Raw genomic sequence first — 144,179 nt, 5'->3', positions numbered from 1 at the left:
CCGCCGCGGCCGGCGGCGCCGCTCCGGCAGAGTTTGGTGCCCTACTTCACTCTACTTTAGTTTCACTCACTTTACATCCGGGCTTTTTCCCTAGGCAATGGGGGCCGCAGCACAGCCCGTTCCTTAGGCAAAGGGAAATAAATTCGCCGCACCGACACGTCAAGTAGTCCCCCTCAGGAGAAGCCGCCGAGCCCGCCCTCCTGGTTCCCCCTGCCTCTCTCTTCCCTGGCCCGGGCCTGGCTGGCGGTGTCCCTCTGCCGTCCCGCGTTGGAGAAGGGGCGTGGGTCCCTCGGTCCGGGCTCCCGCCCTTCCCCCGCGGGTCTCCGGCGGCGGGCCGGGCCGGGCCGGGCCGGGGCGGACGGGGACGCGCGCGGCGGCGTGTCGGGAGCGCGCCGCAGGCAGGCAGGCAGGGAGGCCGGCGGCGGAGGGATCCCGGCGAGCGGTGCTGCGGCCGGGCCGGGTGAATGGGATTGAAGAAGAGTTCAGCTTCTCGGCTTGTTTTTGTGTCACAGTTTCTCTCCTCCTGCGCCTCTCCGGCTTCGTGCCTCCCTCCCCGCCCGCCCCCTCCTCTCCGCCGCAGGAGGAGCCCCCCGCGGAGAGGGGGAAGGAAAAGGACCCCACAGAGGCGAGAGCGAGCGAAGAGGAGGAGGAGAAGGGAGCAACCTACCATCTTCCACTCCCCGCTTAGCTTAAAGAAAGTGAGAGGAGGAGAGAGAGAGAGGCGCCCAGAAGAGGGGGACAGGGAGGCCCGGAGAAGCGGCGGCGCCGGCACCCTCCCCCTATGAAGAAGAGTCCTCCCCCTCCCAGAGAGGTCCTGCCAGGGGGACCCCGGCCGGCCCGCAGCACCACCGCCGCCGCCAGCAGGGTGTAGTATCCCACCTTTCGGATTCGCCTCCTCCTCCTCCCTGCCCCCCCACCCCCCCCTGCCCCCCCGGCCGCCGTTCCCCCTCCTCTTCTCTCGCGCCCCCCGCCGCCGCGGGGCTGGGGGCGGCAAGGATGGCGGCGGTTCGCTCCGCACTCTCCGGCCAACTTGGCGATGAGGAGCAGCAACTTCGCCGCGGCCCCCGGCCCCTCCCTCGGGGGGGTGGGGGGGTGGGGGGGAAGAAGAGTGAAGCGTCCCGGGGCGCCGCCACGGCTCCCCCGGTCCTCCCTGGCGGGCGCCGGCAGAAGTTTGCGAGCGGGAGCGGGAGAGGTGGAGGAGGGTGACACTTGGGGTAAAAGGAGGAGGTGACACATTGGGGTTGGGGGGAGGAGCAGGGGAAGGAGATGACACATTGCACTGGGGATGGGGTGGGGGAGGGAGGCTTATCCCCTCCCCTCCGGTTTCCTTCAGGATGATTATTTCCAGGCCCTTTTCTCTCGGTCGGGTCCTTCGCCGCGATGCTGTCGGGGAAGTTTTGTTATTATCTGGGAAATGATGCTGCTTTCGGTGATGGATAATTCGTAGTAAAGCCGCTGCTGCGGTTTTTTTTTCCTTTCTTTTTTTTTTACCTCTTTTTTTTTTTTTTTTTTTTTTTTCTCCCCCCCCCTTTCTTTCCTCCCCTCTTTCCTTTCATTCGTCTTTGTGGCCCGAGCAGCGCCGGGAAAATTCCGTTTCTTCTGCAACTTGTTATTCTGGAGCCGGGCCTGCCCCCCTCGCCCTGGGGCTGCCCTTCTCGCACAGGTACGGAGCTCGGTGCCGGGGCACCGCCGGGGGTTCCCACTCCTGCTCCAACACGGTGCCGGCATCGGGGACGGATACTTATTTTTGTTTTTTCCTTCCCTCCTGCGTCTTTGTAGGTGGAGTGGGGCTCTATGTGGGACTCTGCCATTTGGTCTAGTCCTCTTGTGCATGCTCCTTTCTTCACTTGCTTTCCTGCGGGATTTTTTTTTTCCCTGATGTGAGGTGGTGTGTGATTTTTTTTTTTTTTTCCGCCTTCCTTTTCTTTCTTTATTATTTCGAGAGTCGTTATCGTTAGAGCTTTTCACCCAGCCACCTCTGCAGTTTGGTGGATGCTGGCAGGATTGAACGCCGAGGTTTTTTAGGTGAATACTTACTGGATTGATGCATGGAGCTCTTCATTCAACTTCTTCTCAAGTGTCAAAAATAAGGCTATGAACAGATGTGTTTCAATATGGAGAGATTTCCAAGTTCCTAATTCTTGGGGGTGGAGGGAAGAGTGCCATTGGAGAGTGGCTTTTGTTTTCGATTGGTGAACAAATGTCATCACATTTCAGTCACGTGCTGTAATATTCTTTGTTCAGCTATCAAAGTATGGTATCTGCTACACCTGTTCCCACTTTTTAATTGTAAGTAACGGTGATTGCCTGCAAATCTTATATTTATGGATAGGAGAGCTTCCCCTCTTTTTTTCCCCCTTTCCTACACCTCTGGCTGTTTGTTTGGGCCCAAGTACTGAGCTTGACAATGAACTTTTGTTCACTGTGGAAACTGCATGTAAAAAGATCCCACTGGGGGTAATAACTTGCGTGTCACGAGAAAAGTTGTGTACTGTGGTGCATGGTGGGTCTGAGTGTGGAGTAATCGGGTGGGAAAGTGCGCTCAGTAATGATATGGCTCTAGTAAGGGGTGGGCTCCTTTGGGCCAGTGAAGTTTTCTTAACTAGGCGTGCCATTGCTTGTTATCAGGTTAAAGAACAGATGCTCCTGTTCCCCCAGAGAGATAGATCTTTTTTGCTTAGCTGTGATTTTTTTCTAGTATTGGAAATTAAAAGGATTTGCACTGTTTTACCTTTTTTTTTCCTTTCCTTTTTTTTTTTTCCCCATTGTGCTCATTTCTAACAATGAAGACACCTGCTTAGTTTGTTTTGTAAGGCAGCTTCCTTTAGTTTTCTTGTGCTTGCCCAGAGCTGGTGAGGCTGGATATGCTACCTAGCAGGGGAGTGTTTAACTTGGGTAAAAAGAGGCTTATTTGGGGGCTGAGTTTGTGAAGAAAGTAAAATGCTTTTCAGAGCCTCAGGGAAAAGGCAACCCCAATCAACCTCCAAAAAAGTATAAAATTCATGACTTCTACCCAGTTAATGGGGTATGCTGAAACTTATATATTAAGCTTACTAGTGATTGTGTATAGTATAACTTTAAATAGTGGCATTAAATTGCTAGTAAAAATGGGATCTTAAAAGAGAGGAAGAAACAAAAATATGTGCAAAACTGTCCATGATAGTTGGAGAAGTTAATTACCACACTTTAGTAGAAAGATCAGAGGATTTGGGAATTTTATTTGTATCTAGGCATGTTTCACTGAACAGCTGAATGAAGCTATTTCTTTTGGGGTATTTTTTGTGATTGTTTTCTACAAGGGAATTCTGTAGCTCAGTAAGTAAAACTTTAAAACTGTATTTAAAAGAAAGAGATTATGTTCTTCTTGCATGTTTTTAAACCCATCAACGTTCCTGTGGTAGAGAAATTAGATTATTTGGGGATAGTTACATCAGCTAGAAGTTTGAGCTGATAGAGAGGGAAGATGAAACAACATCTTTATCCATCGATTTCCTGTTGTGTAGTAGTATATCTAGACTATCACCTCAAGGTCTTAAGAGACCTGTTGGCCAGCAGAAGGTAGGTGCATGCTCACCAAGTACTTGCCACCAGCTGGATGTCAGCTGTGTCACCCTCCAAGTCTTTAGGCATACTGAAGCCTGGAGTGGATCCCGTTACAGGTTTTAGTGACTTTTCAGTTAACCAACCATGCTAACATGATGTAGATTTCAAAATGTTGCATTAACGAATATTTTGTTATTACTAATAACTTTAGTATTAGTCATTGTAGTATTTCTACCTGAAAGCTTTTCGTCTTTGCTCCTCTGTGTGCATCCTCAACTGGATTTGTTGTGAGGCAGAAGACGGCATTTGAAAGTGGTTTTCTTGCTTTAGGGGAATGAAAATACAAAACTTTCCTTCAAGGAACAGAGCAAAATCAGGAAACTGAAACTTAACGCTCCTCAGATTAAAATGGTGTTGTGTTTTCCATCTTCATCTGTAAGATCATTGCTTTCAGTTTAGGTTTTGCAAAGATCTCATCACTGTGGGCTATTCTGCCACAGCTTCATTTTAAGTATTTGGCCTAAGTAGTTCTTATTCCAGCTTTACTTTTCTTGTTTAGAGATGAGGTTTTGTGTGTGTCTGTTAAACTTCGCTGTAGAAATTCTAATTTAAAATAAATAAAAATCATTGGGTTGGAATATAAAGGAGACCACTTTCATGCCTTTTTTTTTTTTTTTTCTTTAGGAAAAGTAAAATGTGTTTCAGTGACTTCATAGAAAGTTGTGGAATCCTGTGTGCAGTTGGAAATCTTTCACGTTGAGCCTGGTTAGCAATTGGGTTGTTCATGCAGTTTATTTGTAATGGTCCTGGCTGCACAGGAGCACATAGTAGTTGGTCTGTTGCTTTATACTTATTCTTGGAGTCATGATGAACTTTATTCAGTCAAATTGATACTACTGGAATTAGTTTACAGCAGGTATTTCTCTTTCATTTCAATATCAGTTTGTTGGAACCTTGATGGACTGTCTTATGGGCATTTTGTTCAGGTACCAAAAACTCAATATGAACATCATGTGAGAAACATGTTGGTAATTTAACCTTTTGACTATTGTTTTGGGCTTCTTGTTTTGGTTTTGCTTGTTTAAAATCTTGCAGAGGGAACTTTGTAGTGTGATAGGGCTTTGCTTTTCGGAGGGCCATTGCATGATGATGTGAGCTGTAAGGCAGACCAGCCTTCCAGAGAGGCTCCTTGTGTAGAAGGGGCAGTGCTAAAAACCTATTATTAAGCTTCTAATAGTATTTCTTCACTGTCCCCTTCACCCTTTATGCTTGCAACTGTGCAGTCACATGTGTAGCTGTATACTAGAAGTGTAAGACTTCACAAAAGGCCTGGCTCCTCCACGTTCATGAATTGCCCTTGTTCAATTACTCTCTGCCAGAAAGCAGCTCACATCCTGTTTCTGATGTATTTTAACTGCACAAAGGTTATTTAGGAACAAACCATGTACTGGAAAGGTGGGGCAGCGTGCAGAAGGGCTTTGATATGTCTGCAAGATGCAGGGGGCAAGATACTTCTGTATCCTGTAAATAGAGGGTGAACTGAAGGATAGTTTTTATAGGTATCTTACATTAATATTTCATGTTCAGTATAGCACAGAGCTAGTGTCTGCATTGTGTTGATAGTAGAGATATGCATTATGCAGGCAAAAAAAAAGTTTATTTACATTTGGCAGGTGGGAACTTCATATTATTTTCTGTTCTTTTTTTCTTATTGCAAATACAGGTTTGTTGTGTTGTGGGTTTTTTTGTTTGTTTGGTTTATGCTTTTTAAGAAAAGGCATCTGCATTTATTTTATAAATTTTAAATAATTTATGACTCCTGTACCTTATGAAGTTCCTCACTGGATTAAAAATGGGAAAGTATGATTTTAAGTTTGCCTGCTTTTGTTAAGTCAAAACCTCACAAAGAAAAAGCAAAGCAGCAAGTGTAGCTATAGAATGGCTATAAAATGTACAAAAATCAGGAGTTTTTAAAAAAATCAGGGGTTTTTAAAAGGCTCACTGGTGACAACTGGACTTTACAGTTGGAGTCATCCTTCCTTAAAATAATTTTAAAAGCTGTGGAAAGTTCTGAAAGGTCCCTTCCTGCAGTCTGAGAGGTTTGCCATGCCTGTTACCCTAACAAAGCCCCAACTTTATCACAGAATCTTTTGTTTTAATACTTGTATCATCCCAAGCATTTGAGGAAAGAATGCACTTCTCTGCAGCATTTATTTTCTGTTTTACTGCTGACATAATTTTAATATCTCTGTTGGAATTCTCAAGTACCCTGTGCCCTGAAAGCTCTTTGCCTAGATAGTTTGACCTATTATTTGTTCCCTCTTACCTGAGATTTCTTGTTCACTGTCATTGCAAACACTCACTCTTTGATGAGAGTTTGTATGCTCAAAGCAAGCTTTAAAAAAATCCATGCCAAAAAACAAACACATCTCCCCACCCCCACCCTGCATCCCTATACTGCTACCTCCCCAGCCCTAGCCTAATGTTTGTTGTTACTGGTGGGAAGACATTTACAGGCAGCACATAAGGAGTGAGGCTCTGCTTAATGTGAGCTCTGTTGTAGGCCATGTTCACACAGCTGCTATGTTTGGTTTGTTTTTTTTTTTTTATGTTGGGTATCTTAAAATGCGTTTTCCAAGTTCTGCCCTTCCACCCGTGGGTATCATGCTTGTAGGACAAGAGGGAATGTTTCCAAGTGTGCTTGCTAGGGCAGCTGCGTTGGGTGCCTCTGAAGGGAGGAACTTAACATTCGCACGTGCAATTAGAAGTATGTTTTGAACATGTAGTTGGTGTGTTTCTTGAGTGTCGGAGTAAAGATATGTGAATGGTTAGCATGAAGTAGGGCAGATTTGAGTCTGTGGCTCTAAGATGGCCTGTGCTTGGACTTAAGTCTCTAGGCCTGTGAGAGAACTCGAGCAGAGCAGCTGAGCTTATGGGCAGTTTGGTGTCGTTGTTTCTGCATGTGAAATACAAGCTGTCAGTATGAAGAGGAGAAGGAGCATTGATTCCTTCCCTTGTTCCCCTCCAATCCTGCAGATCCAAGCAATGTTAACTGTATGGATCCCAAAGGCAGTGTAGTTGCAGTTAATTGAAGAGATCAAGTGGTATCCTATTGAAGCTTTAAATTGTTTTAACAAAACTTCTGAGTAATCACAATAATTATTTTCTGATAAGCTGGCTGATAGTAACTATGGCAACAGCTGTCTTTGGCCTATGGACAGTATTGCTGTATTGACAGAACCTTTAGATGCTCCTGAGGCCACTTGCCTCTATAGGGAACTGCATCAGGATGACTTTCAGGTGACTGAAAAGCATCACTGTTTGTCTTTCTGTTGCAGCGGGACGCTCTTTTTCTCTTGGGTCCTTTTTCTTTCACATGTTTTTGCGGGTGCTGTTTGCTAGCCTGGAAATGCTATGAAGACTGTCTTGTTCTAAAAGGGCTAGTGGAACATATAAGTACTTGGATGGAATTATATATGCATATTGTTTTTATTAATAATAATAATCCAGAGTTGGGGGGAAAGGGAGGAAAAAGAAGGGAGGTCTTAACTCATTTTGATCCCTGGTTGTTTCCTTCCTCGATGAAAACCTTCCTAGAACAGACTGGTAGGGGGAGCTGCCCTTCCCTTTACTGAAGTACAGCATATTCTTCTCTGAGGCCTACGCTGAGATACAGCTATTTAATTTCAAGCTAAGCTCTGCTTCTTTTTGGAAGAGAAGCAAGCTCCTGCTTCAGTTCATTGTAGATGAAGAAGAAAGTAATTTATTTCCAGATTACTAAATTCTGGACAGGGAAACTATGTGCCTCACTGAACATGACTTTCCCTATTGATCTTCTGAAGAGCACACTTTAATAAATGTAGCAGTCTTGAAGCTGGGGGAGAAGTAAATTCTTCCTCACACTTCAGTATAAAGATGATAAAAAGCTATGGCCCGTTCTGCATGTTTGAAAGTAGCTAAACTACTGATTGTTCATTGAGCATTATTAGTTAGCTGATGTTTGTTTTTACTGAAATTTTTGTCCTGTTATCTTTGACGTATGAGAAATGGATATTGACTCAGCTTACTTGATGACTACTAGCAGCAGTCTCCCCATCCAGTCTGTGTGTGGTGGTTGCTGGCCCGTGGAAGTGTACAATATGGCCTACATCTGGTCTTATCTTCACTAGGAATGTGGCTTGTGGAAACTACAGGCCCCAGTGTGCTGTGCTGTGCATCTAGCTGAATAGTCTGCCTGGACTGCAGCCTGCTAATGCATCTTGGGACCTGTAGTTTTCATGAGCAGTAGCTGCAGTGTTCTGGTAACAGAATTGCTGATGCCTTATACAGTTCTTAGCTGGTCAGTCTAAACCTGTGCCATGATTTTGGTGCAGCAGCCCAGATTTCTTTCATTAGTCAAAGACAGTTTATAGTTGGGTAGTATGTTTAGGGAAAAGCAGGGGATGAGGGAAGTCTTCCAACTCCCTGTGTGTTTTCATAAAAAAAGAATATAAAGAATATATTAATAATGGCACTAACACCTTGTTTCATCTGTGATTGGAAGTATCCTACTTGAAATTCTGGAAATTTTTAGCCTTTCAAGGCAGTGTTATGGATGGAAACCTTTGGCAGAAGGAGGCTTTCATGGGTGGCAATATGGCGTCCATGTTCTCCTTTCAAACTGCCACCCAACTGTCACTGTGGGTTTCTGTCAAAGCCGAAGGGCATTTCAGCAGCGTTTTACCTGCCTAGATCTCACTTCTCTGCTATTCCTTGGGGTTCAGTGATGACATAGGCACCTTATGCAACGGGGCAGGGGAGCTGAGGGGTGTTCCTGCTGGGGGTTAGTGACAGTTGCTGGTTTCCAAGGAGATGCAGGGTCTCAAACACAGGTACTGGCAGGTGCAGCCAGAAGCAGAGCGCATCTAGCAGTTTCTGTCCGGTGTGTTTGAGCCCTGAACGCTGCTCTTGGACTCACATCCAACTTGCAGAAAAGGAGGTGAGGTGAAGTTTTTCTGGAGTTAGGGGTACAGAAATGCCTTTTTTTTTTTTTTTAAATATATGTATATCCTTAAGAACTGTGTGTTTTCATGCAAGATGTTAACTACTAATCATGTTCAGTGGGATTTGCTGAAGTTTAATGTGGATTTTAATTTCATTTCAGTTGTTAGGCCAGAAGCAAATTCAGTGTTCATTGTAGTCTCATCTGCCATGTTTCGGATGCTGCAGTTGTCTTAATTTTTATGTGAGCCAAAACCTAACTTCCATCCTAGTCAGTTTTTTTGCTCTTCAGTTTGTGAGATAATAAACAAGGTTTATATTTAAGTGCCAAACAATATGAAATAAACAATTGTGATTTTTTTCGAGAGATTAATGAGACCTCCAGTCTTGCAAAAAGTGATGTGTACTTTACTTAGTCCTACAGAAGTAAGAGAGAATATCTGACTGCATAAAATTGGAACCCTTATAAGTAGTACTAGGATCAAGACCTTCAGAGTTCTAATATTAGAAAGTAGCTTCTTGGTATTCGCCATAATTAGCTTATGTCTGTGTGGCAAAATTATTTTAGTAAGTGTCTGAAAATTCTACTCAATGTAAATTTAGAGTTTGTATTTGCTTCATAGTCATGCAAAAAAAAAAAAACAAACCAAAACAGCCCAAACAAAAAAGTTACTCTCTCCTTTACCTGTACATATTTTAAATATGACAGATAGTTAGGTGGTAATAGCTTCTTTGAGGCTGGGAATGAATTTTGTCATACTGATGCATTGTATGCACTGTACATTGATGACACATCTATTTAAAACTGATACAAAAAGTAAATCTATAGAGAGATTCATCTAAAGTCTTACATATGCTGTAACTGTGATAGAGTTTGTAAACAGTTAGTTAATAGAGTTTTCTTTAAGTGTTCCCAGCCCCTTCAGAGCCAATGTGGAGCAAATAGCTGACAGGACACAGGGGTGGCTGAAATAGTTACTATTAGTATATTGACATGATTAGAAGGCTGTCCTTGTTGTCGTGAAGGGATGAAATTCCCTTTCATTGGCTGATTGGGCCTACACAACAGGCAGGAGAAGAAACCAAGATAAATCTCTATGTAGTGGAATGATGATGTATCTTGTCCTTCAAGGACGCTGTACCCTCTGTGGAGAGCCTGTGAGAGTGCCCTTTGTGACGCTGCTGTAGCAGGGTATTCTAGATAAGGAGCATGGGTAATAGGGATGTACAAAAGGGTTTGATGCATAGTTGTAAAGAAAAACTCTTCTATAAGTACTTCTTATCTCCTAAGAGCAAATGTGTCCTGATCTGGGAGGAAATCCTGGCCCTGCTTAAATGGATGGGAAGCTTCCCAGTTGAATTAAGAGTGCCAGGGTTTCATTCTTTTGCCCCACGAAAAGGTAGTTTTAAGTGAATTTTGCAGGGCTGGGGCACTCGACAAAGTTTGAAGAATCTGGCATCTGTTTAAGACGCTGCTGCTGGCCCTTGGGAGATCTTGCACTACGTACTTCGTCTCCTAGTGCCTTTGCTGTTCCTTTAAAAGTGGATAATACTGAGCTCCTGTAATGCTTTGTAAGAACTTGGAATCTATTTATTCAGGGCTTTTGCCTGACTTGCTAACACGACAAAATTTTGCATGAAAGCCAGAAATTAGTCCTTGATGTATCCAAGGAATACTTTTTGTTTCTTCCCTCTTAACAGTGTGACAAAACTGCTCCGCTTGAGAGGTTCAGTCTGAAATTTGAATAACCTGACTTGTGATGGATTTAAAAAAATCCACAACAACAAAACCCCAACCAAAATCCATCCCTGTCTCCGCAACTAACAAGCCTTTTTCATAACTTTATAAAAGGACTACAGTGGCCTATATTACTAACAACGAAGCTTGCAGCTAATTTGCATCGAGCTGGAGCTCCAGATTCTATACTTTCACTGCTGCTTAGCTTGCAGTAATTGTCCCTGATAAGCATCTTCATCATGTAAATCTATTGTTGTGTGTAGTATGAATTTGTTGTATTAAGGATGCTCTTGTCAGTGACCCCCAAATAGAAAGGATGTGGCTACCTGAGTTTCCCTTATTACCCTTTCAGAGAGTACATTCTGGTCAGGAATAAATTGGGAAGCACTAGCAAGGTTTATGCTGTTTCTGCACGTCAGGTCGCTGTCCTTGAGTCAACTGCAATTCCTCTCCCAATGAGGAATTCCACTATACCATGCTCCTTATTTTGTGTTCTCAGAGAGTCCTGCTGAAATCGGTGGATTTGTCACCATGAAGCCTGTTTCAGAATAAGGCACAATTTTCATTTACCACCTGCCTTTTGCCATATTTCACCAGCTCTGCTTTACCCTTGAATTTCATACTGTAAAGTAAACACAAAAATCTACCCTCATCAGGCGATTCTCATCCCTGTATGGCAATTTCTTCTTGCCTTAAAACTCAGTGTCTTCTCCCACCTTACTTCTTGCAGGAATTATATTTGGATGCCTGACTGTTGATGTAGAACTCTTAATAGATTGTGCAGTGTTTAATTTAATCAGACCTGTTTTTTCTGTGATGATCTGCAGTTTTTTGCAGTCAGTCAAAACCCGATGCTTTTGTCCTATTAAATGCATGCTCCAGGTTAGTTCCTCTCTGTAGTAACAGTATCTTCCCAACTGCAGAGTTGGTTAGTTCAGCACAGGTCTGTGACTATGTGAATGCCAGTACCTGGAGTTGTTTTGCACAAGCATGCTGCTACAAAATACTGGTCTTAGGTTTGAGTCTTCCTGATGTAAGATTCCTCAAAAGTTGTGACTTTTCTGTTTCTTTGAGCAACGCTTATCTGCTCATGATTAGTTTTGTCCAAAATGCTGATTTTTCCTTATGCTATATATAGAAATATAGTAGGTGATTTCATTATCATGTATATAAGGCTTTTGAAAACTGAAACTATGGAGTGGCACAAGTACCTGTTAATTCCCTGTTTGTTTGTGTGAAGGAAGCACTGCATATGAGACTTGCTTATGTTTTTCTCTTGGGTGTGTCAGAAACTCCTGCAGCTTCTTCAGAAACTGTTGTATAGTACAACAAAGGTGGTAAATACTCCCTGTGTATTTGTTCCATATCTTTTCCATTTTCCCACGTATGCAGGATATGTTTTAAACCTTCAGCTATGAAACCTCCATTGTGTTATGATTAGATTTAGTTTTCTCTACATAGCTTTCCATGCCGTGGTCTTTAGTAGTCCAGTAGGTAGTAAGACTCCTATGGGCATCTTGAGAATCAGAAGTTGTGTTAGAAGAGACTTAAAAAATCATGCAGTAAACTTCCATGTATGTCTCTGTTCCTCATACGGCTTTTTTTCCCCCTTTACTGTGTAATAACCAGAGTCTAAATCGAGAGGAACTGAGATTTCTCTCAAAGGCATTTTAAAAGGAAAAAAAAGAAAAGCCATCTTTGAAACAGCTAGGAGAGGAATATGTAAAGACAATGCAATGAGAGAAGTGCGTGAGAATTTCTCTGTGTGTGTATGACATATCCTTTCTAACACAGCAATAGAACCATTAAAAATCTGGGCATTAAGTTTTAGATACTAGAATTTGTTTAAAGAGTACCTTTGCAAAGAAATTACCTTAATGATCGGTGCTACACTGATACCACAGTAGTGCTGTGATTGTAAACATGTTAATGCCTGTGTTGGTCTTGATACTTCAGTGGCATGTGCAGTACTAATTTGTTGCCCTGCACTGTTCTGTCTCATCTCAGTCTCTGCTGTTATGGTGGGTCTTCTTGCCACACGGTGGCTGTCTCCATCTCTAGGACAATGTTGGTGGGTGCTGTTGCCTGCATGGGATTAGTAGGTACCAGGAAGTCAGCTGAAGGTTGTGGTGATGTTGGTGTGAGGGTATGTGAAAGAGGCATGTCTCTCAGCAGCATTCTACCGCCTTCTCTGGGGAAGGCACCCTGGGGATAGATCCTGGCTGTGCTGCTCAGGAAAAAAAATTTGAGGGAGAGGGAAAAGTCTGCCACGAGCAGCCTCCTTCAAAATACTGACTCTTTTGTTTAGACAGTAAGTGTAATCATACCGTGCTCCACGATACCCTTTCTCTGTCAGTATTGTAAGAGCTGAAAATAATATTGCCTTCAGTTGATTGTAGTAGCCACCAAAACTGGACAAATCTACAGTTTGGCCTTCGTAGTTGAAGTAAACAGCCAGTTAAAAAATCCATGGCAATCAGTGGAAGTAAAAATGTTTTGGACACTTTGTTTTTCTTGTAGCTGAAATCTCCTTTCATTTTACAGCAGTCTTGCACTCAGCTTTTCTTCCTTTAAACACAAATTGTATACTTACGTGATTCCATGTTAGATTGGCACAGTGATTCAGTGTCATGTTTATGTGATGCAGCGTGTAAATCTTTTTACTTATATTGAATAATCATGGCTTTGAGAAGAAAGGAACTTCTATTAAGTATGTGGTTACTTGAATTCTTCCTTTCAGATTAGTGACTACCATCAGTACTCCCACACTGAGTGTGACTACCCCAGCTACAAATACCATTCTCCAGATGCTACAGTTCCCATTTGTGTGCTTTTGAAGAGAAGGAAGGGGAAAAAAAAAAGCTTTTAAGGGTAAGGAGGGAGAATATAATAAAAGGGGAAGGGAAGGCAGAATCTGAGGTTGATAACTGTGCCTATATATTTACAGGTAGCAGCGAGAGTGCCAGCTGACTGGAATGTAGGGGAAGAAAGATCAGAGCACAGCAGTGTAATAATTTTGGAGTGCTTCCTGTTGACTTGTTAATACTGCAAGGAATTTGGCCCAGGCAATCTGCTGTTGTGAATCAGCATAGTTTATTCACTTGAGTATAGGTGTGCCTGTTATTATTTGAGAATCTGCTCCACTTGAAAGATAACAGGTCAGTCTGGTAAGTAGTATTATTCCCATGTTTCAGATTAGAAACTGAGGCAGAGAGAAATTGATTTATTCTGCATTGTGGTAAATTTATTGAAACCTAAAGCTAGGAGTGGAGGCCCTCACTTGTGTGTTTAATCCAGTAAACTGCCTGCTTCCTTCAGATCCTGAGTGTTGATATGTTGTAAACAAAACAGAAAGCCTGAAAATGATTCACTGATCAAGTTTGTGTGATGTACAAATAAGTGGTGCTTGCCCCAGCAGAGATGAGATTCTTATAAAGCATGAAATAAACAGTACTTTGGTTTTGAAGTTTTGAGTATGTATTATTTTCTTTTTTTGTTAGATTATCTTGGGTTGAAGGAAAAGTAGAGGTTTAAATGGGGATGGGAGACCTTCTGATAGGGTACATAATGATTAAGAAGTGTGAATCTGAAATCAGTGAAATACGAGTTGCGTGGGTAAGCACTGGTGCCCAGAAACAGTCCCGAGTTAAGTTCTGCAGAACCTGAAAAAAAAAAAAGATAGAAGAAAGATGGTAGTCGTTGTTATTGCTGTTGAAGTTTTTTGTCCACCTTTTTGTCTCCTGTGCAATATCCTACAAATGAAACTGTGTGGGCATTATGTTTTTAGAGATACTGTTAGGTGAGCACATATTCTAAATGTATCCAGAGGATGACGGTTAAGGTTAGTGCTTACATTTACCAAATTGAAATATCTCCAGCATGTACTTTGTCTATGACCAGAGTGTGAATGAAGTTCCAGTAACTTCACTGCACAATACCACTCTTTCTGTATCATACTTTCTGAGCCTGGTACAAAGGAACTGACAGACCTAGTTACATGGAACAGTTCAGTGGACAGAAGTAACACTGCGCAGTTAGTGTCATCAGTGCTGAAGTTTTAACCACTTGTTAAAACTAGTTTGTGTACAGCTCATGTGAGCAGAATTCTCCAGTACTCCAAAGTGATGACAGATATCTTCTGTTAACCTGGACAGATGCCTTTTCTAAGTGGAGAATCAGCAGAGTCAGCAATGCCCAAATTTTAGCATCTGTCCCAGTTGTCTGCATCAATCCTTGCTTTCACTAACTCCTGTAGTGATTTTTAATAAGGGTGCTATATCGCAGTGCAAGCATCAAAGGTGTAGCTCCCCTTTTGTTACATGCCTTGTTGTCTGCTCTGAATAGTTCACTTAAAGGTGTGACTGATGCTTGAAACTCCATGCACTTGATTCTGAGCATTAGGCTTTGGGCTCTGGTGAGTTATGGAATCATGGTCTCTTGGTGTGCAGTATCTTCAGTTACAACCATTAAAGGTCCTGTTTGTGGTGTCTGCTGGTGTTTTGGAGTATTTGCAGAGCTCAGAAACTTTTGTGTATGCCCCTCTAATGGTTTCATTAGAGTTGTTCATGTTTTGAGACTCTGGTTCTGCATAAGCCTGGGGTTGACTTTCAGCTGGTTTAGTATAGTCTTTACTGAAGTGTTTTTATGTTGTGACATCTCAGCTCTGTAACTGTGGAGACAGCTTCAAGGCCAAATACAAGGCAACTTCCATAACTACTGCCTCTCTACTCTGCAATGTGACTTCTGTGAAGTAGAATTCTGGTTTTGGTAATCTCTCGATTCATAGATGGGTGTAGTGAAACTTCCTGGAGTATCTTCTTGTGTTAATTTGGTGATTGGCATTCTTCTCCTGTTTCTGTGTGGTTAGTCCTGCTTACAACACCCCTGCTTAATGGAGTGATCTTTCTAAAATAATTCTCAGGTATTCCTTGGCATTAAAGACCAGAGGTCCAAAGCGATAGCATTGGCTGGCATTGGGTTCTTCAGAGAGAAGACTTTAAATTCTTGTTCTCCACATGGCCAAAGGAAGCAGTACTGCTTTGTATGCAGGTGTCATGGAAATGTGAAGTAAACCAGGAAGAGAACTGTACTGCACCAGCAAGGTCAGCCTGTGTTGTCACTTAACACCAGTGGCTTGAAATTGCAGACAAATGGGCATAAATCTGGAGACATCCATACGGTTGTCCAGTTCTTCCATCTCCACTCAGCCTAAGGTGTGAGAAGGGAAGATGATGCATTGAAATCATTGTCTGTAACTGAGTTTTCCAGTGTAATAGTTGAAGAAGTATCACTAGATATGGGGGAGTGCAGAAACTCCCCTTGAACTTCGGAGAGCAAGAGGATGAGTCTTTGTTTGCTTTTTTTGTTGTAAGCAAAAGATATGAATGAGATTTGAGAGGTTTCTTGGTAGTGCTTGGAGCTCTTTCACTCCTTGCTTAGTACTAGAATTTGCTCTCTCTGAGAGATGGGCCACTTCAGAAGAAAACTTTACAAGTTATCTATCTAGAAGACAAATTATGCATCTATGATGGGCTTTTCTAGTGGGATGGAGAAGAGAGAAATGTTGCCCCATGGATGATCATCAGAAGCACCGAAGCATGAATAAACTTAGTACACACACTTATGTTATGATTAAATCTTCTTGAGATTCTCCTGAGGATACCAACAAATTCAATCTGAAACCTATGACAGCATGGAGTGAGAAAAACATCTAGTAAATCTGAAATTCCCAACTACAAATGAGAGTTCCAATTTCTTTGAATTGTTAGTTTCTAGTGCTATTTGTTGCCAGTGTAATCTGCACAAATGATCTTTAGGATGACATGGGTGTTATGTTGGTGCTTTCTTCCAGCAGAAGCGATTTCAATGCCTGTATAACACACATCACTCCCTCCAAAACAATAAAAAAGAAACAAACCAGCCCACACCAACTTGTGTGATGCCTTAAGCAGAAGGTTATTTAAATAACAAAATGATATGACCCCCTATGTGAAATGAAAATAAAATGTAGTACAGCCTGGAATTCTTTTGTTGTCTCTTGTGTGACTTAAGAGATGTCTCATGTGGTCAGCTTTCTCACCAGTGTATCTGAGCAATAATTCTATTAAGGCAATGTCTGTGTCTTCATGAAACTGATCACAAAAAAAAGAGCAGAAGCTTTTTGTTTGTTTTTATCCTTGATACTTGATGGTTCCTGATAAGGATGATAAGCTTATTATGTACATCCATCTTCATCTTACTACCTACAGCAGTACTGAAAGGTGGTGCATACTGGACAATTGCTTTATTTTCCAGACCCGCTGTAATTTGGGCTCTAGAAAATGAAACTTGTGTATTTCTTGCAGATTGAGACCTGCTTGTTTATCCTACATGGCTTTCAGCTTGGCTATCTTCAAAAGCTCATCTGTCAGAAGAGAAGGAAGCTGACAGTGATGAGAAAACAGACATCCACCAAATTGTTTAGGCAGTGCTTTCTAGCAAACTTAGCAATGCTTCCTAGCAGAATTCTGTTTGATATTTGTCCTGGGCCTCAGCTTGAGGTTATGTATCTTCTGCTACAGTAGTACTTCCTCAGCAAGACTTCCTTTTTAAAGGGAGAGTATCCAGTACCACTTCAGGGTCAGACAGGATCTGATGACTTTGGCTAGTTCAGTTTTCTTGGAGAGGAGTCAGACATTCATCTGCATGCTCCTGTTGAATCCATTGCTTCAGGAGATCTTTCCTCTGGTCAGCTGGAAGGAAGCCAAACTGTTGCCAGTCTTAAATGAGTGTTGGCAATTTTTCCAGCAAACAGCCATGGCTTGTGTTTAGTGCTGCTTCCCAGTTTTCTGGGCCTTTCTTGGTTACGAGTTACTAGCTGCCTGAGTCTCCTTGGCTTGATATCCTAATTAGTGACTGGCTTATAGGAGAGTTTCTCAATGGTGTGATATAAAAACAAACCCCCCCCAACTGCACACCCTTTAATATTTTATCATGTCTTTCAGTGTTGCATTGTGTTACACAATAAGCATAAAGCAGTTTGATTTCTGCTTGAGAAGTTACGATTTTTGCTTTTAACATTACATGCTTGAATTATAGTCTAGTTTATTTACCAGAAGAACCAGCCTTCAAAACAACCCAAGACCTACACTGGGGTGGCTGCTCAATGTGATTAAATGTAAGAACTAACATAGTATGCTGGACCAAACGTCCATCTAATCCAGCATCTTGCCTTTATCAGTGGCCAGCAGCAGCAGCTGGCTGAACAGTGTAGGAAATGGGTGAATTCTGTCAGCTGCTGAAATATTAACAGTAAATTTCTGACAGACACTTCTTTAGCTGCTGCCTGAAATGGAAGCTATGTTTGGGCTACTGCACTGTGAATAGCAACATCAACCTATTTATAGGTGAATTTGCTGCCTTTTTTTTGAACTTGTTATCCATGGCTTGCATATTGCTCCTCAGCAGCAGGTTCCATGCAGTTTACCTGCATTTTCTGTGCATGTAATGGGTCAATGCAAGCAAAAGACTTTAGTTTGTTTCAAGCCTGCTCCCTGGTTGTCTTTTCCCTCTGTACCATTTCTAGCTCTTCCCTTTCTGAGGTGGAGCAGCCAGGATTACGTGCAGCATGCAGCACAGCCAAACATTCCCTGATTGTTCTCCCTTCAGATTCTGATACCTTCCAAGATTTTCTCTGGCTTTTGCTGTTGGGAGTTGAACCATTTGCTTGTAATAATCTCAGTTTTTTTTGTAAGTAGCATGCCTAGTATAGAGTCATCCTTGTGTATTTATAGCTGGGGTTATTTTTTCCTCTGTTACTTTGCACTTGTTGACACAGGACAATATAATGACAGAATCAATCATTCAGTGTTATCAGATCCCCTGTAACTCTTTGAAGTTTGCTTTAATTCTAACTATCTGGAATAAGGGAAAGCATCATAATGTCTGCAAACTTCCTTTTGCCAGATCTGTTGAAGTACTTTCACAGAGTCCACCCTGATCCTTGTTAGGGTAACTTTTCTGCTTTTTTGACTGTTGGGTGTTTTATTTTCAGTCTTTTAATACATTCTTAAGAAGAAGGTCCACTCATGGATTTTTGTCTAAGGTGATCTGAGGTATACAAATGAGTTCACCTTCCTTTTGTTTTTGATGCAACATGGTGTATGAACTTTTTGTTGTTCAAGATGTGTATATTCCCGTGTCCCTTTGCTTTTACTTTGAAGTTTGATGTCCAAAAGCTTCACTTCATTAAGATTGCAATCATCCATATGAATGCTTAGAAGGGAATGTTCCTGAGAGATGAGATTTGTTTTCTTTTCCTTTAATTTTTTTTAATGGTAGTTTACATGGCCAGTGCTTTGTAAGCTTAGTACCATGAATTCTGTCACCTCTGGTAGGCAGTGACATTTCCCTGCCTCTTTTTTCAGTTCTTTCCTCTTCTAATTTGTGGAAGTCCCTGTCTTGCCTTTTAACCAAGTTTGTCATGATTTTGTTATGACAAGCTGCAAGTTAAATTTTAAATAAATATCAAGGGCCCCCTGCTTATCACTTTTTGTCATCTTAGTAGGATTGTCATAGTTTTTGTTTGAAACTAGCTCAAAAGCCAAACTTCTTGCTCAGCCAGCATTAATCTCAATGAGGGTTGTTATGATTTGGTTTAAGGCAGTTTGGCTGTCAGGCAGAGGGCAGATGTTAACTCTCAGAGGTTTAATCCTTGTTTAACTAGAACATATTTTTAAAAATTTATTTTATTTTTGAGAGAGTTTATATTAACCAGTTGAATTTTTAGGAAAGTAGGAATGGGCACTTTTTTTTTTTCCAGAGAAGAAATATTGCTAGAAAATAATGCTGCTTTTGATTATTATGCTGCTACACGTGAAATTACCTTTCCCTTGCTGCTCTAAGTATTGATTTGGGATTAAATAATTATACTGACAGAGCAGTACATGTGTTCTTTCTTATCATATCTGAGGGGTAGGAAGAAGGGCTGTGACAGACACTTCTGTCCAGCAGACTTGTAGCCTGGAGGACAAGAAGACTTAATGCTTCATGTATGAACATGCAGATGTGACATCCAGACTGTAACAATTTACCCACTGTAGGAATTTTATTCCAGCTTTGCTCCGTGTGTACAGATTGTACAAATGTTCAGCTATCTAGGTGGTTTAGATTATTGTTAGGGGGAATCAACCCCCCCCTTCAACTTCCTTGCTATTTGTGCAGTTGGTAATTTGAATTACAATTTTATGTTATTATATTCAGAAGCTCTTAGCAGCTTGTGCTCCTGTGTGGGTGCATACTTGTGATGCTTCACAAGTTGTGGAAAAAGCATTTTTTTGGTAGGTTAGTATTAATCTGTTGTGAAGTTTGAAGGAGTCTCTAGTGTACTGTGTGACTGCTGCAGGAACCTAATAACAGCAAAAAGTTTAATTCATAAAAGTTGCTGTTTGACTGCTTATATATGAGCTTTTGAACAAATAAGATTGACACCTCTCGATAGTCATAAATGAGAAGTCTGAATGATGGGTTTTGGTTTTGTAGCACATGTACCTTAAGCTGAAGCTTGCATTCTGTCTCTACCTGGACAAACAAGTGTTTTGTGTATTAGTGACCTTTACTCAGATATGTCTAAAACTATACAAAGCCAAGAAATTAATACCTACATTGTTGCAAACCAAGTACCAATACTGTGTTTGTATTTGGAAGATCAAATACTTTGACTTCACAGAGGTTGTGCAAATGAACTAGTTCTGGAATTGGTAACGGATCTGCTGCTGATCTCAGGGTCTTGTGTCCTGGCCATTAAACAATCACCCTCTCCTCTTCAGAAAACCATTGCACTCCTTAGTGTTCTGCCTTCTTCCAGGATCTGAGCCTGTAGTGTGTATGAAAGGATGATATACAAGCCACTTCCCCCACAGAACCTCTGCCAGATATTATGTGCTTGTTAATGCAACTTGAGAAAATAGAAAGGGCTGAAATAATTGAAATTCTTAATGTTTCTCCAATAGTTGATTTGAAAATACGCCATTTAGCACAGGTTAAAATGACAATAGGGACTATTATTCACTAGGAGTGATTTCCGAGACATTAAATGCCTCATTTTAGAATTCCTTAAGTGCTTGTGTTTGTTTTGGGAACTTGAATATCTCCCGCCTGCTACAAGGGTATGGGTTTTCTTGCAGCAGAGGGGCTGAAAAGGGTGTGGAGAGTACTGATCTGCTTTTTCTTCTAGGGCAGGTGTTTCTTGGAAGACAAGGGCCTGAAATAAACCTTGTAATTTAGTTCAGATATGTTGTGCAGAATGGAGAGGGGTAAATACCTGCTCAGATACTGAGATCACAAAACAAATTTGTAGACGGGAAGAGAAAACAAGGCTTTTCGAGGTGCATACATAAACTTGTTCTCACTTGTCCATCTTTTTTGTATTAGTTGGTGTCTAACAGTGAGCTCTCTAGAACCCTTTCATAAATGTTTTATGTACCAAGTGTCAAAATTTCCATTGCAATGAGCTAGTTAAATCACTGTTGAAATAATCATATATATATATAAAAATTAAAAGAAGGAAAAAGTCGCATGAAGTCTTTAATTTTTTAATTGCTGTGGCCTATTCTGTGGAAGGGATAAAATGTACTAACTAACTTTCTTTCCCCAAGGATTTTTGCTTCTAGTATTCAAGTAAGGTGTGTATTTGTAGCCTCTAATTCTTACTATTCTTGAAAATTTGTTTGGGTTAGGTTTGTTTCAGTTGTTTTGTGTTATTTATAATGGAGTACTCTGATATATGTTTGACCTCCAGAGCGTTACACCTTTTTGTTTTGGCCTGGTGAAGATCAGGTTGGAGACTTCATCTATACCTTAGTTAGGCTGTTGTGTCTCCCCTGGAGCTTTTTGTCGGTCTCCTAAGACTGTGTTGCATCAAGTAATTTACCCAAAATGTCACTCAGGGTAAAGCTATTAGAAAATGTGGGGTTTATCTGAGTGTTGTTCCATCTTGCCTAGATGAGAAAATTCATGCTATACAGAGACAAAACTTTGTTGTTGGATTTTTTTTTTCCTTCCTGAACCTCAGTGTTGCAAAGCTATAAGGTAGATTAGGAACCTTAAGAGCAGAAAAATGCTGAATTAGATAAAATAAAAGGCTTAAAGTAGTTGTCAGAATGGGATTAACCTGGCAGAGGAATCAAGAGAACACTTACAGTGCTTGGGCCACCACTTAACTGCACTTTTATTAAATAGTTTTCTGTGAAAATAAACAGACAAGTAAGGAATTGGTGTTGAAAGAGAGAAATGTGTGAATATTGGACTTGTTTATCTGTTGAGAGAATGGGGAAATCTAAATATTCACAGAGCCCAGCAGGAAGCAAGCTAGAAGACAGTAGTGTGCTTTTTTGGTTGTTTTTTTTTTTTTTTTTTTTCCTCTTAGAGGTATGCTGTGAAAACAGTGATGCAGCCTGGCAGACTAAGTCCTGTTGCATTCAAGGAACAAAAAAAAATCCAACAGCCAGCGATGGCTGAGAAGCTGCAGGGTAGCTGGTGTAGTAAAGAAGAAAATAATCAGGGCCAAATCTTGCACAGTAAATTGTAATTCCCTCGTCTTTTAAAATACAAACACTACAGCTAAAGGAAGCAGAGGAAAAAAAAAAAGCTGATGGTGGAATGATCTGTTAGTTGAAATCTGAAATGAAATGGGGAAGCAGGGATGGACTCCTGCTAGGCCTAAATCAGGTAGGCTCTGTGTGCATCGCTGCTGCAGCCGAGCGGCAGTTGCGTTGGAGGCCTTGGGAAAGCAGATAGCTCAGCAAGCGTGTTTTCTCTGTGTGACGTACTTGGGAGTGTGTACAGCCTGCATGCTAAGTGTGAGGGGCTGGCTTTGACTTCACTTATAACAGTTCTAAGAATGTCACGAAATCCCTTCTCACTCACGCTTTTATTTTGGGATGGAGAGGGAGAGAAAGGAGCGTTCGATGTTCTGTTTAGCTCAGAGTTTGAAACTGGCATTTTTTTACCTAATTCTGTTTGCTGCCTTTTTATTTAGACTACTTATAAAACACGTTGATGCTTTTAAGTGTGCTCTCATTATTTATTAGTACACAAAAGTAGAAACTTATGAAAACCCTAATGCTGTTTATTTTGTTTAACCTACACATAAATCACACTGTACTTAGTGTGTCTTAAGCTGTTTGTTTTTTTTTTTTTCCCCCCACACACTTTTTTTTTTTTAAAGAGGTCTCTGTGCTCAGGAGATGAGGAATGTGAAAGTGACGACATAGTGTAATGAAATAATAACTGGTGAAATACAATAAGTTTGACTAAAAAGCAAATAGATTTAAAAGTGGAATGAGAATGTGTTTTTGTAAATGTTAGCAGGCTGTCCTTGAACAGGTGTTACATTTATTCAAGAGCAGAGGAAAATGTGATACCTTCCTGGTAGCAGCAGAGGGTCCCAGCCGCCTGTTACAGGGTTCAGAGCACCCAACAGAAGTCTGAGACTTTTTTTGCGTAGAACTGTTGTGCAATTAAATTGCGAGTATTCTTTTTCTAGGAAAAAAACAAATCACATCTAACAGGTGAGAAGCATTATCTTTTTCATCATCTTCTTAAAATCAGAAGACAAATTAAGAAACAAACGGTTGTTCTTTGATACTTCTGTCATGTGAACATCTATTCACCAACAAATAGTTTTCATATTGTCTTCTGACAATTAGTCAGAAGCCTGTGACATATTAGAGCTAGTGATCTGTAGTGCTGTAGGGGCGAGCATTTATGTATAGCTTCTTATTTTGAGCCATCTTGCTTTGTGTTAAAAAGTTCTACAAAAGATTAAATGAGCTCCTCTGTTCTTTTTAAGTATCTTTCACTGTTGTAAAATTCAGAACAGAGGAATGTACCTTAGCAGCTAATGATCAAGTTTGTGCTGCTGTACTTTATATACATGAAATGGCTGCTTCTTAATGCATGTGCTAAAATAAATTGCAGAGGCCAGTTTTCTTATAAGAACTGTGCCAGACAGGAAATGTGGACTGGTATTTGCTCCAGTATATTGACATGAAAGTTGACCCATAGCAAAACCAGCACAGGTTGTTTTAATTTTGGTGTTTAAAGTACATCTTTAATGATAGTATTTCTTCTTGACCTTTTTAAACAGTCTTTTACTGGATGATACAGTAAACAAGTAAAGAACTGTTACCTCTGTGCCATAATGAGGACAAGCAGAAAATGATAGTGATTTCTATTCTGCCTGAGTAGCAAGCAGAACGTACAGAATTCAGATGCCTGGCAAACTCAGATACCTCTTTATTCCCAGTCACCCCCTAGGTCTTCCACTTTCAAAAGGAGACGACTATGTCTGTGTGACTGTATCACTGAAAACATAACTAACAAGCCAAACTTCTGACCAGGTGGGAAAAAGTGAAAGATGACTCCTTGGTGATTGCTTTAGTCAAAAAGAAAAGCAGAGTAGTACTTAGTCTCTTGCCTGCTGTAGTGCCCTGGAACTTGATGACTGCTCAAAGAAGCAAGGAGGTCTCCCTGCTGCTGCTAGCCCAGCACTCCTGCCGCTTAAGCTTATGTTGGGTGCTCCCCAGACCTATTTGTGAATCACTTCAGCTTTCTGCAATGCTCCCTCACCTCCCACATCCACCAGAAAGAGAGGACTGCTGGTGGCAGGACTTAACAGCTGGAAAAGAGCATAAAGGAGACAACCTTGGTTAGATAGATTAGCTGCCTGTGGGCATGTTCTGAATGCAGGATAAATTAAAGTGCAGAAACTAGAGGCAGAGCTGTAAAAACTCTGAGTAGAACTGGGGTTTACTTAAACCTCTTGATGTCCTGTTAGTGTGGTCTTGCCATGTACATTCTTGAAGAATTGTTGTTGGGAGGTTTCATGGACACATTGAGAAGAGCTGTACAGCATCTGGTTTTGAAACAGTTTTATAAATACAGAAGTATGAAAAACTACCCATTGTTGTAAGGTGCCCTACCACATAAAAAATCACTAATCACAGTTCAGCTGCATTTATTAACATTTGCTTCTTATTACATGTGTCCCCTAGCTTCTGTCTGGTATTTGTGGGAAGGTAACATCAGTAGAAGTTTCTGTAGCTTTTCTCTACAAGTCTCTCACTGAAAATCTGCCTCGTGCTCCTTGTGTTTCTGAGCCTGTGATACTTTAAATGAAAGTTCTTGTAATTGCAGAGCTTTTCTTTTTTTCATTGTAAATGCATGTTCTGTTTATTATTATTTTTTTACCCCCAACAAATTTTCACATTTCTGTTTCTTAGTTTTTTAAAATGTGTTGTGTAATTGTGGCTGTTTCCTCTCTGTTGCACACAAGTTACCCTTCAGCAAAATATCTTTTAACAGGGATTTATTCCCTTAACTGATAGTCCCTTTAAGTAGTTTTCACTATACTTTGTAACCATGGAAATGGTGTACAGATAATATTTATAAGGTAGAAGGAAAACCAGGGTGTCTAATGGGACTCCTGCTGTTCTGAAATCTCTTTGGCACAAAAAAAAAAAAAAAAAAAAAGTCCAGACTCTTGGGATTCTGTATAAATGTAATAGGAAGTCTTCGGTAATGCAGAGTGATTTTCTCAAATACATGTATTCACTTTAAATAAATTAGTTCATCCATTCGCGTTGGATAGTCCTCTTAAAAATTCATGTTCCTTCACCTTGCTTCTCTCCATTGTGTAATCACAAAACTTTGCTGTTCATTGAGATGCTAGATTTAAAAAAACGTTAATTGATTTGCAGTCCCTGTGTGCTAACTGTGCAGAAACTGAAAGCTTGCTTTTGCTTTCTGGTGCTGTTCTTAAATGCTTATATTTTGGACTAGCACTTTCACTGTTTCCTCTCTAAAGCCTGGAAGAATGAGCAGAATACTTGGATGAGTAGTATTAATTTCCTTTATCCTGCCTCCCCTTTCCAGGAGCAGAATCTTTCCATTCCTTAACTGCTGAAGATAAGTGTGTGTGATTGGTTTGTTTCATATAATTTTATTCCTCATTTTAGTGTTTTGCTCTTTTAACTTTTTTTTCTTCCCCCCCCCCCCCCCCCCCCCCTCACTTGTTTGGCATTTCCCCCTGCTGGCAGATCGAGTTAATAGCACTTCTTTCTGCTGTGGAAATGGAGGGCTGTGCTTGTCCTTGAATGTCACTGTTTTGTGGTTGAGGCATTGGCTGCTTTTCTGCCTTTTTTTTTTTTTTTTCCCTCTGAACGCCTCTGGTAAATAAAAATTGAAGAGTAGCTTGTACAAGCAGGGGATCGGCTCATACCTGAAGTTTTCTCCATCAGAAGTGCAGTAGCACTTGCAGCGAGAGGCAGAGGCCTCTAGTTTTGCATTTCATGCCTGCAGTCTTGCAGCACTACCCAGATCATCTCCTTTTGTACTTTGGACCTTTTCCCAAAACTCCTAAGGCACTTCTGCCTCACTGTTCCCGTGAGCCATTTTTTTCCAAGAGGAAGTGGATTGCTAGAAGGGGAAAAATAGTTTGGCGCTTAATTTCTCCTCATGTTTGCAAGACTAAACCAGGAAATCAGAGATCCCTCTGTTGTAATGGACTTAGAGGAGGGAAAAAAAAATATTACTTTAATCAATGTACTGGAGTAGAGCTTTCTTAAATTTGCAAAATATTTTTTTGGTTTTGTTTTGTTCCTTGCATCTTTAGTTGCTAAATCAGTTGCTAGGTTTATATTCAGTGTTATTTCTAGAAAGTTGTCTTCTCTCTTCCCTGCAACTTCGCTATTTCCTTTTCCCTAAATACTCCTCTGTCTCCAAAGTATGAAAGGAAGGCAGAGACTTCTCAATGATTGGAATGATAAATTTATAACTTAAGAACAGTAGAAGTCAATGAAGTGATTTTTCTAGGCATGTTACTAAAAAGAACCCAAACAACCCTCTCTCAACAAAAACAACACAACATAAAAAGGCCCCCAAAATCCCCCAAACAATCCCAAAACAAAACCAAGCAAAACCCCCAACCCTCCCCCAAACAACCAAAAACCCCAATAACCCCAACCCACCAAACTCCAAATAATTTCTTTTCAATGTGTTAGAAAACTGGAGGCAAAACAGTTATTTACGTGAGGAGAAGTTTAGCCACGCGGCTTAGAAGGTGGTTTCATGGTTTTTTGTGTTTATCAAAAAAATGGAAGGAAATAAAGCAGGGATTTGAGCTTGCTTGGATTTGTTGTGTGGTTGGGTTTTGTTGTTGTTTTGTTTGTGTGACTTTTTGGTTGGGGTTTTTTTGGGGTTGTTGGTTTGTTTTTAATAGCTCTACCTTTCTCTCTTTTGTATGAGAGAAGTAGGAGGATGAGTGCTCTATTTTAAAGCTAGCTTAAATGGTTAATCTTTACTGAGTTAAATTATGCAAACTTTTTCCCTTCCAAGTATAAGTGGCTTTAGGATGTGCTTCTCTGATTCAAGAAATGCACTAAGACTGTTCAAAAAGAGGCATTTGTGCATGGGTAAAAAGGGTAAAGCCACACACCTTAAACCTGCTCATGTGAGAGAGGCAGTCCTGAGATTTTAAAACATACTTGTGCTAACTTTCCTCTAGGCCAAGTGTGTTTTTTTTCAGTTTGCTAGAATGTGATCTCACTGCCTTCCTCCAGCTCTCACCAGGATGCCAGGAAGACTGTGCTCTGGAAGAGTTACTAATTCTTGTCAGAGCTGTAGTCATAGGACAGGCAGAACTAAGAGGGTCAGCTTCAGCTTCTTCCATGGGTTCGACTGCCATGGTGCACTATTGTGCACCATGGTATTTTAAAAATCAATTTGTAAAGTGCTTTTGCCTTTCCAAGAGGGACAGCCTTTTTAACTGTAATTATTCTCTTAGCTCATTTTCTATATGTTAAATATAGTGCTGCTTCTACAAAGATGTATGATGGTGTCATGCTTCCATTTAAACTTTGATGTTTTTTATAAACCGCTTTTAAGAAGGTGATGTGATCTCTCCCTAAATGTAGTTATCTTCTGGTGACTTGAACTCCAGATTGTATCTGTTCCATGGCTAATCATAGCAGCAGAAGGAGCTCAAAAGACAGTTTTAGTGGGAGTTGCCCACCTGTATTGTGTGGACATAGGGAGGAAGAAGAGAGAGAATATTTAAAATTGTGCAGATAGACAAACTGGAAAACATGGCTCAGTGCCCTTCAGTGCAGCCTTGGTTATCTTGGGCAATCCTGTTGGTCCCTTTGCCACCTGCCTGGCACATGTTTCTGGGGCTGGCTGGGAGTTCTCTCAGCTGCAGCACAACAGCAAGATCAGATTCCCTGCACTGGCACACAGGAGGCTTGTTTTTAATCACAGAAGCAACAGCACTGGCACTATTAACAGTGGTCCCTGAAATGTGAGCCTTATAATGTAATTTGAAATAGTGTGGATAGCTCCGGTCTGGGCTGTTTTGGTCTCTTCTGAGACTGCAGAAATCCTGTCCTGTTAAGGAATATGAGTTGATGCATTTGTGGCTTGAAAATCATAGTAACAGAGCTGTTACCACTTGTCCTAGAACATACTGATAGAGTGGTCTGTACAGGATGCCTTTATAGGAAGGAGAGTTGTTCCTTTGAGGAGTTTACATCTAAAGACACAAGTCCCAGAGAAAACAGTTAATCCCTTCTGTGTGCAGGGTATTTTGGACACAAAAATTTAATTACTTTTCCAATTTTTTAAATTAATGCTTTATCCTTAATATTGTCAAGCAATGCTCTGAAATGTGAAAGTGTCAGGCTCGCAGTAGTCCGTCCTTTTTCATCTGAGTCCATCCTGTGCACTGAGCAAAGCAGAAGTCCTATTGACAAAAAGTTAAAATGACATAATTGAATATTGCAATGCAATATGTACATAGAAAGTTCCTGATTAAAGTTAGATGGTCTGACAGTAGACATGTGCCAGCTTCTAGAGTTAGGAAAAGTGCTAACAAAAAGTGGCTGAAGGTGACTTGACTTCAGTGTTTTCCAAATGGATCTGGTTACAGCAGCCTGAGCTTTATTGTATAACTTAAAGGTGATAGTAAGTATCTGACTGATGTAACCAAACATCTTTATATACAGATACTTAGAATTTAATTAGCCCGAAGCACCTGAAGGTTTAAGACTAATAAGTTTAACATCCATGTGTACTTCTGATGTCCTCAGGGGCTATGAAGGCTTTAAACATATCAGGTTTTGTAACAGTCTCATGACTGGAATAACTTTTCTCCTTACTGACAAGTTTCAACAAAAAAGTTTGAAGTTGATCTGTAGAATATGATTGTTTTGGTAATGGGGTGTCTGTTTTCTTACATGTGTAGTATTGTTGAAAAGGTTAAGAGCCTTTTTTTTTGGTGGGGGGAGGAGTATTATGTTTTTAAGTTTATGCATGTGTAAAACTACCTTTCCTATTTCTAACACTGAGATTCTCAACAGTCTTTTGTTTAGTTAATGCTATTAATTACTTTGTCTTTTAGTAACCATAAGTAAGCATTGCTCAGTCTTTTCTGCTGATCATATGTATGTTTTGGGAAGAGGACAGTGTTCTTAATAGAAAACAGAGGTGGTTATAGAAATATGACTTCCGCAGTTGGGGTTTTAAAACTCCCCAAATACTGCAGAATATATTGTAATAATCCAAGAGTTTGCAGCGTGTGTTTCTAGAGCCTTCAAAATGTAACCTCAGTAAAATAAATACTTGAGATTTCATGATACATTTTTACTTGCTGAAGTTCTTGTTAAGGAACTCTGCAAAATGCTAAACTCTTCAGACTTCTCTAGTGATATGAGCGATCGTGAGCTGTCTAGTCACAGCTTTCTGTTTTGTAGTGAGAGAGAGGCATCATGAGATTGTGAATGTACTCCTGCATGAAGCAAGAAATAATCTAATGTCTTCTACAGAGCAGATTTTATCTGGTACCTATTTCATAAATACTGTTCCAGGTTGGTTCCCAGTAGCCACAAATGCAGAGAATTCTCAAGAACCAAAGCCAGAGTTTTAGTTTTTTGCTATAAAAATATAAGAGCAATGGAAATTAAGTCTGCTTAAGGTTGGAGTTACTTGTTGCTGGTTACTTGGAGTTACCAGTCTTGGATGTTTGTATGGTTTAGTAGTCATGAGGTCATGGGTGGCAGGTTGGACTTCGATGATCCTTGAGGTTTTTTCCAACCTTATTGATTCTGTGATTACTGTCTCAATTATCTGTCTAAGAAAATTTGCCTGTACCTGGCACAAGGTTTTATGTGGCTCTTGTTAATGTGCTGCTTATGAGGATACCAATTCTTATTTGTTGTAGAGCTTAGATGGTGAATTAAAAAGCAAACATTTGAACTGCAAACTCAGAATGAAAAGATTCAACTGATACTTCATTCTTTAAGCTTGTCCTCTCTGCTAAATGAGGCAGAGGTGCCAGTAAAAGTACTATAATTGCATGAGGGCAGAGTGAAAGTATTTTGTATTTCCAAAGGCTTGACTTTCAAACATTAACTTGTTCTAAACAGTTAAGAAAGTCTGTAGTAAATTATGTACAGAAGAGGATGCAAATGTATTTCCATTCCCTGTCTAGGTCTTCTCTAAGTGACTTCTCCAAGGCAACACAGCAAATCACTTGGATAGTCACAATTAAACTCCCGGCTTTCCTAACTTTGTCCTCAGGAGCCCTTGGGTTCTCAGCCTGGGGTTGTCCTTCAGGGTGGTTAAATGAAATCTGAGGGTTTGTAACGGTGCAGCTTTTTTTCCCTGCACAGTTCAGCGTTGATGAGTTTAGGGTCCTGCTATGAAGGTGAGCCTTCATGCAGGGGAGGAAGAAAGGAAGGCACACTTAATCATGCTGTTATTTTTAAGTGAATTTTCAGTTTGTGTGTACTTTTGCTACAAGTAAATTGATTTTTTTTTTTTTTAATAGAAATGATGCTTTCTTACTCTAAGACTGTTTGCAGATATGTAGCAGTGACTGCTTTGCTTAGATTTCCAGAGTCAGTCATCTAAAGCAGCAAGAATTTAATTTTTTTTAATTAATAGCGTGGTGATATAATTGTATCTCTTTGTTGAAGAGGGGTGGTTAGTGCTTGTGTGATGAAAAAGCTTCCTTTATAGATCTTTTTTTTTTGACCAATTAAATAACTGATTTATAATGGGAGGCAGAGATGACAACTAAGATTTTTAATATCAAAGCAGCAGCAACTGGAGTTTGAGAATCACACCTGTCTTCAGCACCCTCAACAATGAGGGTTTTTCAGGTTTTGTAACATCCACAGCAGATGCACTTAATTTGAATACAGCCTTAAAACAGTCCATACTCTCCAGTTCATAAATTGCCATGATTGCAGTTGGATGTTACTAAAACTAACCTGAAATTGCTCTGAAATTAATTTAACAACTTCTGTAATATTTTGCTGTTCAAAATGAACAGTAAAACTTGAGATTTGTAGTATGACAATACTTGCAGTGACTACCAGCAGTAGGCTTCCTGATTTCTGCTGTTGGTGTTCATCTGCACCTTGGTTCTGTTGGTTAGCTAATGTGACCTCCTCTACAGGTGCTGGTCTCCACTGAGCAAGAGATGATTTTGTGGGTGTCTACTTCTCTATCTGTTTATAAGGTTGGGGCTTAAACTTCAGCTCAATGTCAATGACTTTTTTTGTGGATAGAAACACAGATCTTGCTAGCTGTGGAGCTTAAAATATGCTAATATTCTAGTATTTTACTAGAAAATTGGAGTATTTTGGAGGCTTTTTTTAGCATCAGGCAAAGTAATTGAGCAAATGAGTTATCATTTATACTTCAGCTATCTTTTTAGGACTCTGACTCACGAGGCTTTTTTATGATTCATATGAGGATGATTTAAGAGGTACTACCTTGCTCCACTGCTAAATGTTGTCCTTCCCATGACACAGGCAGTCGAATGGGCAGTGTGTTGTCTTGGCCTCCACAGTGCATGACCTAGCACATTAGCTTAAACTGCCATTGATTTCAGTTTGCATGAGTACTCTGGGATTTGAGCTCTACTGACTGTGCTGACACACCACCTGCTCTACCATCTTGTATTGGTGTAACCTCTGGTAGACGTGGTGGGCAAATGTCTGGGGTGGGTAACCTTGTCATTTTTGGCTGTGCTGACTGACAGGGCTTGTGATTTAGATGTTAATAAAGATGATGGAGAGGAGGTATTTTCCTCAGGGAGTGGGACATAGGTTTTGCACAGAACTAGGAAAGCTTGTACCTGTAATCTCTTCTTCCCCTAGTGACAGTAATAGTCTGTGTTTTAATCCAGATTAGAATTGTAAGGTCTCTTTGGCTGCCATGTGAAACAGATTTTCTTTCCAAGTGGTATTTTATAGTTAGCTTGAGCATTTCAAACAAAAGTAAAAACTCGAATGTCCAAAAACTGGAAAAAAACCCAAACACAACCTCCCTCCTTAAAACCTAAACAACTTTCCAATTATTGTTTCGTTCTTTTTTTTTTTTCTGTTTTAAACTGTAGTTAAGCTGCTTGTTTGTAATTAGGTTTCTTTGTTGTTGTTTTTCTTTTGTAGGAAGGGGTAGAGAGCTGAAGGAAAGAATTTTCTCAAAACCGGTAAGTGCATCTTTCCAGGTCTAAGATGGTTTACCTAAGAATAGATGATACAAAGAGCCAGCATCCATTCCTGGAAAAGTTTGATGTTTACTGAAACTGAAATCCTATCTATTCTTATATTCAGAAATTAAATCTCAAAAAGTAAATGTTACTGATGGAAGCCATAGTGCTATAAATAAAACCACTGTAGGGCAGAGATTTAGGCCTAAGAGTCTGTAACAACAGTGGACACTTAAAATTCATCTGCTCAAAAAAAAAAGTTGTGGGTTTGGTTTTTTTTTCTGTGTAATGTGAAAACCAAATTTCTTTGAAGGGATTTTTGGTGCAGAAAAAACTTCTGTCTAAAATTCTAAGTCGCTTTGAGTCTTTCCGTACACAGAGGCTTTTGTGTGGGTTGTACCTTTTATATAGATATACTTTGTCAGTTGTGTTTCTGGTGTAGCTTTCAAAATAGCTGCAGTTTAAATAGCTGTGTGATATTTTAGAGTTTCTGATGTGGATTATATTTAATTGAGGTAATAATAAAGAAGTGCTAATGACTTACATGTTTATCATAGAGTTTAAGGTTTCATTCAGTCTCTGGATATTTATACCATAAACATCTACTGCCTTAACTGTGGTGCTTTGGGGTATTTATCTGAGTATGAAATTTTAAGTCTTGAAGCAACCATGTAAGAAATAAGGGATTATTCACAATAAATGTGTGCCAGCAAGAAACTGAATGAAGATCTGCTGCCTCTAGTAGCTGAAATCTATCCAAGGAATGGCAAATTTTCCTCTTGCTCTCTGTTCTTTCTGGATGAGGCTTGGAAGTATATCTGGATGTACAGGAGATGCATTGACTCCACAACCCTCTGCTTTCCTTTTGGAAATCACTGATTTTAGCACTGAATAAGGCATTTGCATGCAGTGGATAAATGTTTAAAGTACTTTAGGGATAACATTGGACAGCTATTACTGCTTGGGAAGGGAAGCTACAAGTGCATGTTTTGGAGCGTTTTAGTTCTAGGGGGTTAAAACCAAATGACAGCTAGATATATTTCATATGCAGAAATCAACAACTTGACCACATTTTAAAAATAACATCATATTTAATGGGGTAGCTTCTCCCCTCCCCCCCCCCCAGTTATCTGTATGCTTAGAACATTTCAGAACAGTGTAATAAATTCTTCACTGTCCTTTGCCTGCTTCCCTGTCTTTAAATTGGTGGTGATGTATGCCACAGCTGGGATGGCATGCCAAATATGTGGCATGTTATTTGTAATTTAACAAAGTTCTCATAATTCCTTATCCTGATTTTTTTTTTTTTTTTGTTTCCCCTCCCCCCCAAGGAGAACACTGGTGCTGGTAGCTGACAAATTCAGGAGCTAGCAGAGGTGATTGTGAAGGATCTTTCTTTGTGTGGCCTTTGCTGATGAAGCAGTGTTAGTTTGTCTCTCCTCACATATCAGGTCCTAGTTTTTGGAGAGGAGATTGTTTCTTATCTTTCAAGTGTGCTTCAGTGTAACTTTGCTGGCAGAAGGCAACTGGAAGTAGATGGTTCTGCAAAGTGAGTTGCTCTGAGGCTATAATGGGAATGCTGGAGGAGGGGAAGTAAGAAGAAGAAGTCAAAAGTTGGAAAACATATCAAATAAAAAAAAATTCAAAAGCTTTTTCTTGGGAAGCTCCAGTCTTATAAATTGAAATTAATTCTTCAGGATGTTATGGTATGGCACCTCTTTCAAATTTATATGTATATTGAAAAAACAAATATTAAGGAATGTTAAAAATCTGCTAACTTTTTAAATTGCAAAGAAAGAAAAGTCTGAAACTGTCACAAATATTTTGGGATGGAATGACTGGTTTGCTACTAGAATTGTTTTGGTTTTTTACTTACTTGTCACAATATGTTCTTCAATATGACATTGAATTACATTTCTTCATGTCTATACCCCTGTAAACATGGCTAGGCTGAGCAGCCACTGTGTTCTGCAAAGCAATTTTTTCTTAAACATCTTAGACATTTGTTTTAAAAAACCTTTCTAGCTGTTCAAGGCATCTATGAAATTGGGTTGGATTAGGTTTTTGTGAACTACCAATGCTACAATTTCTATCTGTCAAACTAAGTTGTGTTTTAATAGTAGTTACTCAGGCTTTGGGGTTTTTTCCAACGGAGGTACTGTGCCATATATTAAAATTATGAGCATTGTTTACATTCTTGGTGGTCTCTTCTGCTGTTTTGCACTTAGCTTTAGTTAGTGTGTAGCTGTAGAGTGATACTAGCTGTTCATCATGATTGCCTTCTGATTCACTGAAGACAGACTGAAAGAGCTATGGCCATCTTTGCCTGTATCTTAACCCCAGAATCGAGGACTATGAAAGACAGTGGGTTCCAGTTTCCCTTAGCTACTTTCCCACGTGCTTTTCTGAAGCATGATTTCTTTTGAAGCTGCACTGACAGGGCCTTAATGTAGGCTATAGTTGTGCTTGTCAGTGAGTGGAAGTAATAATGCAGGATACTGTTTTCTCATTACTGTTTGTGGCAATAGAACAGGGAACTGTATGTAATTTCCATGTATCCCTTGATAGAAATTAGAATTTTATAGAGAGTAGTGCTGCAAAGGCAGCTGTTTTCGCTGGTTTGTGTCACATGTGAGAAGAGGCCTTTGCAGAAGGTCATTTCATGTGGTGGCTGGAAAGTCTGATCAGGCTTTTTGTTATTTAAATAAGTAACTTTAACAGCAGACAGTGCTGACAAAGAATGAGTTTAAAGAGAATGCTTTTTAAAACCCCTTTGTAGTCTATTCTTTGCAACATATTTCTGTTTGGAAGGAGAAACAGTTAATGTAGATAAACAAAACACATCCATCCTCCTCCCATCTTTTAGTTTCAGGAGCTCATAAACTTGTCCAGGACTTCAGTTTAGTGTAGTGAGGCAATGTTAAAATAAGACTCCTTAACTTAAAGGAATTATTCTTTTTACAGACTGCATGTCTAATCTAAACTGTCAATATCCTTTTAAAAACAATGAAGTTCTGTTATGAAGGCCTCTGAGTTGGCTACGATACCTGTGCAGTAACTTTGAGCAATTTAAAAACCATAAAAACAAACAACCAACAAAAACAAACAAAACCCAAACCACCACCACCACCAATAAAAAACAAACCACAAATGAGAAAACCCACCAAAACCGAAAAAAGGAACTATTTTAACACTTCAGTTATTCTTTAATGTGTGGTGTCTGGATAGAAAAGTGACTGGAAAAATTGCTGTATAATATTTTCTGATGGCTTTTATCTGTATGCATTTATAGATGTTTTTACATAGGTTCCTTTGTGATTTGAGGGTATGGATAGAGACAGGAATCTTGATCTTCTTTCAGAAGCTGATACTTGTAACTTATTTCTGAACAAAAATTCTTTGTTCGATATTCAAAGGTTTTAGAAGTATGGCTGATAATGCTTTTTTTTTTTTTTCTGTGTCAGAGGTTGAGGGGATTAATGTATTTGTAGTACAAGTGAAGATGGTATACTCGTATTCTACAAGCAGAATTCCAGGATTAAAAGGATTTTGAAATTAATGGTTTTGAAAAAGTCTTGTGCTGCTTTGTATCAGTCTTGTGTTCCCTCAAAATAGGTTTCAACTGAAACGACTAACTCAGCACAAACTTTAGGCAGTGGGCTAATAATATACTAATGTTGTTCTGTCAAACTGCATGGAGACCATCCCATCTAAGAATAGCTCTGTAGTATCATGGAAGTACGTTAATGCACACTATTCTGTTTAACAATTTATTGCTGTTTGAGTTGCAGAATTTTAGTCTTCAGAATATTTTCTCATCTACACAGATTTTTTTTTTTTTTTTTTTTTTAGTAGTTACATTTTCTAATTTAATATGCAACAGCAATAGGACATTGGTAGGAAATAGCTGCCTGCAAACTAAGATAAGGGACAAGTGTGTCAACTTTGGGATATATGGGAAGTAACAAATTCGTCTCAACAACTCCAAGGCAGGCATTTTATACAGCCTGTGGATTTCTTGTGTTGCGAAGATTGTTTGTGTTTAGCCTAGAAAGCTGCACTTGACTATTGTTCAGGTCTGAATTCCTGCTCTATTACATTCTGCTTTTTTCAAATTGATTTCTCTCCTTCACTAACCAAAACAAAACCTTGATCTTTCTGTAGTGCTGTCCTTAAAGAGGAAACCAGAGACTAAAGGCACTAGAATCAGCAGAGACACTTCTAGAGAAAGTGGAGAAGGTAGAGAATGGAGCTGCAGACTCTACAGGAGGCTCTGAAAGTGGAAATTCAGGTTCACCAGGTAATTTGTATTCATTCTTGCTTTGACTTTTCAGGTAATAGGAGGAGTAGTATTGCTGATAACATTACAACTAATGGTAGCATTAAGTAATAGCACTACAACTATAGTAACAATTGTTTTATAAACTTGCAGCTACCTTAGAATTGTATACTCTGCATTTTGACCCCACCACCTGTTGTTCTTTATCAGCTGTGGAAAAAATCTACGTATCGGGCTGTGGGTGGGGATTTTTTTTTAATATTTTGTAGCAGTGATAAAAACATTCTGAAAACTCTGCATTCAGCAACTTGTCTGGAAGGTTTTTCTAACATTCTGAAGCCAACTTCAGGATTCAGTAGGTGTTGGAAGAATATGGCAGAGAGCTTTCAGCCTAAATGTGCATTGTGCTGTGTAGTCTCACCTGTTACTTCTCTTCTGGAGTCTCTTGTGCTTTAATACCTTCTAAATGTGTAGTTGTGTGTCTTAGTTTTAAGAGTGGTGAGAAATTATATTTTATCCCCCAAAGGAAGTAAAATAAAAATGCTCTCATATGGGATTGGAAAGAGTTAGAAGTTTAAATGAAGTACTATTCACACCTATGTACAGAAATTACAAAATACCCAAATTCATGTTCAGTCTCAGCACAGTCTTTCCACCTGAGCTTACAACCACCTCCTTAAGACAAAAAACCTTTCTAAACCTCCTGCTGTTAGGCCAAAACCGCAGGCCTCAAATTCTCCCTGCACACCTCTGTACTCCCTGCCCCCCACCCCCCATGACTCTGAGCACAAAAGGCACAGAAGAAATTAGTTTTTCTCAGGCAAACCAGGCTGCTCAAGGCCGAAACCCTTCCCCGAAATACCAAACGAGAGAATGTCTGGCTGGGAGAAGAGAGAGAGGAAAAAAAAATGCTCAAAAGACAGCAATGTCCATTTATATAGAGGAGTAGATGCAGGCATGATGGGATAAAATAACAGAAGATTACCATTTCCTGCATCTCTTCTGGAACTCCTGGAGGACCTCTCTTTGGTAGGACAGTTAGGCTTGTCCTTAACCCACAATGCTGTCTAATTTTGTGAACTGAAAGGCTGTAGTGTTTGGGCTCAAATTTTTACATGTTGTGTCTTTTTATTGGTAGCCTGTCCAGTACTGTGTGGCAATAGAGCTGCAGGTTGTCATTCCATTAGACTATAAATATGAAATATGAAAAATAATGATAAAACCTAATGTAGCAAATGTAAGAGTACATGTGCATATTAATTCTTGGAACAAAATTGTTACAGCCATAAACACGGAGTAGCTGCCAACTTGAAATGTTAAATTTATCAATGAGACCTTTTCTAAAGACAGTTCTCCAAGTATTTCTGTTGGGCGTCTGAAACTCACAACTTTTACACAGTGGATAAAAGAAATGCGTGGTAGGGCACACTGATCACTGTATCCCATCATATACAATTTGTAAAACATTTCCAGGTTACCTGGTGAGTTCTCTGAACAAGTGTTCGAGGTGACTTGCTCAGGAGTTGCCACATTGATGAGCATAGTGCAAGAACTTACTGGGTGGATTAGTTGAAAGAAGTTATGTCTGCTTTAGCAAAAGACAACTTTCAGCTAGGAAGAAAAACTTTTAAAAGCTGAAGATGAATTTCCAGCACCTGCAAATACATATTTTGCTCTCCTCAGAAATTCCCTTGCATGCAAAACTTCAGTGAAGTTTTGGTAGGACAAGAAGGAAATTCAGAAATTACCCATGGCATTTTGGCACAGGTGTTAAAAAGTTTAAGGCCAGTAAGTTTTGTTTTGTTTTGGGTTTTCTTTTCTTTTGGTATTAACCTGCTGTGTGGTGATCAGAACACCAGTCATACTTGTTTGTATAACAGCATTTACCATGTGTGTGTATCCACCTTCCCCTTTATGCCTAAGCTAATCAAAAATTGTAAGACTGAATTTTGAATGATCTTTAGCCTCTGTTCATAACGATGACGATGAACAGGGATGAAGACTGGAAAATGTCCAAAAATACATTGTTTTTTAACAACTTTTCTTGACTCTGTTATCCTTAGCTTAGCTCAATCCTCACTTAAAACTGAGCTCTGTGCTGAAATCAACTTTAATTAAATTTTGGTTTAGTTGGTGAAACTAGACAAGCCCTTAGATCAGAAGAATGTGGTTTTTTTCTTTCAATATACTCTGCATTCCCATGATTCAAGCTAAGAACAACCCTGAATCTTTACAATGGAAAAATAAGACTTTCAACAGCATATTGAGCACTTCAGTAAACTTCTCTTTAACTGTGCCTTAGTGGTTACTGTTGTGCTTGTCAGATGGCCACTAATAGAAATGAAACTGGTTTTGTCACACACGAAAAAGAAATCTTCAAATACTTGAACTGTATTGTGTATCTTTGAATTTTATAACTTAGAATATGTCCCTTCTTATGGCAGGGCTCAGGATTTGTGCAGAAGTGGCTCACCTGTCGTCTTCTCCTTATCTAATACTTCTTTATCTGACAGCTCTGTGAAAAAGCTTACCATAGACGTAGTTTGTTGTCCCTTTAAGTGGTGTACAGCTGTCCGTTGAGCATGCTCTGTGCTGAGCAAAGCCTTCCATCTTCCTGATGCAGCATGTTAACCTGTGACTGCTTCCAGGGCTGCAGAAGTGATGCTCAGTATCACTGTATTTTTGTAGAATGACTCCTTGTTTCCTGCCAATTCGAGTTCACCTCCACAACTTTGTCTGAAGCTTTGATGCTGCTTGTTTGCAAAGTGTATCTTAGGCTACCAGTAAGGGCCCAAAGAAGGTGTTCAGATGTTTAGGAAAAGCTACTTTGTTTTGTTTCATTTTGATGATTGAAGAGTTCTCCATAATGATGTCTGACCAGGTCACCTGCTGTGTCAGAGTGCAACTTGAATATTAAGGTATCTTCCATGTCAAAGATGTGTTGCTTGTCCTGAGAAAAGATGCATCACATTTAAGTATTTCATTCTGCTACTGTGTTGACTTAATTAAGGTTATTTTGAAACAGTCTGCTCTTCATAGTTTTGATCACAAGAGGTGTTAAAGGAGTTATATTTAGCTATTCTCACAGAAGGGTTGGGTTTCATGGATGTGTGGAAAGAACCTAAAACATCCTTTCCCTTCTCATATTTCCTAGCAAAAATATCCATAAGTTTTAAAATATCTTAAATAGAGCCTGCACTTGGGGTCAGGGCAGAAGTGGTTTTGTGGTTTGTTTGTTTTTTTTTTTTTCCTTATGACTGGATGATGCATTATTGTAGTCCATAAGTTTAGCAATACCTTAGGAGCATTTCACAGTCACTGTATTGTCTTATGACTAGGTCTGTACAAGCACTTTGTATAAAAACTAGCAGAGGTTTTGCTTGTCAGACTGATGTGGCAGGAAGCATGGAGGAAATAAGCTAAGCATCTAAGCATAAGGGTCAGATAGCAGCATAGCTCCTGTGACACTGAGTAGCAGCATAATGACACAGTGACAGTCAGCACAGGTAAATGCCAAGTGATGAGCTTTGGAAAAAGTCCCAGGTTTACATCTGCAGTAGCAGGCTGTGAAGGAACTCTTGCAGCAGAGAGTTCTTGAACCTTGCATACAGTTTTAAACTTTGACTCCAGATGATAGAGACAAACTAGAAGAGTACAGGAAGAGTGCTAAGAATGAACGAAGCAATGGAATGGTTTGTGCACAAGGATGCTTTCAGTCTGAAGAAGCGATGACTGACGGGAAAATGTGTGTGGGAAAAAATACAGGAAGAAGTCAAATAGAGAAAATCATAGAATATATCTGAAGTTGGAAGGGACTTCGAAGGATCGCTGAGTCCAATTTCCAGCTCCTCCTGATTTGGGTCAAAACTGGTTTTCCATAATGTTACTTGTCTCTCATGCTTCAGTTATCAAAAGAAAAAGGAGCTCCTTTTACGTAAGAGCCCTGTGGTTATACTTTGGAGCTTATTGCCACAATCTTGAGTGTTTTCCTGAGCTGAAAAAGTAATTAAGGCAGATTAATGGAAGAAAAGTGTATTACCAGCTATTAAACCTAAGACATAATCTTTGAAGACAGCAGAGATGTAAACTGCTGAAAGGTGGGAGATAAGAGACTATGCTTGTCCAGCACAGACATCATGCTGATGCCTCTGTTTGCTCTTATCTAGTACTAGAGTGAAAATGAAGCAGGTGAACCTGGGGTCTGACACAGAATTACCTGTTTTGTCCCTTTTGCTTGTTTGTTTGTTAATACAGTTTTTAGAATCTGAAATTTAATAAACAGAATTTGTTGACAAAGTCTGAGTTATGTGGGCAGTATCAATGCAGGCGAAAGGAAACGTTTTTTTTCTTGTTTGCTTTGTCCTTCTGTTTCTCACTCTTTTTCCTGATTTTGATGAGCAAATGGGGAAGAAAAGTACGTATTTCACACTGATCTTATCACATGTGGAAGGGACATGGCAAAGCAGTGAATAAACCTGGCTGTAACCAAAAAAGAAATTGATAATTTGTGGTTTACATTGCTTCTTCATCCTGAGCTCTCCTTTGGTGACAGCCTGGTCACTTTTTGCTCGCTTAGCAATAGACAGCATTCTCCTGCAGCTGCCTGAGGGAAGTGAAAGAGGAAGAATAGTGAATGGCAACCATCTGTCTGCTTTCCCTTGGATGTGGAGGGCATCTCTTCTACAATGATCTCAATCTCTCTCTGAGGGAGAAAAGTGGCAAAGATACTTCTGAACATGGGTCTTCCATGTGGTACCAGCCAAGCCAACACACAGGCAGACCCTCAGTACTTGAAACATTCTGTTCTTGAATATACAAACAGCTTTTGTGCCCGCAGCAGTTATCTGTGATTTGTGTTTCTTGTGACTGCAAGCAAAGAAAGCAGCAGTTCTAGAGGAGACACAGCTATTAGATTATCTTACCCAGCTGGCTGAAATTGTTCTTAAAAGGCATCACTTGTTCAAGATCTGCTTAGGAGAAGGAGCAGAAGTGGTTGCTTAGTGTGGCAGTTTTGCTATGTTAATAGGAATAGGTTTGAAACTTACCTAATACTGGATTCCAGGCCTTGCTATTGAAATGCTGTAAAATGAATAATTTTGCTTTTACAAAGCTTCTTAAAAAATGTTGAGCCCGAACTGTTCAACAATATCTGTAATGAAAATCTTCATTGTATTGCATCTTTTTTTTTTTTCTTTCTAGAAATTGGTTGCCCAAATGAAGCAAGATCCACAGGTAAATATATCTTTTTATATGGCATTGTTTACCCTTAAAAGTACAGGAAATGACAGTGGATGAAGCTTGAGAATTTTAGGTATTTCTTGGTCATTGCTAGCACAGTGTTTAGAAGAAAATTATTATGAACAAGTCTTTTAGACAATGACTGTAAGATAATTTAAAACAAAACCATTTTTTTTACTTTATGGAGCCTTTTGCCTCCATTCTTAATAGTTTAAATCATGTTGACAGTTGGACTCAATGATCTTAGAGGTCTTCTCCAACCAAAATAATTCTAAGTGACTCTTGCATGCTGTGCACTTCCAACATGCAGTAAGTTTCTGATTCTATTGCAATCTCTCTTTATGAAATGTGCCATTACTAGAATTTGATTATATTTTTTCTTCTTTGAGTATCAGAAGGTTTAGAGTTGTACAAGAAAAGATAGGATATTCTGTCCACAAAATTCTGTCCAACTAAAGAATGCACCTTAAGGCTGTATTCGGGGTGCTTGTCTTAGCTATCTAAGCTCAGCACTGTAGTATCCAGAGAGGGCTCTTGGCCTTGGGATGCTTTAATTGCTGAAGTTAGATAACTGCAGACTCCTTGCATAGACAGCAGAAGTCTTCACTTTCCCAAGGCTGTGTAAGGAGGCTGGGCTGTCTTGTACAGCAATTAAGCTCTCCAGTGTGCTGAACGGGGAGCTCTGTGGAGGTCTCTAACCAGCCTCAAATGTTGAGTACAGGGATAAAGGCAGCTCACTTGAGGCTCACTATTAAGTGCTATGTTCCCATACTATACTAAATGCTCTCTCATTTTCTGTGCATATATTTTTCTGAGCTCAGTGGAGTAGGAAGACAGCTTTTTGTAACAGTCAGATAGCTAGACTCCTGACAGAGAGGGATGAACAGGGAGTAGGATGCTACTGGAAAACATTTCATTCTAGAACTTCTTTATTCTGATGGGATTTGGGTAAGGTCTGCTGCACTTAACTTACTGGGCAAGTCTGCTAACAATTAGCCTGCAGAGCGGTTTGCTTTAAGTTCTTATCTGCTGAAAGCCAGGTCATGCTGCAAGCAGCCATGCAAACTTCTTGGAGCCAGGAAGAATAAATCTGGTCCCTGCTTCTTGTGCTCTTAATACGTTTTTATCCCAGATTATTAAGTGGAATCTAGAAGGGAGGATGACTGCTCAATATCTGGTTTTGCTAGAGTTGTGTGTACATTGGAGAAGTCTTATCTACAAGCTGAGCTTGTAATCCATTTCAAAATTGTATGGAGGAATAGAAACAGTTCCTCTAAGAATATTATTCCTGTGTTTTAATATTTCGGTGTAGAATAGCAAACCTACATAACCTAGGGGAAGGAGTTTATGACATAAATGAGAACTAAAAAAAAAAGTGGGGAAAAAAGAAAAATGGAGGGGAGCTTGCTTCCCTATCACTTTTCTGCAGAGCTTCACAGACTTCAAGGAAATGATATTTTAATTTTCTTTACTTTAGTAGAAAAGAAATAGTCCTGGTAAAATACTGTTTTCTGACTGCATCTTTATAGGGATACTTACAGCTTTCGAATCTTAAAACATTGTAAGCAAAGTACTGATATGAATGATGTGCGCAGGCAAATGTAATTCTCTTAGATGCAGTCTAAGGCATAAATGCACTTGGAAATGAAGACTTAGGTACACTTGTCAAATGGAGGCAAATGTATGAATTAAGACTTAGTAGATATGTTTGCTACATCACCCTACACAGTGACATGTATGACAATGTTGCATAAGTAGCATAGGTGAGAATGCTTTAGGTTACATACTGTAGAGTGCTGTTGTATACAATATGATACTGTTGTATGGCATATTAACAGGCATTTCTTGTTTAACTTGTAAGCTTGATGAAACGTACAAACGTGCTTTATAATGCAATAAGCACTAATGGATGTTTTAATGAAATCTTCATTCCATACTGGATTGTCTTTCTGAGTGCTACATAGGTCCTCTGATTATTGTTGCACTCAGTGACTAAAGTAAGGCTTTGTTGAGCCTCTTAAATTTATTGGCTGTACATCCTGAGGTGCTGTATTTGTACTACACTATTAAAAAAAGGGAAGAAAAAAAAAAAGACAAAAAACACACCCCAAAATAAAAAAAAAATCAACAATAACAAAAAATAAACACCTTCCTGCTACTACTCCATGTTAACAAATGGAATATCTTTCTCACAGATATTTTTTCTTTCTAATCAGAACGCTGATTTGAAGAAACAGCTTCATGAACTTCAAGCTAAAATCACAGCTCTGAGTGAGAAACAGGTAGGGAAACAGAGATTTATTTTTAACACCTTCTTCTAAAGATGTCTATTTTCCCAGCTTTCAAGAGAGCTGCCAAATTTTTAAGTTCAAAAATAAGTGTGGGCAAGCAGACGTTTTGAATTTTTATTTATGGATTTTCTTTCCACAAAAGAGAAGATGAGTTATTGCGAGCCTATCAAACAAACAACTGGTATAATCAGTGGAAGCTACAGCAATTTTTCTTGTGGTGAAACTAGTGTTTTATATTAAGGGAGCTGGGAAAATGAATGAATTTTGTCATTTCCTTTATTATTACCTTGAAACTTGTTCTATACCAGACCATTCTGGTTTGGGCAGATCTTTAGATTTTGTATTAGTTGATCCACACTGTGCATCTGGGATGAGTATGCTGGAATTTTTCTTTGTGTCTAGACCAACTGATTTCATGTCATTTATGAATACCTATGGAGAATTTAGAAATTAGTTGTGGTGTAATTTATCATGTACTCTAGTACACAATTATCTAACATTTGCCATTTGGTAGGAATTCTCTTTTGACAGGTCTAAAGTTCTGAGTAATAATCACGTATGAATGCTTAATAGAAAGATAATGGAACTTGAAGATACATCTTATGGGTAACTAGAAGAAAAATAAATTGCATTGAGTGATCTACAAAACTTGTTCTTACAGTTTTAAAATGAAACAAAACCAAAAAAACCCAACCAAACGCAACAGCAGCACACACAAAAAACTTGCACCCAAACTATATAAAAAAGCTAAATTGACTTGAGCAGTTCTTTCACTGTACTGCTCTTGTGTCAGTAATGGAACCAAATTAGGTCAACAGATCATAGAATCATAGAATCAAGAAGGCTGGAAGAGACCTCAAAGATTATCGAGTCCAACCTGTCACCCTAAACCTCATGACTATCTAAACCATGGCACCAAGTGCCACGTCCAATCCCCTCTTGAACACCTCCAGGGATGGTGACTCCACCACCTCCCTGGGCAGCCCATTCCAATGGCCAACCACTCTCTCTGTGAAGAACTTTCTCCTCACCTCCAGCCTAAACCTCCCCTGGTGCAGCTTGAGACTGTGTCCTCTTGTTCTGGTGCTGGTTGCCTGGGAGAAGAGACCAACCCCCTCCTGGCTACAACCTCCCTTCAGGTAGTTGTAGACAGCAATGAGGTCACCCCTGAGCCTCCTCTTCTCTAGGCTAAACAGTCCCAGCTCCCTCAGCCTCTCCTCATAGGGCTTGTGCTCAAGGCCTCTCCCCAGCCTCGTTGCCCTTCTCTGGACATGCTCCAGCAATTCAACATCTTTCCTAAACTGAGGGGCCCAGAACTGGACACAGTACTCAAGGTGTGGCCTAACCAGTGCTGTGTACAGGGGTACAATGACCTCCCTGCTCCTGCTGGCCACACTATGCCTGATGCAGGCCAGGATGCCATTGGCTCTCTTGGCCACCTGGGCACACTGTTGGCTCATGTTCAGGCGGCTGTCAACCAGTACCCCCAGGTCCCTTTCCACCTGGCTGCTCTCCAGCCAGTCTGACCCCAGCCTTTCAGATGATGCCTTTGAAGAGGGGAAACATTTTAGGACATGTGCATAGTAAGAATACAGCTATGCATCAGTGTCACATCTAGATACCTGCACTCCTCTGCTATTATCTGCATGCATTCTGTATTGAGAATTACCTTTCCTAAGGACTTGGGCAGACAGTGATTGATATTTATCTAGACATTTTGTTTGCTAAAAAAATATAGTATGCTTTAGTGGTAGAACAGTGAGTCTAGGAAGGAACATGTAAGGATAATAAAGAAAATTATTTTTTAATGAGAATACTAATTCAACAAAACCAGAGGTTTTGTTGATGTGATGGCATGCCTCTCTTCAAGATGATTTATTCTCTGAAACCAGCATGAGCCTCTGCATGTGGCTATGTCTCACAGCAAGCAGCTTCAGCATTCTCTGGTAAGCTCTGGAGGTCCCTGGTAATTTCAAAATTAGCTTTCCTTGATGCCACAAAGTCAGTCATGTTGACTTCCAGTTCACATGACCAGCAGGGACAGGCAGAGAGATAGCAAGTGGAAGGTAAGAAGTAAGTATATCTTATTGTAACTTTTAAACTTGGATTTGTAATGCTTTAAAAATCATGTTAGAGTGGCCTGTACTGACATGTAGTCTTAAATTGCCCATCATCAGAAATGCAGCTGTGTCTTTTCTGCTGGAAATTACAGCTCAGAGTACTAAAGGGCACTTGTTCATGGGATGAACATGGGTGAAGTTTCCAATGGCATTGAAAAATAAATTTCTGACTTCACTTTCACCACACAACAAATAGTCAATAGGCGGTCGCAGTCCAGTTGCTTCTTTGTATTTTTATGGCTTTGATTTTCAGTCGAACAGTGAACTTATCTGTGATCAAAACTTAAATATTATATCTACCACTAGACCACAGAGCTGCCAGTTGTCCCAGGTGATAGTCTTGTTTAAGTAGAATGCCTGCTAAAATGCAGTGGTTGTGCGGGAGATGGGAGTTCCTGGCGGAGGGAAACTCCAGAACTTCCCAATGCAGAGAAATACTCAACCCTTCTTCATCATAGGAATATGTTGTATAGACATCTGTGGCTTAGGAGTGCAGTTGAGCAGCGTTTTAGAGACTACAACAAAGCTGCCTTTTTTTTTTTTAATTTCTGTCCTCGCTTTCTCTTTAGGAAAAATAATAATTATCAATTGTTTTATGGGGAGAATATTATCCAACAATTTAATTTTCACACAGCATGGAGCAATGTGCAGTTTTGCATAGTAAATAAATGCTTTCTGTTGTGCAGTGCATTTCCTAAGGAGGACTGCAACATGTACTATCTGTACTCTTGTTTAGAGCCAAGTAAGTATTCTTGGTGCCTGTTGTTCAATGAATAAACTGACAGCCTAACTCTACCTTGAGCAGTTACAGAAGGCACAACTCTCACCGTGTGATTAGCTTTTAATGAAGTGTGCAAAACTAAAGTTCCAGCCTTTGTGGTGTCCCTACTCAGACAGTGGTGTGGAGCTGAGACCCTGTTGTTAGGCAGAAAAATGAAATCTTTCTGGCTTCTGAAATACTGTGTCAGCCTAATGTAACCTTTCCCTTTGCTCTCTTATTTAATGAAGTTGCATGAAGACTTGTGCAAGAACCAAGTCAGTGGTAGGTTAGCTAAAAGCTTTTAGTTGCTTTAGGACTTCTCTCTGTTTCTGAAGCATTGTGAGAGCAGTGCTGACACTTGCTGCCAGTCGCTGTGGTGATTCATAGTGGCTTAGGTTTCTTGCTGAGAATAACGACAGCTCTGTTCAGAAGTTTGTGAAATTGAAGAGATCTGGCAAAGTACAAAAAGAAAGCAAGTAGGCTGTGCAGAGTGTGGGCTTAAACCTAAAGAAATTTGTTAGCTGAATCAGGGTTAAACTGCTACAGCATGAGGTGTGTTGTATAGTCTTAGGGTGGTTTGTTTTTTTTTTTCCTCTTGAAAATGGGAAAGAGGTGGAGGTAAATGCTTTGATTTGTTTCACCTGAGAGATGATGGAGCAATGTATGCTGGTGGTGTTATCATATGGAAGAAAAGCTTCAAAAAGAAGGGGGGGAAAAAAAGGTATTTGAAGATAATTTAGATTTAAAGGGCAGTAAATATGAATCCTTCAGATGACTATTTTCCTCTGCCAGTCTCTTTGTGTTATTAGCTTGGAACTCTAAACTGTGCTTACCTTATTTTTGTAATCTGTGGGTAGTAAGGTGAATTCAGTTTAACAGTCTCTTTCCTCAGCTATAAATGTAAGTGCTACAGTTTGGAAATCCTGAATGTGCTGGCTTTAAAACTGATTTTTGCCTGTCTTCCCCCACCTCTCTCTTCAATAAAGAGAAATCAAGAGTAACTTTCTGCAAAACAGTTTTCACTGCCAAATCTAAGTTTAAGTTGTAAACATGAATTAAGTCAGTTGCTATATAACACTGGGTTTTATTGGATTTTACATCTTTGTAAGAAAGCCATAGTCTTAGCACTCTCTCCTTTGCTTTGTGTTCTACAGTGGTGTCTTCCTTTGGCACTCATCTTTGTAGACATTTGCCCATAATTACCTATCACTATTCAGCTTTTGTCTGAGTGAAAGGTGCTCCTTACAATTAAACACATAACAAATGTATTCTTGGATTTTTCTAGTGTGTATTGTTTTTACTTTGGGGAGGCTGTGTGGAGACTGATACCAGTGACACTAGCGAAAGACTTGAGTTTTAAAGCAGGGCTAACATAAAGGAGCAGGAGGGATGTAGTCTTGAAGTAGCACTTTTTTTCCTGCTTCTTTCCCTCCATAGCTAATTAAAAATTTGTAATATGATCTTGCAGATGTATGATTATGTAATGTAACAGTACTTTTTTCCATTGAAGAGGTTTTGTTTATTTGACTGAAATAAGAAAAGAATTGGGCGGCAAACATTCTTTTTAGCAATATGTCAAATATAGAGGAATTTCTACATCTGTTCTTACCAGAATTGCTTGGAAAGGTTGGAGCAATATTCTGTCTTAAATGTGGAAGAAAGCTTATAGGAGTAGTCTTTCGACCTTATGGTAGAAAGGTGATGGTGTGTATACTAGAAAAGGTGCATACACTAAAGAAATCACATGGGTTTTTTGGTATATCTGAAAGTAAAATGAAAATGTCTCTTGGTGTAGCTGCAGTGAATTTCATTGACTCTTTCAAGAAAACAGTTTTTGAAAGATAGACTTGTATTCTAATGTGTTTGCTCTTGACATGGAAGGAGTAAAGTGGATCCTGTTTGATTTCTGAAGAGCTGTATACACTTGTAGGAAAAAGTACTCAAAAATAGTTGTCGTCATAGAGATACTTGTGGGCTTATTTTTCACAGGGGGAAAAGTTTAACATACTTTACTGCCAAGAGTAGTTGAAAGTGTAGAATATCATCAGAAAAAATGCACCTAGGAAAGTGAGCTTACCTCAGTTGTTGTAACCAGGCAAATCTAGTGACTGTTGCTTGTATTTGAAGTTTACAGCACATTGAGATGGTTGAGGTTGTTCTAAATCCTGCACGTTCATGGTGAGACTCCTTTTCACCTTGCCCCTAAGTAGCAAGCAATGGGAAAGGGGATTTGATGGGGGGATTTTAACAATCCTGTAACTTAACCCTGGTTTTGTATAGTTGAAAAAAAGTAAATGTGGCTTAGACTGACAAAGGAAACTTGTTATTTAAATCTTCAAAAACTGTCAGGAGTAGGTTTAAGCATCAGTGTTGCTATATTTATTACAGGTACCATAACTGAGTAATGAAAAGATTGGTAATGTGCATAAATTCATCCTGTGAGACTGTTCTTCTTGAACGCTTGTCAGTCATAGTAAAGGAGAATTTTTATGGAGGCTTTTTGAACATATTATCAGAAAAATGTACCCAAAACGTGTTCCATCATACTCTGTAAAGACGAAAGGTGGTATTTTGGTGGGAGGAAAGTAAATGCAAGAAAGCTGGAGAGAAGCAGGGAAACTGGGCACAGTAAACTGGTAGGAAAGAGCACTTTGTAATGCTTCTGTGTGAGAAGGTAGCCTAGATATGCTTGTGTGTTTATAGATACACACAGGAAACATCATGAGAACCTTAGGGCTGAAAATCTGGAAACAGATAATGAAGTCACTCACTTCTCACTCCTGCCCGTTTTGTCTGGAGATTTGAATCCCTCCTTTCCCCAAGATCCAGGAAGGGCATATTAAAATGCCCATAATTCTCTTGGTAATGGAGGAAGTGTGCAAATACGCCATATGAATGTGTAGTAACTAATAACTTGAGACAGGTGATGCTTGATTTCAGTTCCAGTTGTTTATCTGGAGCTGTGTGTGTTGCTGAACACTTATCTTTAAGTAAATGGCATGAATGACAAAGATATGCTAATTTCCGTGTAACTGCAAGCATCCATTTATGCCAGCTGTTTATAAAGTAGTCTTAAAATATATGAAAAACAACTTTGTGCCTTCCCAGAGTTTAGTTTTAATAATAAAACCCTGTAGTCATACACTTAGTTCTGGCTCCTCCCATAATTGACTATTTGTCAGTTCCTTTCTTAGTCTGAAGTAGTCACTCATATCTCCTGTCAAAAAGGTACTCTCTGGATGCAAGAAGTATCTGCCTCTGTAAATCATCAGACTCTCTTGGGCCCTCTGATCAGTGTGAACAGCACCTGCTTAGAAGGTGAATGTTTGTTTGAGAAATCTGCATGAGCTTACTGGTTTAATCTTTGGTATTTATTTAATTTGCATCCAAGTACTGTGTGTGGAAAATGTGAATATAATGAGTTCTCATTAAGTTATCATCCGCTGTATTCTCAAGATATATTGGCTAAAGCAAGTTTTGAATGTTGTACAGATGACTGTAGATAGGCAGAGTGCATGCATCTCTCCCTGCTGCCTCTTTTGCCCCAAACTCTTCTGCAAAACTGATGTTATAATCATTTGCATGTGACTGAAATACTGCTAAGCTTTCTCAGACCTTCTGTAATGCTTAAATCATGATTAAACCCATACTGGCACCTAAATTTGGATTTCCTATTCTTCTCTTAATATAACTCCACCTGGACTTCTCACTCTTGGTTAGTGAACCTAAGTTTTGCATATCTAATGTAATTTAGTGCCAGCATAACTTAAGGAACACAGGTGACTGTTTCATGATATCTTTAAAAAAGAAGAACCCTCCACACCTTCCCCCTATAACTATTCCTTTAGCACTGAATTCACAGAATCACAGAATTGTCAGGGTTGGAAGGGACCTCAAGTATCGTCTAGTTCAACCCCCCTGCCATGGGCAGGGACATCTCACACTTGATCAGGTTTCCCAGAGCCAAATCCAGCCAGGCCTTAATAACCTCCAGGGATGGGGCTTCCACCAATTCCCTGGGCAACCTTTTCCAGTGTCTCACCACCCTTTAAGAATGAAGACTTTCTTCCTGACATCTAATCTAATTCTACCCTCCTCTAGCTTGGATCCATTCCCTCTAGTTCTAGCACTACCTGACACCCTAAGAAGTCCCTCACCAGCTTTCTTGTAGGTCCCCTTCAGATTTGGAAGGCCACAATAAGGTCTCCTTTGGAGCTTTCTCTTCTCCAAACTGAACAATCCCAACTCTCTCAGCCTGTCCTCATAGGAGAGGTGCTCCTGCTTCATTTCTCATTTTTGAGCTGTATTTAAGCTACATTTGGATGCAACTAGAAAACTTCTTTTTTTAATTGAGCCTAGTTAAATACATCTTTCACCTTCATATGAGCTGGGGCATAATTCCATAATAACCTGCTCTGCTTGAAAATCAACATTGTTGATAGAAACCGGGCAGTTAAACTAGAGTATTTCCTTGAAAATCCCCTACTGATGGTGAGAGTTGGTTATTAGATGCTCCTGCATGTTTTGACTTGTTGGATAACCTCACACATCAGTACTTATTTCAAGGTTTGCTATTCCCTGTCTCCGTTTTATACTTGGAGGAAAAGAGACAGGCAAAACATCAGATTGCAATGACTGGGATTTAGGATGTGTTGTGTAGCACCCTTAAAGGCGCCTTAGTTGGATACTGGGAAAAAGGATTAAATGTACTAATGAATTTTTATCAGTGAAAACAGATTTAAATAGCCCAGTCTGCATGCCTCAGTGGAACAAATGCACAGCCACAGAAACGTATATTGATACATTCAGAGTGAATCAGTGTTAGAGGGAATGAAATCCAGGGATCTGCTTTTCAGTGTTATACAGATCTTTAGTTCCTTTTGGAGTTGTTTGGTCCCCAGCTCTTCTAAAAACTGTGTTGAATTTTGGAACAGAAAAGAGAAAAAGACAATGTGTCTAATGCTTAGAATACAGGCAAAAACTTGTCTTTGCTGTTTGATCTCTGCTGCCTGGTTCTTGATTGGAAAATCAGACACTTCGTGAGATTGCACTTTCTTGCACTAAGACTTAGTGCAGTACAACTATGGAATAAAATGTTTTTATTAGTTAAGATTGTCGTCTTTAATGAGTCTATGGCCAAGGACAAAACTGGCAAGGGTAGTCAGTGTTAGGAGGTGTTCTCCAATGTATGGGTTACATGTTGCACCCTCAAGATGTTTTGTGGAACAAGTCAGTTCAATTCTTCCATTTGAAAAGGACCAAGATATTACAGTGCTTGCATAGTGCCAGTTTGCGATTGGTTTCTGTTAGCTGCACTGGCCTTTACAGCTAGACTGGAGGTCCTTTGTGGTGGGCACTGAACAAATAGGAAATAACCTTTCTGGAAGTGATGTAGAGAGAGGAGGTACACTAAGGAATCATGGGAGGGCTGAATGTGTCTGTTTTGTGGGGTTTTGTTGTTGTTGTGGTTTGTTTTTTTTTTTAATATTATATAAAAGTTTATTGCAGGATTTGACTTTGCTGTTTGAATAAATGTTACCTGCTCCTCTTGCTTTAGTCATTATGAAGTGTTTTGCTCAGTTTGTTGTGATAGGCTTGGGGCTCAAAAGGTGTAAAGAGAGAACAAACCTTAAGGATTAAAAGGTAAGAATGCCCTTGATGGGGTTTCACTAAATTTCTATGCTTTTTTCTCTATGTTGACACTTATTGTAGAGAGGAAATGCAATTTTCGTCCTTAGGAAATGTACCCCAGCTTGTAATTTCAGTGAACATCTTCTGTCCACAGAAATAATTTAAAAGTGGTTTATTTTCTTCAAATGTGGGTCAAGTCAATGTGAATTCTACTGTTTGTGGGCATTGCATATAGTCATTTTCTTTCAGTTTTGTACTTGTTTCTGGGTTAACTTATAAAATACTTGTTATGGCTTGTAGAAACTCCAACAAGTGTGTAATTTAGAGCAACTTGCAACTTTTCCCCTGCTGTTGCATTGCAGTAACTGGTCAGCAGAGACACCTAATGAGGTGTCAGGGAAAAATAGGTGGTGGTGGAAGCCAGATAGCATATAGGTTTTCTTGGTGTGTTTTGTGGGATTTCTTTTGGTTGTTTCTTTTTTTTTTTTTTTTTCCTCAGTCAGATCTGTTATTCTCTGAGCTTTTCTTATTTCCTGCTTCATGCTGTCAAAACAAGTATTAATGTACAAACTCTTTCTCAACTTTCCCCCCCCTTGCTGTAATACAACAGGTAGATTTAGGCAGAATTCTGACAAAAATGTTGCTGGAATGAGTTTTGAATTCTTATGGGGATCAATAGAGAGATGGAGAGAGTACTTCCCAAGAGGCAGTTCAGACAAGGGAACCTAATTCCTACCATTCTGTGTTGCCTTTGTGAGGGTCCGCCCCTCACTTCACTGACTACAGAAAACTCATATGAAGATCAGGCTTCAGTTAACTCCTCTGAGTTCATTACTTGTTTTTCCTACGCCATCTGATGTATTCTATGGAAAAGAATTATTGTTCTGTTCTCTCTCTTTTTTTTTTTTTTTGATGGCAAGAAATTCTAAGTGCCTTCTTACAGGAGACTTTTTTGAAAGCTATCAGGGAGGGAATCCTTGAGTTGTGATGAGCATTTCCTCTTTGTCCTGTGAACTCACTTCAGGGTTAAGTGAGGTGAGTTAGAAACAGTTAAGTAGTTGTGATTCCCTTTTTCCCCCTCCCCCTCTTCTTTCTGAAGATTTCCTCAGTAAAATATCAGCAGTGCGTCATAGTAAATGGACACTAGTGTGTAAAAGAGTTGGAGCCAGGCTGCCCTATGTGGCAAGGAGAAATGAGCCAGGTTTTTCCTTAGCCAGTAAGTAAAACCTCAGTGATGGTGTTTGTACTGTTTATAGAAGGCAGAACCTGTTTACCTTAATTTTCCTTGAAAAACAAACAGGGGAAAATTGCATAGGAACTCTTAAATACGTGATGTGAAAAAATTTTTGAGACATATGCATTAGAGTTGCTTAAAGTCCTGCAGAGCAGCGAGTGGCTATCCTTTTATTTTAGACTTCTGAAAATGTGAATACCTGGCAGTGTTTCAGCCTGTGGAGTCTTGTCCATATCCATGCAGTCTCACTATAAATTGCTTCTTTTTCATTATCAAGTGACAACTTTTCAGAGTAGCGCTTTCTCTTACAGACCTGTGCCCAGCCCAGGGTGGTATGGAAGTGTCTGATTGTCAGCAACTTTCTAGTATCAAAAGCTCCACACACACCGTTGGATTGGTAACAAGTGCTTCAGCAACCAGCTTGGACAAAACTATGCTCTTGAATTCCCCAACTCGTTCTAAATTTGCCATATATCTCAAGAAACAGAAATGTCCAATTCTCCGAGTAAATCATCTGGGGGAAGCAGTTTTACAGCAGCCCAGAACACTTACGTTCCTAGCATTTGACCTCTGGGCAATTAAAACTGTGTGGCCTGAAAGTACTGTGTTCTCTGTCTGAAACCTGAAAACAGCAGAAGCTTTTCAGTCTCTTAAGTTTTGCTTGTTTGTTTGTTTGTTTCCAAGTGAGGGTGATTTAAGGGCTGTCCAAGATCCAGTTGTGCCTGCCATTGTAAGAATTGCTTTCTCAACATCTCGCCTTCTGTAATATACTGGAATCCTACACTTGAAGGCTGGTTTGATAGGTGTTCCTTCCATACAGTGAGACTCTTCAGAAATGAGTTACTGGGGACACTTTAGTGCTCAAAAACTGTCCACTTTTAATAGATAAAAAGCAGCAAAATCTTGCTCTAAATATTAGAAATCCTTCTACTGCCAGACCAGGGCTAGTACTTTAATATTTTATGGAAAAATTTGCCCTCATATAAATGTCAAATGATTCTGCTGTTGTTCAGAGAACTGAATATTATTTCCTGCTTTTGAACTTCTACCTTTTCTTTTTTTTTTTTTTTTTGGTTACCTATCAAAGTGCTGTCATTTAGGACAAAAAAAATAATCATTGTAGATCTGCTTTTAATATGGCTTTGAGAACTTCAGATGCTATTGTGTAAAGGATTTTGGTGTACAGCACAGTACTGATATGGAGATGATTTATTTTAATCAGATACTTGGCTTCTTTTTCAAAGGAAAATTAGACTAATTTATATTTATAGATACAGAGAGAAATTATTTGAAATATTTTTGTCTTTAAATGTAACTTAGTGTATGTTAATTTCCTTTAAATTTCTACTTAGCTGTGACTATCACAAAATAGACTTGGAGTTTATAACAGTTTTCTTTATGGAGAACTGGTGAGAGACTTGATAATTTCTCCCAAATCATTTTTAAATGCAGTCAAGTTGTTGTGCAGCTTTTGTCTGTGTGTCGGTGTGAGCTGAAATTCCCCCCCCCACCGACAGTAACCAGGCTAGCCCAGTCTGGAAGCAAATGAAAAGCTGTGTTTACAAGCAGAGTCTAAAATCTACGATGAAATGCAATGAATATGTACAAATATACAAAATTCACAACATTCACAAATATATACAATCAACAAAAAAGCACAACCGATCTCCCTTTGCTTCCCCCCAAGGGGACCCTCCCAAAGGGGCCTCTCTCTCTCCCAGGAGCTTCCCCCCAGACCCCCCTGGACAGAGAAGCAGAGTTAGTTAAGCAGAAAGTTGTTAACTTAGCTGCCAGGGTCAGTGTATGTTATCTTCAGCCAGAAGAGAAGCAGAAACAGCAGCCAGACAGCCCAGCAACTGCCCCCACTGCCGAACGCAGAATGTGCAGAGTGCCCACTTTGTTTTGGGTAATAGTTCTTAAACATTTCTATCTATCCAATGGAAGTGTTTAGAACAATCAGTATTTTGCCTTCTTACACCCAATAGTGACTTATTTACATTCTTTAACTTTCTCTGTTCTGAACTTTGCAAGGAAAAATTAAAAAGACAGTTTCAAACCATCACAGTCTGACAGTTTCAGCAGTCAAGGATGAAATTTCTGCAAAGGTCTTAATTTTTTAGCAAAATAGAATACAGTTAGATGAAAAATGCAGATACGACAAATTCAGTTTTGATCTATTAATGGGAAGATTTTTTCTTTTTAAAGAAGATTTTTAATTATGAAGTTGTGTCTTTAGGAGCTGTTATGAATTTGTAGGTCACTTTGAATAGTTGAATATTGACTATGCCCTGCAGTTCAGACCTTTGTGCCTCTCCTGTTAACAGGAGTGTTGAACCAGGCTCTCAGTGAGTGCTAGTACAGATTTTGAAATCCAAGGAAACCTATGGCTAGAGTCCAGTTAAAATATAAAGCCATTTTAATTTTTAGCCTTGTCTGTATTATTATTGTTAGTTAAGTAATTTGAAGGCCTTTAAAACCCACTTATATGAACTGTAAAGAGAAAACTCTTCGAGAATCCCTAGAAATCAGCGCTTAGAATGTAAACATTTCTGGGCACTGCAAGGAGTCGTGCAGGCATGCCAACTGCAGGCAAGCAAAATGTTCTGCTGGGCACAAGCTAGCCTGTGAGCTGGGCAGATTTGCAAACAATATTTTTTTTTTTTCTGAGGTCACCAAAGTGTTAGGTACTCTGTCACTCATAAAGATGAAGTACTTGTAAGGGAGGAAACAAATACTCAGACATATTAGAAACATCTCTGCTGCCTGGGTTTACCTTACTGATGTTCTACAATGCATTTTTTTTTTCCTGGATAAAATGTAGCCCATAGTTTTTGCATGCGTATGTTTGCTGTTGTAGTAAATGCCAAATGCATTGCATTTATCCTGTGCATCAGGAGGGTACATTATGGTAATACAAAAATGTGTCAGGCTCTGAGTCCTTAAACCTTAAAATTTTCTGACAAGAACAAAAGACAATAATCCAGGTAAGCAGGACAGCTCTGCAGCAGCAGGGGTGCAGGCACTACGTGGAACACTACCACAAAGTACTTGCTTATTTTTATGTGGTAGCATCACCTTGGGCTGCACTGTGGCAGTGCTAGGTTTAACTCCCATCTATAGTGTGCTAGGTTTATATTTGAACAGTAAGAGACAATTATTTTCCTCATGTTCGAGAGGAAAGTTTAGAACTTGAAATATGTCATTGCTTTTATTATGTATTTAGTTTTGACTATAAATGCTACTTGTAAACTAAATTCCTTCAGAACCAGAGGTAGTATTTCTTGGGCTTGTGTATCCTGTGTGATCATAAGGTGGGCTCCCAAAGCACTGCTGCTACTCTGCAGTGCATATGAAGCCATCGGTGTAGCCCTTTTTAGGTGGTAAAGGGTAAATCTTTCTTTATCCTGCTTATTTCTTTCTGCTCTATTAAGCGATGTAAACATGTTTTGTTCCATCATTTCATAATGGGTTTTACACCATTTGGATTTAGCTATGCAGAATTAAACTTGATATACATCCCAGAAAAAAATCTTTGTAGGTTCCAAATTATTCCAGAGTTGCCTGAATGAAAATTGCTGATCATTCAAATCCTTGCAGGTGATAGAATCTCCTTCACTTTCAGAATTATATCTTTGAATGGTGGTTGTTTTGCTAGCTTTTCATTTAATTTCTCTATTCAGAATAGCAGGTTTTAAACAGTATGTGTATTACAGCATTTAGCAGATAGTTAGCTTCCCTTCTGACCTCTCCTGAGTTAGCAAGAGACCAGCTTAAAATGACACACAGAGAGTCATTTTGAGCCTTAGCTTTCAAAAATACTTTAGTGGGTCAGATGTCTCTAAAATTTCATTACATCCTTTATTTGCCTTTAAAATATTAATGATCTGCTCATGCAATATGCTGATTAAGCCTAGAAAATGCTGAGACAAAAAGTTCATTTTACCACTTATGGTACCTGGGGTTTCTCCATGTTTAGTTACATGTCTCAAACCATATTAAATATTCTAAGACCTCCTGAGTTTAGGTCTGTTATGTAAAAAGACAGAGTTTAGCTAATTGGTCACATAATCTCTCATAAACTTCTGTATAATAGAGAAATAGTTGTGGACTTAAATTTGACCCCAGTCTGAGGCATGCAGGTGGTGGTAATTTCTTGTTTGCTTGTTTGTTTTATTTTACTTGTACCTGCAACCCAGAGGGTGATAGTGCCTGTGCTCACATGGACTGGCTATGATATCAGAGCCCTTGCTCCCTCCCTGCCCACCTAATGGTGTGAAAATTAATTCTATAAATTTTTATAAAGTTAAAATTTTTCTTCTAACAGTATCTAATTACAGCATCAAATTCTAAAGCCACGTGGAAATGCTGAGTGCTGTAATAGTCCTGGGCTTACTTGGTAAAACTCCTACGACTTGTTCATCTTGCAGTAATGATACCACCATTAACTTAGACCAGAAAGAGAGGACTGCAGAGGTCTGGGGGAAGCCCCGTTAGATCCCAGTTCTGAGGAGAAAGCTTGCACTAGGCTTAACACTCTAGTAACACAGTGTTTTCCCTTATCAGTGGGTTTGGGGTGTGTGTACTTCCTCTTTGAAGATTTAACAGGAGTGTGGCCCGTTCTCAGATGGTCTTTGCCTGCATTGCTGGGGCTGTGGGGGCAAGAGGCAGTGTTTCTATTTCTGCCTGTTGCTTATTCTCCCGTATTGAAGAAGCTGTGATGTGAGATGCTTATTGATGCCAAGAGAAGAGTTTGCCTCTGGTACATGGATTTGGATTGTAAGAGCAGTTGCACCCAAAAGCACTTTAAACTCTTTCAGAGCAGTTGCAGACCTGTTTGCTGCTCTAATCTCAATTTGCTCAATGTTTCCCAGTGTCCATTACTGCTTTCATACCTGCTTTTAAGGGAAGCCGTCCAACTGTGCCACGTGTTTACCTCATCCCTACTTAGGCTATTCCTGTTCCCAGGAGATGAAACCCTTTTTGCAGCCCACTAGTTATTTCTGGTGGTCAGCAAAGAGGAGAAGCTGCCAAGAGAGGAGTGGGATGCATCACCTGAAAGATGGTGCAGCTTGTGTGCATAGTCTGTTCGTGCTGACATGTGCTGTGGTGGCTTGCAGCTCTGCAATGCCTCCGGAGTAGGTCTGTGCTGTTGGTGTGCTGGGAGCTCTGCAAAGCCAGTAGACACTGAGAACAGTGCTACAAGAAATAAAAATTACCTATTATAAGGCTTTAGGTAATTTAATTTGGTAATATTTGTATTTAAACTGCTTTGGTAAGGAGTCAAATTAAGTTCTATAGGAAACAAGGTAATGAGACAGTATCTTTAAAAGTAATCTTTTTATTTCCCTTCTCACTACTGCATTCTGTTATTTTGTCTGTCTTAAAAATACAGGTTGCTTTGAAATCTTTTTATTTTTCAGGCCTGAGTGCATTTCAGTGAATCATTTAATCAATTGATGTGTGGCATATAATTTATAGCAAGAGTTAATCTCTATGTTGCCCATTATAAAAGATAAACAATTCTTTAAGAAGCTTTTGTGCTTTTATTTTTGACACAGGCCATTTGTAACTCAGACTAGAGAAATACCAGCTTTTTTTAACAAATGTTTGTCCTCTACTAAAAATCCCCCCCAAACCTGTTGTGTTTTTTTTTTGTTGTTTTTTTTTTTTTTTTAAACCTGCTATTTTCTTTGTCTTTTCCTAATGGTCCTTGAAAAACCATAAACAGATATTTCTTCAGCAACCTGCTTAAGAACATCCTGTGGTTGGGCTGATGATAACACTTTGTAGTGTCATTATCTGGAGTCACTGAAGCACTGCACAGGAGTAAGGAGAGTCAGATTGCACTTCTTCACTTTGTTTTCCTCTGGAACCAGTGCTGTGCTTCCAAGGCACCAAATTCACCATGTTGCAGTGGCAAAACTGAGTTAGGATCCCATACTTAGTGGTTCTGTAGGTTGCAATTATAGGGCAGCTTTGATTAAGCTTTGGATTAGGCTGGTGCTGTGAAAGTAGTGACCTGCCTGGTCTAACTGCTTGATGCTGCCTCTTCTCTTGTGCCAGAATTAGTGCACATGTTGTTGTGCAAACAACAAAAAAGTTGTTTGGCTGAAGACTAACTCTGAGATGCACCACTTCTTGAGCATGATCTGTTTTGCTCGCCTGGCTTGCGTGCAGCTGAGTGAGCGCTGCTTTTAGCATGAGGAGAGTGGCAGAAAGGAAGGGTTGAAATGGCTTTTGTGTGACAGCTGCCTGAATTTATCCTGAACTAAACAGCTGTGTTAACCAAAGTTTTTGAACCCAGTCTGTGGCTTGGTGATCTCCTTCTGCAGGGATGGAGTTGTGGTACATGTACCTACAGCTGCTGAATGGCAAAAAGGAAGGCAGGCTGTGTCTGTCTTGGTTTTCCCACTGGAATAATCCACACAGTGGCCCTGTGCGTGAAGCAGACACAACAAATATGGTGGTACACCTAAATGACTGGGATCTAAGTATAGAGGATGGAGATTGTTACAGTTGCACATGGAAAATTTCTGTTAGAGCTTTGCATTTTGTTTGTTACCATTGATACAATTTTCAGCATAACCTAACACAAGAAGTGCAAAGATGAAGCACAGAAAGAAATCTAAAATGGTTCTTGAATATTTCTTGAAGAACTGAATTCATACCTAGGAAGAACAGCCAGAAAGGTTTTTTTGGAAGCTGTTTGATAGTGGAGAACAGCCTGAATTCTAAGGCATTATGATTTTTTTTGTTTGTTTGTTTAGCAAATTTAAAATTGAATTAGTTGGAGACAAAACTTAAACTGCAAGTCCTGAGTGTTTCAATACAGATAATGTACACTGGGGCCAAGCAGAAAGCAAGGATACATCTTTGAAATCTCATATAGTCAGAGCCTTTGTTTGTGTTAATGTCTGGGCAACAGAAGAATCAGACCCAAATGATAGTGCACTGTGGATATCCTCAGTCCTGCTGCTCAATTATGAAAAGGGAGGAAGCCCCTAAAATCTACCACAAAGAATGTGAAATTTCCACAGGTGCTTTTGTTTTGAGTGGTCTTACACAGGTATAAGTACGCTGAAAATTTGTCATGTGCTTGGAGCTCCCTTTAAAAAGTGTTATGTTTCATTTTGTGCAAGGATTGGAATAGAAACAATGTTGGTTTGTTTGAGTGTTTTTCTGAGTTCTACAGAGTTGATTCAACATGAACTCTTAAAATTTGTTTCCTGGTTTTTATTTGTGTGCTGGTTTTGGTTTTTTGGGGGGTTGTTGTGGGATTGGTTGGTTGGTTTGTTGGGGTTTTGCCTTTTTTTTATTTTACTTTAAATAGATGTAGAGAGTGAGCTACTAAATTTTCTGTACCTATGGTTCAAAGGGTAGCTGACTCTGTAACAAAACTAGCAGTGTGACTTACACAAAATCACTTGGATCAAAAATTGTAGAGGGAAACTCCCTGTTCCAATGCATTAGAGCATTTTTAAATTTTGGATCAATATATAGCAGTTGCTCTAGATAAAGGCATTTATCACTTGATCACTAAAAACTGCAAAGGAAACTTAAAGTATGCTAAAGCATAAGAATACAGACATTCTGATTTAGTCATTCACAGCTGTGGATTTAAAAAAGAAAAAACATTCCCATTTGGGGCAGGTACTTGTAAGAGGTTTTCTGCGTTTTTCCAAGCGGGCAGCCTCTGAATTTTCTGCTCTTCTGCCCCTGCAAATCCCTCATCATAACTGCTTTCTTATGCTACCAGGGTAATGGGTAAGGATGTTTGAGATGAAAGACATCTCTGAAACTTTAACATGCTGTTCAGTATTTTTTTTTTCACTGGTGTGCTGGTGCAGTCAGGTTGTTTCTGGACAAACCAGCAGCTAGGTCAGCTAGAAAGGAATTGTTAATGACAGAGACTAACATAAAGGCACTTAAAAACAAGCAAACCCACCCTCATTTCCCACCACAACCTCTATCTGCAGTGAAAAAAAGAAACTCCAAGAATATTACCTCCTCTGATCATCAACTAAGATCCTCACAGTGTAAAGCGTGAGAAACTCCCAGAGACACACTGACAGTAGGCAGGCAGGCTTCTTTCCATGGAGAAGCAGGAACCATTCTTTGTCCCTAGCTAACATTTGTTATATCCCCATTCTCCATTTGTTATATCTTTGAAGTGCACGATTCGTAGAGCACATAGTGCAGCTCTCGAGGCACAGACACCTACAGGATGCCTCTCAGAAATGAGTTATTCCTCAGTGATAAGAAAGAAGACCGTTATGACACAGGAAGGTGAAAAAGATGGAGAAGTTCATGCCCAGGGTACACTGAAGAGCATGTAACGCAAGTTTTATCTTTCGTAATGTGTATTCAGGGCTGATACCATAATTGGTGTTTTGATGTGGTATGGTACATGGAAAACTATAGGTACAAAGGGAGCTCCAAAGGTCGCCCAGTCCAGCCTCCTGCTCAAAGCACACATGTACCTCATGAATACAGAGTGATACCAATCTCCCAAAAGGGACTGATGGTCTGGACTTGCATTATTTGAGCAGAGGTATAACAGTTGTTTTCCCATTTGTATTACTTAGCATCCCTGTCTGAACAAAATGCATGTGCCGTCAGTCTTAATATGTTCACTCATATATTTGACAATTTATTTTGCTGGGCTGGAAAACTCCCTCCATTGAAGCATTTTAGGAAGATGGTTTGCAAACACTGATTTAACTTTTTAAAAATTATTTATTTTTATTTTCTAATACTCCTCCAGGACATTGCCATTGCTTCAGCTCTGCTGGCACCAAAGAGGAGTGGTGCTGTATGGAAACGGTTTCTGTTACTGTGTTGTCTGCTAACTCTTAATGTGGAAGTAAGCAACCAGTGCTTTTCTCTTGTGCATCCGACCATTATTAACTGCAGTTGATCTGAGCAGGCGCTGTGACAAGGAGATAAATGTTTTCGTTTGTCCATCTGCAAGATTTTATTCCAGTCTGTAAAGAGTCTTAAACTGAGTGTTCCAGTGTTAGTATTTGAGATGAGCTCTTTCTTGGTCCTGTCTATAGTTGCTGCTACACTGGTTTTGTTTTGTTTAAAATTAGTGTCTTTTTTATGAAGAAGCAAAGAGTGCAAAACTTACTGCATTTTCTCTTGAGTGTCAGCTCTGTTTATTCTCTGTATACATGTAAAAGAAAATGCTAGAGCTAGCTCTGTCCCTTGTACAGTTAATTAACCCCCCTGCTGTGGGCCTAGATATGTGCTCTTGCTGTTCAGTGATGTGTGTGAATTGACTGAAGAAAATACTCTCCTGTGCAGGCATATGCAGTGAGAGAGAAAGCCTCCCAGAAACACAGAGAAAGATGATGGGGTAGCATGCAGCTTCGTAATCTGTCGTGCTGGATGCTAGCTAAAGCTTGCAAAAATGGGGGATTTCAGTTACAACAGACAACCACAGAAAGGCACAGCTCACCATTGTGTGGAAATAGCCAGTCAGTTTTTGAGGTGTTACTTTAAGAGCAAATAGTAATAGGTGATGACATCACTAACCTGGAAATGTTCTTCAGTTTTCAAGCATTTGAATGCTCTTGAATGAGCTTTCTACATGAGCTCATGCAAGTAACTGCTCAAGGACTGACTTGTGCTTTTAAAACACAGCTACATGCAATCTTAAAACAGGACAAGATGGAAACTGGGAAATCAGTAAAATTTCACAATGAAAAAGCTGCCTGGGCAGTTAAATTAAAGAGAAATGAATTTGTTCAACTTCGGTGTGTATTTTTCTTGCAGAATTAGCCCAGCTTTTTCTTGGGACTTCTCACACTCATTTCTATGCAAATTTCTATACAAACACACACACCCAACTGTCACTGAATTTGGCATAGTTTTGAAACTCATCTTTGATGTTGCAGCTAGGAGTCTGTGTTAAGCATGGACAGTGTCTTTTTACACTTAACCTTTAAGCACCGACTTCTGAAGAACTATGTAGTCATTGCATTGTGATAGTTTATTGACAGCTTTGTATAGTTTCCTTCCCTGGTGCAACTGGAAGGGTAGGAAGGCTCTAGACTGGGAAAAACAGACCACTTAACTCAAAGGTGACCTGTGCTAGCACCTGAAATCTTAACAGCAAATAGTAGGTAGCTTGTTACCTATGAGAAGACAGCAACTGGGATGCAGCAATAGCATCCCTGCTCACAGATAAGCTTGAATCTAGATGCCAGTCATTCTAGCAAACTGCAGTGATAATATGCAGGGTGCTCAGCTCACCTTCAGGGATGTAGTGGTGTGGAAATTAAAGCCCATCTTAAGTCCAGTGTGAGGTATGGGTTTTGGCCTTGCTTCAAATACTCACCCAAAACTTCCCCATTGGTCTTCCCTGTGTTCTTGGTGAGACTACCTGATCATTCATATTGGGCAGCTCTGTCTGCTGGTTGTTGCTGGTTCCTTTGTGTGCTTTCAGCTATAGGGACTGTCCTGCTAGAAGAGGGCTTGTGGACTAGATGTAGCCCTTGAACTTAAAAGTTTATACTGAGTCCTATTGCAGTCTCTCTATGTCATCTTATGTGACATAATTTAATTCTTGACATGGTTGCACGCTGGAGATGTGGATTCAGATGTGAGCTTTGCTTAGCTGTGGCCTGGCAGATGCCTGTCTGTAGTTAAAGATGCATACAAAGTAACATAAGATCTGCAAGTGATTTCCTGTGCCTTACATCCTTCTTTATCCCATCTGCAAATGCTTCCAGATTTTGCACAGCTGATTGAAAAGTCAAAAGTTTCAGTAAAAACAGCCAGGAGAGATTCTCCAAGACACTGTAGAAGAGGGCATATGGGCACACAATAGCTGTGGAGAGAGGGCACATAGATGCTCTGTCATGTAGACAGCATCAGAGCAGGCATATGCACATTGGAAAGTTTGATTTCTGTTGAAATGAGCTGTTGAAATGATAAAAATACAAGGGGAAATAGTGAGCTTTCTGTCCAGCTAGAGCCCCCAAAAGGCTGGTTTAAAATTTAATCACCCTTACAATACACTGATCTCTGTTGTTCACCCTAAAGCATCCCAGCTGCTCACAGGATGATTTTCAGTTGCTTGGGAGGAGGAAAGAGCTGAGAGGGTACTCGCAGGAGGAAGGCAGGATGCCAGTTTTGGTCATCTTCATTGTGATCTTTAATAAAAGGAGTAAAAAAGTTTACTTTCTGTATTTCCCCCTTAGTATTTCACCATATTTTATTGTCACAGAACACTGCTGCAGCATGTTTTGTCCAGTGAGCAGGTAAAAAAAAAAAAAAAAAAAAAATCATAATCTGGAAGTCAGGAACCGCTCTGAATTGTAATTCCTGCTTTCCTGTCGTTCACTGAATGTACTTAGAAAAGCCTTTTGCTTCTCAGTGCCATATCACTGATCAATTAAGCATGGCTCAGAGTATTTAATCAAGTGACAAAATGACTGAAGATATATTAATTTCTGTTTACATTGCTATTAAAATAAGTGATCTGATGCTATGGACATGGACACAGAAGCACTCTGCTATCTATATAGACTACAGCTGTGTCTGAACGTTACCCCAGCAGGCCTTCTGATTTTTCAAAATATTTCTTTTTTAGGGTTGTGTTTTTAAATTCTTCCTGTATGTGGGAAAAAAACTTTTCATATGTGTTCTGGTCTTCCAAAGGAAAATACGCACAAGGCATTAAAAGCTTTTTCATTAAGCAGTGATGTTTGTGCAAGTGCTGTGGAGTGGCATTGCTTAGAGAGTGTGTTTAAGGAAGGGAAGGAATAATTTCTTGCAGGACCCAAGCTCCTCTCCCTCCAAAAGCAGTTAAAACCAATTCTAAGCTAATGGTAAATGTAAACATTGTAAGCTGCAACATTTTAACAGTACATACTTTGCAAACAAACCTGCCTTGGTATTAAACTGAGGCTTTTAAGCTTGGTCAAAGCTTCTTGGAGCAGGATGATCTGTTCAAAGAAAGCTGACCAAAGACTGGCAAACAGTTTTACTTTCTGTTTAATTTAAAGAAGGCATATTCTAGATAGAAAGAGGGGGCTTTGTGCAGATTTGAGTGGGTTGTAACATTTCTTGGCATATTTGCTTCAAGTATGCTGTATTATGAGTTTTCAGAATCACTGTCCTTGAACAACTGATCTCAGGTTTGATCTGGATTTCAGTGTCATTGTGGTAAATTTATGCTGACCTGAACCACAGCACCCAGTGAGAAAACAGTGCTAGTGTGTGGCAAAGACAGAAACAGGTTTAAATCTCTTAGCCACAAACCCAAACTTGCCTAGTTCTTTAATTTACTGCAACTCAATTATTAAATGGCCTGATATAAATCACTAAATGCACATTTTAAGGTTCTAAAAGAGATAATTTTTCATTGTTTTCCTCACACATAGCCACCAGACCTACAATTTATAGTTCTGAGGGCTAGGAAAATTATTGGCGGATTGTCCTTCAGGATGCCAAGGTAAAATGCTCACATCAGTAATCCTGTTTGGACTGTTTGCTTCTGGCATCATCACTTTTAGATATAAATATTCATATTTCACCTGGAACAAAAAACTGCTGATTTTTGAAAGTGGGTCATTTTCTTTTAAAAATGATTCTTTAGGCAGTTTTCATTGTGTGTATGGTAATGCTGCATCAGGACTGGGGAATTGCATGGCAGTGTTTGTCTGTGGATGTATTCAGCTGAAACTTAGCTACCTTGACAGCACCCAGCATGGTGAGGAGAGAGCTTGTTCACAGCCATGTGAAGAAAGCTGCAGATGGGAAAAAAAAAAAAAAAGGCAGTGTATTTTGGTATGGACATTATTTGTCTTGTTCTGCTGTTTTCTTGTTCACTTTAACTAATTCATTCAGAAGTAATTATGCTGGAGGTCACATAAATGAAGATTTTATTCCCCAGTGCATGAAATGAAAGCACAAAAATCGTTCCAACATGTACAGTTGTAGAATGCAGAATTTCCACTTTGTAGAATTTACTTCTGTAGATTAACTTATAAAAGACTCTCCAGATCAATTTGTTAATGTTTGTGTGGTGCTTTGAAGTATTAAATTGCCTCATAAGCAATAGGGACAAAATAGTGTTCTGTGTGAGCAACCAAAGTAGCTTATAAGGAAGGGCACATTCTGTTATAATGCCATTGGTTTGGTATAATGCCACAGTGTCTGGACACCATCTAAATGTGTGTAGGTGGAGAACCATCTGTGTAGACGAGCCTACAAATATAAACACCTATTTAGGACAAGGTCTTAGTGTTCAGTAATTTCACATGTGATTCTGGAACATACTTTCATGCTTCATTTTGCCATGAAATGAGGTGTGGAAGGGAAGAAAATAGATCTACTCCTGGTGATCTTCACTCTGATGTATTTACTCACTCCTGTTTAGCAAGTTTTGAACTTCAGAAAGAAAAAAATCCTTTTTTTTTATTTTTTTAATCCTCCAGTGGTTATTTTCCATTAGCCTATTACTCTTTAATGATGGTTTTCCTTTGCTTTCAGAGAAATTCTTAGAAACAATGGAAATTTAGTAATAGGTTTTAGTTATTTGGTAGTGAGAGGGTGCTTTCATCATTTTGTGTCAGCGCAGGAACAGAAAGCAGAGTGAATGGCAGCTCTACAGGTAGGGCTCTGGCTGAAGGTAGCCAATGAATTTCCTGTTGGTAGAGGGAAGTTACTCATTGCATGTTAGACACCCACAGTTCAGTTCTGTCTCATCACTCAAACTCATGCTAATACATTATTTTTTTACAGCAAGATGTGAACACACAGGAACAGTTATCTTCTGTTCTCTTGACTGATTGTACTTTTCCTAGACTGTATTTGGAAAAATATGGAGTGAATAGTTGGTTCACTTGCACATCCATTTACACTCTTCATTCAGGAAATTGCAGCCTACTCCACACCACTCATGAACATCTGAATAGAAATGGCACAGAAAATGATACTCAGGGTTTTTGGTTTTGTTTTTTTTTTATTTTTATTAAAAGCCTGACCTATTTACCTGTTGGTGTATATGATCAGAGGGCTAAATACACTATACAAGTGTCACAGCATGGGAAGGGGGAAGCTAATCTCAAGAGGCATGGTTGTATTGCCCTCTTTAATGTCCTTGTGTCATTGGTAACTATGGAACATTCACTTCTGATCAATTGCAAGAATGTCTTTCTGTACTGCTACTGAAAAAAACTGAGCTAATTTTACAAAAGGACAGGCTAATTTTTAATTTCAATTTGAGAGGAGAAATTACAGACTTAAAAAGTCTTGACAAATAGTTACCTGCTTTTTAAAGCAGGTTGAGTGTGGTGGTTTGGCTCTGGCTGGGGCCCAGATGCCCACCAAAGCTGCTCTATCACTCCCCTTCTTACATGGACAGGGGAGAGGGAAAATACAATGCAAGGGTCATGAGTCAAGACAGAAGCAGTTTAATAGGATGCAAAGGCTGCATACAGAAGCAGAGCGAACAAAGATCTTGTTCTCTGCTCCTCCAGACTCCTCCACCAAACATCCCTACCCTTCCTTCTTTCACTTAGCTTATAGATCTGAGCTGATGTCATATGTGTGGAATACCACTTTGGTCAGTTTGGGTCAGCTGTGTCCCCTCCCAAGATTCTGCTTATCCTTCAGCCTACTGTTGGGGGTCGGGGGGAATGCTGGAAAAGCAGAGCTTTGGTGCTTGGCTCAGCAGTAGCCAAAACACCGGTGTGTTATCAACACCCAGCTACAGCGCTTCAAAACACAGCACCAGAAAGATGCTCTGGGGAGAATTAACTCCAGCTCAGCCAAACCCAAAATGATAAAAGATTTGAAACAAGTAGATCAAAATTACTAAACAGTGTCTTTCAGAGTTTGTTTGAATTTGGATTCAGCAGTATTTAACAACAAGTTTACACAACTTTAATTTCTGGAACTTAACATACAAAAGAATGTTTGAGGTCCCATCCCTGGAGATATTCAAGGTCAGACTCGACAAGGCTCTGGGCTACCTGATCCAGTGGAGGATGTCCTTGCTCACTGCAGGGGGATTGAACTGAATGACCTTTGGAGATCCTGTCCAACCAAAACCATTCTATAGTTTTATTTGCCTTATGTAAGTAATGTTTCAAAGGGTTTATCTGTGGAGGTTGCTAATTTTTTAATACAATGTTTAAGATTGCTTCTCATCAGTTAAAAATCAATAAATTTTTTGTTCACTTACATTGGTACAGAATCAAGCCTCCCATGGAAAACTGGTATTTTCTGAATATCACTAAGAAGTAAAAAATTGAACTCTAGGTCTCCCTTCATCTTCTAAACAGTAAATTTACCTCCATTGTCTGAGAAAATGAAACAATAGATCTTGAAATGGAAACAAGCCAGAAGAGAAGCCAGATACATGCTGCAGTCATGGACAGCCTGTGCAAAGCTGCCTTCAGTGCAGCATTCCCAGTAGTCATCGTGAACGATATTGATACCTTACTCAAAGGTACTGAATAAGTAGAAAGGTGACAGTGCTCATAACACTTAGAGTCACTGCACCAACCACAGAACTTTATGAGTATTTCAGATATGTGCTTAAGGCATGAATTTACTGCTTAGTGTATTTCTTTCATTCATGTAAAACGGCAGACTCTTAGTGGAAGTGGGTGTGTTCTTAAGCTGCTTTATTGGTCCTGCTATCAATTTTCACCTATTAAAAAATTACATTTACAACTACATTTGGAAAGGTGTCTGTTAGAGAACAGAGTTGGTTCTTGAAGGGCTCTTTGGGGTGACTACCCATTGAGATGGTGAGAAATTCATAGAATGGTTTGAGTTGGAAGGTAACTTGAAGATCATCTAAGTTCCAACCCTCCTGGTATTGGCAGGAACACACATCACTAGATGGGATTGCTCAAGACCTCATCCATCCTGGCCTTGCGTACCTACAGGGAGGGGGCATCCACAACCTCCCTGGGCATCCTGTTCCAGTGTCCCCCTACCCTTACTGTAAATTGGTTTAGAATATCGGGAACGAGGAGCAAGTGATTAGCTCAAGGATTTATTCTGCATGTACATCAGAAAGAAAAATCCTTGAAACATATTATTTATGACAGCTCTAAGAGTAGTTAAACCAGGGAATTTATGAAATAACAGTACTTGGTATCTTTTTTGCCAATTTTTGCATTACATCTTAGTTGTGTGAAGATAATTTATGTTTCTGATCAGCTTTACTGATTCCTTGAAAACACAGGAATGGCTGTCCAGACAAAACAGCTTTTAATAGTAGGGGTTTTTGATTGTGGAATTACTTTTAATCCTCCTTTTTGTAGGTCTTAGTTCTCTTTCAAATATAATTTATTTGTAGTCAGCCTGGGTTTGTACATTTAATATTTGAAAGGAACTATGGAATAAATCTCCAACATTAGGACTTGCTGACTTCCATGACGGTGCAGAATTTGAAGTGCCTGCTCACCTTCTGCAAATGGAAACAGACTTTGTAGTCGTTTGGACCATTGTGAAAAAATTGTCCTTATTTAACTTCCAGATTATTTTTTAAAGATTGCAGCAGGAGTAGTGGAACGTGAAAACTATAGCAAATCTGCAGAGTACATTGGAATAGGATACAGAGCAGACCTTTTGCAAAATTTTTCAGGTTTGTGCTAGTTTAACATAGCTTTTTCCCTACAACACTAAAGTGAGGGGAAAGTAACACACAAAAAAACTCTGAGTTGAGATAAAGAACCAAGATAAGTGTTTACTAAATAAATGAGATAATAACATGCACAATTACCTTAGCCTATTTGCAGAAAAAGCACAGAAGAAAGCAGCAGCAGGCAGAAGCAAGTGAGCTAAAAGTCGAAGCAAGTGAGCTAAAAGTCCAAGCCAGGAGCTACTCCCCCATCCCTCCCTGTCCTGTTGCCATCTCAGCGGAAGAGAGCCAACACCCAAATGCAGAACTCAAAAGCCTCCCATGTTACAATCTGAACCTCAAGCCCCATAATACTTTGCTTCAACCAGCACTTTCATTTTGAATCTGGTATGAGGCAGGATGGTTTTGAATAACAGCAGCAGCATATTAAAACTCAACCTATGACGAGATTTTATTCTTTTTATTAGACTGATACAAGTGCAGTCCTGATTGTTTCTAAACATTGGTAAAATGGGTTAATGAAAATTGAATAATCCTCCTTTAAATTAGAATGTCTGGGGTTTGGTGCTCACCTGATGGAAGGCAGGAAAAAAATTAACTCCTTTCATAACCTCTCAAATCTCACCCAGTTATTTAGTGAAATCTCACTAATATGAATACATTCAGAAACTGTTATGTTCTGTTCCTCCATGATATCTCCAGATCAGTTTTCCAGGATTAGGCCATCATTCCTACAATGTCTGTCAGCTATCACGTCATCAGCTGAAAAATATCCAAAATATATCAGATACCAGGGAAGCTGATCTACATTTTGCTATTTATTTTCATGGGGCCAAAGTTTAATCTCTTGTCCTCTTTCTGTCCCAGATTCTTAGTTTTCTGTCTTTTTCTGCTACAGTCAATAGTCTTCAATTTCTCTATTATTCAGGTGTGCAATTTTTAGATTTGATTTTTTTTTGGTGTGTTCATTCCATTGGTTGCAGTCATCTAGGTCAGCTATAAATCTGATGCTTTCTTAGCATCTTAAGACATGTTGTGGGGGGGGTTTTATACCCCTATGGGCAAGATTCATTTCATGCCATGTCTTAACCACTGCACTATCTTCAGCTCTGTTCTAGACATGTCTATTATGACAGAAGGAATAGACTCTTCTTTCACTTCCGAACATGTAGCTGTTAAAATAATCCTTCCTGCTTGCTGATTTAATTGTCACTCTTATTTTTGTATTCCCCCTACTGTTCACCACCCATATTTGCATCAGATTTGAGCTCCTTTCAGTGCTTTCAAAGTTCTGTATAATTCTGCCCTTCCTTACTTATGTTCCCTTGTTGAGTTTCCTGTCTCTCCCCCACTCGCTCCACTTCTTTAATGTTCCCACACATCCATCTGTCGCTTCTTGAGCAGTTGCTTCCATGTCATCTTCTGTGTTACCATCTATACATCCTGTGACCTCCCAGGACTCAGATGTGTAAGTGCTTAGCGTGGCCACATCTAAGTCCAATTAAAGAGCATACTTTGTGTTAGTGGAGCTGAGTTGGATTTAGTTTTTCAAAAATCAACTTCCCTGTGTATTATTCCTCCTTCAGTAACTTGTGCACTATAAACTATATGCTGCTCATGTTACCAACTAAGTGCCTAGACAGATACCCTTTACAAAAAGGTATAGAATCATTTAAGATGTTACCAGCAGCAGTTCTGTGTTCTGCACCCCAGCTAATCAAGTACTTAAAAGGCTTCACAAGGTGATAGTGACAGAATTTGGGACAAAATGGGCAAAGTGGCTTCAAGTTTTCATCTGCAGAAGATTAGAATATAGGAGTAGGGAAAAGTAGCTTCTAAAAGGCTTGTAGACAGGCTCACAAGATGGTATCTACTGGAGCCCAAGCTGTCTGGAAAACAACTAGTGTGTTGTCAGTGCTCCACAACAGGTTTAAAAAGGCAAAACTTCAGAACATGCATCACACCTGTAAAGATTGCTCATGAATTTCTCTATGATGTGTGGTATCAGTAAGAGCCTGGGCAGGAACAAGAGTCTCTGCATGTTAATAGTGATAAAACTTGAAGGACAAATGAAAAACTCTGCATTTTACTTTTTTACATGTCTGTGTGCCCTATATTGATACTGCAGTCATGGTAAAATTCAGGCATCTGCTGAGAATTTTAGCTCACCATGGTCTTGCTAACACACATAGGTAGTTGGGGGTTTGGGGTTTGTTTGTCTGTTTTCTTCTTTGTTGTTGTCTGTTGTATTTGTTGGTTTGTTATTTGCTTGTTGTTTTCTGTTTGTTTGTTTGTTTTTACCACTAAGTCACTCAAGGTGTAGGATCCTGTCTGGAAAAATCCAAAGCAAACAGATCTGACTTGTTTTGCTCTAAAAGACGGAAGGCATAAGATTAACGCTGATGAGAGTCAGCGTTCTATAGCTTGGTGTCTTTTGCTGGGAGCATCTACCTCCAGCTTTCTTGAACTTTACTTTAATCACTGGTACGTGCATTGTACGTGTTGATTGCACTACTTGAGAGGAAGTATGCAATAGCAAAGGTAGTCTTTAATTGATCCCACTGAACATTCTCACATACTGTGTAAAAACATATCTGTATATTGAAATCAAACTGTGTGCCTTGGCTAGAAATAGGAACTAAACCACCTCGATGCTCTGATATAGTGGCATCTAAACATTCAGTTTTGCCAGCAGGTTGAGATAAAACTAGCACTTACTTGACAAAATGATTTTTCTGTAGTCAAGAGAATATACTTTAAGGACAGAAAGTAAAAGTATTCAAGTGGGAACAGTGTCAAGATTTTGTGTTCCAAATACAAAACCAGAGCTTACTTCTTGGAATTTTTGCAGTTAGAACTGTACTCAGAGTCATCCTTTTCATATTGCTCCAGAATAAATAAATATATATAATTAAAAAAAAAATGTGTATGACATTTCTACACATAACACAGAAGTAAGTTTGGTTTAATTTTGAAGTTTTGATTTTCAGTCTGTGTGTAGTTTACAAGTGGGCTGGCTTTTCATTACATTGTTGTCTAAGTACCTGGAGTTGGATAGTTTGTGTTCTTGCATAGTAGAGTCACAGATTGGACTGTGTCTTGTGGTTGTGTTGTTGCAGCTTCACTGTTCAGGTACGTATTTTATTTTCCAGTGTCTACTAGGACAGGCAGCTTAGCTGTTTTTCTAAAGGTAGCTTGATTGTAATACTAAACATTTAATTTATAACAGACAATGCAAATGTGCAGGCCAGTTAGTCTGTACACATACATAAATCAGGTAAACAGTAACAGGTCAGTATAGAATTGTGTTCATTGTGAATAGTCTTAAATTATCTGTGCTTGTGCCTGTCACACCTATTACAGAGCATGGAGAAAATATGCAGAAATCACTATATCTTGTTAGAAATCTAATAGGAATGGAGGGAGAAAGCAGAATGGTGAGAGACAGCTGCTGCAGCCACTGCTGCTTGGATTGGCAGCCTATTTATAATGGGGCAGGCTGATAGCTAGATTACTGTGCTTGGCTCTTACACATCAGATACCAGGCATGATAGTTGGTATATATACATTAAGCATTTTATTTTTTAAAGCAATGCATTTCTCACATTCTAAAGAAATTAAATAAATGGACCAGCCCAAATTTTCAGTGTTTTAAGTACTTTTGAAAGGTGTAGTACTTTGATATTAGGAAATTCTGTATAAACACAGTCTGGTGCTGATTGTTTTTCATGAATCAAACAAGTAGTAGGACTTGTCTACAGGTTCTGAATGCCATCTGAAATGATAGTGTTGGGTGAGATGGAGCATCACACAAATCATGGCTGTGTAAGAAAATTAGTCTGTAACTGTTACCAGCCTGTTTCAAGTTTTGTTTTCTTTTCCTTACTTTTTTTAATTGACATTTTAAACAGACAGTGATGTTACCTTAAAATTACCTTCTTGAATATTAGAGCAATTTCATTCATAAGTCACGTGGAGAACTACAAAGAAAGGCATTCATTCCACTTGGAGGTGATTTCTGGCTAGATGTCTGCATAGCATGCAAGGGCATAGGGCCTAAGCGAAGCGACTTGTTCCGCTGCTCAGATGCAGGACTTTTACCAATTGATTTGATTTCATGTAAAGGTCAGTTCCCTCCAGCCTCTTATTTTCCCAGTCCTCCCTACTTCCTTTACTCTCTAAGTCTGGCAAACTGCAGAAATCTTTTTAAAAATCTGAAATTTGCACATTAGGAATTGTTTTATGGTAAGATCATTTTAACAAGGCTGATGCACAACTAAACATAAGCAGTGCAGAGCATTGCATTACTGATCTGCTGTTTGGAGTATTCCTTTCAAGGAGATAGGTAAAATATTTTAACATATTTAGATGATGTAGTAGTTGACTGTCCTTCTTTATCAAAAAGTACCGTGAGATTGTAATTGATTTGGTGCCTTAACCTTTGAGAAAAATTAGATTTTCGATCTTTTGGGGGAGAAAAGAGGAAACAAGGGCATAGGAGGAGGCTTGTCTTTATATGATGTTGTCCTTAACCTGAATAAATATTAATTCAAGATCTTTGCCATTCTACCTTGTGAGTTTTAGAAGCTATTAAACAGTTTGTTCAATTATTTTTTAAATACTCCTTTGCTCTCTAATTTTTAAAAGGCCTAAGAGGTTTTTGTTTTCTTCTATAGCCTGTGTTCACTCACTTCATCTGAATCAATTATATATGCCTAATTGTATTTTTTTCCATGAAAACTTTTCTAACTATTTATTTGTTTATCTATAACTGAATTATGTTCTGGTTGTGTCTGAGAACAGAATCAGGGAAAATACACACTGAGGATCCTAGGCCCACTGCTAATTTGTATAGTGCCTTATCATTTATGCATTACATCTTCTTTGACTTTTTTTTTTTAATAGTTTTTCACATTGCATAATCTTGATATTCCAAAAGAAACCTTCCAGGTTTTTAACTTTGAATATATTTATCGATTGAATTTGCTACGTCATTGCTGGATTGGCTGTGGTGAGCATTCAGAGTGCCTTACATTGAAGTACAGCTGGTTCAGCTGCAATTTCTAGGATTTCTTTTTGCCTTTTTAAGATAACAGTGTTTGCATTTTAATACGCTGGTATGTATAAAATATCTGTTTCTGTCACTTGTTGAAGTCCTTCATATTAAATTCCTTCATACTTTTAATATATTCCAAATATATTCTCAGTGACTGTTTCTCCTGTAGTCTTGTCATCTTGATTCCAATGTCATGTGTGGCATCTCAGTTGTCATATCAAGATATATGAGCAGCGAAGTTAGAGGCCTGTGTTCATCTTCTGTGGAGAAGACCTGATACAAAGATACAATTCTGGTTTCTCTCTTTGACCTTAGCTGTCCATTGATTCTTCAGCAGCCCAGCTGACTGGTGGCTTCCTGCTCTGATGCGTTTCAAGAATACCTTGGCATTGCTGTTGCAGCTCTGTTATTTGCTGTTCACTTTTCCTCTCAAGGCTCCTTATTTCCATCTTTCATTTCACCTGCCATAATTGATACTTCCTGCTCTTGGTTTATGAGGGGCGAGTTTCCCTCTTGTGAAGGGTATGTGTTTGCCTCTAATAACCGCTTTGATCACACCATTAATGAAAATGGTTTATTTCTCACCTTATTTTTGTTTTGCTTTCTTTTCTGTATGGGTTGGTTGGTTGGTTTCTTTTCATGATTTATGATTTCTAGGAATCTTTTTGCTTGGCAGAAGAAGGCTTTCTGGTAAGCATGGAGTTTTTAAGTTTCCCTGCTTTTATTTGTAAATCCTTTTGACTCAGTTTTTCAGATGTTCTGAAGTGTTTGGAATTCCATGTGTGCAACACCTGCCCTTTGCTTGCCAAAGGGACCTGCTGTGGGCAGTATTTGCACACCCTTGTGTGTATGTGTCCAGTTAGCCATCATGTGTGTCTGTAGGAGTTTCTAAGCATAATCAGAGAAACTGGTGGAGCTTGTGAGCTGAGCCAGGGGTTAGTTCTGGATTTTTTTTTTTTCTTTTGAAACCTAAAGTAACACAATACAGGCAGCTGTGGCAATGCTTTTAAGTTTTTGGCTTAGTTTCAAAGGGAGTGCTTTCCATTAGAGCAACCCTTGCTCGACGTGGAGCCAACATTCCCATTTCATGGCCTTCCCCAGCCAGGCTTTCTGCTCCCCTTCCTCTGTGCTTCAGTGACCACCACCTTGTGTCGTCTTTCTGCTACTGCATCGCCTTTTCTCCTTGGATTTTGTGTCCCTGGCAGGAATTTGTTCCAACCCAGGAACAAAGACCAGACCAGTCTTGGCTAGTACATGTATTTTTCATTTGCATGTGCTCTCATATGTCACCTGCATGTTGGAATATATTTCCTTTCATTTCTTCATGGGTGCTGAATGGGGAGTAGTGATTCTTTTGTAATTATTGTCACATCCTTTTTGTTTGCAGGAGGTGGAATAAGCGACAGTCTCAGTGAAAGTGCTTACTTAAAGCAATATCACATTTTGTTTGAAAAGTCAAAATGTGAGATACAAGCTGAGAGAAAGTTTCTTCACTGGTTAAGAATTACGTTGAGGGAAAAATGCTGTGCCCTCAGGGGGAGTGAAGTGACATTAAGAGTTACAGTGTCCTGCTAGCAAGTTCTTTACCTTGAACTGACACAGCGCAGTACATACATTCCATTTTCCTGTGGGGAATAATTGCAATAGCTAAAAGAGACAATGGAAGTCTTCCTGCTTCTGTAGATTAGCTAGAAATCCATGTAGGGAGGTGTCTACTCCATGTAAGTTTAGAACCATCTTTGGTCCTGCTTTGTGTTAAAACTAAAGCAAAAGTGGGCCCAGGCTGGCTCTTGGTTGCCCTAATTCTGATGAAGGGGCATGGACTCGGTATATGATTCTTCGGTCTTCATAGCATGAGAAGCAGGCCTCTCTGTGTTTGTGTGCCCAAAGAACTAACATGCACTCCTAGTTTAAATTAGTTATTATTAAAGGATAGGTAGGATCAGGGGCTAGAAGCTGCAGCAGGACCTGGCTAATCTCGCTAGAGAACTGGACACCTGCAATAATGTAAATATAATAAAATGTTAGCCCAGACTGTCAAATGTCTGATGTTATACTCCTGAAGAAAACTTGTTTTCACAAGCTCAGGGTCCCATCTGCTTTTATTGATTTTAGTGCCTTTAAAATTAGTTGGTTGTTTTTTTTTTTTTCCTTAGGTCTTGACTTTACATTTGGGGTGGACCTACACATGCATTTTTGTTTTTAAATTAATCTCTCTGTTTCAATTTTCCCATATGTGAAGTTAAAGAATAATGAATACTTTACTCCCTACCAGCATTACAAGGTTATTGTGAAGATTAATTATGCTTGTAAACATTCTATAAAGGCCTGAATATTGCCAGCAGTATTACTGTGCTTTGATAGGTATTTGCATGGTTCATCCTATAAATAAATGTGTAATGTTCAATGATAAGTAATTAACAGTTGGTAGTTTAAAAAAGAAGAACAAAAAGAAAAAAAATCATTTAAATTCCTCATTTTATTTTAAAATGTACCTACTTAAAATTGTTGCAAATCAATGTCATGCCCTTTTTCAATTTGAATAAATCTAATTTTAATAAAGATAGTATTAAACAATACAAGGTTGTTTCTGACACTTTAAAGAACTCAGCTGAACCACCTCATGGCAATCACTTGGGACACTGCTGGGATTAGTGTGTGTGTTAAGTTAAAGTATGGCAGTAGTAGTCCCTTCTGCAGGTAAAGAGGATATTTCCTTATTTTGCATATTCAGTTAATTTAGTTTTATAATTGCCTCATAAAGAGCAGGAAAACAACAATGGAGAAACTGTTTTGAGTCTTAATCTGTAAATAAAAAGCAGCTGAAGAAAGGCAAGGTTTGCTAATTCTAAAATCCTGAAAATATGTTCACTAAAAAAAGTTCAAATTAGTCTTAGGATGTGGTCCTTCTCTATTTAATACCTGTGTTTTAAATGCAAAGCATGGCTTGATAAAATTCTGTCCCCCTCAATAGACTTGCACTGATCTTCTTTAATATGTATAGTGATCTGGTGCAATATTGATACTCTTCTTGCCAAAAATTGTTGGAGGATATTGAAAGAGTAAAATCTAGTAACATGAAATAATAATTTTTGAACATGGTAACCTGTATGTGAATAATCTGAATGGAAGTATGTTAAGCTTTGTTGTTACTTTCAAGCCATATTGATCTGAGCTACTTTCTGGTTAGCAAAAGCAGTTAAAAATTTTAGATACTGTTTCTGCTTTATTGTTTTAGAGATTCACTGCCAGAGAACGTCTTTTTTCTAAAAAGTTAAAGGAACACAAATTCAGGAAAGATTAAAACCCAGCTTCTTAAATGGTGATTTTTTTTCTGTTGAAAGGAAAACTCAAAATCCAAGTTCAGTAACTTCCCTGGGCAGTGCTAGGTTAATAATAGGTACCCTTAGATTTTAATTGATTTAACTCACCTGATGATGTGTAGGGGCTCCTGTAGATCCTTTGTCTAGCAATGACAGAGGGTAACATCATTGTCTGAGGCTTTCTCTTTGCATCCTATGATTTCCTTTGTTTATAATGTCACTGGTGGATGCTCACTCTTCTATCTGAATGCCTGGAGAGAGAGAGCTATGCTAGAAACAAAGGTCAACAGTGTTGTGCTTTTGCTGCAATGTCTTAGGTACCAGTTTCTTGTTACTATTCTGTTGGTTGTTGTTAGATTACCTCTTTCCCTTCCCAGCACCACGTGTGCTTTTCTCCAGCCACAGTTGAACCAGCAGGGCTGAAGAAACAGGTAGCCTCCTAGCCTCCAGAAAGGCTGAAATGTATAACAGTAGCCAGTAACCACAGCCTTGCCATCAGCGTCTAGAAGGGAATGTGTAACTCTGTATTTGAATTACACTAACCTGATAGTCTGCATCTGGCTGCTTGAGATTTTTCAAAAGCATGGTTCTGCAGTGCATGACTCTTTTAGTGAACAATTCTGTCATTTCGGTATGTTTGGTAGATTTTTGCATCTTTTTGTAAAGGGTGGACTGAAATGAAGACTCTTCTGGGTTCTTGATATGAATCAGACTTTCACATTTCAGTCACAGCATGGTGTTGTCACACCTGTTTGTGCATGCTACCCTGATTAATATTCAGCTGATGTCATTTTGATGTAACTTAATTTGAAGCTGAAGTCCTGAGCTCATCAGAAAGAGCTTCTAGTGGCAAATGAGAATGCTGACACTCCAGAAGTGCTTTAGCAGGCTTTAAAAAACATGAGAAGTAGCTTTTCTCTGTATATTCAAGAAGTTAAAGCAAAAGCTAACTATTTAGAATGAGAAGTTGCAGGCCCTCAGACAAAGATGTCTATCTCAATAATGTACACACAAAAGAATTATATTAATTTTTAATCATCAAGGATGTAGATGACACTATGTGGAGAACTTTGAAAAGAGGTATTTTAGAAAAATACTACTGTGTTGATGTATCCCAGGTCAAACTTCAGAAAATGTGATAGGCCCAGACTTTCAATACATGATTATTTCCTTCTAGAAGCTGACTTTCAAATCAGTAATACTGGCCTCTGTGTGTACCTAAAAGTCTAGTTTTGGGTTAACTGTTCAGTCTCCCTGTCCTTGGGTAGCTTTTAAACGGCCAGCCTGTCACAGTGAAGATGTGCTTTTGCTACAGATGCATGTGGTATGTGTTAGTTTTGGTTTTGTGGCTTTGTAACTTTTGTTCTTGGCCTTCACTGAGCTGTTACTGTAGTTTGGCATCTCTGTAGGAAGCAGGTGTGGAGGGCTGCAGGTCATTAGAGATGGAGAAGAGGAAAGTGTTGCGCTATGCTGCAGTCACTCATCCATTACTGCGTCTGTTGCTGTCTCATTGTCTACCCAAAGTTACACAGAACATCTACATAAATACACAAACGTTCGTTACCCTTGTCCGGGGAAGTGTAGCTATTTCTGCTGCAACTGAAACTAGTGATACAGTTTCCACTCTTTCTGGCCTCTGACGGCAGCATTGAAACTCAGGTAAGGTTGTTCCAGCTGGTGACAGCATTGGTCTAACTGACCATACGGTTGAATCCTCGAGCTTATGCTTTTGTCTGGCATTACAGTGTGGTTTGGAATCCAAAACATGCAGTCAGTGTGTTACAAATTACCAGAAGGCAGCGTTTACAGTTTTCTGAGTCCACATAAGTGTTTGGAAATTTTGTAGCTGATTTAAATGGATTCTGTGTAGTGCTGTATGGATCTGATACTATAGTTCACTCTAATGTAAAAATTATCTTGACAAGCTACATTTAGAAGAGTTTTTTTAAATTATTAATGAAATGATAGACATTTATGAGGAAGTTTTGTACAGACTGAGAAGGGACAACAGCTGCTGCTCCTTGGGCTGAATGGAGCACCCTGTACAGACTGGCCTCACCATTTGATCATTACCTTCTCCTTAAAGCTCCACTGCTTATACCTTGGCTTTCTGCATTTGGAAATAAGGTTTTTGAATGGGGGGGAAACAGCCATCAGTCAGTGGTGTGTGTTAGGGTGAGAGTGCTCAGTGACTCTGTTACAGGCAAAATGTAAATGAGAAAGTCCATTGGACTCATCTGACAGTGCTTATTTGCTGGAAGCTGTCATCTCTTCTAACATTTTCACCCTCTCCTTAAGAAATGGGAGGAAATAGTTGTAGAATTAAGGTATAGTTACACCTAAACAACAATTGCTATTTTATTTTTCTGAGGCAGCTGAGGGTAGAAATTTTTTTAAGGAAAAAGGCTGTGAGACTTATTTGAACAGCTTTAAACAATTTAATGTTGCACATATTGCAACACAGTCATCTTCTGCTTGTAGTTTGTAGAGAGTGGGTTTTGCAGACCAGAATTTCTGAGTTGTAACGTTACAGAAGAACCCAGTTCTCTTCAGTACACTCTGTATGCACCTTTTTTTCATCACTTTGTATACATTTAAAAAAAAAAAGTAAAATAAACACACCAGAAATATTTGGTGCAGAACTTAATAAATTAATTCAAACAAGACCTAGGAATGATATTGATTTAATTGGTCCTTCTAATGGAGCAGATAGAACCTGTAAGTAACATGTAGCTTTTCCAGGTAGAGGCTCAAGACACAGACTTACCACTACATCAAAAGGTGACAGAATCCCTTGCATGTGATTTTTGGGGGAATTTGGGTAGCAGTGCATCCCCAGGATGTCTTGCAAAGCTTTTTTGGTTGTTTGTTTAGAGGGAGAAGATGTGGCAGTGTCTGAATGATTGTAGAAGCTGGAATTTTAGAATTGATGTGCAGTGGAGTAGAAGTGAGAAGGGTCCCAATAAGGGAAACTCTGTGGCATAGTTGTGGTATCTGGTGGTTTCAAATGTCAAGTTAAAATAAACAGACGCTGCTGTGGGGACTTGCATTCAGTCTTGAGGGAGAAATCCCTCCTCTTTATTGTCCCTATTCCATTCTCTCTCAACCCCTGGAAATCTTGAGTTCTCTACATTTTGACTAAGAGGGGGAGATAAGAAATGTCTCTGGCCCAACTTCACATACTAGTGGGTGCTTACAAAATTCTTGAGGAAAAGAGATGTACTTCTGTATTATCTCAAGCTCAAAGGGGAAATGAATATCATCTGTCACTTTTTGGGCAAGTACTCCAACCACAAGGACATGTTCAGCCAAGCACTGCTGGAGTAATGTGGGTAGATGCTTAAGTGAGCAGAAGAGATGGGATTTCAGGCATTCTGTCTGTTCAGGTTTTCCTTTAGGCAGGACTGGACTAATGGGACTCTAGGTGTTGTAAATCCTTCTTTTGTGTTAACTCTCCCCAAGCACTGCATAAGGTACAGAGGTGCCCTGGCATGGTCATCTGAGTCTGCCTGTATGTAGCCAGGATGATGTATTCAGCTCCAGAGTTGTGCTGCTCTAGCCAGTAGGGGAAAAAAAAAGGTTAAAAAAAGTAAGAATGAAGTCAGTTGGAACTCAGTAGCTCTGAGCACTACAGAAGTGGCTTTTCTTGTGAAACAACTCGTTTGGATCCAATTCAGTACTAATGGTTATTCCTCACATGCAAGCACTGTCAAACAGATTTTGCCAGCCTGTAGGTTTCTGAGGCTTGTATATGTTGTTTCACCTGCATTGTGTGCATTACTTTCTTATATTTGTGTTCCATTAGTTTAGAGGAATCAAAAGCAAAGAAGGAGTTTGGGTTGGCAAATGGCCATTGCTTTGCAGTGTCTTGTAGGTGTAAAAAATGAAGGCTGAAAGTATCTTCAGGACATCATTACTGTATTGCAGAGCATGACTTGTGGGAAGTGAATTTACAAGAAGTAACTTCTTGCTCAAATTAAATACTTTCTCTTATTTAACTGTTGTGGTTAGTGTATTTTTACAGGTTTATTTCCTTTAAAAGTATTAGCTTCCAGGAAGATTTCAGACAAAGTTAATATTAATGAATAATTTTAAAAGAAAAGTTTAATTATTAATCACACCTCAGAAAATCACTAATGCGCTGGAACAAAAAAGGTACCTTCCTGAAACAGAACTCTTGGAGTAAGGCTCTTCAATCAGTGATTTCCAGCAGTATCCAGGAAAACAATTTAGCAGGGTGCTACGTTCAACATCTGGCATTCTCATTTTTAAAACCTCTGGGTTTTTTCTGTTGCCATGCTTTCTTTTAAAAAGTGCTTCTGTTTCAAGCAGGGAGAGATGTTCTTGACGGGAAGAGATGAGGCAGAAAACTTGTTACATTCCTATTTGATTCCACATGTTGTGATACATTTTTTAATTACTATGTTGTTATTTTTAGCAAAGTTCATCCTTGCAATTTCCTTATTTAAACTTCCTTTTCACAGGGTGCTGCCTTTATTTAGAATTTTTTTGTAGCATATTCCTCCTTAAGTGTTCAACTTGAAGGGGTAAAAAAAGTTTGTTTTCCATCTTTCTGCGTTTACTGACAGCAGTTTAGCTCAGCTGTTCAAACTGTTAAAGGCTTACTTTTGCTTATGAATGCAAACAGCCAGAAAAACCTAGTTAATATTTTAATGTAGTTAAGTTTTAGTGTATTAAAGAGTGGTGCTGACAATTGTTGTGATTTTTTTCCCTGAAAACAGTGCAAAAACATCAGGAGAGGGGAAAGGAGGAGTTTTTTCAGTGTTTTGATACATTTAACTGTTGGGTTTGGGTTTTTTAAATGGTTTAATCTCAGAACTATGAAGTTAAGAAAACCCAGTTCTTGTTGCCTACCACGCTGGAGTTTCTGCTGTGACCCATCAGCCCCTTGGGCTCACAGAGAGTTGCTGGGACAGCTGAGGGTGGCGTTCCTCAGCCTCCACATGCAGTGACATACGGTGTGTGGGACATAATCAAAATACACGAGGAGAGACTGAAATTTCCAACACCTGTCTTCTGTTGTAGGTCCTTGTAATTGCTGCAATGGTATTTTTATCAACTGTGATACTTTGAAGAAAATATTCATGTGGATTAAATCAGGATTTTTTAGTGAAAGAAAACTAGAAAAACAAAACCCTAGAACCCAACAGATTTTGCTATTGGCTGCCATAAATATCCTGGTTCCCTTCCTCGTGTGAGTGGATTACAGGAAGGTTTGAAACAAGGACCTAGCATTAGCTCTCAGCACGGCTCTGTCTTGGGTTTAATGGGATAGTGGGAGAAATAACAAAAGAATTTGCCAAAACACAGCTATTTTTAAGTATTGTTTGAGTGTGCATTGGATTTCCCAGAATCTCTTCCTGTTTTGAGGAAAGGCACTGATGAGATCTGTGGTTTTACGCAGGAGAATCAAATACATGACTTCGTTATGTCGTCTTAAAGGCTGGATTGGGTGAGTCTTTCTTCTGTTGTATCAGGACTGTGTTTCATGTCTGACAGTGTGGTGACACCTTGTGCAATCTATGTTAATTCATTTATAAGGCAAAAGAAAGAACTTGTCACCCTCACAGGGTGAACGGTTTGTGGCCAGGTTCAATAGTAAAATGTTGTAACAGAACAACACCGTAAGTAGCAGTGAGTGTCCCTCACCTTCTAGTTCACTGCACCTTTCTGAAGGCCGTATATATTTGTAGAACACCCTTTTTTCTCAACTTCTGCTTAGCAGAGATGTGAGTCAAGGAGATTGATTGACTCAGGCTCTGAAATGTTGAAATCTACGAGGCTTGAGAGGTCTGGAGCAGCTGTCGGACTGCTGATAGTGGTACAAATCTCTGAGCAGTGCTTGCTAGAGGCCTTGCTGTCAGCTAGCAGTGGAGGCATCTGCAGTCATTTTCAGCTTTCAGCTGGAGCCTTCACAAACAGCATGGAGTGAGTGATGTCCCACGGGAGGGATCCCCTTGCCAGCTCTGGGGTGCAGTTCGGACACAGCTTGTTCAGGAGCCTAGCGTGGATTGGAACTTCACAGCAGGGCTGCAGTTCCTGCTGCCCTGCGGACAGAGCCAGCCGGGGCTGGCATCGGGAAACCCTTAGGAGCTGAAGCTGACCGGCGGTGGGCTTTGTCACATCGCTGACAAGTGTCCCATCCGCCGTTGAGAGCCCACGGAGGGAGCGAGGCGCGGTGCCCGCCTCCCGCCGGCCCCGCTAGGTGGCGGCCGTTCCCTCCCGGCGGGCGGGCGACGCTCGGGGCCGGCTGCGGCACCGGGGCACCCGCTAGCGCCACACGGGGCTTGCGGGCAGGCCGGGCACGGCTCCGTGCCCCTGCCCTGGGTAACGCCCGAGAGGCAGCGGTGCTGTGGGGCGCCTCGAGTGCACCTGTGCCTCGTACAGGCACCGGCAGCCGGGCTGCATCGGCTGCGGTGTCCGACTGCTGAGCTTTGCGTCGACCCAGTCAGAAAGTGAAGGCAGAATGGAGCCGTGCTCGGCTCAAACAGGAACTTTCGCTCTGTCTTCCAAGGAAAAGAGAAAGTTTTATACTAACTGAATTGACAACTAGTGATTTGTTAGCCATTCGTCTGCTTTGGCCCCTGGAAAAGTGAAGAGAAAAGAGGCTTCTTATTTATTTGGGGTTTGTTTTGCACTGTCCACTAATTCAGAGAACAGTCTTGGGAGGCTTTGTTTTGTAGCACCTTCAGCTAATTTTGAAGAATGCAAACCTTTGTGCAAGTTTTTTGTTTCTTTTGGATTGGGGGGGCTTTTGTTGTTGTTTTTTGGGGGGGTTGTGTGTGTTTTTCTTTGCTTGATTGTGTTTTGTTTTGTTGTTTGAGGGGGTTTTTTGTTGGTTTGGGATCAGAGGTTTTTTGGGAGGTGGTCAATGCAAAACACCTATTTCCGTGCATTAAGTAGGTCATTTCTGGGAAATCCAGTTCTTGTGGATGTCAGAGTTCCTGCTGTTAAAACAACTGCCGTGCACTGTTAAAGTAATTTTTAGTCCAATTGTGCAAACACACTTGATGAGCGTGAGTTCTTCCAGATGCACAGAACAGCCAATACTTCGAGCAGTGTGAGCTTTAGTGCTTGTTTTGCTCTGACAGATCGTTAGTGTTCAGCTGTCTTACTTTTAAAGACCATTCCTACCCTAATTAATTGAAAATTAATACAGAAACATTTGTGGAGGGAAGTTTTTGAGAGCATATGCTTTTTCCCATGTTCACATACGTAGTGTAATTGAGAAGATTTTGAAAGTATGTCTAAGATCAGAAAGTAACAGGCAGAAATGTTTGGTACTGTTACTGGGTTTTGAACAAAATACAGCAATAAAAGCATTTTGCTGTCCTCCAACAATATTTATTGGCTCAGTGCTGGTAAGACTTTGTGTAGCTGAAAACAAGAACATCAGTCTGGTATCAACATTGGTAATGCTTCACACAACTGAAAACATGAACATTGATGTGATACCTCTGAAAGACATTCAGCCTAAAAGAAGGATGCTTTTTATACATGCAGCCACTTAAATGTCTGGGTGTACAAAAGCTTACTTTCAGCCACTTTTGGTTTTATAAATGTTAGTATCTTTTAGTTTTAATCTGTTTATAAAAAGCCTGTTAGAAGCATGTAAGTCATCTGCTTTTCATCTGCTTCATCCTATTCTCTTCAGCAAACTTTGATGTATTTCATGTGTTTTCACTAGATGCAAATTTAAAAGAGGCCTTATTTACTTCATTGTTTGTGCATCTTCAAGATTGGCAATAATAGCTCAGTTCTAAAATTATCATTTACCAGCTGCTAAAAACCACACTGCTTTAGTTTCTTGTGCAGGTGATTTTTCTGTATTTCAGCATAGTCACAAAGTCAAGACAATGGAAAAATTTTAGTTGTAGTAGTCCTTGGTAGTTCTCTAGTCTCATGTACTTTAATAATCTAGGAAAGATTATCAACCTTTTTGATTCCTCCCCCCAAAGGTATGTCAATTCTGGCTGAAACTGTTATGATAAATCTATTGAAAATTCGAACAGTATTAGTAATGTTAACCCAGGTTTCTTGTTTATCTTGTGTTTTTGCAGGTTAAGTTCATCAAAACTCAGTGTTAGGGCTCCTTTGATGCTGGAGCTAGTCGGTAGGAATTATTTGCATACTAAAGTATTGACCTGAAGTCAGTCAAAACACTATTCACAGTTTAAAATACTTAGCTGGATCGTATGGCAGAGGAGTTTTAAGGCCATTTCCTAGATGCTTTATGAGATAACCTCTTTGTTTCTCCATTGTGTTGGTAACCTAGCAAGCAAGATGCATGTATACCCAGGGAGATCTGCTATGCATCAAAGTTTGTAGGAAGTGGTAAAATCATTTGATTCAAATAAATGACACCCAGTCAGGAGCAGAAGCCTTTTACATTTGTGAAGTGGAAAAAGCACATTGCAAGCTACGAACGTGCTGAGAACAGTCACTCAGAGTTTTAATTGAAAACTGTCAGTCAGAGAGGAAGAGGTGGGTGGTGTTTGTGAAGCAGAGCTAATGTCAGGGAGGGCAGAGGTGCTTGTGTTGCCTGTGTTTGCATCAAGATACACATCTGTAAGTGACTGCTGCTTGTCAGCAGCAAAGTGGAGGGAGAGTGGGGTTCCTGCTCTTAATGACGGACAGGTTAAGTTATTATATCAAATGGCGGTATGTGCATATAGGTGATAGAGCAGTAAAAGAGGGGGTGTGGAGTTGAAGAGATGTTCTGTCTAGGGAGTCTGCTCAGGGTTTCTAATTTCAGCTGTGTAAAAAGTAGCCTAAATTGTCTGGAATTTGTGAAGACAAGGCACATGCCAAGCTTTACTTTATTCAACCATCCATCTGTCTGTTTCTGTTGACTGTACATGGAGGCAAAGGATGATTTATTTCTTAATTGCAGTATTAGAGGAGTTGAATACCATCCTAGGTACACACTCTAGGTGGCTTTTCTGAACATATCTGTGCTGTAGTCAGCTAAGGTACTGGAAGACTGTAAATACATTCCCTGCTATTTCTAGAAATGAAATTAAAATGTATCGTGCATTTGGTATTGATGATATCCAGAACATGAGAATCCCTAGAGGACAAAATTAATATGCATGGGTACATACCCTGAACACTTCCTTAGTTTCAGACACTTGAATTTCACTGAGTTCAGTAGTCAGCAAGAGCATCAGGCAGCTGTAACTTCTTGTTAATATTTTCATTGTTGAATTTCTTTAAAACTTCTTTGTTTGTCAGTGTTCTTGTTGTCGTTACAAAGGAATTCCTTATGAGGTCAGAGATCAGTTTTGCTGTTGTGATTGCATGAAATTGATAGCTGAAAGACTTGGTGGAATGTTGGATCTGTGCAGCTTGCAAATACAACTTCTCTCCGAGCCGTATCACTGCAGAGTGGAAGTGCCTGCTTTGAAATGTCTGGGGTATGTGATTGGCGGGAGGGTCAGTGAGAGGAATCCACTGGCCTGACTACTTGTCCCAGTCTCTTGATACTTGCACCAAACTGTGATTAGAGTAACTTTAACCATGTGTCATCCAGCAGCTTCTTCATCTGCATGCTACCATCCTTTGCAACTTAACAGCTCCTTCCTGCTATTATTTCCAGTTCATTCTGCTCTGTCCATTATACCGTGAGCATTCCAGTCAGCTTTAGCACTTTGCACGTTTTCTCTTCCATTACAACATTCCTTGTCTTCTGCTTTACATGTGAAACACAGGTAGTGGTTATATGATGTGACTGCACAGCCCTGGTTGTATACCTGAAATATTGTATTCCAAGTTTAGAGCTGATCATGCCCAGCTGTGTCCTTAGTCATGCTTCTCCATCCTGATTTGTCACTTCCAGTTAATTCCCACTAGCAGAGCAGAGCCGTCAGGTATTTAAATTTTTATTACAGATGTGTAATTTCAGCCTTCAGCTCTTTGCCCTGGGTACTGAGGCAGTCTGGTCGTTCTGCAGGAGCTCCCACAAATCCCTGGAGCATATGCTGCCTGAGGTGCTGGTTCCGTCACCACAGCGTGTCTCCCCAGCTCTGCTTGCTGTCACATAGGGCAATGGAATGTGGCAGAGCAGGCAGCTTTTGTTCAGCCTCAGCCTGCTGTGCCAAGCACCAGCAGTGCTCCTGCCAGCACCGTTGAGAGCCCTCGCAGCGTCTGCTGTGATGTTGGCAGGGGAGATGGCTTTGAACAGGAGGAAGGAAGACTGCTGGGGAACGTGTGACAGGCAGGTGCTAACCAGAATGTCACAGTGCCACTGTTCACCCGCCTCAGGCACATTTTCTAAACCCATGGTTCCCAGGTTCCAGCTTCGTGTTAAGTAGAGGGAGAGGCTGAGGCACCAGGAGGAGGCACAGCTGACTGGTGCAAGGAGTTGTTGTTCTCAGCTGGCAGCACTGGGTGCTCCTGAGTGCTGAGGTGGCACTTCAAGCCAGGCTGACAAGTCCTTGTGTAAATAGTTCTGGTTAGCAGTGCTGCAAAGGGGAATGATTTATGAAGAGTGAGTGTCTGCAGCTTTTAATAAAGTATTTAAAGATATCTGCACAGACCCAGATTTTAAGACTCTCTGTTCCAATTTTAAATGTTACAGTCCCTCTAATTTTGGATTATTTTGACTAGTCACAGCTGTTAAGCCTTTCTCTCCTCTCCCTGAAGAATATAAGCCTCTAAAAGTCCACAGTTATCTCTCTTACTGTGAGCCTTGCTGGCTATCACATATTTAATAAAGTCTATTAACTACCTGGTGATTAAGTTGAAAGAAAGAAGAGTGACGTGAAATAGGACTGTGGCTAAAAAGAAAGACAGTGCCTAGCCTCTATCAAAAGATTTTAAGACCCTGTTTTTAGAACACTTGACCTTAAAATACACATTTCTGAAGAAATTCTTTAACCTGATGTCTTTGGGAAACACATCTGTGTTTGGGAAACACATCTGCATATGTCACACCTGAAAAGCTCACAAAAAGCTTTTACTATTGTTTCTTTAGAAGGCATTTTAGTCATGTTGTCTAGACTGGTTTGCCTGTCAGCAGTTACCTACCTTCACAGCACACTGAGTCAGTGCCTTTGAGAAGTAACCTCTTCTCAGCTTTTCAACAAGTGACCAGGGAAGTTACTAAGAACATGCATGAAATGTTTTTGTGGTTTTGTTAGTGTTACTGAAATATCTCACTTTCACTAATTTCACTTCTTCAGCTAGAATAAGGGAGTATTTTCTACATGTTGAGTGCCTTTTGCAAAATGTCATGAAGACCAGACCAGGGGTAAACAACACAAAACCAAACCATATCACAAAATGAAGCCTGTGGGCATTAAAGAAGTCATACAGAACAGCTGGATGACAAATTGCCAGTTCATAATGAGTTAAGTAAATATTATCATGTTATTTTGGGGGGACCTTGTTGTTTGGGTTTGTTTTTTTTTTTTGCTTTTAATATCTGATGGTAATTTTCCAGTAGTCTAGTCTAGTGAAAACATTTACTCATGTAAATGAGGGTTTGGGTTTGTTTGTGTTGACATTATTATTTATTTTTGTAGTGAAAAATCCCTGCTTTCTTTATCATCTACTTTCAGAAATCTTTTGGAATGTGCTTAAGAAATGTCATCCTTCCTTTGACATTCATGTTTTGTTTGGGTTTTTTCTTTCATTTTAGTTTCTATGAAGTAGTGTAAACTCTAGCTTAATTTGATCTGGCATCCCCGCAGATGAACATTTGTAAGTATCTTGTATTGTGGCCCATCTGGGTTGTCATAGAAACCGGAGACCTCCATCCTCCTCCTTGTTGTTGGAAATGGAATGCAAACAGGGCATCAAAGTGACGTTTTTCTAGTACAAGCGAGAGCCCTGTGAAGAGCCAAACAAAGGTTTCTTACTGGTTTTGTGCTCTCGCGGCCTGGTGTAACAGTTGTTATAGTACACCTTCTTTTCTCTTGAATATCTAGCAGCTGGGTAATAGAAAAAAATGTGAGCATCATGAAAAAGCCAAGCTTGTGTGGTTAATCTTGTCCACAGCTTTTTCCTCTATTTCTTTTCTTGATGTATTTCCCTTGGATTGGGCTGCTAACTAGTAAGGAGGTGCAGAGCGTGTTACTGCGAATCATTTGCGCCGCAAGGGGCTGAAAGAACCAATTATGCAGCACGTACATGTGGTTTAACATTTCTCTGCACTGATCCTCTGTCCTCTTAGAAGGAAAAACAGCCAAATAATTCTGGCAAACGTGTTAAAAGTTTTCACTTGCAAAACAGTAGAAATGCCAATTGATCATTCTTCAAGACTGTATGGATTTAACAGATAAAACTGCAAAATCATACCCCGCTTCCCTTCCCCCACACGTAGGCTCCAGCTGTGTACTCAGCAGTTCTGCAGGCATGCTGGTGAATGGTCGTATCTCCTCCCCAGGACAAAGAACCTTTGAAATCACCGCTGAATGCTATCCAACGCAGCCAATTGTACATGATTGTGGATTTCCAAAAGAGGTTGAGAAATTATTTTCTAAATAGCAACTTGCTCATCAGCTGAGAGACAGGCTCCGTCAGCACAAAGGGGGCACAGGAACAGTTTGGTTTTGTGTGTGGGAGAAAAATCTTAGTACAGTCTGTTCATGCTGAGCGTGCTGTTGCCGGCCTAAAAGCAGCTGCCTCTGGTAGCCTCTGCTGCTGGTGCGGTTTCTCCAGCAATGTGGGTCTCTGGGCAGGCTCCTGATCTTCTTTGAACTGGTTAAGGGAATCAGTTTCAGCCCCCTTGCAAAGGATGGATCCTGCAGTTGTGAGAGCCGCACAGTGTGAGAATCTGTGCTGAAAGTGTTAAGACCTTGGAGCAAAAACTCTTCTTTCATCAGTGCTCTGATAAACTGGAAGAGGAAGACGAGGAATGTGAAGGCAGAACGCTTACAATCCTGCATTTTTTGTCTAGCTCATAATAAATACATTTGAAATGCAGAGCAGGAAAAGGCCACTGAATTATTATTGCTATTTACATAGTAATCATATGTGTTAAATATTTCAAAGGAATTTTGCAGATGAGGGGTTTTGGCCTGCAGAGCTTACGAGCTAATTGTGCAAGCTACCAGCAGGAGAACGAATGGGGAAAAACAATTAAGACTGTGGGTTTGCAGGGTTAAACTGAGCACAGTTTACAGGTCAGTTTTTGCCTATGTGTATATGAAGTATGGACTTTCTTCAAGGAGAGAGTTATTTCTAATATCTTGGGAAAAAAATAATCTCAAAGTATACGCTGCAGTGCTTGTGTCACCTCAGAGATCCCTCTGGTACAGACCTACCTTTAGAAGGGGTTTGTGTGACCAGAATCGTACCCTATCTTACAAGTCAGTCTGATAAAATAGAAGGTTTTTTCCCTGCAAGCCTTGCCTGCCAGTGAGAACAGACTAATTTCTGCTTGTTAGACATCACTGCGTTTTGGTTCTGCTTTACATTGTCTTTGAGTTCTTGTTGCTAGTTCAAACCTGTTTCTTCTTACTCCTCTGTACGTTTCCTGGTTTTTTGTTTGTTTGTTTGTTTTGGGTTGTTTTTTTTCCTGAGCTTCCTCACAATTGATGAGAGCTTGACCTGTCTTCCTATGCCAACTAACAAACGTGTTCTGGGTTAAGTGTGCGTTAGGTACTAACATATTTATATGATCTTCCAAACAATGAAAAGTCTACTCTGCTCGTAATGAGCACCACTTACACAGTGCAAAATCAAGTACTTCTGTTTGCACATTTAAATCTTTACATTGTTTTTTCATTTATTTTCTGCAACATCTATCACACATACACATTTTTACTACACTTGGTTGATATTTTCTCAGCCTTTGATCGTGGTGTTTCTTTTATAAATACATAGTTAGATCACTAGCTACTTACATGTCTTTGCAGGTATTTACTGATACAAGTGTGTGGGTGTGAAGTATAGATCTTTTAAAAGCCCTTTATTCTCTGTTTACATCCTGTCCCAACTCCAGATGGAATACAACAGAGGATAGTTTTATCAAAACAAATATGACCTATTTTCTTGAGTATGTGCCCTGATGTATGTGTTAGAAAGCCAAAAGAAATCCTGAAGCTTTATTTTACCCAAAAGCACCCCTGCATTTCTGAGTCAGTTTGGTTTCTTCAGAGGTAATAGGAGGGAAAATGTTCTCTCAGCTGCTTCTTTCCTGTAATGGCCCCCCTGCCTCAGAGCCCACAGAACCCACTCCCTAGTGTTGAAGCTCCCCTTCTGCTTTTCATTTTGTGGAGGTTATTTGAGAAGGAGGGTTATGTGAGGGCTTATTTTTATGGACTGGGATTTAAAAGGGTATGCATTATGTGTATGAAACTTCAATTAGAGCCTGGTTTCAAAGACAGTGCAGCTTTAAGGTTCTGTATGTTAGTGAGAGAGCTTGAGATCCCAGTGTGAGTAAAGTTACCAGACCTGAGGACACAAAGCAAGATGGCTTGCTGTAGCAGCCTGTTCCAGTTGCTAGGTTTCTGTAATCTTTCAGCCTTTCTTGACAGTGCAACATGTTCTTCCTTTAAAAAAAAAATAGTAAAAATCCATCAGTGTGAGACCATGGGGAGGAAACCTACTGTGCTGTGATCTGCAGCTCTTAGAGCCAGGTGTGAAAGGCATCTTCAGAGAGACCCGTGAGAGAGCCTCTGATGCCAGTTTTAGAAGTCTCTGCGTTCTGAGCTAATGATTCCAAACATATTCACAGCTGAACTGTCAGGCAAGAAATGCTGAGTGAGGGACAATGAAAATAAGGCTTCTGAGTTCTGCTAAGACTGTCTGATACCTCTGAGTGCAGGTTTAGCTGGTCAGACCAGTTCGTAGCATGAAACATTTCTGTCCATCTAGCAGTGTGTTGCCTGTTCTCTGCAGTAAGTAGCAAGTCAAACATGTGGTCTGAAAAAAGAACTTGCACTTCATTCTGTGATGAAAATATGCAGTAGGTTTTGTTTAATCCTTTAAAAAAAAAAAAAGTTAATTAACTAGTGTTAACTGTAGTATGAGCCTGTAGAGGTAGAGGAGGAATTTTGATCTCCCCTAAAAACACACCTATTGTATAAATATATTTATAAATATATATAAAAATATATTTACACATAAATACATACTTGCATATGACACATTTTTTAAAAAAAATTATATAAATATATTTGGTATTGCATAAAGAAGAATTACAGAAGAGTTTATTTTATATTTCTTAACTCTTCTTGACAGAGAACTCCTTGGAGAATGACAGAACTTCTCCAGAGTTCATTTTATCTCTCTGTAGCATTTGCAGTCTGTCTTGAAAAGTTTTAACAAAAAACTCTTGGCAAAAATACTCCCCCCAAAAAACCCAAAATGCAGAGAGTTTGAGCCAGCTGCACTAGGACTCTTTTCCCACTGTTTAAAATTAAACTCTCACATTTGTGGTATCAACAATCTCATCGTGTTCAAGGATCATTACAACAATGTAAGAAGTCTGGCAGTCCTTCCAATAGGCTGCATACTTCTGTATGTGCTACATTAAAAGATCTGTTCACCACCTCATGGCCTTCCAAAACCTTCAAAGGATCTTCTTTCTTGACATAATGGGGAAAAAAAGAAAAAAACAACAACAACAAAAAAAAGTGCCTGGGTTATTTTTGACAGATCTTCTGTAAAAAGAGGATGATGACTCAGTGTAGAGCAAAATATTCCCTTCTGAAATGTTTTCTATGAGGTGTTGGGAAAAGTAAAGAAACAGTAGCAGAAAGTTCTGAAGAGGCACATTTCTCCAGTGGTCCTGTCAGCTGCAATGTTGCATTCTTCAGAGGTGATCTTGGCCTAGTAGTCAGTAAACAGTCCTCCAAATGGTGCTAGCAGCAGTGGGTGACTGCTCAGGCAAGGGGAAGCACCTCTGTGAAGCTTTATTCTGAAAGCAGTTTCAGCACTTGCTGCTCCTTACAGCCAGGAATTTTGGAGCTTTCAGTCATGATTCTAGTACATACTCCAAAACCAATGAGAGAGCAAGTTAAAGAGGTATTGTGTACAATTTCATGTGTACATGAATTCAAGATTGTTTTCTTCAGAAGTAAGAGCTAACTGTGGTAGAAAAATGTGGTTCTGCTTTCCTCTACAGTGCAATCCTGATTGTCCTGCCTAATTTTAATCCCAGCTCAAACATGATTTCCTTGTGTTCCAGCACCAAAGCATTGAAGGTCCATTTTTACAAAACAAGAGATGCAGATGCTTTAGATAATTTTATCCAATGTCCTAATTATGTTTGCTTCACTTTTATTAGGTTTGAGGGTGAACATCATCTTTAGTGGAGAAATTATATCTGACAAAGTTCATCTTGCATCTTGGTTGATATCAAATACATCCCAACAACAGTGCTGATTGCTCATCCAAGAAACAGTTCTTACTTTGAGCAAGTCTGTCTTAGTGGGGAGAAGTAGCTGTCCTCTGACTATTCAACTTTCCTTAGGCAACCTCAGCAGCTTGACAGTTTTGGAATCTGTCCAAACTGTGTTAGGCCACATCCACAAATTGTGAATTTGTCGTATTATCAGCTTAGGTGGCACAAGTGAAATTGCATTAAAGACTGAATTGGCCTCTTCAGATTAAATTTAAGAAAATTTGGGAAAGAAGGTCCAAAATCTATTAGAAAATTACTTCAACACAGAAAGTGGGTCTTCTATTAAGGGTCTTTAATGGTAACTCTGAAAACCAAGTCTCTTCAGGGTACTTCAGGTGGGTTTAGTAGCAGTATTTACTGTTCTGTTACTAGAGAAGGGCCACCTCCCTTTCTTGAGCATCTCCCCTATAAAGAGAGAGTGAGAGACCTGGGGTTATTTAGTCTTGAGAAAAGACTGAGAGGGGATCTGATCAATGTCTGTAAATATTTGAGGGGTGGGTGTCAAGTGGATGGGGCTAATCTTTTTTTGGTGGTGCATAGTAGTAGGAGAAGTAACAATAAGAGAAGGTCACAAACTTGAATGTAGATTTCACCTCAACATGAGGAGAAACTTCTTTACAGTGAGGGTGACTGGAACAGGCTGCCCAGAGAGGTTGTGGAGTCTCCTTCTCTGGAGACTTTCCAAACCCACCTGGGTGCATTCCTGTGTGGACTACCCTAGGTGATCCTGCTTTGGCAGTGGGAGTTGGACTTGATCTCTGGAGGTTCCTTCCAACCTCTAACATTCTATGATCTGTGATTCTATGATTTTGTAGTGGCAGAGATCTCTGTCAGCCTTCACCAGCACTCTGATGTAAAATTCCTGTGCTAATCTGAGCAAGGATTCATGGCTTGTTTTTGTAGCACAAACAGATTTTGTTTGAGACACTTCAGAGTTCCTGAGAATTAGAAAACAGCAGATCATTTCAAAATATTAGCTTATAGAAGAGAAAACAGTTACATTTATTTATACATGCAGATGTGAGTATCACAGTACATTAAACAGCAGGAGAGGGATGGGAAAGGATAATGGAGGTAATAGCAAAAAAGAGTGTCACCCTCACTCACTTCTATAGATCAGTTCTGCATATAACTTTATGCTCGAAGTCATTTGAAGCAGTTAAAACTTCAAACAGATAATATAAAATGTCATTTGAAAGTGCAGATTTGTTCATGTTTCTTTTTTTTATTTTTTTAATAATTTGGATTCTGTTCCAGATTATTTACAGTCCCTCCTTCCAAATTTGTTTCCCTTTTATCTGTGTAAGCATGTGCTGACACTGTTGCTCAGTATACACAAATGCTAATCTACCTTTGTGCACATGGAAAAGAGCTTTCCTGGCACTGAGTTTGAAACTCCTGTAGAATACATTATTAATGGAAGAAGTCTCTCCCTTTAGAAAAGCCTCTCATTTATGTGGTCACCAGTGAGAAGGTTAGAGATAAATACAACGCTGTTTGGTAACAGTGTGGTCTTCAGACATACAACAAACAACCCCAGATACTGCAAGTGCATTTAAAATAAAAAAGACTTAAATTTTAGAAGTAATTTTCCTTCTCTGCACTGTGGTTGCATACACTAACATGATCTAATTATAATGTAACGGCAACTTCTTTTCTATTGCCCTGCGTGCTTTAATGCTCTAAGTGCATTTCTCTTGGCAGGCCTCTGCAGTGAGGTGAAAGCATGGTAACTATTCAGCTCCCTGTAGTGAATAATTCCCTACTTCTGCATTTGGCTTTCAAATGCTTGATCATGTATCTATGAACTTCAGGGAGTAGAGTTGTGAGGAGAGTGGGTAGGGTGAGGCTGGTGTCCATCGGTGTATGATTTAGCTGAATCTGACTGTGGCTCAGTAACAGAGCTTCAGCCCAGCTTCTGCTAAGTCTGCAGTGCTAAAATGTGCCTTTCGTTACACGTGCTGGTCTTGCAGACTCTGCTGAGCCTTATCAAACACAGCCAGTTGGTGCTGCTGGTATGAAAGCACAGGGGAGCTCTCATGTGGAAGGTTAATGGAGTGTAATTAGAAAGAAGAATGAACTGCTCAACCACTCTATCTCACTCTACCTGCACTGAGAGTGACAAGTGCTCTGATCTTTTATAAACCCTAGAGCAGAAGTTTAACAGTCTAAAATTATGGCAGTATAACTGTCAAACAAGCAAGCACACTGTGAAGAAGTATTATGAACTTATGGATAGGAATGTTTACATTCCCTTATGTGGTCTCAGTTAGTACTTTTTATCATGCTGGTTGTTGTCCGTATCGATACAGTAGGTCTCAAATGTTTTTTTCCTGTGAGGTGTCCATCAGAGCCAGAAAGATTCTTGTGTTTCATGTGTGGCTTTTTCATGTCTGTGCCTCACGCATCTGTTACTTTGCAGGATGAAGTGATGGCACCATCCTAAGGCATTTTGAGACCAAGAAATTAAGCTTTCATAGAGAAGAGTTCTGGTGGGAGTAATAACAGCTACTGGGCTTTACATTCTGAGAACTAACCAAATCTGAGATTAGATACTAATGTCTGATCCTGTTAATTAAGTCAGTTGCTATGTACTGTTGAAAACCATCCTGTTCATAAAATGTTGGGATTTTTTTGTCTTTCATCTAATCTGGTGTTTTGTTTGGGGTTTTTTTTTTTGTTGTCTTGCTTTGCTTTGCTTTGCTTTGTTTTCTTTGTGTTAGGTTTTGGCTTTGCTTTCTTTTGTTTTTTTTTACTTTTAACAAAATACTGATAAACTTTACTTGTGAAACTGTACCTGGGAAGCAGAGGGAAAACACCACATGACAAATCCAAAAGGACAGAGGTTAACCAGGTTATTTTCCTGCATCCTGAGGCCATTAATATTCTACCTCAGTAGTCCTGCGTGGCATCTTCTGACTTCAGGGACACTAGCACAGTTTGGTTATCAGGGTACTAAATTTTTTTCTTCCACAACATTGTGTTCCAGAAAACAGGTGGTGGATTGGGTTGCCAGTTATTCTGAAAGCCCTTGCAATGTCAGCAGGCTGATGAGGGGAAATTTGCCCAGCTAATCCTAGCAGGCAGTCCACATTCTGCATTGCAGTGAGAGGGGAAAAAACAGCATCCCAGCATGTCTGACCTGGGGGAAGTTCTTCCTGTTCCAAGTCTAAAATCATTAAGAATCTGAATATGTAAACAAGACATACAATAAAAGGCAGCAAATGAAGAAGATAGAGTTGCTTTGCTTAGCTGCTTTTTTTTTTTTTTTTTTTTTTGAGCTGTGGCCAGTATCATGTGTTTTAGAGGAATATGAAAAAACAAGCTTGGGTACATCTGATTGTTTGTGCCTCTGGACATACATTGAAGAGCAAGGCTGTCTTTGTGCTGAGTGTCAGTGCTGGAGAAGCAAGCTGGAACAGTGCTGGTGCTTGCACTCTCCCTGGTAAGGGATGTGAATGAGTGGAGGCTTCCCAGGTCCCAAATCTCTCTCCCCCTCACATGTACTGCACAGTCTCCTCCAAACTTAGATTAAGCATCTCCTTTCGAAAGCTGTATCACTTTGTCCTAAAGATTTCAAACCATGCTAGGCCGTTACCTCTCATATTAGGCTGTTCCAGCATTTAACCATCTCTGCATCTTATTTCAAGGGTTTTTATGCTGAGGTATATAGAAGGACAAAGACCCCCTCCCTGTGTCATTTCAATCAGGAGGCTAAGGAAGAACCATTGCTTTGTTTTTGAAGAGAGTCACTGTTGACTGATCCACAAACCTTGATACAACTGAGGACCAGCAATTTGGGTTTTCTGTGGTGATTTGATTTGATGTCTCCCCTGTGAAGCAGGCATTTGTCTTTGTTTTGATCACGCTTGGTTGATGAAAGAGAATAGTACAGCAGGTATATTTAGCTGGACAGAATATCTGTGTCTGATACACTGTTCAAGTGACTGAGGAGAGGAGAAAATCTCTCATTTGAGCAAGGTGAAGCTATGACTTTTTGCTTTGATAACACACGCTGCCTATGGAGATCAACAACGGATTGTGACATGATGATATTAGTGGTGGGTTTTAACCGATCTGGCACTAAACAATATTTGTTTGGCAATACAGGGAAAAAGTCTGTCTACTGCTGGCTGTTTGTGAAGTTTGTAAAGAAGCCATGGAATTGAAGGATGCTGTTAATAACATCAGAGTAATCAACAAGTGATTGCGGAGTGTAGTTTTGAGCATCCTTTCTGCTCACAAAAGGAACAGGTTTGTGTTCTGTGGTGAAATAAAACTAGTTATCTTGCTTGATACTTCTGCTCATGCATGAGGTGCCTGAGCCTGAACTCTGTGTGTTTCCTTTCATGTGGAGGAGAGGAGGTGTGATTCAGTTGTGAGAATAGCTGTAGGATGCACAAGAATCCTGCTGAATCTGATGCTTTTTTAGTCAAGGGGACTGTGTTACTGTGCAGTAGTACACTACAGAATTACTTGAGGACTATCCTTTCTGCTTAGGTTATTAAAAAATATGAGGAGTGATCAGGTAAGGAAGTGGACTTCTATTTAGATTGATCATTTCTAAAACATGAAGCAAGTTTACTAATTTAAATTCCTGCATTTGCTTAATTTAGATAAATTCACTTTAAAGGTTGTCACATTAGAAGGTAAATGAGAGTAGGAGAAGAGAAGCAGCAGGACTTCCCTGGCAGAGGTGTTTAGCTTAGGCAACTGGCTACTCTATACAGATGCAAATAGCTTTCCCATGGGAGTGGTTATTCCTGTGTGTTCTGCTGCATAGGAGTAATAATCCACAGTGCTTTTTGTGATGGGATTTTATATCCCAAACTTCGATCTGTGGCAGATTTTACAAGACCACATTATACACTTCTGCAAAATGAGGTTTTGTCAGAGATCATAGAACCATACTTTACATTGAAGTACAAAAGCACTCTGGTTTCGTTTCTGCACAATCCTCATGGCTTTTTTTTTTTTTTTTATTTCCCTGAAACAGACAAATGGGGTTAGACTATGATGGGGATAGGCAAGATAAAATTCAAATGAGCACCTTTTCCATGGTAGTCAGCAGTTTAATTTTTTTTTTTTTCATTTCTTCAGCCTTTTCATGTGGAGGTGATCCCCATGTCCTTTTACCAGTTTGTGTTTGTATTCAGAAGTATTTCTGGGAAGCAGAAAAGTCTAACTTAAACCAAACCTCATGGAACTCTGAAAAAATTAATTTAGTTCCTTTCATTACATTCTTCCTTAATTACATTCAAAGTACTGCACATAATTGTTTTTTCTGTTCTGTTTCGCCTGTTGTCATACACTTAATTCCCCATTCATTAATTGCTTCATTGTTTAATTATTGTAGCTGTTCTCACAAGTTTCCTTCTGTTGATGCAAGTATTGGGGTAAGAAGGTAGACATTGGATTTATTTAATATGTAAATCTACAGGAAAACATTGTATTTGTGCTGCTCCTACTAATTCGGTCTCTGTTCCCTACTTTTTGCAAGAGTAACAATTCTAAACCAGGAAGAGAGTGATGCAGAAGGCATTTCGCAGTGCAGCATCCCCTTCCAAAAATTAACTGGTCTTGTGGTGCAGCAACTAGTAAAAGACACAGTACTGAAAATAAAGCAACCAAGCAGAATGGCACAGCAGCTGGTTTTGGATGTTTTCATTGATAGTTTTAGCTATATTTTTAAATTTAAAAAAATATAAACATTCTCCCCTGTTAAGAATAAATGAATGAAGGTTACTTTCAGAACTTTCATAATTCAATTCTGAACAATTTTTAGCAATTTCAAGTAGTGGTTTATCCTAAAAGAAAGATCCCATGCTTTTTGAGATGTTTGTATTCATCTGTAAACTGTGTATCTGTTTCAGAATCACACCTGTAGTAATTATCTTTAATAATCTAAAATATAATGAAGTGTAGTACATTTAACAGCAATTTTTAATGTCAGAAATGCTCTCTGCATCATGGCAATGCTACGTAACAATATTTGCCTGACAAAATGACAAAGTAGTTTTTTACTGAATGAATGATTTATAGATTCATAGAATACCAGGTTAGAAGGGACCTCAAGGATCATCCAGTCCAACCTTTCAGGGAAACAATATAGTTGAAATGAGATGGCCCAGCGCCCTGTCAACCTGGGCCTTGAAATTGTCTAATGTAGGGGAAATCGCCACCTCCCTTGGGAGTTTATTCCAATGTTTAATAGTTAAAATAATAATCATTAAATTCGGTTTTACACAAGGTGCCCTGTGTCATATTCAGTAACTGCATTAAAGATACTAAGACTGCAAAGCAAGCTCATGAATTTAGGCTGTACCAAAATTAACTGTGCCTTGGTGCCATCTATAGTGCTCATTGGTATCTTCACAGAATCACAGAATGTTAGGGATTGGAAGGGAACTTGAAAGATCATCCCCTGCCAGAGCAGGATCACTTATACCAGATCACACAAGAACACATCCAGGTGGGTTTTGAATATCTCCAGAGAGAGAGACTCCACAACCCCCCTGGGCAGCCTGTTCCAGTGTTCTGTCACCCTCATAGTGAAAAAAATTTTCTTCATGTTTCCATGGAACTTCCTGTGCCTCATCTTCCACTCACTGCCCCTTGTCTTGTCATTGGGCATTACCAAGAAGAGCCTGGCTCCATCCTCTGGGCACTTACCCTTTACATATTTATAAATATGAACGAGGTCTCACCTAATAGTCTCCTCTCCAAGCTAAAGAGCCCCAGCTTCCTCAGGCTCTCCTCATAAGGGAGATGTTCTACTCCCTTAATCATTTTTGTGCCTCTGTGCTGGACTCTTTCAAGCAGTTCCCTGAGGTCTGTCTTGAAATGAGAGGCCCAGAACTGGACACAATATTCCAGATGCAGCCTCACCAGGGCAGAGCAAAGGAGGAGAACCTTTCTCCACCTGCTAACCACATCCCTTCTAGTACATCCCATAATGGCACTGGCCTTCTTGGCCACAAGAGCACGTTGCACATCTTCAGTGTATTGCTCAGTTTCTTCCATATGACCATCATGGCAGAGGGAGGAGAAGCATTTGGTTCCTCTAACCGCAGTAGCTTGTAGACAGGCAGCAGGAGTCCTCCTGTGTTTGTGCAGCTTTTAGCCATGTTTTCTGTGGGCTAAATGTATCACATGCTCTTTGGAACCATTACTGGAGTGTTGGCAACGCAGTCATTGACTGGGCATGGTTAAGATATCTGTGTATTTAACATTTTTTTTTTAATTAGGGTTTTCAACTATACATATGCACATTTCAGTAGTTGTGCCCAATCAGGTGTTCCAAGTGTGAGGTGGACTCCCAGTCCTACTGCACTTTCCCACACAAGCAATGCCAGTTTGATCACCATTAAGGAGCAGGAAATTGTACCACACTTTTTTCTTGGAATAAAATTCGTTCTAATTAAGGTGTTTGTTGTGGTGGTTTTTTGGGGTTTTTTTTGGGGGGAGGGGAGAGGGGGATGTTATTGATTAAAAGATTTGGATGTGAGTGAAACATAACCAGAAGTGTAAAATTCCATAAAAATACAGAATAACTGAAAATATTTCTATAGTCCTTTCATCATTCTTTAAATGGAATTTAATTCAAGGTTTTTTTGTACAGTAGGTGTTTTTTTTTCCTATCTGCTGTAGATTCTGTGTTATCAATTAGTTCGATATCATTGTTTTTAAATGTTAGATACTACCTTAAAAAGAATAGATGAGTGTACAGTTACTCTCCTTGTTTGTCATCTTTCCACTCCTAAATTCCACTCCCCAAATGCACCCTCTTTGCAGGTTAAGAAATAACCACACCAGGGCTCCAAAATCTTTTGGATTCTTTCTGCCAAGGAAGTTTTGGTATCTGTTTTGTCAAAAAGCAAAGGTATTTCACTGCTTTTTGACTAGCAGCAGGCGATGGGGCTGCAAGGAGAGGCTGGAAAGGAAGACTTCAGAGACTGAGATTCCTCCATCCTCTCCACTCCTGAACTGGAGCTTCTTTCTCTTACCTTTTCATTTGCTGTGGTTAGCAACTTTTCTGTCCCAGAGAACATTTCTTGGTCAGTGGAGGGAACAGGTAACAGAGGATTCCTAACAGCTGACTGCCTGGGGACTGGTGGAGCAGGAAAGCAGGTCACCAGCAGGCAGCTTTGCAATTCAAACCACATCAGTGTTGGTTTTGTGGTATCAAACATCTGCATTGCAAGGCTGTTCAGTACATTACTTTTCTCTCTCATTTTTAGATTTTTGTAATTTTGAAGACTTTTGAAGGTTACAAGGAGACCCTGCATTAGCTGTGTATGCTTTTCTGAGTGTGTTTCCTGGCTGAAGAAGAAAACGTGTCACCAAATATAACAGAGGATCTGGTATTCTAAAAACTGTTGTACTCAGAGCTGCACTTTGTTATTGATCGATCGATTAACGTGGCAATAATGCTTAGCTGATAATGTTATACTTAAACCTTGCTAAGCTTTAAGTTTGCTCCAAGGACTTTCCTTATCTTACAGCAACATATCCTTGATAGTTTTTTATAGGAGTGCAGAGGAGACACCTTTTTGGCACAGATACATGGCCAACAAGTCGTGGAGGCAGGTTTTCTGCTTAATCAAACCAAAATAATCTTCTAATGCTGTGTTAAGATCTGGCCTGTGGCATGAATGAGAAAGTGGTATCACTAAATGTCACAGTATTGATTACAATTACTACCTTTAAGAAAGGGTCACATAAGATGTCTAGGGCTCTGTGAACTCAGTGGTGTGAATGGCTCGTGATGTGATTAGCGATAAAGATGTCAAGGCAGCAAGAGCTATGAGATTATGTAGTATCCTTACAGGGCACCACTCAACAAATGCATTTTGTTGATAGCCTGATAGTAAGCATTGCAGAGGGCTAACAGTTACTTTTTGGGTAGAATAGGATTTGGAGGAAGGGATGTGATTATTAATCTCTTTCACATTCTGGATGTAAAGGGGATTGGCATTTGGCTCTGAGGAGAATTCAGTAAACTTTAAAGACAAATGCTTTTCATGTATCTGTAGTGTTGCAGGAAAAGCAACTATTTTAGGAGTATGTGGAGAATTAGATTTTTGTGATATGCAGGAAACCATTCTGTTGTGTTTATGATGATGTGTTTATGATTGAGTTAATGCCAATTTAAAATTTTGAAGTTGTCAGTAAGATTTTAATTAAATATTCTTAAATAAGAGTGGGAAGGAAAAATGGCAGTGATTACATTTAAAATGAGGAATAGTTCTTAAGGCTTCTGTGGTAATTTTAGGTAACCTCAGTCTCACTGGCAGTCAGTCTCTAAGGCACGTAGGACTTCATACCAGCCTTGGCAAATGTCAATCATACAGACTGTACTTTCTGCAGCACAAGCCGCCTTCAAATTGATTAAGAACATTCAAATAACTGAAGAACAATTCTAAAATAGAGTTTTAATGAAGTGTCAAGTCTGACAAGTGTTTCTTTCAGACTGCCCTCCTGTTTAAATCCCCTGCAAGTCAAGGCTTTGCTAACATTGCTGCAAACAGACCTGTGTCAGAGCTCTTGTGGAGGTGCAGAGCAGTGGTTCCAGCAGGACGCTGTGTAGGAACTCTTCAGTGTCAGACCAACAGCGTGGGTTGAGACCATGCAGAGGAGGATGCAGCAGCAGAGAGTAGTGCTGAAAAGGGGTGTAGGTCTGCTCTTGGTTCCTGTGTAGGTGCAACCCTGAGAACCTCCTCTGGTTTTTGCTAATTAGGCTAACTAACTTTGGACTGTGCTGTTCAGGGTCCCTTTTAATAACTACTAACAAATGGATAATCTCACCAGCCTTGCAGGTAGTAAAATGATCTCCATAGTTTCATTGTGGTGCTTTCACTGACAGTTGGTAGAAGCAGCTTAATAAACCACGTAAGCAATTGGCATGCACGGCAAACTTCAGTTTTACTCTCTGAATCTTAAAAGCATTAGATGTTTCTTCCAATTTAATATCTGCATAATGGATATGGATGGCAGGATATGCTGCTGCCAGGCAGCTCTCAGCAGCTTCTAACAGGCTAGCTTAGACTTCCAGAGCAACAGCGTTTTTCCACTCACGTTATCCATCTTGTGCCAAATATGCTGAGCCTCACTTTTTGCACAAGGCACTAATAAAAGTTGTGCTTCAGACCTGTTTTTTCCCCAACTCTGCACGCCGTGTTTTGGGCCCGGGGGTGGAACAGGCAGCATGTGAATGCAATGTGACTCACCTCGCTCCGGCTCCTCTGCTCCCGTCCTCGCTGGCTCTCACCCTGCCGTAGCAGGATGGCAGAGGAGTCCTCCAGCCTGCCTCTCCCTCTCCTCTCTCTCCTTTTTTTTTTTTTATTTTTTTTTTAAATCCTTTCACTAATGTTCTTCCCATTGTAAAGGGCAAGATGGAAATTAATTCTTGGGCCATTGCTGCTGATTTCCTCCAGTTAGGGAATCAATAGAAGAGCACTACTCTCACTGAATTCATACAGGCAGCTGTGGAAGACAAAAACTCCCTTCCTGTTCATGCCGGGTACAGTAATTTGTTAGCCTCCTGTGCAATGCTTGCAGTCCATTTTTTGGCAGGTATTCCATAGGCATTTCCATTATTTCCTCTCCTACTTTGCTCTGCTCCCCTCTCCTCTGCCTCGGGTTACTCTCTGGAAATGTTTTTTTCATCTCTTGTATCTGCTTGCTGACATGGCACTTTGGTTTGCATGTTAATGTGGCTGATGTTTTCAGAAAGCAATTTTAAATGATGGTTTAGTTATTGCATATATGAATGAGCTGATAGACGCAGGCCGTTTAAAACTATGTAAAATACTTGCATTGGAGAATTGCCTTCTATACTCATGTTATTTTCTTCTTGTTGTAGAAGGGAACAAACAATTTACAGCTTTTAGGCTTTGAAAGCTTTTAGCACTTTTCTAGCTGCACCATAAGATAGTTCCTTCATGCTGCCATCAATTACCAATTCCTTGAATTTTCAGTGAGGTGGGGCCTGTGTTTCCCTTGTTGTCAGAGCTGAGGGTGCATCCCCAGCCAGGGTTGTGGCTTTTGTAGAAGCCATGCAGACCTCCTTCTGTACACCTTTGAGTGGCTGAATTCAGTCTTTTACAAAAAGGTCAGTCATGTGAGCTCACACATTTCAGACTTACGAAACGAGGGTGATTTTTTTGTTGTCGTTGCTTGTATGTTTTGTGGGGTTTTTTTAAAGTTCCAGTTCTCAAATCTGCCAAATTGGAACCCTGTGCCTTTTGTTAGCTTCATCTGGGCTAGAAGTATGCATTCAGTGTGTGGGGCATTGCGCAGTTTTCACTCTCCATAAGCAAGGTACTTGGAATCAAACGTCTACAGTGTGTCCACACAAACTATGCAGAGAACAGATATTTTTTGAGCTGAAAATTTCATAATCCTGTGTGAAAGACATGTGAGGGGAAAAAACTGTTCCAGTTGGTTGTAAATAGCTGAATTCTGCTTTTTGTTTGGTTGGCTTTATTTTTTATTCTGGGTTTGTGTTTGGTTGTTTGGGGCTTTTTTCACTCTCTGTTTTGTATACTGTGTCTTAAATGCTTCAAAACAAAAATCAAACCTTCATTATTGTTAGAATTATTGTTTTTTTCTTTTCCTTACCATGTAAATGGAACTGCTTGAGTCAGCCCGTGGTCAGCACCTGGCTCTGGTCGAGGTTTCCTGACCATTTCTTTTTTCCATTAGAGCTTTCTCAATTGACCCCCTGCCATGTCTGTTGACTTCATTGTCCTCTTCCAAAGCCAGTCTTATCAGATAACTTTTTGGACTGTGTGCATGCTCGTGATTGAGGGGGATTATGCACATGTCTAAATTGTTCTAAACCTGTCCTATGCTGTGATGTGTTGAGTTACTTTCTAAAGATACATAATGGCCACCAGAAGAAACTTATTTTCTAAAATAATTTCAAACTTTCACAGAAGCTATGATGTAATAGGAAGCCGCTAAGCTGTGAGAAATGTTATGTTTCCTTCTCCTATAGGTAGCCCTATCAGATTTTCTTTCAGGTGACACTAATTTTGAACAGAATGCCCAAACATCCATGCCCTTCCTGTGCCCCACTTCTTACTCAAACTGGCTGTCTCTCTACCCAGTTTCAGTGCCTGGTAAAAAAAACTGGCACCCCCATTGCCTTGAGGTCAGCCCTGGGGCTTCAACCTAAAGTTGGTTTTGGTCACTGTTTAGGAACATTGCATGTTTGAAGGAGTCAGAAACTGGAATCTGAGTGCTAACACGTCTCAAGTGAATACCAGTTAATGAGGTCTTGCAGTGGTTTGTGAATAGGCTGAATTTTGGTGGGTGAGTTTCTGCAAGGACAGCAATGTCACCCTGCTGGGCAGCAGTCCTCTGTGGCCTATTTTGACCCTGTGCCTGTTAGATAACACCACTACGTAAAACTCCAGCCAGAGAAATCCCACTAAGCTTTGGAGCAGTTCTTTATTCAGTTCTTTTTAGCTGTTATTATCCTCTCTAATATAAATGTCATCATTTCTGTTTATGTTTCTGTTTATCTGGTAGAAAAGAGTGGTGGAGCAGCTTCGAAAGAATTTGATAGTCAAGCAGGAACAGCCAGACAGTAAGTTTCAAATACAGCCCTTGGCACAGTCAGAAAACAAACTACAGACACCACAGCCGCAACCACTACAACAGCTCCAGCAACATCACCATCAGCAGCAGCAGCAGTCTACTGCACCCTCTCCAAACGTGATTGGATCACAGGTAAAAATCTCTACAATACATCTTGTCCTTGCTAAAGGTGACTTTCACTTAAAAAAAGATCAAAGTGCAGAGAGAAAATCACAAACTTTTACTTACTCCTTTTAGTGATCTAACATGAATCTCACGTTCTATGCATATGCAGGTATGGGTCTTGTGGGTTTCTTTGGCAATAACCTCCTGCCTGAGTCAAAAAAAGTTTTATGTGGTGTTTAAAAGTCAAATCATAACTTCATAGAAAATAAGGGTGCCAATGTCACCTTTCTTAAAAACAGATGAAAGTTTAGCATGTTAATCTGCCTTTTCCTAAGGTGCATAAATGATGTCTGTCCATACCTAGTAGGTCTCAAGAAGCAGTAAAGACTTTACACAAACTGCAGATGCATGATTAAAAGACTTTATTTTTAAAGGACTAGGAGAGTTCTCAGTGTATCTATGAACAGAATATAAGAAAACAATTCCTTCTTTTCTTCTTGGTTCTTTCTAAGCAGGTGTAGCTGGTAGCAAATAATAGCTGAGTTTTCAAGGATTTGTTTGTAAGTGTACAATGCTAATTGCAAAGTTTGAGTTTAAGAAAGTAGTGTCTTTGCTGGGAGGGTATACTGAATTTCAGTGCAGTCTAGGATTAGAGAGGCATAATGCCAGAACTCACCAGGGAAAGTGGTCCACTTCTACTGAGAGCGAAATTCCAAGTTTCTCCTGTTCAAATATTTAGAATCCCAGGAGCTAGATTGTGCAGGGAGGTGTTTTACAAAAGGAAGTGTATGTGAGGTCTTATTTTTTTTTCCTGTTGATGCAGTTGCAGCAGCTCATGCATACCTGGACAGGCAGGTGGCAGAATTCACCCCTAGAGTTTGTTTTATGCACTTTGCATCACAGCCATAGCTTTGACCAGTTGTGAGTCTTGTTTGCTCTCTCTCCTGGTAGAAATGGTTGGGCTGTCAGATCTCTCATTAACTCAGCGAGCTGTCTTGGATGCACTCTACCTATGTGTTTGTGAGGCTTAGGTAGCTGTATTTTTGAGAAAAGAGCATTGAAAAAATGAAGCAAACTTACTAAGGAAAAGACATTTCTGAACAACAGGATCAGTATCAAAGCTGAAACAGGACACACAACTAAATATTACTTTGGCCTAAAAAATTTATGGACAAACAGTAGATTGCTCTTTGCTGTGTCACTGATCTCTGTTTTTCAGTCAGGAAACATAACTGCAGAAGCAGTTTCTTGTGTTTCTCCATATTCCACACTTGGCATTCATGCATTAACTTCCAGGTCATTCCCTGGGTTGTAAAAATTGAGGTTTTGTTCAAAGTTAAAGAGCCCTCTAGTGAAACAGTAAAAAACTGCTACAGCCTTCTAACTCTCATTGATACAGTTGTACTTTGAAAGTAATGACAAACTGAAAGGCAACTCATTCTCCTGTTCAAGTAAATAAACCATCTTTTCTCATTAACACTTTGCTGATTTTGTTTATGTTGGTAGAATGGTGAAGTGGCCTCACTTTGTGCACATTTTGCATCTGAGGTGGTGTTTCTGTCCTATTTTCCCTCAAACTCTTTTCAGCAAAGTCAAATATTTTGACTCTCTAGACTACTTTTGTAAATAACACATCTTTCGAAGGTGTGTCACTAAAGAGAATGCTTTTAATGGTTCCTAAACTTTTCAGAGTTTAGGAATCAATGTATATATGCTGCCTTAATAATGTGATTTTCTAATATAGTTCAGTAAGGAGGGCCCTTGAATAAGGCACCAAAGCCTTCTAAAAAGTGATATTATTGCAGTGCTGTTGTTTGAAATAATGCAGTTACTGTGAATGCCACTTCAGTGTGATGCATGCACTGAAAACTTTTTTGTTTTAATTACCAAGGTAATTAATGCTTAGCAAAGTAAGAAGAATATTCAGGCTTTGTGATCTGCTGACTGAAATTCTACTCTTGGTGCTTACAGACTTATTAGAACCCCTTGAAAGAGTCACAGTCTTGTATTACATGATGGATTACTCTTTTCTTTAAGCTGTTTATGGATGAATGTAGTGCTTGTGAAACTGATCCCATGTTACATCTCATTGAAAAGCTTGAGTTGTGTTACTGCATTGGGGAGCCTCTTGCTTTGAAGAAGATGCAGCAGAGGTTGATAAGCTCTTGAATCTCAGATAAAAACTTAAGGGAATTGTTCGTTTTGAACCAAGGGAAAGTTAATTATGTCTGGATTTTGTATAACTGTATAAAATTGAAGTAGGAATTTTCCTTGGCTTTATACAGTGTTTGAATATTTTTTTCACACTTGTGTGTAATGAACAGTTAGGGGATATGGTTTAAGCATTATGAAATGAGAGGCATGAAGGTAAACTGCATTTTTGTTTGAGGAAATAATACTGGTAAAAATAGTGAAGAATCCAAATGGAAATATATTTATATTACTTTATTGGAAGAGAAAGGTCTTGTGTGATTAAAATCAAGCAGTCAAAATCAGGCACGTTCAGAACATGAAAAAGACTACTCGATCCCTGGTTCTCCATTTTTTCCTGTTGTGAGCCCTGCACTGACATCAGGAAGGAGAACGGTGGTTATTTCATGCTAAGAGCATTTGCTCATGCCACAAATTGCTTGGAAGAGGCCTTGCCAATTGTAGACGGAATTTTTTACACCAAAGAGGAAAGAAATAAGCTCACTTGCCATTCTGTTGAGTGTCACTTGTCGTGAGTTTTCTGTGCATGTTGTGTTCTGGTTTTATATGGAGACTCTCCTGCCTTGTTGCTTTTTGAATGAGATTCAGAATTGTCTGTTTTCCTTAACCCCTTAGAAGACAGTACTTTTTAAAACAAAACTATGACATTAGAGTTGTTTTCACTTCGAAATTTGTGGGCATAGAGTATCCAGGCATTTCAGATAAAGGCTAGCACAGAGTGATTGAAAATCACTCTCTTAAAAACAGACCAAGAGCGATCACGGTGTCAAACATATATTCCAAACCCAGCTCATTCCACAGAAGGTACACTTAATCACTTGCATCTGGACAGACTGACAGCCAGCTCTTACAACTGCAGCATGACCCTACTGATACTTGTAGGAAAGAAAGTTAAGGGCTAAATAACTATGCATGGGTAAACCTGAAATTTGGATACCCAAAATCAAAATACATTTCTGTTCTGAAAGAAACCAATTTATGGATATGTTTTCCCCTCTTCCTCCGGTTCTGTTTGTGAGGATCTCTGTAAATAAAGTCTCCATTTGAAAATCCGAGGTTTAATTGGTGAGAAGCTGGCTTGCTGGTATGTTTTATGAACCTCCACCTTATCGAGTTGATACTGACAGTACGTTTGGAAGTAATACAAAACTGAAAGATCCAAAAATGCGTTTGCTGAAACTAACACTTGTCATTTTCTCAGGAATTTGTTTTGAATCAATCTGTAATGCTGCAGGAGATTAAGAGACCCAGCCAGTGCCTCAGATGACAGTCCTTTCTAGCTACCCAGTTTTCAAAGGCATGAGCTAATGTGCTTGCCTGAACAGTAGCTGGATAGACTCAGTACTGCCTTTTTTTTCCTCTTGCTGTCTATTGTTTCTGACTAACCAACCCACGTCCTGTCTGATACGGAGTGTCTCTGTCTCTTACAGTGTATTTTCTGTTTCCCTTAGAAAACTGTAACTACAGCTTCTATGATCACCACTAAGACACTACCTCTCGTCTTGAAAGCAGCAACTGCGACCATGCCTGCCTCTGTTGTGGGTCAGAGACCTACCATTGCCATGGTTACTGCCATCAACAACAATCAGAAAGCAGTCCTCAGCACTGATGCGCAGAATGCACCAGTCAACCTCCAGACAACAAATAAGGTCACTGGGCCAGGAGCTGAGGCAGTCCAAATAGTGACAAAAAACACAGTAACTTTGGTAAGCATTTCATCTGTTTGCCCTGCAGATAGGGTGTGGTCTGTTGGAAGAAAAGAATAGAGTCAGTAGGAGAACAGTAGGGACGTGTTGTGAGTCTTCACTAGTTGGCTTTGTTGAAATGATAGTCTAAAAGAAAAGCATTCACTGTCTACATGGGTTGTTGCTGGTTTGCTTTATGGAATCACTGCTGTCATCACCTCTGTGTAAAGTTTCCCCTTTAGTAATTGTTAGTGACGGGGAAGTAACGATTGTTTCACCCTTACCTAATCCATGTGGCTGTGTTCTGCAGAATTCCTACTCGTTTCTTTGGTGAAGGAGATGTCAGACTTCCTTCATTTGATCAGTTTGAGCTTTCATCTTAGATTTTTTTGAGTCGATCTCTCTTGTTCCCTTTGCGTGATCAAGTCTTTGGTATTACACACATTACTTAGTTCTGCCCACTGCCATGTCTTCACTCAACGTTTTCTCATGCACATACACAGATCATGTTCCTTTAAGCATTTATTTTGGAAGGTGCCTTGATTACATCACACAGTCTTTCCCAGAATAGTTTGCCACCTAGAAACAAAAGAAGCAATGTTTTAGAATTGGGCTTCTTGGTCTGGGAACCAGGCATAGTGTAGCAACACGACAAGGAGTTTACTTCTGGAGTGAAGTCTACAGCTTCACTAAACATAAATCAAATGTATCTTTATTTAAAACTGCAGTTTAGTAATGCAAATGGAAGTAATTTTTCTTCCTAATGAGGCATATTTTTGCTGTCAGAATAAAGAAGACTGTTTGAGTGGAGCTTTTTATAGTGTTCTCTTTTCCCATGTCATCCCTTGCACCACTCTCACCTGTCCTTTGTGCCTGTGCTTTATTTCTTTGCTGAATAACTTAGGTTTGAGAAGATGATTGTATTTTAATAATAGTCCATGATTCATGTTTCTGTAGCAAATTTCATCAAAAATCTCAGACTATTGTCCCAAGCATTAATTAATCAGTACAAGACCTTTTGGAAGTAAATTGCAATCATATGTAGGTGGACATAGGTAAGGAAGAGTGGACACTAACATGGACATTAATTTCAGAGCATCTCACTGGGTGCTCAATTCAGGGTAGCTAATAGTGCTCTTCAGAGGTTAATCATCTGGCAGCTCCGTCCAACTAATTTCACTTAGACAGGGAAATACTTAGGATGCTTTAAAATCAGATCTTAACTATTTCAAATCAATGGCCTGCTCTGGAACGTTTCAGGCTGTGTGTTTTAAGCCCCTCACAGTGTCATGACTCTTGCTGAAAGAGTTGCAACTTCCAGATCTTCTCCATTTGTGCAAGGTGTTCTTTCATTCTGTGTGCCATTTAGTGTGAAAGGACTGTGGTTCATGTAGCTGAGCATCAAAAGCCTGTTACTATTCTTAACTGTTAAAACAAATAGGTTATTTCATTATCTTCAAGTGCAGTGGGTTTAGATTGCAGAGCACAGTAGTTAGTACAGTTGAAGTGAAAGGCAAGGTACCTTCAATTTGTGAAGCAAGGTGTGTAGGGACTGAAAAGTAAGATTAGCTCTGTCTTTAATACATTTCTAATGAGGAACCTATTACTGTGAAAAAATTATTTGCAGAGTAGAAAACTGGGGACATCAGGATGTTGATTTTGGTGAGCAACTTCACAGCTCTTCTCCTCTCACTGCAATTCCTTATGTTCTTCTAGCAGGTTCAGGCTACGCCACAGCCCATAAAAGTGCCGCAGTTCATCCCTCCTCCCAGACTTACTCCTCGTCCAAATTTTCTTCCACAGGTGAGTGCACAGAAAATAAGCACTAGAAGAAAAAGGTTAGTTATAGCATAGGTAGGAAATGCTTCCTAGGAACACCATTTTGTCAGTCTTTGTTGGTGACCTGGTAGGGGCAGCAATTGATCCCCCACAGGTTAGTAGGTGATGCCAAACTTGGGGGCACTGTCAATACTCCTGAGGGCAGTGTTGACATTCACAGGGCCCTAGACAGGACAGAGGAATGGGCCAGTAGAAATCCTTTGAGCTTCAGCACAGAAAAAGGCAAAATCTTGGATTTGAAGTGGACTAACTCCCTGTATAGATACATGCTGGGGACTGGCTGGCTGGGGAGCAGCGCTGCTTAAAAGGTCGTGGTTGATGGTAGGTAAAACTAGTGGTATGCTCTGGCAGCAACAAAGCCTAGCAGCATATTGGGCTGTACCAGCAGGACCACCGCCAGCAGGTTAAGGGAAGAGATTATCCACCTCTCCTCAGCAATCATAAAACTGTATCCGATACACAGAATGCAGTTTTGGATCCCCTGGTTGATAAACCTGAACGAATCCAGGGAAGAAAGTCCACTAAGATAGCTGACAGCAGGAATATATGACCTGCAAGGGCAGGCTGAGGGATCTGGGCTTGTTCAGTTTGGAGAAGAGAATTTGGGGTCACCCAGCAAGGAAATTAACAAGAAGATAAAGACATAGGTGCTTTGACAGGAAAATCACAGAGAAGGGTTAGACTGCATATAAGTAAACAATTCTCTCTTTGAGGACAGTTAAGAGTGGAAGAAGCTTCCCAGAGATATGGTGGAAGCTCTGTCTGTGGAGTTTTACGGGACATATCTGGACAAAGCACTGAGCAACCCAGTCTAAATTTAGTGGTGGCCTTGCTCTGAGCAGGAGATTAAATTAGAGACCTCCTGGGCTGTCTCTCAACCTGCATGAGTTGGTGATTATGAATTTCTCATATGCTGATCAGCAAAATCAAAGTGTCACCCAAGGCCTTAAATTGCTCTAATTGTTGTTTGCTGCTCATGAGCAAAAAATGAAAAATGAGATGTCTCTGGAGACAGTTCCCAAGTATTTCTGTATTGCAATAGATAATGACCTCTGATGAGCAGTAAAACTTGTGGTTTGCTTTTTTTTTTTTCATGGTTTGGGAAAGACACAGATTGCTTCTTCATTTAAAAAAAAAAACAACTTAGAGGAACTATTTCATTTGTAAGAACTACATCGTGCTGTGAATAAAAGTCTAAATCTTTTACAAAAGGAAAAAGGAAGGATGGGCACGTACCCAATTCAGATTTGGGGATGGTGAGATCTGTTGGAATGTGACCTAGTTTTCCATGATAAAATGCATTATGAAGTATTAAAAGTAGATAGGACAATAGGAAACAAATAAGGAAAAAAACTGAATTTTTACAGTAATGTATTCTGCTTCTGTGCTCTGTAATGATGTGATAAGTACAAACTTAACAATGGACAAGAAATAAGCAAGTATCAGCAGTGGAGTATTGGAAGATACTTGTGTCTCTTTTCTTATGAGAGAAGGGCAATGACTGCACTTCTAGACTTCAGCACTTTCAATGAGGCATTAATGTATCATCTTGAGAATTTCTTTACTTAGCAGGATTGGTTGTGGGGGAATCTAAGCAGTGTACAGAGTTGACAGAGGTAACATGAATTTGCTGCAAATTTTAATTATTTTTTTCAGGCCACAATCAACTGTTCATGAGTTTTTGGAAGCTTACTATAAAGCCCCAAAACATGCTTTTAATGTGAGAGCCCCAGCTGTGCCTGCAAATATTACATTAGTTTTCTTGGCTTGGAAAACCAATCGGTTGATTTAGCTACAGATAAAGCAGTTGGCAATAAACATACCATCTAAGTGTCTGTGCATCCAAATTCCATTTCAGGGACAATCACTGCATATGCAAATGTTATGGACGAGGTTTATGCAAGTAGGTTTGAAATTGTGGCTTTTCCTTCTCATAGCATACTTGGCAATTTTTAGCAGAGTGTCCTTTCTATATAAAAATCAAGCAGCCTTCTGCAGATTATACAGCCTGAGTTGAAAGACTTCTTGTTTCCTTTTTTTTTTCCCTTTTGTAGGTTCGACCTAAACCAGTTGCCCAAAATAACATTCCTATTGCCCCAGCACCTCCTCCAATGCTTGCAGCTCCTCAGCTTATTCAGAGGCCTGTGATGCTGACAACAAAGTTCACACCCACCTCTTTACCCAACTCTCAGAACTCCATACATCCAGTCCGTGTAGTTAACGGGCAGACAGCAACCATAGCCAAAACGTTCCCTATGGCACAGCTCACCAGCATCGTGATAGCAGCGCCGGGTACCAGGCTGGCTGGACCCCAGACTGTACAGATCAGCAAACCAAACATTGAAAAACAGGTATGGATGTATAGAAAATGCCTACTAATGCAACCTGCTGGGTTTATTGATTTACTGTACTGTACTCTACAGTTTGTGGAGGATGACAACCACGGAGAAGTCTTCAGTGGATAACGAAGATACTCCTGTTCCAACAGCAGTACAAATTATAGAATGACTTGTAGAAGTTGCCATTTTCTTTCACAGGGACCACTGGAATCTCTTCCTCATGCTTCAGTGTTTTATGCTCCCTCTACTGTCCTAACTTCAGTAGCTTACAAGCTATATCACAGGGCTCTACTAGTGTCCAAGTACCAGCTGAAATCCATGTTCATATCAGGCCTTTAAGAAACACTGGAAAAATATTTTCTGGGTTTCTTTTTTTTCAAAAGGTGGCTAATTACAAGCAAAAAATTCCAAGGCAAAAACTACACAACATCACAGGGGTATTTAATTCAATAAATGTTGTCATTTCTTCCTTGATCTGCAGTCTTGTGATTGGAGGCAAAATAGCCTCACTCAGCTTCTGAAGGCTGATAGTTCCCTGTGGATGGGATCCCTTGGATCACTTGGATGGAAGGGAGACCCCCAGAAACAGAGAATTCTAGATGTTTAGTTTTAAAATCTCTTTCCAGGAAAGACTTTTATAAAACAAAACATTGCTTTAGTTGCAGTGGATTGCAACTGAGACTCCTTGCCATTCAGTTCAAGTAAAGCAATCTCCTGTTTCACTTCTCTGATATATTACATGTTAGTATAATATTGTGTACTACATAATGCGTTATCTGTAACATCTAATATTCATGTGATTTATTTAAATAATGGTAGTATATATTTTGCTTAGAACTCTTTCATAGACTAATGTGCCTTGAAGTTACCTTCTGCTTTTGAAGTCACCTAAGGAGACTGTGAAAATAATGTGCATGAAAGATATGCTCATGCTCAGTTCTGCTTATGAATTCTCAGGAGTAGGTTCTTGCATAGCTCAAGGCTGTTCCACAAGTTACTCAGCAATACTTGCCCTTTTCTACAATTTGAAGTTGTGCTTTTACAATACCGTACTTCTGATGCTCACTCCTTCTGATGTCAGCAATATTTGTTTGCTCTTTGAATAATTGCTAGCAATACAACTGTTGAAAAACACACAGAAGAATGCTGGTGGATTAATACACATGATTTTTTCCCCCCATATCATAAAGGGGAAAAGTTTGTCTCTCTGTAGCTTACCTCAGTTTGTAGCCTTAACAGCTATGCTATGGGCTGAGGGTTGTCATGCAGGGTTTATCATACCATAGCAGAAGTTTATGGCTTCAGGAAAGAAAAAACCTTGAGCAATATCTGAGATCTTAGAAATCAAAGAGACAGTTTTTGAGGCATTCAGAAGTCTGTGAAATAGGAAGACTGAGGAGTGAGAATTACAAAATGCACGTGCCATACGGAATGGTTTCTACCTGGGAGTCTTCCTTGGGATCCTTCTTCTTAAAGTGTCTGTCTGTTTAGTGATGAACTCTTAAGATGACTTTAATTGCTTGCATGGCTGCGTGGGTTAATGGATTGGCGGTGAGGCTGTTTCATTCTTTGTTAAAGGAAAGCACTTTATTTAACATTCCTCTCACATCAGATTCCTCATTTAAGTCTTTGTTAGTGCACTGGCAGCTTCAAACTACTTTTCTCCAGTATCTGCAAAAGTGTTTGTTTTGCTTTATTAGTCAAAGTAAAAAGAAGTCATTCTTATCACTGAATGAGAGAAACTGTTTCTTTTCAGACTATTAAACCACATGTGGAAGCAGAAGAGAAGCAAACAGAAAGTCGTACAGTTACTCCACCTGCTGTACCCAAGCCAAAACGAGAAGAAAATCCACAGGTATCAGAACACACCCAGAGCTTTCTTTTAAGAAAGAAACGGAGCACTCTGTCCTATAGAAAACATTTTTTCCCCTCTCTGTTCCCTCGGGACTCCTTAACTTAAACATTCCATACGTTCCTATTGGACAGCAGTAGCTGACAAGGCTAGAGAATTAAGAAATCTAAGTAAATGCAGTGTATTGCATTTTTCAGTCCTGGAATGCACTTCACTTCTGAGTCTTCTGTAAGTTATGAGATTGTAATTTCCCTCTGACACTTTCTTCAACCAGGAGGCTTAGGTTACAGAGTTGATTTCCATTCCTTTGAGGTTTTAGACTCCTGGAGTTATTTTTAATGCTGGTTAAATGTCTTTATTTAGCATTAGAAAATATTTCTGCTCTGGTGAGCAGGATGGAAAGAATCAATTCACACTCTCCCCAGGTTTTATTCTAGTTTAGGTACAGTTGTTTTTTTGAGGGAAAAGAGTTGCCAGAATGGATATTTCTTAAAGCCTTCCTGCCATGCAGAGCTTTGAAACTGATTACAGCTGTATTTGTTTTTGTAGATGGATTCAAACTGACTACTGTGTGAACATTAACTGTTGCAGTACAAATTCTGATTTTTACATCTCTGTGCACTTCCTGCAATAAAATTAGAATCCTTTAAGAAAGCCATAGCTCTTATCAAACTGCAAATGTAAAACAGACTTGTTCCTTGTGGTTCACAGCATGTGGAGAATGATCTTTAACCAGCAGTACTTGCTGGCAGTTGAACTATGTTGGTATTTACTAGGAAGCAATCACATAGTCAGTTTGGTGCTGGACTGGAAGTAAAGAAACTGCTTTCTTGTTCCCAGCTGTGCCAACTCTAGATCTAGAAAATGGGACTATTGTCTGTACTCCATAAGGCAGTTTGACTTATATGAATGAAAAACGATTTATAGAAGCCAAATATTGCTAATAACATTTTTGTTGCTTAGTTACCTGTCAACTGACTTTATAAAGAGCCTCAGTGACATAGCTCATCCTTACAGCTGGACTTGTCATGATCTTGTTTTCCTCCCTCTCACAGAAACTTGCCTTCATGGTGTCTCTGGGACTAGTTACTCATGACCACCTGGAAGGTAGGAAAGATGTCTTAAGTTGGTTCTTGAGCTCTAGTTTCATGGCCATTCTGAAATGGATGTACATGTCCAAAGTATTTCTGTATCACGTGCATTGTTCTCCTCCACAAAAAATGCATTGGAGTTGTCTGGACTCTTATCTAACTTAGTTTGGTTTGGATACTTTATTCCTCCTATTGCACTGAAACAAAGCAATTGCTTATGCAACAGAGATCAGTAGTAGGGGAAAAGTGTACGCTCTGATGGTAGGAAAGAAACTTGTGACAATCCTGTGGCTTGCTGGACAACCCCTGCACCTGCAAAGTTACACCATGGATGATTTTGCTGTAACTCACACCTGAATTTTTCATTTATTGCACATTTTCATGGGACTGTTTTCTGTAGTGAATGAGATAATAAATTACAATTTGGTTTATACTTCAGACTCCTTAATCCCATGTAGTGGAATACAACCTCACATTTCAGTGTCTTCTGTATTTATCTATTACATTTATATTTAAGTGTCAACAAGGCTCCCAGAGGCTTTTCATTTTACATCTCAGTTACACTGACCGTGAGTTTAGAATCTCTTGGTTGTGGAGTACTGGGCAAGAAGATGGCAATCATTTCATTTGTTAGTTGAGCAGGGTATTTGTAGTCCTTGTCAGCTTATTTTCCACCCCTTCGGAAATCAGAAGTATTCGGTGTGATTGGTATTCTGTAGAAATCTCAGCTCTCTTCACGTGCAGACAGTTCTGAAAGCTGTGATTTCCAAGATCCATTGTTTCCTAACCTGAATGCTTTGTTTTACAAGAAATCCAAAGTAAACGACAAGAGAGGAAAAGAAGAACAACAGCAAATCCAGTGTACAGTGGAGCTGTTTTTGAGCCTGAGGTATTAATTTTTTCTGGGGGAAGTTGGAGTTTTCATTCTGAGCTTGTGTGTTTCTGCCAGGTTGCTGTCTCCTAAGCTATCTCAGTCCTAACTATCATTTATCATTCAAAAGGCCACTGCAATAATGTGACCCTCAAGGCTTTTAAGGAGTAAATATATTGGGATGTTCCTATAAACTTAGAGTCTTTTATTGCCTTCTGCTATGTAAAGCTGGAGTCAAATGGCAGTGTGTGTTTAAGTCGTACCAGCAGGTCAGCTTGCCTATCAGCCTGCAGCAGTCCAGGTCTCAGAAACAGTGTAAAAAAGCTAACTTCAGAAAAGTCACTTAGCACTACTGTGCATTTCCTCAGCTATTGCATGGAGCTTTTGTGGCCAAAACCGTTAGTCAACAAAAACTGTTCTGTTCTTCCCTGCAGCGCAAGAAGAGTACAGTCACATACCTGAACAGCACAATGCATCCTGGGACACGTAAAAGAGGTGAGGTAGACTTAGACCTGCTCCCTGCTCTGTGCCTGCTTCCTCCATCTTGCCTTCGCAGTCCCCTTCTGCAAAGAAGGATTTTACAGTGCTTGATTTGTCCAGTAATTTTACGTGGTTGGCAAAGGTCATGAGTTCTAGGAATGAGCGTAGCAGATTTATTGGGCAGCTCAATGTTTCATCACAATTTGACTCTCAAAAAAAATTATTTTTTTTAAAAACCCACAAGAGCCAGAGCAAAGTGAAAGGTGGAGATGTTTGAACATCATTTTGTGGTATAAAACTGCTGTCAGGATCCTCTTGTTAATGACTAAATGGTATTGGTACTGTCAAGAAGAAGGTGGCTCTGGAAAAAGTGTCTTCACCTTGAACAGGAGAGGGAACTTAGTGTGACAAAAGCCTTGTTCCCCACTGGGAGTAGAAATGGGTCCTTCAGAAGAATTCATGAGCAACAAAGGCTGTCATGCTTATACTGAGCATTTTTTGCAACCAGAGTGCCAGTTGCCACTTGTCTTAAAATGAGAGACCATCTTTCATACAGGTATGTGGTATTATTCAGTATTAACCCTTCTGCAGAGCAGGTGAAGTTTTAAGGCTTAGATTATGGTGACCCAGATGAGTCAGAACAGCACAGGAGACAACGTGGTGCTGTTTTTTGTGCACAGCATCAATCATAAGTGCATAACAATCTTTTCCCAGATTTTGATGATTTTCTGCAGTCCTTAAAGACTCTTAATACCTTCTCTGCTCCCAAGTTTGCCACCCAAAAAAAGTCATCAGATTAAAACCCTCACAGTCCTACCTAGCACTGACCAGTACAGTTATCTGTGGGGTTTGGCTTCAAGGTCAAATAATCATTTGACTTGTGCTGTCCTTGATACACCTCTTCAGTCCAGCAGACAACATGGCAGAGCTGACACTTGAGCAGCTGTGTTGTTCCTAAATAAAAGCTGTGTATCCTCTAATAACACTAAATGTGGTTTTGTGGTGATATGATGTAGATTTTAGAGAGAGAGAGTGTTTTGCATTTGCTCTGTGGATAAGTCAATGTTCCTTCTTCTAGTAATGATTTCTTAATTCTGTTTTATAACTCATTGTAAACAATTACTGTAGCAATGAAAACAATTGCATGCTTTTGTACTTGACACTCTCTGAGCCTGTTTTTGCACACTGCCTGCTATTATACTTTCTTTTTTTTTTCTCCTCACACTGTTGTGAGCCTGTACCTTGCATCAGCACCTCATCAGTAGCACACATTTTCAACTGACAAAAGATTGGGATGTATACATTTGTTTTGTGATTTAGTATAGCTATATATTAGGTGAAAAGCTTATGCAAGCATGTGCCCTTGAGAGCTTTAGTTTAATTCTAGGTGGTGCTGAGCATGTCAGAAATTTCAGCCATGGACATCACTAGCAGAAATCCGTTTCCAAGGGCATACTAAATTCTGGAACGTATCCAGGCCTTAAATGCAAGGTTTAGCATGTTAATAGGTATAGACTGACAATCTGTAAACAGAAGATCTGGGGAATTATTCCTAGATCCTAACTCCTTTATGTTTACATATCCATAAATTACCCTGGAGGGAGAAATGATGGTTACATACTGGGTTTTGCTTTCTTGCTTTGCATACAGAATTTTATGAAAATTGTTACAAATACATCTTGCACGTCTGCTAGTCTATGGAGTTGTGCATAATCAAATGCACCTGACTGAAAAAATCTAGGAAAGGATATAGACTTTGGGGAGGGGTTACAGTGGAAGACCAGCGATAGGTTACAGTGTGCTAGTGCTGGTGTTATGGGTCAGACGACAGGACCTGTTTCTTGAGGTAGCCCCATTTATAAAAGGTACCAGGAGGGTAGAAAGTGCTGATCTGTGGGTGAAAAGGTTTAAAAGAGGGGAAGAAAAGGAGGGGGTTGGTGAGTGTTGGTCTCTGATAAAGGACTTAACCTTTGTGTAGATTTATGCTGACGCAGGAAAGATAGGGAGGTGTGGGATACCAGTAGAAAGGATTTAATAGTAGTTTTTGTAGCTTCTGTCTGGCTTTGATACCAGCATGTTTTCCCTGAAAACAGAATAGCCTAATTTCTAGGAGTGGCAAGTGGCCCCATGCTGCTTTTGTAGGAGCTATTCCTTGACCTTCTACAGAGCTTATCTCTATTTCCTTCTGAAATACATCTTTTAATTGTTCTTTCCTTGCAAAATTCCACTTCAAAGATTTCTAAAACAATGTTTGAATCTTTTGCTTCTGTCCTTCCACTTGTAACTTTTATATTAACTTCCTCTCTGTGCTACATCATTTCCTTTTTCACGCTAGCCAATGAGGACCACTGGCCAAAGGTATGTAAGATCATTTTTTCCTTTTTTTTTTTTTCCCCCCCTACTTTTTTTTTTTTTCCCCCCTGTGTGTGTGTTCCCTGTTGTTACCATGTAGGTCGTCCACCTAAATACAACACAGTGCTGGGGTTCGGGGCTTTGACCCCCACGTCCCCCCTGTCCGGTTATCCTGACTCCCCCGAAAATGAAAAGACAGAGACCACATTCACTTTCCCCGCAGCCGTGCAGCCCGTGTCCCTGCCTAGCCCTGGCTCCACAGACGTAAGTAACTCCTGGGGAGGGGGTCACTTGTAGAGAGAGAAGCAGAAACGGCCACAAGAAGAATCCTTGCAGATTTTGTTTCTTTAGCCTCACTCCCAACGTGCCCTGATTCATGCAGTGGAACAGTCCAGCGTTCTTTGAACACCCTTCCCTTTTTTTTTTTTTTTGTTACCCGCTCCTGCACCTATGTTCTTGTCCTGTGGAGATTTTATTTATAACTCCTTCAGTGAATTGAAACATTGGGAGGCACCAGGCATGCTAGATGAGCTCATTTCCTTTGTGCAGTGTCTGAAATCTTGTCTGACTGAATTGAATCTGTCATCCATGAAAAAGGGGGAAGGGGAGAATGGAAAGTATTACTTACAGAACATAAGAACAAAAAGTTGTGGTGTTTCTGTAATGAGAGGAGGAGGGAGACTGCTTAGGTGACACAGAACAGCCAGGAGCAGAGCATACAGCACCAGTTTGGCACTCCTGGTGTACTGGCATAGCTAAATACATCTCCCCTGTGGTCACCTTGCAAAATCTGTCTTGAATGAAATCTGCTCCTGTCGTTTAAAAAGAAGGAAGTGTCCTTATTTTAAGTTAATTCAAAGATAAGATTTTTGCTACTCGAAGCACAACCTTTGTTAAGCTGCTGAGACCTATTCAGTTATTTCAGTTATTTCATTGCTTCCATTTCTTGCAAACACATGAAGAAAAAAATCGAAGGTCATGCATACATTTTAGGAGATAAATAGTGTGAGAAGATTGGACTGAGTCACTGTGTAGGTCCAAAATGGCATAATGAAGGGACTGGACACTATGGCTTGCTTGAAAGTGCACTGTGGGTGATGAGTGGAGGTGGAACAATTCATTGCACAAAAATCCTCCAGAGCTGTAGCATGCTTCCAGTAAAGTACTTACATTTTAATGACTGGTACTTACTGGGCACAGTTTAAAAATAAAAAGGTGCTTGCTTATTTCTTCATAACAGTGCTGCAAACTCCTTCTGCAGTCTGAGTCAGAGCAGCCTCTTTATTTTTTTTTTCCTTTGCCTTCCTCCCTCCTTGTTTTTTAACCATGTTATCACATATAATTGAGGCACAATGGTTTGAAATGAGCTATAAGGAAGAACTGAGCCACTTCATTTTCACCTATGCAGTTGCATCACTGTAACTACATAGACTGAGAGGCCAACTCTACTGGCCACATACAATAAGGGGTAGAAACCAGGGCTTCTTGCCTCTGAACTGTGTTTGTTCTGCAGAGGTAACAGGAATAGAAATAGTACAAGTGTGTCTGAGTCACTGAAATAAATAAATGCAATTCTGATACCCAGGGATTATGTATGTGAAATTAAAAGGTTCTCTTTTATAGAGTCTCTTTTTGAGAGCAGAATAGCACTTGAGTGTAAAAACCCTTTCCTGACAGTCAAATGAATAGGGCTGTGGAACAGCCCCTCAGGGAGAAGGTGGGGCAGCTCCATCTCTGGGGACTTTTGAAAGTAAGCAGTACAAACAACTAGCAAACATGCTGGAGAGTACAGGTTTTTTTGCACTAGCCCCAAGGGAAGGACTGGATCATATGGTGGGAGGGTCTTCCCCATCTCTGACCTTTGTGTGCATACTGCCAACTCTCTTCCCACTGTGTAAGAGCTCTCAAAGCTGTATAATGAGGTTTTGCCCTGTTTTCTGCAGTGCCTGGTGGCAGCAAGATAAATCCAGAAGAGGAATTTTTATAGCATTCAAAGCTAGTTGTGAACGCCCTGAATTTTCGGGATTTGGATGTATTTAGGCCTAGGTTGCTTTAATAGTCATTAATTAATGAAATAGAAGTATTTTGAAGGAGACAATGAAGGATTACACAGCAGGTAATTAGCATTCCTTCTTACCTGAGCATATCACAATGTAGCACAAGAGCACTCTTTTCCCTTTAGAATCATATATAAATCTCCTTCAGCATGTTCTCAGACAAGTCATTTACTTTAGACAGCACTGACGTTTTTGTGGGGTTAGTTTTTTGAAAGAATGTTATCCCAAAATTCCATTCAATGCTTATTCACTTCCAATTGGGCAATACTTATCAGAAATATTTGCTATTGAATTCCATATAACGTAAAATCCACATAAAATAAAAAAAATACATTTCAAAGTGCTCACAAAAAATGTTTTTTAATTCAAAATAGACTGTTAACCAAAATTTGAATCTTAAGCCCTTGAGAATCAGCAACATATTGGAAAGGAAGTCCATAAGAGATCTGTTTTTCTTCCATTGCAAGTTTTAATTCTTACTTGCTCATCACAAATAGAGGAAAGGCTTCTCATTGCCATCATGAGCTGGTTAATAAGTTCTTATAAAACTGCTGAGTAAGCTTGTGCGGTCACATCCCTTTTTCTTTTTTTGTGATTTGGTTTTCCCCATTTCTACATTTGGCGTGCTGCTTCCTTTTCCCTTCTGAGTTTTGAGAACTTAGCAATGCTTATGAAAACCTTTAGCATCCTTGGCTGGAAAAGTGCCATATAATGCTGGGAAAGTACTGCGTGTTTAAATACCAACGCTACCAGCCATGCTGGAGGTGAAGGCAAAGAGGAAAATCAGGTCTTTGGAGCTTGCAAGTTTAATTACATATATATATGTGTGTGTGTATGTGTATATGGATGTATACACACACACTCATGCAATACATTGTACACTGAAATGCTCATGCCAGAGTTTGACTGGTGCCACCACTGAGAAGAGCTGTCCTGCCTGTCACCAGCAGTCTTTTCTCACCTCTTAAAGGCCTCCTGTGTTGTTTCAGCACAGCTATATCTCAGGACACATTGTGATCTGCATAATGGAACTGGTGTAGCTAAAAATTGTTAATCTTAGCCAAGATCATGCCTTAATCTGGTTAATTTTGTAGACACACACGTTCCTGTGCCAGGCTCATGCAGGGGACAGAAATGAGTGTCTGGGCATACAGAAAAGGCAGGATCACTTCTTTTGGCAGTGAAGGCCGTCCATGTCATGTTGAAGAGGATCTACACTGCCAGCAGATGATGTGAATATAGAAAGGTCTCTTTATTCCAGATAGGACAGCAAATGATGTCTGCAGTTACAGCCTCTAGCATTTGGGCACTTGAAAACAGGGCATGCCTTAGTAACAGGCTGTTTCAGAAGCCTCAGTTAAAAGTATTGAGCAGTTCCTCAAGCAGATGTAGACGAAAACTGCAGTTTTGCCAATACTGAAAATATTTTGTCATTAATTTGCTGAGGTCTGAGTCCTACAGGCTTTAGAACAGGAATTTGGTGCTTAGCACTTGAGTAATCTTTGTCTTTTGCCAGCCTATGAAAACTGCAAATCAGACCATGTGCTTGGCATAAGGCACCGTGGTCCAGAGCAGCCTTCTTGCCTTTCTCCTGACTTGTCATTCTCTGAATGACAGGGATAAATCTTGAAGGAAGGATGAAGCAAGATGGGATTTGTGGTAAGGATGGCAGGGTAGAAAGTAGGAATAGAACCTGGAAAAGTAAGTAATGCAGCAGGTAGGATTGAGTAAAGCTTCCCCCCCCCCCCCTCTTCTTTTCTCTCTTTCTTCATTTTTTTTCTATTTGGCAATTGGCTGTGAACCACTGTGGATATTGTGCATGTGTGCTGTCATCTCAACTTATTCAGCCACACTGCTCACTGACCAGCTGTGTCACTTCAGGTTTTGAAGCATTCAGTTAATTTAGAAGATTCTGAGTCTACATTTCTAAATGTCTCTCCCTCTAGAAGCAACTGCCTGTGTCTCTTGTGTAGGTCTCTTTTTGCAGGGTATTAGACAAAACAGGTTTGGTTTTCAACACACTAGTACGTTTGCACCTGAGCCAGTTACCAAGTGCCATGGTGTAGTCTGTGGCAACTAAAGCATCTTGACACATGTAATTCTTTAGAATGACAATCTTCTTCTAAAATCTGTGTATTTCCTCTTAAATTTTTCCTTATGTTGCAGAGGATTTTGGTATAGTTTATATGACATCTCCTGCCTGCATTCTTTTCCTTGTACACACAGAATGCATGATAGAGGAAAAGCAGTTCTTCCCAGCCTGGTTCCATAGATCACGTCACAAGAGGCATAAAATGTCATTTATTTACTTCTTCATTTAACACTGAACAACTCTTTGGTGTTAAAGAATGAAGCAATGCCATAACCCAGCTCTCTGTGATCCCTGGCAGTTACAGAACCAAAACATGGCACTGAAAATTCACTAAAGACTGATGCTTTACAAAACATGACATCAGTGCTAACCTTGGGAATTAAGAGAAGAATAGCCTTCCCTTCAAAGAAAGGCCTCATCAGCAATAAAGCTGAGAACTAGAAACCTGAGCAGATTGCCTGTGTGTCATTCTTCTAATGCATTTAATATTTTATCCATAGTAGAGATTAGCACCATTTTTCTTGCCTGGAAACTTAATGTTGTGCACAGCCAAATCTGCTACCCCTCCAGACTGATAGAACTTCTTCAAGCAGGTGAAAAGACTGGATGGGTCAAAATGAAACCTTCCACACATTGGTATTTCATACAGGGCAAGCATGTGCACGCAGTTTGACTCAACACAGATGTCCTGAGATCGTGACCTCTCAGATATTGGGGGGATGAAACTTCAACCAAAGTCAGTGGAAAGCATGTGTTTTAGACTCTAGGTGAGGTCTTGAGTATGTCAAGTTGCCAGGAAAACAGCCCACAGGCATGAGAAGAGAGAGCTGGGGTGCTCTTTTCCTCTGTGGATGCTGAGCCATCTTTCTTTCATGCCTCTGTGTTCAACTGTCTGGAAAACAAAACAAAAAAACCCAAGTCGAAACACTGCTCCAAGCATGGGATGGAAGAAACAGGAGGAAAGAGAGAGAAGAAAAAGTAACAAATATAAGATCTACCTTTGTGGGAAGTTAATGGCTGTAGAAAAGAATTCTCTCACATGGCAATGCAGTAGTAACAAAACGTAGGGTTTTTTGAGAGACACTGCCAGTAATGTTTTCTTTTTTTTTCCTCTTAAAAATCCCTTAGCTAGAAAATCTCTTTTGGTATTCCTTCATCCTGGCGCTCAGCCTATGCTAGTGATGAACCATAAAGGACTCTCAAGAATGAGAAAATTTTGAGTCATAGCTTTTCTGGTGCAACTAAGTGTAGTAAAGAGAATTGTCTCAGAACATAATTCATCCTGTTCTTTTTCATTTACAAGCACAACACCTTTTCCTTCCAGTTTCATTTTTAAAGGTGACCTAAATATTTGACAGTGTTCTTTTAAGTCACTCAGTTGGGGTTTTTTACATAGTATTACTGGCAAGAGACAGCCTCATCAGCATTCCTGAGGTGGAGTTGTGCTTACATCCAGAAATGAGAAGGGTTAAGAAAGTGAGTAGCTCATCACTTTAGGCAGGATGAAGGGGGATCTTAAGAAAGGCTAGGGGTGTAGTGGTTGTTAAGAGAAGGTGTGGTGACAAGTTTTTGCTGTAACAATTTTGCTTTGGGAGGGCAGATGTCAGTGTTCCTGATGTCCTGCCTGGTTTTCCTGTTTCTCAACCCAAAAAGAGCTTGACCATTTCACATCCCCTTAGAAGTAGTTCAGGTTGTAATCTTTACTGACAACTAAGATGTAGATGTCAAAGTTCACTTTTTGCCTTCTCTCTCTTTCTCACCTACCCCCGTTCCCCTCCATTTTATAGGGTGACATCCACGAGGACTTCTGCAGTGTTTGCAGAAAAAGCGGGCAGCTGCTGATGTGTGACACATGTTCACGTGTTTATCACCTGGACTGTCTGGACCCACCTCTGAAAACCATTCCCAAGGGCATGTGGATCTGTCCCAAATGTCAAGACCAGGTATTGTTTGGCAAGCAGTATTATATACAATGCACCATAAAGGCTTTTCACTGTTAAAGAAAATAACCAGATCACTTGGCTTGCTTTTCAGATCAAGACAGCCTGACACTGAGCAAATCTATTTGATATGTAGTTAGGGTTGTGTGAATTTGATGGAATTACTGTTGCTGGAATGCATGCCAAGGCAAAACTGTTAGGTCTGGCTCCCAGATTTGGGGTCTTTATTTGTCACCCTTGTGTTTTCCCCCTTTTTCTGGGCAAACTTTTGGGAAAGGTTCTCTGTGACCCATAGAAATGCTGCTGTTCATCTTGCTTCTTCAGAAGTTATTAGTATATTCTTCTGGACAGATAAATAAAACATTTGCACAAGTTTACCTCAACAGAGAGAGCAGATAGAAGCCTCTGTTTGCTCAAACAAATCAAATACCAGAGAGGGTTGTCTCCAGTGATCTCTTTAATAATATCATCCCACATCAGTATAATGAGGATATATGAACAGTTTGATGGTTTGTCCTTCCAGATCCCTCTCTGAAAGAACACAACTGGAAAGATGATGATTTAGTAGTTTGCTTATAATTGCACTGAGATTGCAAGACAAAGAAGTAAACTGTGGTATCCCTAACCCTTCTGTGGAACTCCAGGAGTTGCAAGGGATTGCTGATGATCAGCAGCCTGGAGCTGTTAGCATTCTGTGTTACGTAGCATATTGCTTGGTTGCCCACATGACCTTTGGTTAGCCAGATGGTAGCAGCATAAGTAAACAGCCTGATGTGCTGTGGGACTCTTCAGAAGAATGATCATGCAAAACTGAAGTGACTTGGTCAGTCATTACAAGAGAGGAGGGAGCATTACCACTTCACTATTTGTGCTTTTGTCTACTCTCACCTTACCCTTCCTCTTCATATTTCTCAGCTAGCTTCCCACAAAATTAAGCTGGAGAAAATCTTGAGTAATTTTACTGTCTTCTTAGACCCACCTTGGATGTACTTATCAAAAGTTCCTGTCTTGCTTCTCAAAAAAAAGTTTGGTAAGAAGGATCTAAAAGACATCAGTGGTGCTTACCCTTATAAAGAGGGTTTGTCTGCTCCATCAAGACAATTCTGACAAGAAGGGGAAATAGGAGGGTTTCCCGTTTTACGAGCCAGGAAGTGTGATGCTTCAGTATATGGTGTGGAGACTGCTCTGTGCCATGAAAACTTTTCTCCCAGAACAACTAAGGTCAGCAGTTTGTCTGAACCATGAAATAATGTTTATGTCTCCTGGCAACTTTGCATTCAGATATATTATCCTTTCATTCCTCTTTTAAGTTGTTCAGTTTCATTAGCAGACTTTATTTGTGACTATGGAGGGAATTTGAGGAAATGCTGACATCTGTAAGAAACAGGTCTGCTTTGTGGGAGCCACAATGCAGTTGTGAATAATTCCCTCTGTTAAATATCAGAACAGGCCTGTGAAGCTTCATGTTAACAGGGCTAATCACAGCCATGAAAGAAAATCTTCACTCTTTTTTTTTCTTTCTTTGGAGGTAGATTTTGCACCAGCTAAATCTCTAAACACTTCTCTTTCAGATGCTAAAGAAAGAAGAAGCAATCCCATGGCCAGGAACTTTAGCAATTGTTCATTCATATATTGCATATAAAGCAGGTAGGAACATGAAGAACACTATGTTTGGTTCACCCTTAATAACGGAAGGGGTTATTTTGGGAGTGAGATAGAATGGTACTGCCTTTACAAAAAGAGAATATAGGGGAAGAACCTCATTCATTAGTGAAGTGAAAGTAGCCGTCTAAAGATTTGTTAAGGTGTTTTTGATGCTTATGTATGTAGGTGAAATTTTGGGGGGTGATGTAAGTGCAGAAGTTGTTAAACTGACTTGAAACACAGTTCCCCTCCTTATGTGAAGCAGTTTAGAGCCTCCTTCTACTTTTGTAACAGGAACATTTTAGATATTTCTGATTAATGGTTTCTTTTTTTGCAGCAAAAGAAGAGGAAAAACAGAAACTACTTAAATGGAGTTCAGATTTAAAACAGGAAAGAGAACAACTAGAGCAGAAGGTCAAACAACTCAGCAATTCTATAACGGTGAGTATTGCCCTCCCAAATGCCTCTGCACCTGTGTCCTAGTGCCAGAATGCAGAGAGAAAACCAGAGTGGCTTCATGTACAGGACTGTCTTCCACTGTATTTACTGAAGATTGAACACATTCCTTTGCTTTTAGGACATTGGGGAGCAGGAATGTAAGCATGGGCAACATTGAGTCACATGTACGTGAACCATGCTGACCATATATTGCAGAGGTATAATCTCAGCAGGTGAAAAACGCGACCCAAAGCATTATTGTCTATAGGAAATAGATTGTTTAGTTCTCCAGTGGCTCACTTAAGAAGGTTTGGCCTCTCTGTCTTGCTGTGTTTTCCAGACCTTGCTAACACAAAAGTGACCGTTTACTCCTGACTACCTCTCAGGCTCTTGACATGCTGCCAAGGCAGTCAGCAGCTGGACACAGTGCCACAGCACAGTAATAATGAGACAGTGCTGTAGTTCTCCCCTGTAGTTTATTGCAGTAATCAGAGCATCTGTATTAATTTGCCCTCTCTTCTCATTTTAATATTTAAATCAGGGTCTTGAGTTTCCAGTGTAAAGTTTGAGCCCCACAGTGTAGTCAGTATCACAGAATGAGAAACACCGAGTGTGGCAGCATCGGTAAGGCTGCACACAGAAGTGCAGACTTGTCTGTTTAAATACAGAGGCACCTTCCTGTCTGCCCGTCTTTACCCATTAGAACAAGTAAGTGTCCCACATTTATAGACCCCTAAAAGCCACCAATACAAATCAAATGTCTGTGAGCAAACAGGTGTTGAGAGGTGCTGGTTAGCTGTTTTGGAGACTTTCCATCTTCTGGTTAGCAGTAGCTGGGCATAACCTGAGCAGCACTAACACTGATTTTCAGTGATGAACCCAGATAAGGAGAATGGTTTGGTTTATATGGTCAAGTCGTTGTTTCAAGTTCCATTGGAACTAAGACAGACATAGTAGGTCTAAATGTTGTGGTGTTTTACGATGCCATGACCTGTGTGTGAGAATAGTAATGTTGAAATCCAACAGTGACTGGAGATCAGCATGGATAAAAGGTTTAAAAAATGTAGGAAGGTTGCCATCTTAATAAGAGCCTGTGTTCTGGACACTGCTACCATCTCCTCATTTCTGAGAGTTTCATGTATAGACAGAAGCAGTTTTTTCATCCTTGAAACATCATTTCAAGTTTCAAAGTTTCTTACCCTGACTCTCAGCTGATGAGCTTGCTAGGTTGCTGCTGCTTCTAAGAGAAAAGTGGCCACAAAGTAAGGTTTTCAAGTGAAGAAAGAAGGGCTTCCTTTTCTTCTCAAGTGCCCTTTTATTTGCTGAGAGGAGAAAGTGATGTTCCTACTCGGATGTGTGTGAAAGCAAGAGCTGTGTCCCATTAGAGGTGTGTGCACACAATGCCAGAAGTCACCTGTAGTGGGATGCCTGAGCTTGCAGACGTTTCAGCAGTGCAATGCCAATAGACAAAAATAAGAAGAACTTAGACTTGGAAGTTTCCCTTTAAAAGGAACAGAAAAGGATGGAGCTGTCTGTGTTCATTTGCAAAACACCTTGGGAAGAAAGGGGACTGTACCAGGTGACAGCCACATCCTGGCAATTAAATTTCTCAGCCTGCAAATAGGAATTCTCCTGTGAACACAGCCTTGAGACTTTTCTTCTGCTAGCTGCAGACTTTTTTGAGCACTTGCATTTAGATCCCTGAACATCATAGTCCTTCTGGAGCCCTCAATACAGAAAGGACAAGGACCTGATGGAGAGGGTCCAGAGGAGGGCCACGAAAATGATCAAGGGACTGGAACACCTCTGCTACAAAAACAAGCTGAGGGAGCTGGGGTTGTTCAGCCTGGAGAAGAGAAGGCTCTGGGGAAACCTAATAGCAGCCTTCCAACACCTGAAGGGGGCCTACGAGAAGGATGGAGACCGTTTACAAAGGCCTGCAGTGATAGGACAAGGGACAATGGAGTAGATTTAGTTTGGGTATTAGGAACAAGTTCTTTACCATGAGAGTGGTGAAGCACTCTAACAGTTTGCCCAGGGAGGTGGTTGAGGCCCCAACCCTGGAGAGACTGAAGGTGAGGCTCGACAGGGCTCTGGCAACCTGATCTAGTTGAGGATGCCCCTGCTGATTGCAGCAGGGGTTGGACTAGATGACCTCTAGAGGTCCTTTCAAACCCAAACCATTCTGAGATTCTCATTCCTTCTTTCATTCATAAGCTTGAACTTACTGCTGCTCTTCTGTTCTGCTGCAGAAATGCATGGAAATGAAGAACACCAACCTTGCAAAACAGAAGGAGATGCACAGCTCCTTGGAGAAGGTAAAACAGCTGATCCGCCTCATCCAAGGCATCGACCTTTCAAAACCCATAAACTCTGAGGTCAATTCAGTAGCCATCTCCAACGGCATGGACTCCACTAACAATACTAATGCTGCCACCTCCACCTTAGCCCCCTCCCCTTCCCAGAGCTGCATGGTGAACTGTAACAAGGGCGATGAGACTAAATAACACAGCGGAGCTCAGCAGGAGCCAGGGGAGGTGGCGGCGAGGAGGAAGAGCAAAATAACGAAACTCTAGAAAAGCAAAAACCGGATTTCTTCTGGAAAGTGCAGAATTCTTTAGTTCTTTGGTTCCAGAGAGAGCGTGAAGATGCTTGTGCCAGGCGGCACCGGAGTTTGCCAATTGATCCTTCTTATTCTGTGTGTACATGCAAAGTTTGGATCATGTTACATGAATAGTGCCAGCTGGGGGTTCTTTGCCAGCACCATGCCAAGTGAAATAATATATTTACTCTCTCTATATTTTACACCAGTGTGTGCCTGCAGCAGCCTCCACAGCCACTATAGGTTTGTTTTATTTTTCGTTTGGGGTGAGGAGCAGGGACGAGGGAGGAGAGCAGGTTTCAAATCCTTATTTGCAGAACAGTTTGTTTAGCTAGGGGAAAACAAAACAAAAAAACAAAACCAAGTCCAAAGAGCCTGTGGGCTTTTCCTGTTTCTAAACTCTCAGTACTATTAAACCAAAAAAAACCCAAAACAAAACAAACCCAACCAGAAATATAAATTATCAAATCCCAGTGCCCAGAAGGGACAAGTCTTATCAAATAAGCAGTATTTACTATTGTTTAGACAGGAGATGTACAAAAGGAAAGGAGATGGACTTTTCACTGAGTAACCAGCACATGTAGAGGCTGAGGATCTACTGTCCCAACAGCTGTGGGTTCATCCTATTTCTTCACATTAAACAACAGATATGCTTTGCAGAATTGGTTTGGGTCCTCACACTCATCCGGAGAAAAAAACCTATGTTGGGAATGGGAAAATAGAGGGCCAGAATCCAGGGCCAGCTTGGAGCATTGGACGGAGGTGTCCCGAAAGAAAAATGTGCGTCGATTACTTGAAAATGAGATTCCAACCCTTTTCTATATTTATAAACAACAAAGGTATCCTGAACAAAGTAGCACATGACCCAGATGTGTGAACTGAACAGAGAAATGTCCTTTTCTTTCACTTCCTTTCTCTTCTTTTGGTAACAAGAACTAAATATGGAATAGAAAAGCTGTTTTTCAGGCTGACAGTCTAATTAAAGAGGTAGATGGGACCTTGCATGGTATAGATTAGAAGTAATAGTGTCAGTGAGATACAGTGAGTCTTTGTGAGTCCTTGTGTCATCGTTTTGGGCACTGTTTTTTTATGCAAGGGCGAAATCTTTGTATCTGGGGGAAAAAAAAAAAAAGAAAAAACGGAAAAAAAAAAACCAAACAACTTTTTTAAATTAAAAAGGAAAATAAAAGATATTGAGGTCTTCCTAGTGTTACTTAAAAATAAGATCAAGGTAAGAAACATTGTAAAAAAAAAAAAATTACAAAAGTGCTATTTGTTTCCTAAACAAGTGATTTCTATTAAAAAGGTGTCAGAACTGGAGAAAACGCTGTGTACTTAGAATTTTTTAACACAGACTTTGCTTATTTATGATGACATTCTGCTGTGTTTCTGTTTTAAAATCCAATGGGACAGTTTCCATAGGTTATACCATACATGTTACTGGCTAAACTCTGAAGAGAATCAGCTCCTGCAGTGCTGGATCTCAGCCCACCTGGAGGATCTGCCAGGCTTGTCTCTGCTGTTGCCATGTCTCTCCCATTCTTTCCTGTGTTTGTCACCCGGAGAAAAGCAGTTGGCAGCATGCTGGTTTCAGGCTTTTAGAGCTTTGTGATACAGGCTGATGAGAGCTTGAGAATGACAGCCAGTGAGGTGGCTGGGCTGAGATTGCCTCCTCTTGCATCCTCTTGTTTAAGAAGTTCATCTCTTATGTATACTCTTCTCATGCTAGATAGCAAAGCTTGCCCTGCTGTCTGTTATTTTGGGGTCTGTCTCAGCTTAGAGTGCTGATTCTGGTCACTTTAGGCTTGTGTCCCAGAGCTGCCTAGTTTCACTAGTGCATACAAGCATTTGGGCAAACCCCATTTCCACTAGAAGTGCTGGGAAAAATCCCTGTACTTCCTGTGGGAGCAGCGTTGAGCCACTACAGACACAGTGAAAGGCGAGAGTCCCAGGTGTGGTGCCCTTGAGAACGTGTGTTGGTGGTGAGGCAGACCTGCTCAGCTCTTTCTAATGGAAGATAGAAAAGTTTGGGATCACAAAGATGCATTTCTGAGCAAGAAGTGAATATTCCAGACACTGCTTAGCCTGAGCATCTCTTTGCTGCCACAGCCAAATATGCTTCTGTGGGATTCTTGGGGATGGTTTCTTCCCTGTCCTTTATATTGCCCTTCTGCCCTTTAAGAACTTTTATTCCTTCTGTAGGAGTGTGCACTATTATCAGCTCTGAGCTCAGAAACGATAGCCTGAGTTCTCACATTTGTCTGCAGTTGGGAAAGTGGCTCTTAAGTGCACTTCTCAGCTGAACCTGTGATAACCTCAACTCTGCCTTTTGATATTTGAGTTCTGTTCTGAAACTAGGAGAGCTGGAAGGATAGGTAGGGAGATAGCTGGGTAGGCGACATCAAAAGCAGTCTAACTCAAAATGTCCTTACATCAACCCTGTACCAGTAGCAGCAGCCATAACCATAGGGCAGCACTGGGCCAGCAACCCATAGCATTTAAACAAAGGGCTGTGTATTTCAAGGTATGAAGGGAAGAAACATACTGAACATGAGCCTTCTTTCTTTAGGGTATGAACCAGCTGCTAGCAGCACAATTCTCAGGTGACACTGCTTTTGGCCACTTGGGTAACATCACCTTCTGAAGCACTGATACATTCCCGGTGAGAGAGTCTCTAGAGATAGGTGTGCTGAGTCTTCATGGTTCTAACATTCTATTTCTGATGTTACCTTTTGAGCTCTCTTGGAAACACTGCACTATCTGGGGGTAGCACCCTACGCCTGAAGACTTCATCACCCTCCTGCTTTCCTTGGCAGTTCAGGAGGGGAGGGAAGTTCACTGGTAGCCATACTTGAATGTGAGTGCAGTTAACCATCCAGGAGGTGTTAAACTGGCGGCTGCTGCTGCTTCTCCCAGGCATCCACAATCTTAGTAGATGACTACAGACTTTTATGTCCCTTTGGTTACAGCCTTTGTGTGCCCAGACTGTGAAAGGCCAACTTTAGTTAATCATTACCTGGCAGAAAAATGATCTTAACTTAGACTTTTTGGTGCTGCTGGGTAGTTTTCTTTCTCTCGCTTGCTGATCCTGCTTGGGTGCTTTCCCTCCTGGCTCTGTAGCACTGTCGGGTCAGTAGGCAAGGAGCATTCCCAGGGCTGCACTCACACTAGCAATGCTGCTGCTACACAGACACAAGTAAATGGGGATTATATCTGCCCAATTAGCAATAAAAGGGTGGAAGGGGAATCAGCATTTGCTAAATACAGAGGAAAATGGGACTGGTTTTCTTTTAGCTGCTTTAAGAGGTTCCCATCAAAGGGGGAGAAATTTAAACTCTTTGACAGCTAAAAGATCAAGCTTGTCTTCTGGGTCTGAATTGGTTTGGAGGTTTTCTCAGGTAATATTTGAGATTGTGTTTGTATTTAAACTTCTGCTCTTTGGGAAGTGTCATAATGACTGGCATTCTGCATTTCCAAACTGCCCATCAAGCTATTAACTAATTCTTATGTCATTGCTTGTCATTGGTGGGAAACAAGTGGCTTTTAAATCTCTGTTGTAACAGAGGAGATGAGACCAGTGAGGAAGTTCATATCAAAGATGGTCCTGGCTCTCAGCCCAGTGCTAAGGGCTTTTAGAAGTCACCTCACTTCTTTGCTCAGAAACAGAGTAAGCTTTGCAGAAGTAGTTTTTTTTCCTTTTCTCCTTGCAATCTATTCTTTAAACAGCTGGAAAGGTGTGTGTGTGTGTGACCTGGCCAGAAGATTCAGCATTCTCATTATCTTTGTGTGGAGCCAGCAGTGGTTGTAGTGCTGTAGAGAGCTCAGTGAAGGCACTGCTCCTAGGGGTGACTGGCAGGTAGAGTGAACAGCATGGGTAATTCTTTGAGGACATCATTAGCCAGGAGTTGCCATGTTGTTAGGATGCACTAATGGTTTGTAGGAGCAAAACAAGGACTCTGTTGCAAGCAAGGTTCTGCCAGAGGGGATATGAATTAAAAGCTGCTCACCTGGCAGTTAAAGGGGTGATAATTTTATGGGCAGATCTGTTGATTTTGTTACTGGTAGGAAAAATGATATTCTATTTTATCCCTCCTAGCTGTCCAGGCTTAAGAAAGCAAATCTGTATTCCAGCTGTCTGAAAATGTGAACCCTAATTCTCACCTCCTTGGCTTCAAATCATCTTCTTCCCTGTACTGTTGCAGAGGCAGCCCTGAAAAGCAGCATGATCAGCATTCAGGGCAACCCAGAGTGAAGCCTCCCTCTTAGCCTCACTGTGCTGTGGCAGCCCACAATCCAAGGCAGTAAATTCTGCAATGTCCTTCCCATGTGGGTACAGTAGAAAATATTTGTGAATTTGCAGTGCACATGTTTCTCTTCCTTTTTTATTCTCCCCAGCTGGGTTGCACCCTGCCCTCTTCGCTTCTGAAGCACTAATGGTGAATACATGTTTTTTAATGGTTTTAACATATCATATTCAGATGTCAAACCAAAATGCACTCTTTCACTGAGGGCCTTTCCCAGTTTGCTGCTCAGATAACTACTGAAATACCAATATTACACTTCCCTGTGGACCGTGCCCATTTGGGCAGAATTTATTATGTCTTCTCACAACTGTTTTGATCCTTCTTCACCTTCATTTGTCCTCTCTTGGGATTCTGAAGATCCAGAGCAAGTCAGCCTTGCTGGGTTACTGTTGAGAGTTTTCTGACGAGGATGTAGAAGAAGAGTCAGGAACCTGGAGAAAGAGGAAGATGTTTTGTGGTGCAGCTAACTCATTTGGCACTTAGGCTTGCCTGGTCAACAAACTACCTCAGCCAAGGCCATTCTCAAGCACTCTGTGGATTCTGTAGTTCCTGGCATTCAGAAAGCAAAAGCTCTCCAAAGAACCCTTGCAACAAGCCAGCTAGGTACTGGTCTCTGAGGGCTTGCGAGTGAGCCTTGCAGTGACACACTGTTGGCTCCTACTTTTCAGTGGGCAGCCCTGGGCCAGGGAATGCCCTAAAAATCAGGTGGGATCAGGAAAACACAAGAGCTGCAGAGATCCTGTCTCCAGGTTATTGCTTCTTACTTGGATCCTTCTTTAAGCCTCAGTCCTGTTTGTAACACCTACAGAATGGAATGTAATACTTGAAAAAAATATGACTCTCTATCCTTTAGCTCCCATTTCCCCCATGTTTTATCTTTTCTTTCTTTCTTTCTTTCTTTCTTTTTCACACCTTTTTTTTTTTTTTTTTTTTTTTTTTTGTCTGGGACAAGAACTTTCTGCATCGTTGTGTCTTGTATAGGCTGAGCACATAGTTGAAAATTGCCAATAAAGAAAATTATTTATACCGTGCACTGATAAGCTTGGTAATTACAGACCCATGAAAAAAGACAAACACTTCTCCTAGAGGTTAACTTACACTGTGGGCTTATTTCAGAAAACCAAGACCTTGCCTGGGTGAGGAGGCTCTGTCTGTATCCCCTGTCAGTGTTACTGAAATACCTGAGTAGTGAATGGAGAAGAGGCTTGCTGAGAGCATTCGTGCTGTGAAAATCCCTGTGCTGTGCAAGTACCTGGAGTGAATTGCCTGGCAGCAGCCAGGCCAGGGCTCCTCATCTCCCTGGGCTCCTGAGGTGGGTGCTGCAGGGACAAAGGAAAGGGCAGAAGCCTCTTTTGAGAACCTAGAGCAGTGAGAAAGGGCTGGAGGCAGGGGAAAAGCAAAGAGGAACAAAGGAGATGAAAATTGCATGGGATAAAGTGGAGCAGAGAGAAGAACTGCAAAGAGATGAGAAGGAGAGAAGGGGAGGGTAGGAAAAATCCAGAAGTGAGGAGACAGGTATTGCTGCAGTTTCAGGATTTGAAAGCTCAGTGGAGAGACTAGAAGAAAACAGTTCTCCTGCCTCAGTTTCTGATGTGGGTCAGTCTGTATTCCAAAAGTGCAGGGAGAGATAGGAGCTGCTCAGCTGCAGATGGGGATGGAAGCAGGCACTACCAAGTCATCCTTCGCTCTGCAGAGTGACCCCCTTCTGATGAGAGTCTTCTCTGACTTCTGTTGCTACAGTATGGGATAAGACAGATCAAGCAGCCACAGCCTGCTCTAATCTGGACCATAGTAATTAAAGAGTTTTCTTGCAGAAATAAGCCTGAGACTAGCCAAAGGTTCAGCTCTGCTAGTGTGGTTGCACCTTCCTAGTTCTAGTGTCACCATCAGCATAGTGTTAGTTTCCAGAGGTCCCCAGTGAGTGAAGGAGATGCTGCCAGACAGGACCTGTGACTTGGATACTTCTCTTAGCCATTTCTTGGAGTATCTGTGTAAGATTCCTGTTGTCTGGGCTGTCACTTCTGGCAGCTCTGTGCCAAAATCCCTCTGTGCAGCAATGCCTCCCTGTTTTCTTGGGATCTGGTTTCTTCAGGGGTACATGCAAAGGGGCACTTCAACAGTGCAGCTAGTCAGGGAGGTGTGGTAGGTTTGACAGAACCCTTGAGGAGCTGAGGGACTTCATCAAGGCCTCATTAAGCAGCAGCCCATGGGGCACCCTCCGGGGAACAGGGCTGTCCCAGTGCTCAAGTGTCAGCAGGGAGTAAGCTCTGTGTCTGGTCTTCTTCACTCTGGTATCCAAGCAGGTGTCAAATGCTCTGGAGAAACTCATCCCAGTCCCATCTAGGAAGGAAGAAGTACTTAAGGGTGTGTTTACTATTAGGAGTGCCTGGAGAACTCAGATGCCTTTTAAGTTTGGCTCTGTCTGTCCTGAGTGGAGAGGTGGCACAGAAAGGCTGCAGCAGCAGCAGTATCGCTCTGCTGGTGCTCAGCAGAGTTTTACCACCTGGGGAATTTGCATCTTTTTGCTCAGTTTCCTCTGGCAAATGCAGCCCTCAGCCAATTCCTGCCCCTTTGTGCTCTGCTGCCTTTTACCTGTGTTGTTGGGAGAGAAGTGGAGGATTGTTGCTTCTGAGCCTTGAGAAAGCCCTTTGCTTAGTGAGCAGGCAGCATGGCCTTGAGGTGGGTAAAGGAGGCAGTGGCTTAAGCAGGTGGCACAGGCTAGCTCCTGGGGCTGTGCTCAGTGGCCACCCTTGATTTTGGATTCCTGATGCTGAGGGTTGAGAAGGCAGCAGCACTGGACTGTGTGTGTGCAAGCGCAGGCAGGGGCTCCCTTCATCCGGATCTTGGCCTCTCAGGCAGGGCGTGCCAAAATTGAGGGGAGGAGGGCACTTATTTAAAAATAAAGAAATCCCTCTCCATAAAGTGGGTCCTGGCAGTTCTGACAGTGCCAGAGCTCGTTTCCAGGGGCTGCAGGCACTTGGAGAGGAGGTTCAGCTGTGCTGGGTGCAGCAGGAGGCTGCCTCTTGCTGCTTGTTCTGGGCTAAGGTGCAATTTCTAACCATGGTCTCCTGTTTCTCTAATGATCACTGGTATCAAACATCTGGAGTCAGGAATAGCATCTTGCCTATCAGCTCCTCTTCCAGAAGCTGTGTTGTCTCTGAGTCAATCCTGATGCCATGTGTGACAGGCAGCCAAGACTCTCCTTCAAGAGGAGTTTTGTTACTGCATAAGCCCCTGAGCTTTGGCAGCTTCCCAGCAGCTTCCCAGCAGCCCTATGCAGCCAGATCCAACAGGCGGCTGTGTCCCCTGAGCTGCTCCGCCCCAGTTACAGCTGCAGGGCTCCCACAAGCACCCTCTTCCACTGACAGAGGCATCTTGCCTGCCTCTCCTACCCCCTATGGGAGCAAAGCATGGGTTGCAAACTCCACGAAGCAGAGATGAACCTGTTCAGGCTCCTGCAGAGAAAGGAAACCCCTTTGCTGCAGCAACAGCAGTGGAACCTGTGGTGCAGGGAAGTGCTGGTGAGATGCTGCTTGCCTAGGAGCTCTGGTGCAGCAGTGGGGTGGCTTCCATGTTGTGTTTTGTCTCTTGGGGGCTTACTGGCTCTAATCTGCAAACATCCAACCTGTTGTCAGCAGCTGAGGGTGTGCAGGCTGTGAAGGCCCTGCTGGTATGGAGAAAGTACTCAGGCCTGGATCTTGGCCTGGTATTCCTGCGATTGTGGTGGCACCATCCCAGCAGACTTGCTGGCACCACCCCCACTATGTGCCATGCTTCATCCCATCCTCCTCCCCCCCACACTGTATTACCAGAAACCAAGCTGTAGAGCAGGAGTCCTGGCTTGGGGGCCAACCAGGAGCTGACTGTGAAGGGTGCCAAGTCTGAGCCCCAGTTCTTCCCCAGCTCACCCAACTTTTCCATCTGCTTTTGGTGAACAGCCTCCAGTTCTGGTGGTGCAGCCCCACCACTGCTGCAGGCCTGGAGCTGCAAGAGGATGGTGGCAGCTACTCTCCTGGCCAGGTTGCCACACAGAGACGACATTGCTCTGCCCTTCGTGAGCTGGTGCCAGCTGTGCTGCCCTTCTCCCCGCCAGTCTCCCACCCTTGCAGACCCTGCTGTAAAATGCCCCTTCTGACTCTTCTGACTAGCACTGCTCTATTGTCACAGACTCACCTCATGAGAACAGCAACTCATGGGCTGGTATGTTGTTGTTTTTTTTAATATCTCTATTTTTTTTTTTTTTAGCCTGATGCTCATAGTGATTTGCAGTCTCTTTGCTGCCTTCCAGTCCCTTGTGGTTCAGTTTTGGTACAAATGTGTTTAGATTTTAGCAAATTAAAGTGGGGGGGAGGGAGAGGGAGGGGTTGCAGAGCATCTGATCAATTTGTATTTATTTATTTTAACATTTTACTAAATAAAACACAATAAAATCTCTTGGCTCCTTAGCTCTATGTACCAGGTGGGGACAGCAGGTCCCCCAGGCACAGAGGTTGTCATGGTACCTGTAGAACGTTCCCAGCCCAGGAGGGGTTTCTGGTTGAGGCTTGCTCTCTTGGCAGGGAGAAAGGCTGCTGCCTCAGCAGAAATTAATTTCAGCTCTGGAGGAGGCTGTGCTCAGTCAAGAAAACCTTCAAGCTCTGAGTGGTTGCCTCCAGCTGATGCTGCCCGGCAGAGGGCACATGGAGACCAAAACTGAGTTGGGTTTACTCTAGGTGCCTATGCCCCAGTAGGCACATTTTGGGATAAGGAACTGAGTGGGCTGGAAGGTCACCTGACAGGGATTGGCACACAGTCCTCCTGCTATAGGCATAGCAGTAGACCTTCCCAAAACACTGCAGAGCCAACATTTCTGGAGCCACCTAGCCATCAAAGAAACATCCAGAAGAGGCCTGCCCGATGCAGGCAGTGCTCCACTGCCATGTCTCTAGTAGGAAGCAGGCTGAACTGCTGTCTAGAGCTGATCTAAACCTGTCTTGTTGCTTGGTGCAGCAGCAGAGCCCTATCAGAGCACTTTGGCTGCATTAAACGAAAGCTGGCTGCCAGGGCCTGGTCGGGCGGAGCAGCATCTGGCTTCATGGTGATTACCAATGTCTTCCCGAGTCTTTCCCAAATAAAGCCTCAACAACTTGCTGCTGGCACACCTCCCTCATCCTCTGTCCCTGCAGTTCCTGTGACCTAAGAAACAGTTTTTATTCCCAGCAGCCTGGTAAAGCTGAGGCCCTTCAGTGGAGGAGGTGGAGGAGCCCTGGCCAGTCCCACTGCAGGCATCATGGCCAGAGCTGGATGCCTGTCCTCTTCAGTGGGCAAAGGGATGGTCCTGCAGGCCACAGCACCACCAGAAGTAGAAATCTTATCCCTTCTACTCCATCCCAAGCTGTGAAGCCCCAGGCTCCATTTAAAGGGTGCTGCCCAAGGCTGCCAGCCCCACTGCACTGCTGGGAGACAGGAGACTCAATCCCAGTGCAGTCAGTGACCACCAGTGGTTTCAGAGCTGGCAGGGGCCTGGCATACCTGCCACTTGGTGACATGGGAATTTCTCCTGCCTGCTTTTAGTCTCTGCTCCCCAGGCCTCCCCCTGTGCCAGCCAGCAAGGGAAAAGGCTCCAGCCATGCCAGGTAGAGCCAGCCCAGGGAGGCTTTTTCCCCAGCTGAGGCTCAGGTGAGCCTGCACTGCTCCTGCTGTCTTCCCTCCAGGGGACAGCTGCAGGCTCACAGAAAAAAAAAAAAAAAAAAAAAAAAGAATAACCAGGCAATTCTAAACAAGGATGTGAAAAAGAATAAAAAAGCTTTAATTTAAAAATTAAATTAAAAAGAGAGAATAAGCAAGAGGTGCCTGTGCCCTTTCCATACCCCATGTTCGTATGGCTCCTGCCAGCCACTCCCACCATGGACGGAATCCTCCCAACAGCACAGAGCTGGCACTGGCAGCCCAGAGCAAGGCTGAGGAGAGGACAGCAGAGACCGCAGCAGCAACTGCCCTGGAGAGCCTCCAGGGCCATCAGCAAAATCATCCAGCAGGAAGAAAGGATTTAAAAAAAAAAAAAAAAAGAGCAAAACCCTAACACAACCCCCCCAGACCCCAGCCACCCCAGACAGTCAATCCTTATGAGAAAAGTATTCAATAATTTAAATAGCATGAGGAAAGCAAAGCATCCTCTGTGCTCCAGTGTGTGACAGCAGTGGGACAGTGCCCGGCCAAGCTGCTCCCAGCACGGGGATCCTGCCACAGTGCTCCGCTACAGCCTTTTCCAGTGTCAGCCACATCCCTGATTGTCGGTGGCAACGTCTGCGCTGCCAAAGACCTGGGGAGGAGCAGGGTGGTCCCTGCTGGGGATTTCTCTAAGCAGCTGCTGGCCCATGAAGCTGCTGTTGTGGCCACCGCAATGACTCGCAGCCCTGCAGGGCACTGCCAGCCTCAGGACAGGGCCTGGCACCTGAGCTTCCAGCTGAGAGGTGCAGGCCTGTTGGGGGAGCCCACTGCTGGGGACATCAAACAGCCTCTCCTACTCTGGAAGCTCATCCTGCTATGGGTGACATCCACACTAGTACTAGGCCAACCCCACTCGGGACTTTGCATCCACATGGATGGGACTTCACAATATTTTGCCCTGTTACCTAGCCAGCCTCAATCTGGCCTTCAACCATGTTCTCCCCAACTCCTGATACTCCCCGGCCCCGACTCCCAGGGTGCTGAAAGGCTTTCTCTGAGTCTGCTCCCCAAAAGATGCTAAAGGATGCCCTGCATCCTTGTCTGCCCACTCACCGAAGCTCTGGAGAGGTGTGTGCAGGAATGGGACCTGGGACCACAGAGCAGAGGCACAGCAGGGTAAGGTACAGCTCCCAGGCTCTTGGTGAGGTGAGCTAATGAAGGCTGAGAATCAGCAACTCCTAAAACAGGGGAGGGAGGAGACCCATCCCGCTGGCCCCTGGCAACAGGGAGGCTCTCCTGTAACACAGAAA

At 40.6% G+C, this 144,179-nt stretch overlaps 1 protein-coding gene across 4 annotated transcripts; it reads left to right on the top strand.

Moving 5' to 3' along the window:
- Positions 1-36,039: 36,039 nt before the first annotated feature.
- PHF21A (PHD finger protein 21A) lies at positions 36,040-132,823 on the top strand. Of its 4 annotated transcripts, none has more exons than XM_054400416.1 (16): positions 36,040-36,093; positions 41,272-41,304; positions 43,527-43,592; positions 107,250-107,450; positions 111,086-111,340; positions 113,039-113,122; positions 115,213-115,509; positions 117,254-117,352; positions 118,405-118,456; positions 119,250-119,329; positions 119,746-119,806; positions 122,244-122,407; positions 128,080-128,235; positions 129,804-129,879; positions 130,214-130,317; positions 132,567-132,823. In XM_054400416.1, exons 1-16 carry the CDS (start codon positions 36,040-36,042, stop codon positions 132,819-132,821), a joined length of 2,037 nt encoding a protein of 678 aa, XP_054256391.1. In that variant the 3' UTR covers positions 132,822-132,823. The 4 variants fall into 4 exon arrangements, with proteins under 4 accessions (XP_054256391.1, XP_054256393.1, XP_054256390.1 ...); XM_054400418.1 differs by lacking the exon at positions 122,244-122,407 and adding an exon at positions 122,127-122,149; XM_054400415.1 differs by having other exon boundaries at positions 113,036-113,122.
- The last annotated feature ends 11,356 nt before the right edge of the window (positions 132,824-144,179 follow it).

This window comes from Indicator indicator, chromosome 4, assembly GCF_027791375.1.
Source record: "Indicator indicator isolate 239-I01 chromosome 4, UM_Iind_1.1, whole genome shotgun sequence".
Lineage (NCBI taxonomy): Eukaryota > Metazoa > Chordata > Aves > Piciformes > Indicatoridae > Indicator > Indicator indicator.
The sequence above is the reverse complement of the archived record's forward strand: the minus strand, read 5'-3'. Positions and strand labels throughout refer to the sequence as shown.

What these genes read in the sequence shown, in the direction of transcription:
- PHF21A (XM_054400415.1), top strand. Translation starts at nt 36,040, where the DNA reads ATGGAGCTGCAGACTCTACAGGAGGCTCTGAAAGTGGAAATTCAGGTT. An exon ending in CTAGCCCTGGCTCCACAGAC is followed by an intron (nt 122,408 to 128,079) that starts GTAAGTAACTCC and finishes TCCATTTTATAG; the next exon opens with GGTGACATCCACGAGGACTT. An exon ending in GTCCCAAATGTCAAGACCAG is followed by an intron (nt 128,236 to 129,803) that starts GTATTGTTTGGC and finishes CTTCTCTTTCAG; the next exon opens with ATGCTAAAGAAAGAAGAAGC.